Here is a 120,487-nt window from a genome sequence, read left to right as displayed (position 1 = left end):
AGCTTCACAAATAAAGACGCCCTGCTGTTATTAATTCACTGTAAACCACAGCTTTTTGGGGCTTATTGCTTTATTAATACACAATGGGGCACATTTTCAGAACTTTTTTTTTTGTCAGGTCAACATTTAAAATCTGTCTAAATAAAAATAGCTTTTCCAATTAAAAATGAGTTATCTATTATAGATCAGTGGATCTGATCAATTAAAAAAAGAGATCAGAACTTGATCCAGTCATTTTAAATAAAATTTTGGCTTTAATAACACCAATTAATCTAGATGTAACAATAGTGTGAAGGTATAACCTGTGTATTCACAATTTAGATGGGTGTTTGATGATAATGTGCTCCCTTTATGTGGTAAAAGCCTAACAAATCTTTTACATTTACGAGAAATGTCATACAGCAATAATTATAGGAAAAACGCCTGATATGTTGCACTGTCTTCAAATCAAAACAGTCATGATCTTGGCATGAACAAAAGCATGGTTCTCAAGAATCAGGTTCACTTTGCACAAGTGTTGGGATCAACGCAGCACCACACCACTTCTCAACGTTCCACAGTGGTCAGGGCTCTGGGTCATCTTGCAGCCCCCACTGACACACAGGGCGCGAAAACCACTCTTTTCCTCAGAGCAGACAAGACAGTAGAGAGCTTACTGGAAAATGGGGTAAGGAGAGAGCTGACAGTTAAAGCCTTTCTGTGCGAAATCTGTGCATGTCCTGTAAGGGGAGCTTTGGTCTTGGCTGGGGCAGGTGGACGGAATTTGCTGTTGCAAATGTGATGTCTACTTAGCAATCACATACACTGTGAGAAGGCTATTTATACAGCACTGTGGGAAAAGGAAAACGATCATGTTTATGAGTGTTGACCTACAGACATGGAGAACGAAGGATATATCATTTCAGCCTGAAGACACCATTAGTGGCATTGAGGTCAAAGTCTGCATGGGGACACATACAGTTTATATGTTTACATGCTCCTTGCAGAATCTGAGATTTTTATCATTTTAATTATAAAGGGTTACACACACACACACACACACATATATACACATATACACACACACACACACACACACACAGAGAATATATATATAGACAGGTGCTGTTCATATGATTAGAATATCATCAAAAAGTTGATTTATTTGAATAATTTCATTCAAAAAGTGAAACTTGTATATTATATTTATTAATGAATCATTACACACAGACTGATATATTTCAAATCTTCATTTCTTTTAATTTTGATGTTTATAACTGACAACTAAGGAAAAATAAGAATTAGAATATTGTGAAAAGGTTCAATACTGAAGACACCTGGTTCCACACTATAATCTACTAATTATCTCAAAAGACCTGCAAAGCCTTTAAATGGTCTCTCAGTCTAGTTCTGTAGGCTACACAATCATGGGGAAGACTGTTGAACTGACAGTTATCCAAAAGATGACAATTGACACCTTGCACATGGAGGGCAAGAAACAAAAGGTCATTGCAAAAGAGGCTGGCTGTTCACAGAGCTCTGTGTCCAAGCACATTAATAGAGAATTGAAGGGAAGGAAAAGATGTGGTAGGAAAAAAGTGTACAAGCAATAGGGATAACCGCACCCTGGAGAGGATCGTGAAACAAAGCCCATTCAAAAATGTGGGGGAGCTTCACAAAGAGTGGACTGCAGCTGGAGTCAGTGCTTCAAGAACCACTACACACAGACGTACGCAAGACATGGGATTCAGCTGTCACATACCCTGTGTCAAGCCACTCTTGAACAACAGATAGCGTCAGAAGCATATCACTTCAAAAAGGACTGGACTGCTGCTGAGTGGTCCAAAGTTATGTTCTCAGATGGAAGTAAATTTTGAATTTCCTTTAGAAATCAGGGTCCCAGAGTCTGGAGGAAGAGAAGAGAAGCACACAGTCCATGTTGCTTGAGGTCCAGTGTAAAGTGTCCACAGTCAGTGATGGCCTGCGATGCCATGTAATTTGCTGGTGTTGGTCCACTGTGTTTTCTGAGGTCTGCATTGCTGTTGCAAGTTTCACTTTTTGAATGGAATTAGTGAAATAAATCAACATTTTTATGATATTCTAATTATATTACCAGCACCTGTATATGTATGTAAAATAACATTGCTTTGAAGTTAGTTGACATATTTACTTATATGCCACAAGACAAAATACATACAAATTTTACAGAATATGAAATAAAATAAAAAGGCAAAATTAGATAAAAATGTTATAAAATAAAATAAAACATTAGAACAAAATACTGTGTGATGCTTGAGGAGGAAACACACTATCTTAAGAACCAATATGTACATTTTTTAACAGGATAGTTTGTGTAAATAAAGTCATTATTTTGACTTGTGTAAAATAATGGCGTCATCAGGAAAGAATAAAGATAAATATACAGATTCTGCTAAATGTATGTGGACATACAGAAAAAAGAACATGTAAATGTAACACAACTGAAGTGATTACCATATGGTGCATAAAACAGCGGGGTCTTGGAAAGGACACTTGTGATGATCCATTACAAGAGTGTGTTTGTGGGTTACAGTCATAGGGTATGGCAAATCATTTTAGAGTTCATCCTGAATAAACCACCCTTTGATTTTCTGAGGCTGGTCCCACCGGCTTAAAAGTGCACTGAGGTCAAAGTAATTCTCTATGGTCGGCAGCCTCTCAGCCAGCCTGGAGGGAACAAGTGAGAGTGAAAATTAAAAAAAAAAAAGATACTTGATGACTGTGCTGAAAATATTGAAATATATGCAGATTTACAGTCCACTACAGGCAATATACATACAAACACACACAAACATACATGTAAGATCATGACACTGGGGAAAGTGTAAAGTGATGAGCCTAGTGTTTTTCTTGCCAAGGGTTAATTGTGTCATAAATCCAGCCATAGGCCAGGCATGACTGGTATTCACACCTCCGACTGGAACACTGACTCCCACAGCAGCGTAGCTAATCTACATAGGACACTATTAGTACTGCCATCTGCAGTCACCAGCTTGACACATACTGTAGTAAGTGCTTCTGCAGGTAAACAGAGCGGCTATCATTAGAAATATATCATTCATATATTATCCCCCATCTGTGGTATAGTTTTTACCTTTTGCAGTTACAATAAGGAACTGACAAAGGGCATAAAGTCTAAAACTAAAATTAAATATAAAAACGAAAAAACAAACAAAAACAAATTAAACCCTGTGGCTTTTGACGATACATTCATGTGTAAAGACACAAAGCGTTCGGTCTGTTCAAGAATCGGAACAGTATTTGTATCATTTTTATTTTTTTTACCTCTGATTCATGCAATGTACAAACTGTTCGAACTCTCTTAAGGGCATCCGTTTTGACAAATTACAAAATAATTAAACTTATGACTGATTTTGTTGTCCAGGGTCTCACATTGTTTTTGCAAACTCATATCGAACTAATAAAGGAACTCTTTATAATGTTTGAATGATATGGTTACAATTTTAGAAAATTTCCTTTTGGATATCTTTTTCAGCATTTTCTTTAGGTTAATCAACATTATGCCACAAATGCTGATGACTGAACCTGAAAACTTTTTTTTTTAATAGTTAAGCAGCGAAATTAAGAATCTATACATCTAACCCAATTGCTATACTCTCCCATATGGCTGATGAGCTGTACAATATGAAGTTTAGTGTGACCTCGGTACGAGGGTCACTCCCTTCAGTGTATGTAATGGAGATTGTGTACACACAGGGTGAAGGGGCATCAAGCTTCAGCCGTCAGTCTGGTTTCAGGCCGGGTGAGGGAGGAGGGCAGTTCCCAGGCCCCCGTGTGTACGTTGGGGGGCAATAACTCACAAGCTTCCTTGGAACTTCCTCTTTCGTCCCTGTTTTTTACAACCACTGTAGACTGGAGTACAGCTGCTCAGGCTCTGCGGTGCGAATCGAGGGAGCGTGAGAGAGGAGAAACAGGAGGAGAGACAGGACAGCAGGAGAGCTGATGGAGAAAGGTGAAATCACAGTGTCAATTTGAACAGCGAGCCGGAGAAAGAGGAAGCCTGATATTGAGGTTCATGTCATACTGTGATAAATACTGCAACCAGAACGACAACATAGCTACAAAACAAGCCATCGTGTGTGAGAACGACACTCTGGTTAAAGTATCACTATAACAAATGAGAATGACTTGAAACATAGTTCTCAGGCAAATAAAAAAAACATTAGATACAATCTATCAACATTGTCAATAATCAGTTCAGTAAAATAAATTGGCCCACACAATACTTTTCCAGCAAACACTAAAAATCTAAACTGAATTTTAAAAGAAATCCAAACAGCATTTTCAGAAAAAAACACTGATCACTGTCATGCTGGCGAAAGTTGCAAGAGACTTGGACTCTCTTTTAAAGCAAATCATTTTTGTCCATTTTATCACCTGCCAGGCAATGATTTTTAGAAAAAGTAATTGCACCATATAAGGGCAAGTTAAGTTAAATTTAATACAATAAATGTAGAAAATATAATAAAACTTAAAACGGTTATATTTTACAACATTAATTAAACTTTGTTCATTTAATTCAAAAACGTTTGATCTTAGTTTTTTTTTATGCGAGATAAACATTAACTAAGATTGCTGAATGCTGTATAAATATCGTTCATTGTTAATTCATGTTGACTACCTAAAGGTTAACAAATTAAGCCTTTATTGTAAAGTGTTCCCAAAAAATCCTCAAACCTTTATTGAAAGGCTGTCTTTGTGTACATGTCTAATATCCTTTTGTATTAGAAATACATATTGTTTTACAGTAAAAGTAACTAGTAGTAACTATGGTATTTTGGCAGAAAGCGCTGTTATCATAGTACATTTTTACCATTTTATATTTTTCCATGTATCAAGGACAGTATTAAGTGAATTTTATTTCACACAGTTGGATATACATATTCCTTATAAAAATACTAAGTTAATACAGAATGACTGAATATATTTTTCTTCACTCTAGTTTCCTCCAAAAACAGTTCCAATAGTTGTTCACACATGCCATTAACTTTCACTGCAAACCCTTCAGAGACTATGTGTGTGCATAATCAGTTTATGGTGTGTTTCGTTCGTGTGCAGTATCCCCGACCCCTGATCACACAAAGTATTTTAATCCAATCGGCTTCGTTTTCACATGACTGTCACGCACCCCTGCCACCATGGCAACAGAAAAGAGAGAGACCGGAGGAAGAAGGAAAAGAGAGCAAGAGTAAAATGTTCCCTCACCTTCCTCCGGCCTTTTAACAAATGATCAGTTCTGAATCTGCCCTTTCTGAACAGCATCTTGTAAACTTGGCTCTTATTCTGCCCTGTCTGTATCACTAGAGAAAGAGCGTAGATGATAAACAGTGTGCAAACACTTCCCCTCTCACACAGCTTCCCACAGTGTTAGATATGGGTCTTCTGTGAAGGTGAACATGAGATAGAAAAACAGATACACCTTTTTCTCAGATCACAGTGGCACAGAGTTAATTTTCTTAATCTTAAAAGGAGAATGATTTAACTAGGTTTAGTACTTGTTTTAATCAACCAATCAGTCTGTAACTGGAGTATGTATGTCTCTAGGTGTTAATGTTTTTTAAAACAGAGCCTATTAAGGTGATCTTTTCTGTTTAACAAAGTGTGTGGGAGGTCATAGATAACATGGTGATGGTGACAGCAAGGTCACGAACTAAAAATCAGCTCCATCATCTGGTGCCTGTGATACATATCGAGTTTTTATGAAGAACATTGCTAAATATGCATGATGGTTCTGCGAACTTCAAAAACAGCAGCTGCTAAAAATGCATCCACAAATCTAATGCGCACGATTCTTATCTATTCCTTAGTTACTACAAATGAAATTTTTTTTTAAAAATCCAGCATAGTTCAAGGCCTGGCAGTGTTTATCAGCAGGTCAGCCTCAGCAAACTCCCACTTCCCCCTTTGCAAAGAGAAACTGAGGGGTGAAGAGTTGAGTCTGAGCATTGTGGTTGGTGATGCACGCTACCGTGGCAGCTTCTCTTTTCGGCTGTGCCCACTTCCTGCACACACGCAGACATAACGGGGTTGGAACGTCAGCGTTATTTTTTTTTGTCTCTGCAAAAAAAATTGTTAGCACCTTTTCTTGCAACTAGTCGCAAAAATCAGCTCTATTTGTCGGTTTCCGTCTTGTTAAAAACAGTACAATATCGGAAGACTGTTAACGCCCCGGACTGACAACAGGAAGGTTTGGAGACGTTTTGTATCTCAGGGTTTTTAACTGCAGTTGGGCGCACTCTGGTGGATGGGCACGGGAGGAAAAAAAAACGGCATGAAACAATGAGCACTTTAAAATTGTATTCGTCAGTACCGGTTTGCACACATAAAAAGATAATAATAGGCGGTTCTTAAAAACGCAGGAGATCCAGTAATTCGCGAGTCGCAAAACGCTTTCTGATTTTAAAAAAGTGAAACACGGAAAGTCTCGAGAAGATTTTTTTAACGTTTAAAAACACGACTGAAACCGCAAGGAAACACGAGTCAGCAATTGCAAATCTAACATTATATTTAAAAAAAAATAAAATAAACTAAAATACTTACTTGGGCGGGTCACCAATATCATGTGATACTATAATACTCCTTTAAGTAACCATATTACTAGATACTTTCAAATAAACTGCGAATGCACCCCCCCCCCCCACACAACTGAATTATGTCAGAAGAATCTAGCAAACATGACCTAAAAATGACCGAGTGAACAGACTATATGATATTTAAGTAACCTTTCGTTAAGTGTGTCATGTTAGAAATGACTATCCGAGTTTATCAGGTCATGCTTTCCAAATAATGTTCTAGTTAACTAGAAAGCACATTCATGTGAAGTTACATAAAAAGCCTGACATGCTTTTTGGCAATGAAAACCCAAAAAGCCACAGGTAACTGGAACTCAACCAGTCCACAGATTGAAAAACACTTCTGTTAGTGTGAACTATTAAAACGGAAAGAAAAGCAAATAAAAACGTAGTTCCATCTATACTGTAGGTTTTGTGAGTTGAACAATATCTCTTCTGAAGTATTTTAGCCACATCCAGGTGGTACATGGGCATCTGGTTAGTTAATGTGGTTTTAATTCTTCAATGCATTTCAAACACATGTAAAAGTAAACACAGAGAGAGCTGTTGGAACCCAGGTCAGATATAACTTCTGCAATTGTGAAAAAGGCAGGACCACAGATACGTTTAGTAATTTAGCAGACACTTTTATCCTAAGCGACTTATATACAGATGTATTTCTAGACTGCACCAGAATGCATTGACCCACATCTCTGCTTTTTGAAAAATATTGCAGGCCACCACTCCACTCTCATCTGAAACCTTACCTAACATAGCTCAACAGCTCAAGGAGCTTGGGGAACTCATTCAACCCAAAACTGAATTAACATTAGGCTAACCTCTGCTGATAAATACTAATTCACTGGTTCGGGATGAACTACTGCTTTATACTGTTCTGCACTACATAAGAAAGGAGGGATTTCACAAAGACATGCAGTATACAGAAAAACACTTTTACTCTTTCATTTACACTTTGAACATGTGCAGACAAACTTCCCTGTAGTTCATAAAACAGATTCCAGTGAGGATCGGGTTAGGGACTCGACAGCCTGTTAGGAGGGACAGTGTCGGATCCAACAATCTTTAACACACAGCGTGAACTTATCGTCATTTGAGACTCTGTCTGTAACTTTCTTAAAGGGGTGATATGATGCGATTTTATTTTTTTGCAAGCTCTTGGTGCAAAAAGAAGATCTATAAAGTTGCAAAGACTAAAGTTTCAAATCCAAAGAGATATTCTTTATAAAAGGGTTTTTTTGTAACATAGAGCTTCCATCTTGCATGGGTTACTGGTGCAGGCATCATCAATACGACACAGCAAACCTTGAACACAAAAACAATCACTAGGATTACTACAACTGATCTGAGATGGTTTTATAGTGTTCTACGGTAAAGAACGATCAAATTATAATGAAAAACAAATAACTAACTCTGAATAAAAATACATTTATGAATCTTAACAGATTTATGTGATTAATATTTCAAAATCAGTATAAAATACTTCATAGAGATGCATTATTTAATTGTACATTTTTTAATTGTTGTCTATATTGTTGAGATTTGGTGTAAGAGTCATTTGAGCTCATGAATGAAGTGACCAAGAGTAATTTTTTAGGTCTTGTGGTAGTTTTTACTGACCAGTCTTGCCAGGAGGGCAGCTGCAACGGAAGGAAGCCACGCGGCCGATGCAAGTGGAGCCAGCAGCACAGGCCTTAGTTGCGCAGTCATCAATGTTTTCAGAGCAGTCAGAGCCACTCCAGCCGTTCACACATACGCATTTGTAGCTGTTGCTCGTGTTACTGCATGTGCCTCCATTCTGACAGGGGTTTTTCAGTCTGCATTCATCCACATCCATTCTGACAGCGGTGATTCGGACAATCATCAATATTCACCTCAATGTTTGCTCCTCCAAAACCTTATTGCAAGAAAAATTCAGCTTACACTTATTTGTTTCTAGTTATAAAACCAGACATGGTAACACTTTCGATTAGGGAACAGTAACACTATTCAACATTAACCAGTTGAATATTGGCTGTACTTATAAACCACATAACAATGCCTTATTCCGACCATATTCTAAACCTTTATCATATCCAGTATCTGAATATATTTGCATTTATCTAATAAAAATACAGTAAAAACCTTTAATTTTTAGCAAGAATTACTCCAGTTTTCAGTGTTATTGTATTTTAAGCAGGCCTAAGAAATTATGTACTGTCACTGAACTCTCACCTGAATAAATTCATCTGCCACATTGCTTCAAAAGAAATACAGCTGGGACTAATGAGAAAATGTTGCTGATGAATTGGGACAGTTTAAGGAATACATTAAGAATGTGTATGTCAAATCAGCAAGTGAGTGTTGTTTATTAATTCATAAAGATGTATTTATTTTACCCTACATGTAACAAATGCCTCTGAAGAATGTTCTTGAAACATGAAACTTAATCACCTGACACACATCACAGGTTAATTTCTATCAGTATGTGGTAGTCCATGTTACAGTATCTCTTTAACTTTTCAGCATCATAAAAATGTTCAGTCACTAACATTTTTTTACATTTGTATATGCAAGTATAGATGCTTTGTTGCATTTATTCTTTTTAAATAACAAGCTGATTCATTAGAAAGATGAAGTGGATGCAAGCTGTTGGTCTACTGATAAAGTAAGTATTTGTTAAATATGACTTATAGTATTTTATGTTATTATCAAAACAGATTTATATTTCCTCCCCTCTGGAACTAACCTGGCAGGCAGTGGCATATAGAAGTTGTGTCTGGTAAACGGACTGCATTTATATAGCGCTTTCAACAGACCCCATGGTCATCCAAAGTGCTTTACAAATTGCCTCACATTCACCCACTCATTCACACACCGACTGCAATGTCAGCCATGCAAGGCTGAATCCAGCTCGTTGGGAGCAGCTGGGGTTAGGCGTCTTGCTCAAGGACACCTCGACACTTGGTCAGGTGGAGCCGGGGATTGAACCACCAACCTTCCGGTTTGTAGACAACCTACATGAACCACTAAGCCACTGCCACCCTGTCTGTCATCTGCCGGCAGGTTCCACCATTGAGGCAGGGGGATGAAAAGCCGGGCACGTAATTCATCTCAGAGCACTGGCCTGTGAAACCCAGAGGACACACACATCTGGGGCTCCCAGGTACACTGTCCACACTCACAGTGCATTCTCCTCCATTAGACAATATCCCACGTAACACAGGTCCTTGTGCTGACAGTACTCGCCTAACAAACCAGAAGCACACCTGAAACACATAGAAACATGATTAGATGGAGTCCTGAACACAATGACTTTATGACCTTAAAATTGAATATAAAACAGTTCAAGCATTTCACAGTGTTTGTTTAAATTGTTAACCTATATAAATGTGTGCTGTTGCATATCCAATCATTTGTCCCGAGAGTGGAAGCTGAAGCACGGTGGTGCATGCTGCATTTTTGCTTTTATAAAATAAAGAAAACAAATGCTTTCTGCCATCTCGGGCTTGAACAGGGGCGCTTCACAATGATGAACCTAAACCCAGCGAACTGCCTCACAGACATGATAAAAAAAAATACACGGAAAGCTTTAAATTACTGCTTTAAAATGAAAAAAGTTAAATTGAAAATAGTAACTCTTTCATTATGTAATCAGTGCTTTTTCTCTCTAAAGGCAGATCCAATGAGGAGATGGCGAGTCATTTTATATCACCATGATTGATGGATGTCTTAAATATAAAAAATAAGGAAAAGCCTATAAGAGGCCCAATTATGATTTGTGTTTTATTTAATAATTCTGTACACTTAAAAAATAAAACAAATTATAATAGCATTTAAAACTTTGTCCTATAATTGTAAAGCTGCTTATATTTTCAGATTTTTATGTTGCTTTGTTCTGAATACCTTACAATTTAAAGGATTTGCAGCGATGCAATTTTGTCTGATATGTAAATTATTTATTAGCCTTTTTTTATTTATTATTTTCTATCCATGTAGCTAATGCTTTACAAACAGCTTTAAAAAATATTATTGCATTCCAGATGCTTTTGAAGTACTTTTCACTTTAAATTTTATGGGTAGCTTTAATGTAAAACTTTCGAATCCCATTTGTATTCCCAATGCCCAAAATGTACTTATTCTATACTAAAATGATAAGATAATACAAATAAAATTAGAAAATGTTAATTCTTTAATTTTTATATTTTATTCATTGCTCAGACAAAATGATTACTGGGTCTCATTATTAGCCCTTCCCCCCTTCCCCAAACTCCACCTATGAAATTCTGTACCAACATTTGAATTATGCTCAAAATTAGCTTTTGTTATAAATGTATTAATGGCCAGTATGTATCTTGTTGTTGTAATTTGCCTTGAAGTGTTATGGGTTTTTAAACATTATTTTAAAAAATCACATTCCCATTTATAAGAAATATTAAGTATTGTATGGTTAAAATTGCAAGAAGTCAGTAGAAGTATCAGTATGGTACCGGGTTCCTTTCTTGAGTCGGTATATCTTACCTGCAATAGCCTGTTCTATTGTGGAAAGTGACACAGGCAGCGTTGTTCACACAGGGCCCACACACTGTATAGCTGTGAAGAAACACCAACACATCAGAACAAGACTGGTTCAATTAAGATAACATCAAGTACTGTGCAAAGAATCAATGACAGCAAACTCTTAACTCAAAATTAATGATGAACCAAATTAGAGATTTTTTTATTAAACAAAACACATCATTTTAATGGTAAAATCAAAAAAATGTTGTACAATGACAGACTAAGATTTACTAATTACTGTCCATACAGTATCTATTATCATAACAGCAGTCACTTTCAACTTGAACAACACTCTTGCGCACTCAGTACTACAGATTAGATTTGACAAATTAGACATTTGGATCAAATATTTGTTTTTGGACAATACATTTTCACAGGAAATTATTTTGTTTTTAATAAAACCTAGTTCGCTGTATTATTAGATTAAATTGGAACCTGCTGCCTATTTGTATTTTATCAACTATCAAAAACCACATATGCCAATGTTGTTACATATTATATTGAACATTTATGATCGTATGCATCACAAAAATAGCATATATATACCCTGTAGATCTTTCCAGTAATAAATATAGCTACTGACGGCAAATTACTCTTTCAAAAATGTGTTCTGAAATACAAAGTACTTACCATATGATACTTTAAGGCAGAAAATAACTAGAACCATGACTTTGCTTGGAGAGACACTGGGTAACTGGTCCATATTTTGAGTCAAGTCCTAAATCACCAGCTTAAAAGTCTAAAAATGATCTTCTAGAGTCGAAAAACATATTTTAATAGTGGTGTACAGCATATCTGTGAGTCCCCTGAAAAAAGAAAGAGATAGAGCTCCTCCCACCAGCAGTCATGTCATACATACAACATTTACATTATTTAAAAGTGTGGTGAATTATCATGTTATTATTAATTCGCATGTAAATAGCTATATAATGTACGTAATGATTTTGATAACACTTTCATTCATTTCCTGAAGGAATAGCCTTAATATTTAGTCCCTGAAGGTGGAGGCAAAAGTGATGCTGCTTCGATTTGATTGGTATTTTTGCAACAGCAGGAGGATCCTTCAGCAATAATAAAACACAAACATCTGTTATAGGCCCCCGGTCTACATATTTTATAACCGTAAGCTCAATAAAAAGAGTAAGCTAATAGACAGAACAGGTCTCAGGATCTCTACTAGGAAAGAAATTATACAAGAAAAATGTATGTCTTAGAAAATGAACAGTAAAAGAACTATTAGAAAATCATAGCCTATGCTAATGGGATAACTACTTTATGGAGACATGCTAGATTTTGAGAAAAACAAACCTTCTATACATCTTAACATTCATTTCGATGATTGCCTTATTTTTTTAATCATGTGACTACCAAAAATAAACAAGCAAAAATGTCAGCTTGTCTGGAGCTTAAATGGACAGTATTTCTTATAACACTGTGTTCTGGAGAAATGTCAGTCAGAGGTAAACACTTAATGTAAAACAAACATAGCTCTCAGCCACTTTCAGTTTTAAAAAGCAGCTCTGAAATGAAATAAGGTTGGAGACCTAGTTGGATATAACTGGTTCTTCTTATGTGCAATTCAGCAAACTTCCCCTCTTTTACAGGCAAAACAAATTTGGTTTTTGATTACTTCAGCTTTTTACTCAAGTCATGTTTTTTTTTTTTTTTTTTTTTCATAATCAGACTGATGTCTAGCTGACTTGTCTATGTGCATCCGTTATTGCAAAACACATTTTGTTCTCAAAAGCATATAAAATGTTAAGCATTTAAATGAAAGGAAAATGAATGTTTGTTATGAATTTAAAATGATTAATTTCCTCCACATTACATAAAAATAACTGTCTGCTTTTCCAACAAAAAGCCACAGGTCAGTGTACCATTTCTATAATAAAGAATGACAGTGCCTTGTTGTGAGGCATCTACCAGTCCAGAAATTAAAGAACACGTATGTTAGATTAAACAGTAAAAATGGAAAGAAAAGCAAATAAAACTAAGTTTGAATCATTATATTAATAATGCAGATTTGGTGAGCTGAACAAATGCTCATCTGATAAGTATTTCAGCCTCATCCCAGTTGTACATGGGCGTCTGGTTGGTTACTGTAGGTTTAATTCTTCAATGCATGTAAGATACAGATTAATGTAGACACTGAAAGAGAAAGCTGTTGGAACCCAGGTCATATATCATATCTGTAACCATGCAAGAAGCAGGACCACAGAAACAAATATACATGTAGTTCAAGATTGCACTGGCCTGCATTTGACCTAAATCGATGCATTTTGAAAGAAGTGGCAACCACCACTCACCCACAACACTAGATTCAATGATCTGGTCTGGACTGAGTAACTGGACAAATCTCCTCGCTGCAGTTCAAGGGCTGTTTGTGGGCAACTTTCGCACCAAGAATACAATTGAACCGCAGGAATAAAACCATTAATTCAGTCGTTTTAAATTGTAGATTCTAAAATACTGTTATATGACAACATAATATTTACTGCTCAATGCCAGTTCCTAGAGGACAACCACCCTGCAGAGCTTAGTTTCAATCTACTTGATACTTCAGGATTCCTGGAAACTGCCAGGCTGTGTTGGGAAAGGTTGGAGGCTAACTCTGCAGGACATTGGGTGCTTTTTAGAAACACCTACAAATTTAGAAACGCGTTGAATGGGGGATGGGTTCAAGGTGTCCCCATCTCAGCAGACACCACGGTCACGTGTTTGCATTACACAGGAAAACACTTCCACATTTGTGATTTGTTTAAAAGTGCAGTACATCGTTTTTTTGAGTGTACTAACTATAAAAAATGCCATAATATGTTTGCAGATATTTAGGAAATATGCTGAGTTCACATAATCTCTGAAATACAATGCTACAGAGAGTTATTGTACTTTGAAATGTGCGTTCTGTGTCTGAATGTCTGTTTTTGCTTTGGTCTTTCTGTGTGATTCTGGTCACTGCCAATTTTAACAAAAAAAGCTATCAGTGAAAAAAACTATGTATTGCACTCATGGAGATTGCAGGTTCAACCTGACCAATAAAGAGCCACGGCATACAACTAAAGTTCTATGCATCTTGAGTTAAACAGCTCCATATTTAATGGAGCACATACAAAACACTTGAACCGGAAGCAGCGAGACCTGTTTTACAGAATAGGGAAGTCTGTTGCACATGACCCCCATTGCGCTCTTTCCTGTTGCAAGAAAGAAAGAAAGAAACTCACCAGTGACTGACTTCTGGCCTGTGTTCCAAGCGGTTTAGTGATGCTTTCGGAGGGAGAGAACATACTGTAGCTATGTTAAAGGGTTGTTCCAAACCATTTTTTTTTTCAAAAAGAAAAGAAATAATAATTTGAATGACCCCTGCCTTTGAGCCATGCACTCTACTATCCTCCAAAACTGCTAAAGGGATGATCACTTCTGAATGAAACACAGCCCTTCCTTTTAAATTAAGAACCAATGCAAATTACTTAAGTTAAAAATGTAATTGTTTTAAATGCTGAAATATGATCTCAAAAATTAATGTCTGCTCCAATACTGCTTGTTCCATTTTTCATTTATACAAAAAAAATAATAATAATAATAATTCATCAAATGGATCATCTTAAAACCATGCAGACAAGAAGTAATGGAAATCAAGGTATTTTGTCAAACCCTTCTGAACAATATACCATCTGAACAATAATATATAGGCTAAAGTTACATATGGCCTTTTATAGCTTTATTTTTGGTTGTTGGAGGCATAGTTGCACTATATGTTGGTGCATCAACCTGCTTATAGACTTGCTTATAGTTTCTGAACCAAAAATGGCCAAAAATCTCTTTAGATTTGATACACCACCAAGTTAAACCATACCCAATTTACCCATGTCATTCATTTTGGTCATTGGCCATTTTATATATTGACGTAAATTGCAATAATTTACAAATGCATTGGCGTATTTACAAAACTTGGCAAGTGTCTTCTGTATCGTGTCACGAAGGTACTCAAAAAGTTTTGTGTTGTCAAAAAAATAACAATGAAAAGGGGTCAAATAAAAAATAAAAAACATTTTTTTTAATTAGTTATACCTGTTGTCATGAAAATCATCTTGATAGATTCCTTTGGTCATGCCAAGAACACTGATACCAATTATTCTATAATTGGCCAAACTTTAGGTCCACCATTTTGATTTCCTTTAAAAATCTACTTTTCAAACTCCTCCGTGACTGTTGGTCCAATTTTAATGAAATTCAAATAAGGTCATGTTCAGACAATGCTGAGTTATGGATTTCATGTCCATTCAACAAATTGGTTCTCATTTACTGGATCAACGAATTTCATGGCATTATGTCAAACTGTATCTGAGGCTATATCTCTGGCAAAGCTTTGACATATTCATAGAAAAAAATTATTGTGTGTCACCACACCACATCAATTTGATAACTGTGCCACCTATTGGTCAAAAGAGACAAACCATTGAATCATATAACTTGTGATTGTGTTTATGACTTTTTAGTGATTTTGCCTAAAATCATCTTTACATCTTTAATCACTCATTTTTGCAGTTGATCTGTTGCTTACTGCCGTGCTTGCTCACCATTTTGCCTCTGTAGAGCTTGGTCCCTTAATTGCTTCTTGCAACTATATTTATTATTATTATTATTTTGTATACCAGTTCTGATATGTTTCCATGTTTTCACACATCTTTTTATGGCTTATATATTTTATTCAGTAAACTCCAGTGCATAGAACTCATAACACCTACATAAAAAAATCCTTAATCCCTCCACTTTGAAATATGTGCTTTTCAAAGTTACACCATCTAAGGTCTAGGGGTATTTTTGGGGCCTGGAGAAATTTTGTAATGCCCTGCATTTGTGCTTTTTTCAGCTGCTTATAAACATCTAAATATCACTGTAATAAGCACAAACTGGGCTATAATAATATGTGAGCAGCATGTGTTATGCGTGGTTAGTGAAAAACTAAAAATGTTAAATCACTTGAGTAAGGCCATAAAACAGATACAGAACAGTGGTTCCTGGGACTTTTGAGAACTGGAGCTTTTAGCCTAGATTGTTTCTATAAATAAATGATGTGAAAATCATCTTGTTTACTAGGTCACAGAAAACAATATTTTGATTTAAATTTTCTAAGACACTTTTTGTTTGTAAAAGTCATATGCGAGTAGGCGTCAACTATCATGAATATCATTTTGATTTACACCTGAGAAGACAAAGACCCGCATAATGAGCTGCATAATAAGCCTTTATTAAGAAATAAAGATTTGAAATATATCAGACTGTGTGTAATGAATTAATACAATATAAAAGTTTCACATTTTGAATGGAATTAGTGAAATAAATCAACTTTTTGATGATATTCGAATTATATGACCAGCACCTGTATTTATTATTATTATTATTTTGTAAATCAGTCATATATTTTTCCATTTTTTCACACATCCTTTTATGGCTTATATATGTTATTCAGTAAACTCCAGTACATAGAAATCATTACACCTACATTAAAAAATATATATAATAAAATGTAGCCCTCCACTTTGACCTTGTTATGCCATTTCATTCCCCTCCCAATTTAAATTTTTTCCACACACTTAAAACTATTAATAGTTTTATTAAAGTTGCTGTGCTGTTCCCTCCAATTTCAGTATCTTTCTGAAAATGCTAGTGAAGCAGTGGAGTGCAGAAGAATTACCTTTACACAAACACTGTGAAAACTGCATGGTAATGCATATAAATCATGCTCGTTTAGATTTTTTTTAGAGACTAATTATAGGGAATTTACTCCAATATAATGTGGATGGTCTGGGTGTGTTATACACTTACAGTACACAAATCAATTAAAAGTACATTTCAGGGACATGTTAGAATTTAAAGGAAGACATTTTTTTGCATACTTGTGGTCCCACACACATAAATGCATAAATGATTACTGAGACCAATCTGCTTCTATATCTTGTACCTTATTACAGTGTGTGTGAGCGCGCATCTAAGTACCTGCCATACAGAAGCAAATGTAATCTCCTTTAAGGTCCAAGCAGGTGGCGTGATTTTGGCAGGGGTTAGAGCCACATTCGTTGATGTTCTGCTCACAGCGTGGACCTGTGTAACCTGCAGTGCAGTTACAGGTGAATGAGCCCACTGTGTTCTTACACGAACCACCGTGCTCACATGGGTTTGGTCCTGGGGTGTCAAAGAAGAGGGTTAGAAAGTTTCAGGCAAGACATGAAATGCATAAGATACTGTAAATTTGTGTGTAGGAAATGATGAATAGAAATAAATAACACACTGAGAAACACAGACAGACAAAAGTCCTGCAAACTGTCTCACCGATCACACACTCGTCGATATCCTCTGCACAGGTGCTGCCCTTGTACCCTGAGGGGCAGTTACAGTTGAACTTGCCATTGACAGGGTTCGTGTCACATTGAGCTCCCATCTTGCATGGGTTACTGGTGCAGGCATCATCAATATGACACAGCAAACCTTGAACACATAAATAATCACTTTGATTACTACAACTGATCTTAGATGGTTTTATATTGTAGTATGAAAAAACATTATTTTAGAGATGCATTATTTCACTGTAAAAACTTGTTGTCTATATTGAGATTTGGTGTAAGAGTCATTTGAACTCATGAATGAAGTGATCAAGTGTTTTTACTGACCAGCCTTTCCAGGAGGGCAGCTGCAACGGAAGGAAGCCACGCCGTCGATGCAAGTGGAGCCAGCGGTGCAGGGATTATTTGCGCAGTCATCAATGTTTTCAGAGCAGTCAGGGCCGGCCCAGCCATTCAAACACACGCAGTTGTAGCCATTGAGTGTGTTTCTACACATGCCTCGATTCTGACAGGCGTTGGGCTGTAGTCTGCATTCATCCACGTCATCAGTGCAAAACTGACCTGCAAATGAAAGGTTCATGATTTAAGTAAAACCATTTGAAGGACGTTTCAAAAGAGGTTTACATTAAAAGAGAAGCCTGAATCATTTTGCATAGGGAATTATTCAAACTGGTTTAAAAACAATTCACCAGTTTCAGCTTGCCAAATTTTGCTTCGAATCAGTGAATAATTATTTGTATCACACAAAAATAGATTTTATTCCAAAATGATTAGTTCATGAATCTGTTTGATTGCATGATTTAAGCCAACAACCTAATTCCAAATGTTCTTTCATATAGTTTTAAGTCATGTGAATATTTTCAACAGGGTAATTCAAGATATGATTTTCATATTATTAAAATATAAAAATTAAAGAATCCAGCCTAATGTTTTACTATTACAATAATAGTATGTACTGTAGTATTCATTAATAAAACTTTTTTTATAATAATAACAATTTTCAAACTATGCTAATTCTTTGTTTTTTTGCTTTTAAATATTAAACCATAGAGCTTTTATTTTTATTATTATATTTATTTTTTAATAATTAAAAAACATTGGTTTCAAAAACGATTGGTTTGTCAATCAGTGTCTGTGAGGCATTTCCACTAATGGAAAGGGGAAATGATGGAGCAAACACACATAAGCAAACATAAACACACACACACACACACACTATATAAAGCTGTTTTCATACCAGTCCATTCAGGTGGGCACTGGCAGTTGTAAGTGTTCACTCCATCCATGCATGTGGCTCCATTCTGACAGCGGTGATTCGGACAATCATCAATGTTCACCTCACAGTTTTGTCCATTAAAACCTGATTACAGGAAAAATAAAGCTTTTTATCATGCAACCCTCTGGGTTTCCATAATTGTTTCTTTTCAAGCATTCCTGTTCATCACTGTGCAGCTGCTCTTAGACAATCTTTATTGTATATAGTGTATTAAATAAAGGTTACTTGACTTGAATTTTATTTAACACCCAAAATCTGAAATAGTCTGAAACCTGAAATAGAATATCCACTACACACAAAACCAAATGGTGTGGGAAAAAAAAGTGCAGTCTAGTCATCGGAAATGGATTCTGATATCAGACAAAAAATTATTCAGAATCAGAATCAAAATCAGAAACAGCTTTATTGCCAAGTATGCTTGCGCATACAAGGAATTTGTTTTAGTGACATAAGCTTCCAGTACACAGAGACAACAACACACAGACCCCCCCAAAAATAAAAAGAAATTAGCCAAATAAATAAGTGTATACAAATTTGTGCTATAAATGATAATGGAATAGGATTGAGTAAGATGCAGGGATGTACTAAGTAAATATAAGGATATTGCACATTTTTATTGTATAAGTGGGGAACATTTAAAGGTCCTGTTATTTGCGCTTTTTTGAAGCTTTGGTTGTGTTTACAGTGTGCAATATAACATGCATTCATGTTTCACGTGTAAAAAAACACAGTATTTTTCACACAATTCACCTATCTGTATACCGCTCTTTTCACTGTCATAAAAACGGGGTGATGACTTCCTTGTTCTATAAAGTCCCTCCTTCAGAAATACGTAACGACTTCTGATTGGGCCAGCGGTTCCTGTGTTGTAATTCGACAGCAGCTGAGCGCACGCAGCCCTCCTGGAAACGTGATAGGGCTAGAACGCACATGCTGGAGATGTACTTATAATCACAGGAGCGTTTTTACAGACGGCGAGATGCGCATGAAAATCACATTCATTTTTTTGCACAGCCCTAACATCTAGTTAACAAAGCTAAACAGCGTTGCCCTTTGTGTAATAAGTTACACAAAGGGCAGTTTTATAGTACGAATTTTTGCTGTCAGCAGAAGGATAGCAACAAAAAGATGAATGTTGAAATTTCCCGTATTTTGGATGAGTAACTCGAGAAATTTCCCTTATTTTCAATGTTGACTTAAGCTATATAAATTAATATTCAAATGTTATGGTCTCCGTAGTCGCGCCTCCAAGCAGGAAAGTGGTGTAAAGTTAATCCATTCTCATTTTATTTTCCCCATGGCGATTATGTGCTGCGCTATTACACCCCACAATACAGCAACGGTTGAAAATGGTTAAAATAGATTTTTAATTAATCAAATTAAGACACACGGATTAGAGGGAGTATGTCTAAACACTGCGCAGTAGTCCGAGTGGCAGTAAAGGAGGCAGTCAACGTGGCGGCCACGCCAAGTAATGACGTCACGACGCCCAAGCCCTATTGCTTCTTGCAACTATAAAGGTGCTGGGCATATAATTAGAAAATCAATCAAAAAGTTGATTTATTTCACTAATTAAGTTCAAAAAGTGAAACTTGTATACCGTAATTCCTCAAATAAAAGCCGGTAGTCAAATAAACGCTGGACCTCTTAAAGTGGCCGGGGGCGTGGTCAACACAGATAAATAAAGGCCGGGGGAAAATTTGTGCAGCAGAGCCAGATAACGAACAGACATGCCCCCTGCTGGAGCGTTTCTCGTTCTCGAGTCAAGAACCGGTTGCATCAGTTTTCGGTTCACCAGTACACTGAACCGAGAACCGTTTCTGTCGGACGCGTCCAATTCGAGAACTGAGGAGCTGATGATACTGCGCATGTGTGATTCAGCATGAAGCAGACTGACACACAGAGCGTCTGAACTGAACTGGTCCTTTTGGTGATTGATTCTGAACTGATTCTGTGCTAATGTTATGATTTCTTTCCACTGAAACGCTATCGCTTTTAATTTAAAACTGGTTATTTAAAACAATTATTTATCAAACAGATTGAATTAGAAATAAAGGCCTGCCTCTAATAAAAGCCTGCTTCAAATAAAAGCCTGTTACCTTCTGCAGTTCAGGTAAATAAGGCCCCGGCATTTATTTGAGGAATTAAGGTATTATATTCATTCATTACACACAGACTGATACATTTCAAATGTTTATTTCTTTTAATTTTGATGATTATAACTGACAACTAAGGAAAATCCCAAATGTAGTATCTCAGAACATTTTTATATTACTTAAGACCAATACAAAGAAAGGATTTTTTTAAAACGTGGCCAACTGAAAAGTATGAACATGAAAAGTATGAGCATGTACAGCACTCAATACTTAGTTGGGGCTCATTTTGACTGAATTACTGCAGCAATGCAGCGTGGCATGGAGTCGATCAGTCTGTGGCACTGCTCAGGTGTTATGAGAGCCCAGGTTGCTCTGATAGTGGTCTTCAGCTCTTCTGCATTGTTGGGTCTGGCATATCGCATCTTCCTCTTCACAATGTCCCATAGATGTTCTATGGGGTTAAGCTCAAGCGAGTTTGCTGGCCAATTAACAACAGGGATACCATGGTCCTTAAAGCAGGAACTGGTAGCTTTGGCACTGTGTGCAGGTGCCAAGTCCTGTTGGAAAATGAAATCTGCATCTCCATAAAGTTTGGTCAGCACTAGGAAGCATGAAGTGCTCTAAAACTTCTCGGTATACAGCTCCGTTGACCTTGGACATAAGAAAACACAGTGGACCAACACCAGCAGATTACATGGCACCCCAAACCATCAATAACTGTGGAAACTTTACACTGGACCTCAAGTAACATGGATTGTGTGCTTCTCCTCTTTTCCTCGAGACTCTGGTACCCTGATTTCCAAAGGAAATGCAAAATTTACTTTCATCAGAGAACATAACTTTGGATCACTCAGCAGCAGTCCAGTCCTTTTTGTCTTTAGATGCTTCTGCCGCTGTCTGTTGTTCAAGAGTGGCTTGACACAGGGTATGTGACAGCTGAATCCCATGTCTTGCATACGTCTGTGTGTAGTGGTTCTTGAAGCACTGACTCCAGCTGCAGTTCACTCTTTGTGAATCTCCCCCACATTTTTGAATGGGCTTTGTTTCACGATCCTCTCCAGGGTGCGGTTATCCCTATTGCTTGTACACTTTTTTTCTACCACATCTTTTCCTTCCGTTCGATTCTCTATTGATGTGCTTGGACACAGAGCTCTGTGAACAGCTAGCCTCTTTTGCAATGACCTTTTGTGTCTTACTCTCCTTGTGCAAGGTGTCAGTGGTCATCTTTTGCACAACTGTCAAGTCAGCAGTCTTCCCCATGATTGTGTAGCCAACAGAACTAGACTGAGAGACCATTTAAGGGCCTTCGCAGGAGTTTTGAGTTAATTCACGGATTAGAGTGTGGCACCAGGGGTCTTCAATATTGAACCGCTTCACAATATGAACATTTTCTGAGATAATAAATTTGGGATTTTCCTTAGTTGTCAGTTATAATCATCAAAATTAAAAGAAATAAAAGAAATAAAGATTTGAAATATATCAGTCTGTGTGAGAATTAATATAATATACAAGTTTTACGTTTTGAATGAAATTAGTGAAATAAAGCAACTTTTTGATGATATTCTAATTATATGACCAGCACCTGTATTTTTTATTATTATTATTTTGTATATCAGTCATGTTCTGATATTTTTCCATGTTTTCACACATCATTTTATGGTTTATATATTTTATTCAGTAAACTCCAGTACAGAGAAATCATTACACCTACATAAAAAAATTTATAAAAAAAAATAGCCCTCCACTTTGAAATATGTGCTTTTCAAAGTTATACCTTAATATGCCATTTCATTCCCCTCCCCATTTCAATTTTTTCCCACACCATTAAAACACCATTAAAACTATTAATAGTTTTATTAAAGTTACTGTGCTGTTCCCTTCATTTCAGTATCTTTCTGGAAATGCTGGTGAAGCAGTGGAGTGCAGAAGCATTACCTTTACACAAACACTGCAAAAACTGTAAATATGAAACTGCAAATCTTCAAATCTAAGATTCAAATTTAGAAACACATGGTAATGCATATAAATCATGCTTATTTAGATTTTTCAGAGACTAGTTATAGGGAATTTACTCCAATTTAATGTGGATTGTCTGGGTGTGTTACACACAGTACATAAATCATTTAAAAGTACATGCTTACTAAATGCTAAAAGTCAAACAAATGAGTAATGGTGGTCCCACACACATAAATGCATAAATTATTACTGAGACCAATCTGCTTCTATATCTTGCACCTGATTATAATGTGTGTGAGAGCGTATCTAAGTACCTGCCATACATAAGCAAAAGTAACCTCCTATCTGGTCCAAGCAGGTGGCGTGATTATAGCAGGGGTGAGAGCCACATTCGTTGATGTCCTGCTCACAGCGTGGACCTGTGTAACCTGGAGTGCAGTTACAGGTGAATGAGCCCACTGTGTTCTTACACAAACCACCGTGCTCACATGGGTTTGGTCCTGGGGTGCCAAAGAAGAGGGTTAGAAAGTTTCAGGCAAGACACGAAATGCATAAAATACTGTAAATGTGTGTGCAAGAAATGATGAATAGAAATAAAGTAACACACTGAGAAACACAGACAGACAAAAGTCCTGCAAACTGTCTCACCGATCACACACTCGTCGATATCCTCTGCACAGGTGCTGCCCTTGTACCCTGAGGGGCAGTTACAGTTGAACTTGCCATTGATGGGGTTCGTGTCACATTGAGCTCCCATCTTGCATGGGTTACTGGTGCAGGCATCATCAATATGACACAGCAAACCTTGAACACAGAAATAATCACTTTGAATACTACAACTGATCTGAGATGGTTTTATATTGTAGTATGAAAAAACATTATTTTAGAGATGCATTATTTCACTGTAAAAACTTGTGGTCTATATTGAGATTTGGTGTAAGAGTCATTTGAGCTCATGAATGAAGTGATCAAGTGTCTAAGAGTCATTTTTTAGGCTTTGTGGTAGTTTTTACTGACCAGTTTTGCCAGGAGGGCAGCTACAAATGAAGGAAGCCACGCGGTCTTTGCAAGTGGAGCCGGCAGCACAGGCCTTAACTGCGCAGTCATCAATGTTTTCAGAGCAGTCAGGGCCGGCCCAGCCGTTCAAACACACGCAGTTGTAGCCACTGAGTGTGTTTCTACACATGCCTCCATTCTGACAGGGGTTTGGCTGCAGACTGCATTCATCCACGTCATCAGTGCAAAACTGACCTGCAAATGAAAGGGTCATGATTTCAGTAAAACCATTTGAAGGATGTTTCAAAAGAGGTTTACACTAACAGAGAAGCCTGAATCATTTTGCATAGGGAATTATTCAAAATTGTTTAAAAACAATTCACCAGTTTCAGCTTGTGCCAGATTTTGCTTCGAATCAGTGAATAATTATTTAAATCAAAAAAAAAAAAAAAAAAAAAAAAAAAGAGATTTTGTTCCAAATTGATTTGTTCATGAATCTGTTTTACTGCATATTTAAGCCAATAACCTAATTCCAAATATTCGATTAGTTTTTCAATCAGTGTCTGTGAGGCATTTCCACTAATGGAAAGGGAAATGGAGCAAACACACATAAACACACACAAACACACACACACACACACACTATATAAAGCTGTTTTCATACCAGTAAATTCAGGTGGGCACTGGCAGTTGTAAGTGTTCACTCCATCCATGCATGTGGCTCCATTCTGACAGCGGTGATTCGGACAATCATCAATGTTCACCTCACAGTTTTGTCCACTAAAACCTGATTACAGGAAAAATAAAGCCTTTTATCATGCAGCCCTCTGGGTTTCCATAATTGTTTCTATCCAAACATTCCTGTTTATCACTGGTCAGCTGCATTAAGACAATCTGTATTTTATATAGTGTATTAAATAAAGGTGAATTTTATTTAACATCCAAAATCGGAAATAGTCTGAAATTGGAAATAAAAATATCCACCTCACGCAAAACATGCAGACAAGTCATCAGAAATGGATTCTGATATCAGACAAAACTTTGTCAATGTTTTTTAATAGCATCACTGATAAATTTGTCACAAAGCTAAACAAGAAATCTGAATCCTACAAAAGACTTGATAAAATACTTTTTTCTTTGTTCCTACTTGCCTGTATTGCCTTTGTAGTCTTTATTGAGTTTTTTCTATTCTGATTTCTTTTATAAATTTTTTTTTCTCTAGTTAATATATTTCAATATTTGTATTCTCATTTGTGGGTACTGTGACGCGTGTCCCGAGCTCTCATCATCGTCGCCCTGGAAACAGAGGGGATCCCACTGCATCACTATCACCATTTACTTGGTTTATTGACGGATGTTTTTTTCCCGGGTTGTTTTTCTCACGTCCCCTTCCTGTTTCCCCAGGTGGCGCTCCTCCCCCAACAATGGAGGATCTGTTGAAGCACCTCACCGAGGTGAGCATCCGCCAGCAACAGATTATGGACCACATGGCCTCCCGACAGGGGGAAACGGAACGAGAGCTCGCTGCCCTCGGCATGGTGGCCGCCCTGCAAACTCCGCTACTATTAGTGCCGCCCAACTGTTCCATGATTGGTCCTACAACCCATGGTGGCCCGCCCGTGTGCAAGTGACCGACCTTTCACACCTCACCCAACATTGGCTACTGGCCGGGGCTCCCACCGCACACCAGGTAGCGGAGCGCATAGTAGTGGACCGCCTTCTACGGGTCCTTCCCCACCCTCTCCGGCAAGCGGGCGGTATGCAGAACCCCACCAACATCGACGAGCTGGTGGAGGCTATCGAGCTGGCGGAGGCCACCCAACACCGGGAGACCGGGGAGCGAGTGCCGAAGGGTGGTCCAGGAGCGGCACGAACCAAAGGTTGGTCCAGGAGCGGCGCGTGCCGGCGGGCACCCAGCGACCAGTCGGCAGGCCGGCGGTTCCCAGGCCACAAGATGAGCCCATACCCACTGAAGCTCCTCACTCCCCTTGACGCGCTTGGCTGGCAGGCTGTGCCGTACACGTGGAAACTCCAAAGCAGGCCCCACGGGCGGAAGTGAAGATAAATGGCCGGCTGGTCCTCACCCTCCTCGATTCAGGCAGCATGGTGACTCTTGTCTGGCCAACTGTCCTTCCTCCACGGCCGGAACCCAAAGCCAGACTGCCCATCAGGGTGAGTCTTCCCATCATAACCCTAACCTCTATTATACACCTACCTCTTCCAGCAGGTGACTGGGGCTGGGGCCTTCGCCCGAGAGCAGCATGAGGACGACCGCCTCAAACACTGCTGGGCCCAAGTGAGGGCCGATGGGAAGGACCTCCAACCGGCACCCCACGAAACACCTCACTTCGTGGTCAAAAACGGCCTGCTGTACTGTGTTGCACAGCGAAGGGGGGAGGAGAAAACTTTGCTGGTAGTCCCACTGGCACCCCCTTCATGTCCCAGGTGATGGCTGACCTTTGCAAGCTTCTCCAGATAAAACAGCTCCGCACCACTGTATACCACCCGCAAACGGACGGCCTGGTCGAACGCTTCAATCAAACACTGAAGCAGATGCTGCGGCGATTGGCTGCTGAAGACAAGCACGACTGGGACAAGATGCTGCCCTATGTCCTGTTCAGCATTCTGGGAGGTACCCCAGGTGTCCACCGGGTTTACCCCCTTCTAGCTCCTCTTCGGCCGGTATCCCCACGGCCTGCTTGACGTTGCTAGAGAAGCCTGGGAACAGCAGCCAGCCCTCCTACACTCCACCATCGAGCACGTCCGAGAGATGCGGGAGAGGATTGACAGGCTCATGCCCATTGTCCGGGAGCACCTTGCCAAAGCCCAGCAGGCCCAGCAATGACATTACAACAGGGAGGTGCAGCCACGGGAGTTTCAGCCAGGAGACCACATCATGGTCCTAGTCCCCACTGCCGCCTGTAAATTCTTGGCCAGCTGGCAAGGTCCCTATATCGCCACGGAAAGGATCAGCCCTGTCATCTACCGAGTCCGGCAGCCCGGAAGACGCAAAGGGGACCAACTGTACCACGTGAACCTTCTGAAGCGCTGGGTCGGGACCAGGCCCCAGCTTGCAGCCCTCGCTCAGCAACCTCCTGTGGCTGTGGACATGGATCCCCACCTCTCAGCCGCCCAAAAGTCGGTGCTGCAATGCCTAGTCCGTCAGTTCACCGATGTGTTCTCTCCCCAGCCAGGGCGGATCCACGTACTCAAGCATGATATCCGCACAGCACCCGGAGTGATCGTCCGGCAGCGGCCCTATCATGTTTCGGAAGCTCGGCAACACACCATTGAGGAGGTGGTACAGGAGATGTTGAAGTTAGGGACCATCAAACCATCACGCAGCCCTTGGTCCAGCCCCATCGTCATGGTTCCAAAGCCCGACGGCACCTTCCACTTTTGCAACGACTTCCGCCGCCTGAACGAAGTCTCGGAGTTTGACGGCTACCCAATGCTGCGGGTTGATGAACTCTTATTCACCCTGATTACAGACCATGCCCCTCTACAGTATATGGCCCGAGCGAAGGACAACAACGTCAGGGTGATTAGGTGGTTCCTTGTGCTCCAGGACTTCCACTTCACATACAACACCGGGGGGGACGGCCAACGCGAACACCGATGATCTCTCGAGGATATGGTCAGCTTTGGCAGGTCTGTCAGATTCCACTCCCCGCCCATCCCCCAGTTTCCCCACTTCTCCACAGGGACAGGACGACACTTGGGGGGGGGGGGGGGGGGGGTGACATAGGCCCCTTGCTCTCAACAGCAGCGCCCTGGAAACAGAGCAGGCACACCTGCACCTGCTCATTACGGACTGAGCGGTCACACCTGCAGCCCATCAGGGACGGGCTTTTTAAGCAGCGTCGACGAACACAGAGGTGAGAGATGTCTCCAAAAGACTCGGCTAACAATTCTCTGTGTTTCTCTCCAGACAGCAGCGTGTGACCGCCAGCCCTCAAAGTACATGGACTTCATGGACCCACACAGCACTGCGCACAGAAGGACAAGAGAAGGCCGAGCGCTGAGCACCGGAAACCCCTCACGTTGGCTATTTCCCCCATTCACCATCACAATAAAATCCACCCTTCGGAGAACTTACCTTGATCCTCGTGTCGTGTGCTTCTTCACCCCGTCACAGTACTTAAAAGGTAACTGTCTTGAATGAGGCATAAGGTTGTTGGCTACAATTGACAATTCATGGTTGCAGTTTCTTTTTATTTGATTTTACTGTCCCTTCACAAACGAAATGGCAACAACATCTCAGACTGACAGACTAAACACAGTAAAAATAAACATATTTTCCATGTTTTGAGCCATTCATTAATGTTTTGTACACCCAAGATCGACCACAATAACATTGTTTATAACTGTTGAGAAAATGGCACTTTTGGTTCATTTTAGAAAAAGGGCAGGGGCTTGAGCACCCAAAGCACCCTCTTCTTCTAGTGCCTGTTCAAAATATTTTTTTTGATGAATTGGGACAGTTTAAGGAACGCATTATTTTAAATCATCAAGTGTTTACGGCTAATTCATAAAATGTGGACATTGTCCTGCAACTTTAGAGGCTCTATAGCTCAGATATTTTATTATTAAAATTTATTTATATTTTCCCTCCTCATGAACTAACCTGGCAGGCAGTGGCATACATAAGTTGTGTCTGTCATCTGCCGGCAGGTTCCACCATTGAGGCAGGGGGATGGAAAGCAGGGCACGTAAATCATCTCACAGTGGAGGCCGGTAAAGCCGGGTTGGCAGTTACATCGATATGAGCCTGGGGTATTCAGACACACGCCTTCGTTCTTGCACAGAGACGGGAAGGAAACACACTCATCTGTGTCATTGAGACAACGGGAGCCATGGTAACCAGGAGGACAGGTACAAGTGAATTCACGATTGGGCAGAGTATAGCAGATACCACCGTTGGCACATGGGCTGGACAGACATGTGTCCTCTTGCTCACAATGCTGACCTGAGGAGAAAATGTCAACTGTAGATCAAAAGCAACAACAAAAGAGTCAATATGTGAGTTTAGAAGAGAGAGACCAAGAGAGAGCTGACCTGTCCATCCATGGGCACACTGGCATTTGTACTGGTTGTTGGGGAGGAGCAAGGACTTCCCCCCATTGGTACAAGGATTGTCAAAGTTATTGTCATTTAACTCGCATCGCACCCCAGAGTATCCCAGAGGACACACACAGCCACGCTGGGGTACTCTGGCTATGGTGATCATGGTGCACTTTCCTCCATTCAAACAATATCCCTCAGTACATGGGTCCTTATGCTGACAGTACTCACCTAAGAAACCAGGAGAACACCTGACACACAGAAATGTCACAATCACAAATATTATTCACAGTCTCTAAGTGAATCAGATTATTTATCGTTTAACAGATTATTTATACCAAATAATAGAGATCAGGCTGTAAGTGAATTAAAAAGTTTCTTATATAATTATTAATTAAAGCTGCAAGCACACTTATGAGTGCTAAAATGATGAAGGGGACAACCTACAGTTTCATGGACTTAATGGATAGTGGCAATTGAAAGACCAAACGTGCATGTGAAGTTTGCCATGTGGGACAGGGCCTACAACGTCTTTTTGTCCACTTGAACACTTGGGTCAAATACAGAAAATACATTACGTAAACAGACAACTTGTCAAGTGACTATGGGATATGCCAGGGTTGGCGAACATCTGGGATATGCCCTTTGGCTGCATCTGAAGTTACGTACTCTTGAGTAGGTACTTATTTTTGACAAGTAATTAATTTGTGACAGCTAAAAAATATGTTCTATATACTATGAATGTGTGTAGAATGAAAATAATCTTGACATGCTATTTTGGTCATGCTGTCATACTGCGTTACCTTCCAGCATCAGTTGCAACTCTTCACTGCCATTCACAAATTCCCTCCTGTAGGCCTCATTGGATTGTAAAGTATCCATCGTATGCACACTTCAGAATCTAGGTAGTAGTTAGGTCATCTGGGTACTTTTGGCCTATCCTTTAGAAGTACTGTGTATTCGGACATACTTCTTTTTTCACATACACTTTTGCTTACTATATACTACTACTACTACTACTACTACTACTAATAATAATAATAATAAACAAATAATAAATGGAGGAACAGACATAACCAATGAGCATAACTTCAGTTTTACCACCGTTCACGTACAAGAAATGATTATCCATCCATATTGTAATCTCTTAATTAGTAATGCAGTCAGACAAATAAGCAACGTCAAGGCACTCATGAGGTTTTGAATGTATATAAATCTGTGTGTAGTTGGCATACAAATGGTAATGAAAGATGCCCTAAAGGTGACAAATAGATGTTAAAAAGTAAAGGACCTAAAACTGACCTCTGAGGGATCCCAGTTGAGACAGAACTAATCTCAGACCTACTGTATAACCACCCATAGAAACAAACTGGGAGAGTTCAGTAAAATAAGACCTCAAGCAGTCCCAGACATAACAAACACTCAAAGGCAAGTAAGTAGTAGACTGTGATCCACAGAATTAAATGCAGCTCTTTGATCAGGAAGAATAAGAATAGATGTTGCACCAGAGTCAGAAGCCATCAATATACATAAACCCGACTGAAGAGGTTCAAAAAGAATAACTGTGAGATGGTTACATAAATGAGAGGCAACAATACACTCAAGTAATTTAGCCTAAAACAGGAGATTTGAAATAGGACAAAAGTGACTGAAGTTGTACAGTGCAACATTTTCTTTTTTAGGTACAGGGGTTACATCAGCAATCTTTAATGCTGCTGGAACAACCACAGTCTGTAAGACTGTCATTTATAATACTGAGAACAGCAGGACACAAAGCATCAACGCAAGATTTAAATAAACTAGTGGGTATAAGGTCAAGCAAGGAAGTGGTAGATTTCATGCTAGTTACCGCCCATTTAATAGTCTCAGTGTCAAGATTAGGAAAGTTAATAAGAACAACACCAGCAAACTTTGGTGAACAGTGACATGTGGTAGTATATACAGGGGAATACGGAACTTTGTTTACGAACATTATCAAATTCTGAATTGAAAAAATTAAGAAATGAATTACATAACAGCTGAGAAAAGGGCATGGAAGAAACAGCATTAACTTGAAGCAGACAATTTATTGTTTCTTGCATTTCCTAAGTTGTTTTTGAATTGTCTGAGATAAATAAGAGGATATTGCAGAGAGTCTTAATTAGTAGGGAATTATGCACTTCGGATGCAGCCTGTTTTCTTCTTTCTCGATTTTAAATGGCTCCTATTAAAACAGCACAAAACAGCCCAACGTTACAGAGCTCACACCACGCTGACTTGTCTCTAAGGTCCAAGCCAATGACTTAACAGCTCAGGTAGCATGTTTGCACACGTTACATCCAAACACACTTCTATTCTTTCTGATATTCTCCATCACATTTTTCCTTATTTGTTTGCACAGTAAATTCAATTTCTGCATGTAGTCTTCTCAGTCTCCTTTTAAGTGAACCTACCAAAGGGAACCATCACTATTTTAAGAAATTGAAACATTTATCATGTAGACTTTAGAAAGGCACATGATCTCCAAACATTTGCAAACGTTTTAATCTTACTTGTGGGCTTGCTCAGTGAGTGGAAACTTGCTGGATTGAAAAGTGACAGGTCTGTAGTTTTATCAGTTCTATCTTGCACAATCTAAACCTTTGCTAAAAAGCCTGACTCACCCGCTTTCCAGGCAATATCAGTTTTAAAAATCACAAGTTGCTACTTTTGGTTGCAAATTACAGCTGATGTGGAGATGGGCACATCAACTCTACTCTAGTTTTCTGTAGTTTGTTTAAAGGGGGGGGGTGAAATGCTCATTTTCACTCAATCTCCTGTTAATCTTGAGTACCGCCTGCGGTTCCAACACACGATCATGACCCTTTTTCGTTGGGACTGCATTATCCTTAAGAAATAAACAATATGCAAATCCGTCGTCAAACTGGGCTTTGTTTGTAAAACAAGCATCTTCGAAATGCAGGGAACAAACAAAAACACTTGCACAACTCCGTCAATGCTCTTTAAAAATCAACTCCGTCCACTGGTCCCTTGATGTTTTTTTGTTTTTTTTGGAAATCGGTGCAGGGTTGCCCTCGCAACCAAAAACACACTTCTTTTGCTCTCGCCCATATCAGTGAATGTCTCTGCTCTACGGGAGCGCACGCTCTTCCGGGAGAAGTGCCCTTAGGACCCATATAAGGAAATTCCTCTCCATCTAACGTCACACAGACCCATACTCGAAAAAAACTTTACGAAATTTGTGACAAACCGGAAGGAGTATTTTTGGAACAATAATACTTCAAATGTACAACTTAATTTTTAAAACTTTGTCCATGTTTAGCATGGGAATCCAATTCTTTAAAAGTGTAAAAAACTCAGTATGCATGAAATAACATTTCACCCCCCCCCCCCCCCCCCTTAATGTTTGTGCATGACTGTGAAAACCTGCTTTCCTGGCAATATCCGGTTTGAAAATCAGAAGATCGAAACTTTTGGTTGCAAATTACAAACAAGATGGGTTACATCGACGCTGCAGTATTGATATATTAATACTCATAAGAATTAAAAAATACTGATATTATAATTACAATAAATGTAATTTACATTTTTCCTTTCACTTTGGAGTGTTACAAGCTCTTGGTGCATAAAGAAGGTCTGTAAAGTCGCAAAGATTAAAGTCTCAAATCCAAAGAGATATTTTTTTATCAAAGTTAAGACTCTGCTACGCCCCTAAAATGCCCCGTTTTAACACTAGAACTGCCAGAGGTCGGTAAATTTTACCCACGCACATGGCAGCTGTTTTTATATGACTTAAGAACATATTTCACTGTATTATTAATGTATCATGAAATGATTATGTCTAGTCATCAACTATATTTCTGACCTACTGTTTTATGTTCAAGGCTTTTTTTATGCAGGCTACACTATTCATGTTTCATAATGGTCAGTATTAAGATAAACAATCCTGCACTGACAATGAGAAGGAAATAAATACATATTTGGGTGGTGTAATAGGCTATTATAATACAATGTCATTAATCAATATATTAAGATAACCTATGTTATTTAAATTACTAAAATAGCCAATGAGCCATTAATAATTCACCACATTGCATAGGATGATGCTTAGTTATATCATTTATAATCTAAATTATACAAGAACACTAATACATTTTTTTACTTTGGGTAAAAAAAAAAAATAGAGAGAAAGATAATGTTTCATTCATTACATAAAATCTGATTTTCTTCTTCAGGAAACAGCCAGATTAGAATAAAGAGCGACATAATACAGGATGCTTTATCTCCCCACCATCAGACTCTCCATCTGGTTTTATCTAAACCATTTTTAAACAACAGGGGATTGTAAATCACACAATTTTAGTAAAGTCAGTGACTGGGATACTTGAAATGTTTTATTAAAAATATTTTATGTATGTTTTAAAAACAGCCACGGGGTAAATTTCCCCGTGGCGATTCTAGTGTTAAACACGCTCACACATATCTACATCATTATGTGGGAATATTTGCGTAATGCTGCCCAAATGTTCACGCAAAGAAAGAAGGCATGGTTTCAGTAACCGCAGTTAATGTTGAAGCAGTCACGTCAGGGAGATGCTGTGTATCATTTTATTTGGCCTTCAGAAAATAGATGCATTTAGGAATCTTTTCCTAAGAGATAACTTACAACAGAACAGCAACGCATTTTATGGACAACTGTTTTGTGAACCTAGGAGAGGAGGTCATTCTGACTGTGCTACAACAATCTTCTGAATCAGCTACTGTAAATATGTTATTAGTTTAAGTATTTGCTATTGAATGTTCAAATGCAGAGTTTTGCACATTGCATGTGTGTGTGTTAGCGTGTGAGAGAGAGAGACTGTCAAACATTGGAAAACGACACGGTGAGAGACGAGGCATAGAGGACCTACAATAATGCTTTTGAACATTAAAGCATATCGACATATACTATTACACCAAATACACTAAAATATATTTAAAATATATTTAAATACACATAAAAACATATTAAGCATCATATGACACTTTTAATAAAGAAATGGGGTTCTGCATCACTTTCAGAATTTTTTTCCCCCCAGTTCACACTGAGCCTCAGACAGTGTAGTTTAAATGTGAGAGTCATCCTGTCTTACCTGCAATAGCCTGTTCCATTGCTGAAAGTGACACAGGCAGCGTTGTTCACACAGGGTTTCACAGGGTCCACACACTGCAGAGCTGTGAAGAAACATCAACACTTCAAGTGCTGTGCAAAGAACCAATAATAGTATACATTTAAACTTAATACTACAGCAGAACCAATATAGACATGAGTCACATGACTCAATACCGATTTTATTACAAAGAACACTTCTGATTGGCAACTCAAATGTTTGTACCCAGTAAACACTGATAATTAATCAAACAATTAACTAACTCAAAGATTAAGTTAATAGTTATTACATTTTTATTTTGTATTAGACAAGAATACTAATTAAAAATGTAATTGAAATATTCAATAACCATTTAAAAAAACTAATCACTTTCAAGAAATGTGTTATGAAATATAAACTGTAAATACTTACCATGTGATATTTTAAAGCAGCAAATAAAGAGAAGGATGACTTTACTGGAAGAGACAATGGATAAGTGGCCCATAATTTCAGTTTAATCCAGTCACCAGGTTGTGCTCGTCAGCGAAATTAATCTTAAAATGTCCTTCATAGAGTCGAAACAAAGTAAACGAATTATATTCGAAAGAGAAGCTGTCTTTTAAAATATCTTGTGTGGCCAAATAAATCTGTGTAGTGTCTTGTTTTGAAATATTTAAAATGTAAAAAAAAAAAAAAAAAAAAAGTATCCAGCCACTCTGTGTGTGGGAGGATGTAGATCATAATCACATCTGTCTGTGATTCATATCAAGAGTTCTACTGAAGAGGGTCGGTGATGGGCAGAGAAAAACAACCCTGTCGAAAACAGGCTTTTGAATGGGCTTCATCTGAACTTATACACTTAAATGGAACAAATGTAATGCCGGAAAATGCACCCCCCATATCTCCCACCAGGAAAGAGACACATACATGGATCATACCCCACTTAATCACATTAGTATTACTATACTATAACTACATATAGGAAAGTGTCACATCCATGAAACTTTGTCAGGGTAGCGCCATATTTAAGTTTTGACAGGAATGAGGTCAAGGCTGTGGATGTACAGTGTGTTCAATGGATTGTACTGTTGTGGATTATGATTATACTAATAGTTCAGCAGCAGAACTTAAGATGACACATTTCTTTCCTAAAAAAAAAAAAACCCTTTAAATTGGACAAAAACTCCATAAAAAAAGTTTTGAAAGTAAAATTTTTTTATTTTTGTAAATATTGTAAAAACGTCTGTCTCTCACAGCCTAATTTTAATTTTAGTTGCTTTGGATAAAAGCTTCTGCTAAATGAATAAATGTAATGTAATGTAATGAGTGTTATAACCAACATGGCATCTACCTGACTAAAGTCTATAGCTGAATACCATTCACGTATGTCTAAAATGAATTTCATTCAGAAAACATATGTAAGTGTGATCATGTGAAAACCATCTCTTGACATATTTTTATGTTAATTTATATTAAAACATTTTCTAAAAATTTATTAAATATAAGAAAATGTATTGCAGATGAGCAAAGTCTAAAAATATCTTTCAGATGAAACCACGTACATCAGACATATCCACAATGTATATCACAGTTCCGATTATTTTACTCCAGTATATCTGGAAAGCTCAAGAAAATTTGATAATGCCTCAGTTAATGTCCCCTTAATTTACACCACTAATGGTAACAAAATTTGTCTGGTAGATGATCGAGGAGAAAGTCTACTGTCAAGGCGGTAAACATAACACAAAAATTCTGAGTGTACCTTTAATTTGTGGCCATTTTTCCCCCTTTTAATCAGCAGGGACTTTCAGTGTAACTTAAAGGGATAGTTCACCCAAAAATGAAAATTATGTCATTAATTACTCGCCCTCATGTTGTTCCAAACCCGTAAGACCTTAATTTATCTTCAGAACAACAATTAAGAAATGTTTAAGATATGATGCATTCTGACAGCTCTTTGACCCTCCCATAGACAGCAAGGGTACTACTTGTGCACAAAAATTATTCTTGTAGCTTTGTAAAATTACAGTTGAACTACTGATGTCACACTATTTTAATGATGCCCTTACTACGTTTCAGGACCTTGATCGTGGCAGTACCCTTGCTGTCTATGGGAGTGTCAAAAAGATGTCGGAATGAATCAAATATTTTGTCTTAATTTGTGTTCCAAAGATGAACTAAGGTCTAATGGGTTTATAATGACTAGAGGTTGAGCAATTAATAACAGAATTTTAATTTTGGGGTGAACTATACCTTTAACGTTAGACATTCCCATCTATTTTATCAGTTCATGCTCTTCAACCATAATTCTAATTAACATGCATGTTAAATGACATAAAACAAACAAAAAAAAGGACTGCTTTGGAAATGAAAAACCCCAAAAGCCACAAGCCAGAGATACCATTTCTGTAGGTAAGATTGACAGTGACCTTGTAGTAAGACTAGTCTCTCTCTCGCTCTATATATCTATATCTATATCTATATCATAAAAACATGTCAGTGTGAACTGTAAAAACAGGTAAAAGCAAATAAAAACTGAGTTTGAATCATTTTATTTATATTGTAGGTTAGGTGAGACCAACAAACTCTATCCTGAGGAGCATTTTAGCTTTATCCAGTTGGTACGTGGATGTCTGGTTGGTTACTGTGGGTTAAATTCTTCAATGCATGTAAAATACAGATTAATGTAAACACTGAAAGAGAAAGCCGTTGGAACCCAGGTCATATATCATATCTGCAACCATGCAAGAAGCAGGACCACAGATACAGATGTATGTATTTCTATACTGCACTGGCCTGCATTTGACCTAAATCTCTGCTTCTTGAAAAAGTGGCAGGCCACCACTCTCCCACAACACTAGATTCAATGATCGGGTCTGGACTGAGTAACAGCCGGTCACGACGGCGAGTCTCCTCGCTGCAGTGCGAGTGCTGTTTGCTGGGCAACTTCTGCATGAAGAAAACAATCCAAAATGCCAAAATATCTGTTTGGTCTAAATGCGACACAAATGTACATTTGAAACTAATTCAAACTAAGACTTAATAAACCACTCCCTTTTATAAGGCTTTAAGAGCTACAAGTTGAATTCTTGAATATCTGGTTTATATATAAAAGCCTAAATGGGCAGTCAGTACAATTACTAATTTTGTGCATATCATTGTGGGGACCACAGCTTTACTAATACAGCTGACCCACAAGCTCATTTTACATTTACTCTCCTGGATGGAAGGTAACCTTACCTAACAGCCATATAGCATGAGGAGCATTAAGTGTTCAGTGGAAGCAATCCAACCCACAATGTGCTAAAACTACAAATCTGAATTAACATACTTCTGTTAATGAATTATCAGTTCACCTTTTTTGGGATGCACTGCTGCTTTATGGTATACTGTTATACAGTATATAAGATTCATTTCCATGAATGGAGGGATTTTACAAAGACATACAGTATACAGGAAAACACACTTTATCTCTTTCATTCACATTCCAAACAAGTGCAGACAAACTTCCGTGTAGTTCATAAAACAGATTCCAGTGAGGATCATGCTAGGGACTCGACAGCCTGTTAGGAGGGAAACTGCCAGATCCAACAGTCTTTCAGAACAAGCTGTAACTTTAAAACACAACGGGAACTTGTCGTTTTGTGAGAGTCCGTCTGCTTTTCACCTGTAGCTTTTCTTCCCTCCGCACATCCCATACTTCACAGCCACCAGAAGCGTATGTATACGATCAACATGATGAAGAAGACGCCACCCGCAGCTAGCTTAGCGTACGTGGAGCGAGTGTTCAGGTACTTAGCGTCACTTCTGTATTTCTTGGACAGGCTGGACAAGTTGCTGGCCTTCGAGTCCAATGCTGAGGAAAAAACATGAAGAAATGAAGAGAAGAAAGCTGAATTTTTGCAAGTTGTTTTCAGTGCTTTTGAAAGAAGTCTCTTTCACACACCAAGGCTGCATTTATTGGATTAGAAATATAGCATATTATTCGGACTATAAGTCACAACTGAGTATAAGTCGCATCAGTCCAAAAATACGTCATGACGAGAAAAAAAAAAACCTTTTATAAGTCGCACTGGACTATAAGTCACATTTATTTAGAACCAAGAACTAAGAGAAAACATTACCGTCTAGAGCCGCGAGAGGGCGCTCTATGTCTTCAGTGTAGACCCTAGGAGCACTGGGCAGCATAGAGCGCCCTCTGGCGGCTGGAGACGGTAATGTTTTCTCTTGGTTAATGGTTCTAAATTAATTTTGATAAGTCGCACCTGACTATAAGTCGCAGGATCAGCCAAACCATGAAAAAAGGTGCGACTTATAGTCCGGAAAATACGGTAGGTAAAACAGTGAAATGTTATCACAACTTAAAATAACAGTTTTCTATTTCTATAATTTTTTTTTATGTATTCCATTTCTGTAATGGAAAAGATGATTTTTTTTTAGCAGTCACTACTAGTCTTTAATGTCTCATGATCCTTCAGAAACCATGCCTTTAGAAATGTGATTGATTATGATGATTTGGTGTTAAATACCCGGTAATTTTTTTTTTATTATAATCAATTCTGAAAACAGTTGTTTTGTTTATTTAATGAGCCCTTGCTGAAAAAAAAAAAACAGAACGGTAATGCACAAAAAAAATTGGACTTTCACTTGATTTTATAGCCCCATTTATACATTTGCATTTTTATTAATCTAAACTTTTGTTGATGTTGTCATTAAAGCTATTAAAAGCATATTATTGTTTTACAGAGAATTTTAATTTTCACTTTTAAAATAAATTAAAAACATGGAGCTTTGATTAAATATTGCATTTTAAATGCCTCCAAAATAGAGTTTACACATTTGTTAAAAAAAAAAAAAGAGAGAGAAAAAAGGTTCACAAGATGTATTTACCAGACAAGGCCTCCCCTCTTTGCAGGACTTCTTCAATGTTGGCCACCATGATCCTCTGTACATCCTGTAGCTCTGTGTTGATGTTGCTCAGGTTCCTGCGTGCTCTGCTGTCGATGTATGACTTTTTGGTCTTCTGAATATATGTATCTTTGGACAGGTAATAAAACAGAATTACAAGCTTGACATTTGATGGGGAGTAAATGAAACTCTGGTTATAGTGAGGGCTCTTACCAAACTCGATGAAGGAGTAGGGCCTGGAGACCGTGGGCACCTTCTTGCCATGCTGTTCATGAAACTCTGCTTGCAGATCTTCGAGATAAGCAAAGGCTAGCTTTTTAGGAAACCCGGCCTCACAGAGCACCAAATAGCAAACGCCTTTCTCTATGACGTAGCTTTGAAAAAAGGTGAGAAGAAATCTTTTATTAGCCACGCGTTTCAATCAATCACATAGGTTTGTGTGTTAAACTAGAACTAAAAATTTAATGTGATCTCGAAATGAAAAAACTCAGCTTCTTATGATCAATTATTTTATGATTTTAGCTGTAGTGTACAGTAAACTTACTGAAAGGCCATTGATCCAGCCTCTAAAGTGCATCGGTTTGGACTCTGTTCATTTAATTTGCGGAAGAGCTGCTTGGCTTGGCTCTGATAATGCTGGAGATCTCGACCCATCTGAGAACAGAAGTGCAAATTTATTAGATAAAAACACAGTCACTCTTACTCGGCTACATTTGACTCCGTCCTATTCAGAGGGATTTTACAAAGCTAAAGGTGAACAAACCTTTTCACTTCCCTTCATGGCAGCATGAAAGGAGGAAACGTAGAGATGTTAGACCTAAATCAAGAGACTGTTGTAAAGGTAATAAAACGGCTGGGAAACCTATTAGTCACATTAACACTTTTCGGAGTAACTCTATGGAAGCTTTTTGCTTTACATCTTTCAAATCTACCAAAGCCCCAAACTTTGTCTTGATCCTCTAAACATCAACAACAATGTTTTAGCATCAAAACAATTAAACATAGGAGATAGTTATCAAGATGTTTTGCATCAGTTCAGCTGAAAGAGAAGTTACAGAGTCATAATCACATATTAATTCTTTATGGTAAATATGGAAGAAATATATTGTCTTGACTGTGCAATATTTGTACAATATTTCAACAAAGCACACTTAACATGTTAATGTTGCTCTCTTCCTCACACAGAGTTATCTTAGGAGTATAGCCATTATGGAATATACCATTAGAATCATTTGGGGCCTTTGTGGACCTTGACAGATCACTGTATGCTTTCAATGTACAGAGAAAAATTTAGCATGTTATTTACAAAAATATTTACAACCCTCATTTTGTGTTACACAGGAGAGTCATCATACAACACAAAGGTGAGTTTATGACAACCTTTTTCAGTGAACTCTTCCTTTGAATACAGCCATTTTTTTTAAATGTTATACATTTATTTTTAATTGTATATTTATTCCTCTATATTGCTTGCATCAGGTTATTGAATATACTCAGATAAAACATGGATAGTTTTTGGGGTAATGTTGCAAACAAATTTACATTACATTTATTCATTTAGCAGAAGCTTTTATCAATGATGATTTTTCTCTAGAGTTCACAGTGTGGAAAGAATTTGTGAATAATTCAAGTTGCATGGCATTAAAATTCAGACATTTGTACAAATAATTTGACGTGATATTAAAAATATATATTTTTTATTCTAATATTTTTTAAATGATGTTACTGATTTGTTTGCGTTTTTAATCTGTTTATTAAAAAACGATTGGATTAAATATAGTATGGTGGGAAGAATATGGTGTGAGTTCAAATCATGACAGAAGAGGGCGCTGTATCTGATCAAAATGATGCGAATCCATCTAATGAAGCCCCTCTGTGTATGGCCAATTACATCTTTCACACCGAGAATAAACGATATGGAGAAAAATATAATAGCTCAAGATTTACTACGCTGTTAGATTCCAAATAAAGCATTTCAAATTAATGTAAATACTCCGACAGACGTCTAATTACAGCAATTTGAGCTAATAAAGGCCAGATTAAAGCAGTCTTTGCTGTTGTGGATTACAATTCCAGATAACTAGACACTTTTAGATGTAAACGTAATGTTTTCAAGATACTGTTCTTTGATTTCTTACGCTTACAGTACGCATAGGCCTAAAGTAAATGATAAAACACACCGATATCACTGAGCTCTTACCTGCTCGTCCTCCTGCATTGAAGCGGCCAGCGGCAGTCCGTCCGCCAGACGCGCGATCATTGTCAGCAGCACCATTTCGCTAAAATGTAAAATTTACCCACAGCAGATGTATATGAAGCGGTTAACAGCTGTTAAATCTCTGTGTCTGGATTACAGCTCCACAACACTCCTCCGTACGCTGAGCTGGCCGGAAATACGTGCATATTTGGCGTCGCTGTATTATTGTCCCGTAGGGCTTTACTTTTTTTAAACCACTATCATTGGTTCCGCGTGTGAATGGGGATTAGATATTTTTATATACTGACGTTGAAGTAAATAAATTAGTGTTAATCATTTAGTTTTGAGTCATTTATTTGATATTTTACCAGGGACAGTTTTTTTTTTAGTTTAAAAAAAGGTAATGACCTATTTTAATCAGAGTAGACACATATCTTGTTGTCAGTTAACCCATCTCTCCACAGTGGAATATTTATCTATACAAGTTACATAAATATATTTACATATATGTTTCTGGACATAAAATAGCTCAAATAAAAGTAACGAAAAATTTATTTCTGTGTGCCTATTTTGTGTCAGCCCCACAAAATGACAGAGGGCCTAAGCTTACATTTTTTACACTGTTTAAACACTGTGGTCCTTATGATTTCTGACCCCTCTCGAAGATCAAATCAGTTGCTGCTGCAGACAGATACTGCTGGTGCACTCAGCAGACACTAGATGGCAGCATTTCTCATATGAAATTAAATGTCTTTTACACATTGACCCAGGAATAAAGAACTAGTGGCAGACACTCTCCAATAATAATAATAATAATAATAATAATAATAAAAACCTTTATTGATAACAACATGAGATGTTACAAAAGTAATTTAAAGGATATCCACACTATGTGTCCAGTCTCTGATTTGTAGTCAGGCAGCTTTTTCTACAGGAAACGTGGTCATGACCTGAATTTCAAAGAGCTGAGGTGTCTGTTTTAGACACAGTTTAGTTCTCTTTACTTGTATCCTCACTGGAAGGAAATTGCTAATGTTGTTCCTGCTGCTGCTGCTGACAAATGGTCATGTACTGTGAAATACTGTGCTTGTTTCAGTCAAACTGTGGAGTCAGCAGTAAAACAACTGATTAGGTGATGATAGTGCAGTCTGGGATGTGTCCTGCTGAAACAGTAGTGAAACATTAACCATACATTGTTTGTCACACAAAAAGGTTTTTAAGACAAAAAATCAATACATAAGAAATCAGACTTAATTTTATTCAGTTGTTTAAAAAAAAATGGAATTATATATATGAGTTGCTGTTAATGGGAGATTATGAAATTAAACTAAAAGACAAAGGAGCCAGGAACACTTCATCCACTTAAAAGGTTTGATTTGTTCTGTGTCATTCTGCCAGATTCCCACCACAGGCTTGAACAGGGATGAACACAGATAATAGAGGGCAATGACATAACAGCATTATGACAGCTGGATTAATCAGACAAAAGAGATACATTCTTTGTCTTCTAAATTTCCTGAAGGGCCACTGTCCTACGGAGTTTACCTCCAACTTGCCTCAGCACACCTGCCTGAAAGTTTCTAGTATGTTTAGTGAGATCTTGATTAACTGGTTTAAGTGTGTTTAATTGCAGCTGAAGTTCTCTGCTAGACCATGGCCCTCCAGGAGCAGGACTGGATACCTCTGTTCTAGGGCTCTCTAACAACCCAGATAAAAAAATTGTTAAGTGGGAAGAAAATAAGGTAATGCCAAACAATAGAAATAATAAAAATTAATTAATAATCACTGACTAGACAGACCAATTAAAGTGGTTAGATTCCAGGCTACTATGAGGCCGAATACAAACTTCAAAGCAGTATCTTCCATTTAATAATGAATAATAATTTTTATTAATTCCATCTGAACATACAAAAATGTCCCTTTTTGAGCAGTATTCTGCAAACATGCAAAACTCAAGAGATTAAAACAGTGTGGTGCATGTGATTTTCCACAAAACATTTAGTGTCCATGGACAACAGCACTCACATTTGAATAGATTCTGGAAAGGACTCATTCTGTTATCTAAATATCATTAAAAGAATATCTAAAAGAGATAAGAGTATACGATTGAGTAACGTTACATAGAAATACTTTTGTAAGTGTCTTGCTCAAGGGCACAGTGGTGATATAGTTGGTCCAGTAACCACTGCCTCAGCAGCTTGGATTAGTTAACAATTACATCAACATCAGTTAAAAGAAGGTCATTAATACAGTACTAAAGAATAAAAATTACTTTATATGCATATGTTTTTTAACCCAAGACAAGAACAAACAAAACATGCAAAACTCATAAAACATTCAGGTATACAAGAACCAGTATATCATGTTGAGAATAAATCAGTAACACTGAGGATTATTTGTAACTCTGTTGGGTAATTCAAGTAGGTTTACCAAAATTTCTTGTTTCATTTTAATGTTATTAATTAGAGAAAACAAAATGCTAAATGTGTTGACAATAAAAAAAAATTAATCAGGCAAAGCAAGTATAAAGTATGAAAAAAGGTACAGTACATTAATATACTGTAGTGTAATAAATGTGGCACCGTTTACAGTTCACTAACAATACAAATGATTTATTTGGAGTTTTCAGTTAGGTTCAATGAAATGTGTTTCATTTTAATGTCCCTGAGAGAAGTCTTTGATTTTCTGTGCAATAGCCTGGGCCTTTGAGACCGGACATGGCAGCATCGGGAGTCGAGGGGGACCCATTGCTAACCCTGACACTTCACTCATCACCTGCTTATTCACAGACACATCAAAACCTGCAGAGCATAAATAATAATAATTCTAATGAAAACTTCCTTTCAATAATATACACAACAAAGTCAAGTCTTACGGACACTTTTCAAATGTTTGAGATCAGTAAGTTTTTTTTATTTTATTTAGCAAGGATGTATTGAATAGGTCCTGTTTCCAAATAGACATTAAGTGGCAACATTTCAAAAAAATTAAACACTGATAATTAAAATAAAATTTTCAGCAATTCAGCATATTACAATGATTTCTGAAGGATCATGTGACAAAGAAAACTGGAGTAATGGCTGCTGGAAATTCAGCTTCATCATCACAGGAATTAAATACTTTAAGAAATATATTAAAATATAAAAAAAACTAATATTTTTACATGTAAATTTTTATCAAATACTTGTAAGCATAAAAGACAATTCAAAAAGAGATCCAAACATTTGAAAGGTAATGCATGTAGAAAACAATCAACTCACCAAGGTTCTTAGCAAATGTGATAACCTCCATAAATTCAAACTGTAAACAGAAAATCAAATCATTAATTTCTGTAGTTAAAAACATACTGATAAAATAAAGTCAAAAAGCATCACTAAATGAGAATTGCACATGCAAAATGGGATGAAGGTTGTACCTGCAGGGCTCTGGTCTGCATGTGGTTGCCATTATCAAAAGCAGCAAGCATCTGGTTCACTATGCGTCCGAGGTAGTTATATGTGCTGCAGAGGACAAAGAGTGTTACATTATCTTCAGTAAAATATTAAGGAAAGGAAAGGACATGACATGTGGCCAAGAGTGTGTCCATTACTCGAAATTTGTGCGATGCATTTCAAAATGAAAATTTCCTGAAATTGCCATCCAGGATGTAGATGGCGAAAGCATTTTTGCATGAAATATTCCTTTAAAATAATAATGTAATCCAAAACTGAGGTTACACTAATCCCAACAACCAAATCGGTCACTAAATAACAAAATACAAGAAGCAAATCCACACCACAGCAAGAAAAACAGTGAAAGGTCATGAATTCATAACAACTGAGGCCAGATAAAGAGTTCCAGGATGCCATGATGTTGACACTTACCTCCCTACTGCTCCATGAACACCGAGTACCAAAGCTCCCAAGAGTTGCTGCAAAACAAATTGTAAAGCAAAATAAGTAAAATTAAAACCACATTATTTAAATGTTAGACTAGCAGGAAAAATGCAGTAGATGAACGAGTGCGGGGACTGTATACCTCATCTATTCCGAACATTACAGACCAGTTATGGGACTGACTGTAACAGACACACTGCCCGAGATCCCTCAAGTCAGTCCCAGTGAATTTCACTCCCTGAAATGAGGGGATCATCTGCTCTATCCCATTTAGCACATCAGCTGCATCCACTGAAAAATTAAGACAAAATAGATACTGGACTTCATGAATCAGTGAGAACCTGTCTCATTCTGTACTATGCAGTTCAAAAGAATTTACAATCAGTGTTTTGACTGCCAGAAATGATGACGTGTGGGAGCTGCACTTACACGCAACACCAGTCATGCTTGGAATATGATAATAATACATCGGAAGATCTGGAGCAAAGGCGCTCACTTCTTTTAGGAACAACCTCAATGCATCTGTGAAAAGAGGAAGAGAAATCATAAGCATGGTTTGAAATATAAAAAATGTAAACTAATTTATAATGTAGTGTTTAGGAAAATAATGTTTAAACCTGCATTAATGGGTTTGAAATAGGAAGGAGAGATTACTGCTATGCCATCAGCCCCTATACTGGCGGCATGCCGAGTCTGAGAAAAAGTAAAAAAACATCCACTCAGCATTTTCACACAGTCACGAAGAGGGAACATGCTGAAACACGAATGGATAAGCAACAAGTGAGACAAAAGGAGAATGTGGGTCTTCTGTTATGAAAACGGAGATGTGATATGCATGAAAAATGCAGTTAATGCGTGTTAAGAAAAGAGATTGTGAAGATGTGTGCTCACCAGTTCTTGAGAGTCTTTTATACTCATGCAGCCAACATGAACAATCACTTGCTCAAGCCTTGACAAACACATAAAATAAACTAAACCTCTGGCAATGGAAACTTTTATAAGGAAAAAAGTAATAAAGTATTATTACTATTATTATGAATAACGGTGTTTCTTCAGCTTTGCACACTTTGGGCCTCATGAACTTTTAGAACATATCTTTCATCATTTAAATTTTTCTTTATTATCATTAAATATATTTTTCGTTAATATGTCATTGTATTGTATTGTATTGTCGAACAACCCTTGTCCCCTTAGACATTTTTGCTGTCCACAGCTGAACAAACACTATAAATATGCAATAACTCACTTGCCCTTTCCATGTTGGCACCAAGCTGCAGCAAGCTGCTTCCTTTCGTCCACAGTTAGAGAAAAGCCCTCACCTGTTGTGCCGTTTACTACCAAAAACAAGGTGGTTTAGGTTACAAATAATAGAAATGAGTAAAACAGGCTGCCTTATTCCCCATTTTTGTCATTTTTATTAAATACATAGACTTACTAAACACACTCTTGACATTCTGCTTCTCTATTAAGTAATCAATGTATGGTCCAATTACAGAGAGATTGATCTCCCTGAGAAAAAGAACAGCAAAGAAGAACAGATCAATGAACAGAGCACTACACCTCATGTAAATTATTCTGTAATACTTTTATTGAGAAATATAATATTTCACCCTTCTGCAGTGAGTGGTGTGAATGTAGCTGCCACGAGCCCTGTGAGCTTTTTTACGCTTTTAGACATCTCTGCATAGATACACAACAACAAAATGTCAATCACGTAAGCCTTTCCACGTAAGCAATTCCTTGTTCAAGAATCAGGTTATAAATGGCCCAGAAAAGTCTCAAGGTATGTTCACAACATAATTATTAAACTTGACCGACCAACTACATTTGAATTCATTCCAGATATAAAAGACGGTGTCTTACCTTCTCTCTCAGTCGATAAAAGCGTTTAAAGAGCTCGGGCAGTGTTCATTCGACAGTCACTGAACTATCTGCCCGCTGGTCCGTGAGTGTTTGTAAATGACGTCACAGCACGTGACAATCATGTGATGCGTGCTTAACAGGAAATGTACTGACTTGTTGCGTTGCCACATCTTGAAAAGTAAAATATGTGGTAAATCCAAGGGGCAAGGAACTCGACCGGAAGTTGAAGTCGGGTGGGGGCTGCCATCTTTTAGCAGAACTTCACTTGCGTTAGCATTCCCATTGACTCCCATTCATTTTGGCGTCACTTTGACAGCGAATAACTTTACATCTGAGGCGTTTGAAGACTCTGTTTGTCCATTATTTATTTCTAAAGATACACGACAATGTATAAAGGTCTCCATTACCTTCTATGTTACATTATGGCCCCGTATGAACAGTTTTTGTAAAAAATAGGCTAACGATTGCGTCATAACCGCTCGGCTCTCTGTCGCATTACCGTACAGACAGGAGGAGAAGCTCGCAGGCAATTAACTTAATATGGCGTACTGTCGGTACATTTTAAAATACTATACAAAATAATTAATCAGAAAACTTACTCCTGCTCACTCACGACAAAGAACTCCCCGCTCAAGCTCGCCTACTCTGCAAGATTAACGATGGCAGTTTTCACGCACAGCTACTAGAAGATTTACATCTGCCAGACAGGTTGCTGACGTCGTCAAGCTTCGTTTGAGTCTGCGCGTCAGAAACGGAAGTGCTAAAAAACGCTAAAACTGGGCTTCATTTGTCTCAATTGAGTTCCAATGGGGTCGCTGTGTCCATTTCTTTTACTGTCTATGGGTAAATCAGAAAGTTACTTTATTTAGAGGACTTTTAATGCATTACGTTAAGAAATATGTTGTAATGAATACATACAATGTCATGGGATTGTATTATTATTATATATATATATATATATATATATATATATATATATATATATATATATATATATATATATATATATATATATATATATATATATATATATATATATATAATCTTTACCGTCACCTAGTTATAAAACAAAATCTGCATTCTAGTTATAAAATCATTCTTGTCATGTGAGATAGACATTGCGGCTGGAGCATATTGCTTACTGGAGCAATAAATTATGTAAAAAAAAAATCGTCTACAACAGCATAAATAGGCTATCTAGTAAATACAATTAATTCACAATTGTATTACATAGTAATTACCCAATGAAAAAAAAGCAAACACATATACAAAGTGAAATCTTTGTAAGGTGCATGAAAAAGAATATTAGTAAATTTGGTAACACTTTAGAATAATGGTCCATTAGTTGATGTTAGTTAATTTATTCATTAACATGACCAAAAAATTAACAATACTTTTTTAACTGTATTTATTAATATTTGTTAACGTTAGTTAATGAAAATACAGTTATTCATTGTTAGTTCATGCTAATTCACAGTGCATTAACTAATGTTAACAAGCACAACTTTTGATTTGAATAATGCATTAGTAAATGTTGAAATTAACATCAACTAAGATTAATAAATGCTGTGGAAGGATTGTTCTTGCTTAGATCATGTTAACTAAAGTAGTTAACTAACATTAACTAATGGACCATTATTCTAAAGTGTTACCGTAACTTATTAATATTTTAATTAACATATTCTTATATTTAAGATTCTTTATTGTTCATGTTCTTAATTATATCATAGTTCTATGTTAGTTTTATATTTTATATTTTTTAATATAGTTATTCTTCTTCTTCTTCTGAAATAAATAATTGTAATAAATTTTGATAATTTTTGGAACAATATCACTACTTTCCTTAGTCTCGACGAGGCGAATTTCATAGATAGAAGTTTACGTATAAACACACAACTAAATAATTTTTCACATTTTTAATATAATTTGACATTAAATTAATCACACTAAAAAAGCAATATAACACAAATAAAACAAAAATAACACAAATACTGTATTTTTCATTTTATTTATTTATTAATATTTTTACACGTGTACTCAAACTATACCAAAAGGAATTTCAAGCAGTCATAAAAAGTGTATTTTTAGTAAGATGCATTACATAGTAATAATAATAATAATAATAATTTATTGTTTTATTACTTTTTTCTCTGTTATTTCTATACATTTTTGTTTTATATTTAATTTTTATTTTTATTTTTTGTTGTTGTAAAAGTAAAACACTCGAAAGGCAGGCTGGGAACTGTAGTTTTGCACAACACAGTTTACGGGGCGTATACCCCGGATGCGAATGTTGACGTCCTTCTATGATCTGTCCTAAGACGGGTGATCGTCATCATTCACTCGGCGATCGTGAGAGACAGACGTCTAGCTCTTTGTATCACACCTGCCGTAAAATCACTATTAAACGGAATATTTTTTATTTGTCGGAATCGGACAGCTGAATGGACCTTTTAGTCACTCATGGATGATCGAAGAACAGATTTAAGATGGTCTTTCCGCTGGTTTCAGCAGCGTTTCTGCCTCAGTAACATATGTTCAGTAACGTTAGTGTCAAACTGTCATCGACGGGTTAATGTTAGCCGGTGAGCTAAACAACAAAGCATGACGGGTTAATAAATCGTGTTGTTTCTTCATCATATCGTCTTGACAACAACATTTCGCTGGATATTTTATTCTTGAATAACGCCGCAGCATTTTCTACATGATTTAAACTTGTTTTTAGTATCACGAAGATGGCACTGGAACACGCATACTATTTATCTGATTGCTATCAGTTTTAATCGGGTCTCCTTCTTTCTCGGGATGTAAACTGCTGATCGTGTCACCCATGGTGATGGTTGCTATTAGAGGCGAAGCATCTTTCCTCATGGCCCCATCTGGAGCTCCTCTTGAGCCTGTCTCTGCTGGGGATCTACAGTGATGTAGTTGTGTTGTTGTTTTGTAGGTGATGAGAGTAGCATGCAGACGTGTCACATGGGTGCCTGCGTGTTATAAAGGTGACAGGCAGGTGAGACAACAGCAGTTGGCTGTGTAATACTAACTACAGGACTTTCTTGATAGTTCTTTCTTCATTAGTCATTTGTAATAGACACTAAAACTCGAAGCATCTCAGAAATGCAAGAGCTGCATTTATCCAAGTGAGACGTTCAGATATAAACAGGAACTGTAAAGTTATTGAGCTAGAACAGTGAATGTATTCAAATGCTGTGGGTGTTACTAAATCTTCCCTGCATTAAGTTTTTTTTACATTAAATTTGAAAATGATGGACTGGAGGTGGAGCAACTCTAACTTGGTGCTAAATACACACATCTAAGATAGGAAAAGTTGACTCAGACACCTGCCTAAGGTGTCTTCATCTACGTGAAGTTCATTGTGAAATCAGTGGATTTGAGCCATGTGGATGCTTCATTCTGCAACAATGTTGCCTGCTTTTTTGCTGCTGTTTCTTATGAGAACCTCCATCAGTTTGTCGGAAACCATGAGTAGAGATGAGAAGAATAAACTGAGGTATGGGTCTGTGTGAGGAAATGCAAAATGATGACTTGCCTACTGTATGATTCAGAAAGTTTTCCTTTATCTGACAAATGCCTTTGCTTCTCAGGAACCAAGTGGTGGAAATGTTTGACCACGCCTATCAAAACTACATGGTATGTACATAGTGACTGATAACGTTCTTTGTTAACAGTTGGGTACAAGGAAATGTTAATGCTAATGTTCCAGTCTCTTATTGTCTTAGGCTGCATTAATTTGTGCATAAATACACTAAAAAAGGTAATAATGTGAACTTATATTATAAACTTAAAACAAACGGTTTCTACTTTAACATTTATTTAATTTTTTTAATATTATTGTGGTGGAAAAGCAGAATTTTCAGCAACCATTACTCCAGTCTTCAGCGTTACGAATCATTCTAATATGCTGATTTGCTCTTCTAGAAACATTTCTTCTGTTATCAGTGTTAAACAGTTATGCTGCCTAATATTTCTGGGGGACTGTGATACTAAAGAAATCTTTTCTAACATAATAAATATTTTACTGTCACTTTTGATAAATTGAATGCATCCTTGATGAATAAAAGTATTAATATCTTTTAAAAAAATCTTACAATCAAATTTTAAACTAACAAAAAAATCTTTACACAAATAAGTTCTGAGTAGGAAAAATTATGTACCATAGGTTTAGGGATTGGTTTATTTCTAGTTGTATGTAATAATGCATTATGCAAGATTTATTGCTACTAGTAAACTAGTAATTACTGTAAATTAACAGTAACACTGTATCCAGATTTTACTGCATTTCTTTCTTCAATGAAACACAAAAAAGCCACACACAAAAAAATTCTGCTCCATAAAATGAAAGACAGTCAAGTGTTGTTTTGGACTCTACTGACTTTCATTGTACGGACAAAAACAGTTGAAATGTTCTTTTAAATATCTTCAAGTTCCACAGAATAAATGAAGTCATATCAATTTGGACATTAATGTGAGTAAATGAAGCCAGATCCCATTAATATCACTGGTTTGCAAATAAATGTTCTTAAACAGTGAAAAATACTTCCCAGAAGCCTCTGTTATGCCCAGAAAAGTGTCTAAGCAGATTAGAAACATAAGATGTATGAAACTAAAATGCAAAAACCTGCAGTTTGACAAAAAACCTGCACGGAAAGGATGGCGAGGATAGGGGAGGTAGATTAATGTTTGAGAGAACAGCAAAATAATAATTAAAATCTGCCTGATTTGGTCACATTTCATCTCCGTTTTGACAGGACCATGCCTACCCCGCAGATGAGCTGATGCCTTTGACTTGCCGTGGGAGAGTACGTGGACTAGAGCCCAGTCGAGGGGATATAGATGATGCCCTGGGGAAGTAAGTCTGTTGGAGAGAAAATAAAGATGGAGAGGAGTAGAAATTTATTTTTATTTAGTTCTTTTCAAAGAAAGACAGAGATGAAAACATGTTTTCCTGTTCCTTCAGGTTCTCCCTCACTCTCATTGACACTCTTGACACTCTTGCAGTGAGTAACATCTCAAACAGAATCTGGAACTGCATACAAACACTCATATGTTAAGTCAAACCCATGTTTGTTTGCTCATGACGTGCTCTGACATCTCACAGTTGTTAAATAAGACGGTGGAGTTTGAGGAGGCGGTGAGGAGAGTGGTGGCGGATGTACGGTTGGATAATGACATCGTGGTGTCCGTATTTGAGACCAACATCCGGGTGCTGGGGTGAGTAAGGCATCTGTCAGAGTTTCAAAATGGGCTGACAGAGTAAAAGACTACATTTTTAAATTGCGGTCATTTAAACCTTTACTGTTCTCCACAGTGGACTACTGGGAGGCCATTCCATGGCTGTCATGTTGAAAGAAAGTGGCCAAATGGTCTGGTATCAGGACGAGCTGCTGCACATGGCCAAAGATCTTGGACTCAGACTGCTGCCTGCATTTAACACCAGCAGTGGCTTGCCTTACCCTAGAGTGAGCAATTACACATGTACATGCATTGCATATACAATATGAATGATCAAAAACCCTCACTGGAATGGAAATATGCCCCTCTTCAAGTCTTTTTAGACATGTTTTGGTCTTTTTTAGAGCATTAATTCTCTTGTTTTGAATCTCTTTTGAATCTGCTGTTCTGATCGCAGCAGTGCTTTGTTGAAGTCTGCCGTAGGGAAATGAACTGTGTGACTTCCAGCGATGGCTGCACAGTCTCATCATCAGCATGACCACTCCTTTCCCAGTTGTTGTTAGTTCAATATACAGACATATAGTTTTGCTGTGTACTCACAGAACACTCAAAGAAACTTATTGCAGACATGTCTGGAATACCTGATTCTACGTTGATGCATATCTGCCACAAATTTATTCTTTTTTTCACTCAGTCATGGTGTAAAAACAAGATATGTAATTTTAACAACATATTTTCTTGTTAAAACAACATAATTTTTCGTAATAAATGATTTCTCGTTAAAACGTCATCTTTTCTTGTTAAAACGAGATATGTTGTTAAAACCATATAGTTATCTTGTTAAAAGATGAGATAATTTGGAACGACATCTTTTCTCGTAAAACGAGAGATGTCGTTAAAACTATATCATTATCTCATTAAAAGATGAGATAATATGGGACACATCTTTTCTTATAAAAACAAGATGTTATGTCGTTAAAACTTTAGAATTATCTCGGTAGAGGGACATCTTTTCTCATTAAAACGACATATTTTCTCATAATAACAACATTGTCATAAAAACAATGTTTTCCCATTATTATAGATAGAATATGATTTTTAAAAAAAAATAAAAATAGCTTATAGTTTATAATAATATATATATTTCTACTTGAAATAAAAGCTGTTTGTTTTTAATTTTCTGTTTATTAAAAGGTCCTGAAAAATGTAGAAATGACAGTTTTCATGAAAACAGGCATCTAAATATTTTCAGCATAAAAAAGAAAAATGTTTCTTAAGCACCAAAATGATAATGTGACATTTAAGATAGAAATAATGACCTTTACAGGAATAAATTACATTTATAAAAAGAAATTAAAAATCATAATAATATTTTACAGTATTTAGTTTATCCTGTATTTTTGATACCTAAAATTTTTGATCCTTTATTTACAGGTGAACCTGCGTTATGGAGTCCGTGGACCTGAGACCCGTACAGGCACTGAAACGGACACCTGCACTGCCTGTGCTGGGACAATCATTCTAGAATTTGCAGCCTTGAGCCGCTTTACTGGGGACCCCACATTTGAGGTAAAATAGCCTAATGTTTGAAATGTGAACAAATGTCATAGTTTTGTTGAGTTTCTCAAATAACATTCAGAAATTTGTCCTATTTTAGGGTTTAAAGAAATGTTTTGTATAATCCATGTTGACTAGAGAACTTAAGGTCACCAAGCTAGTAGAAATACTGTGGTGTGATTGTTTTGTAACAAACTAACAATGAAACACTGACGTCATTTCAGCCTGATGTATTGATTCTTGGAATGTTTGTACACATTCTGTCTACAAAATTATAGCATAGATCCCTTATGACATAACTGTACCGTCTGTACGACAAAGACAACATTGGCGTGACTCTTTGTGAACTGTGAAAAGTATTATGAGGTCAGGAATGCTGTGAAAGAGACTTACAATGACTAAATCTATTGAAGTATTTTGGGTGTTGTTGTACTGTTTACAGGCTCATGCGAGAAGAGCTCTTGACTTCCTTTGGGAAAAGAGACAGAGGAACAGTAATCTGGTGGGAACAACCATCAATATCCACTCGGGAGAGTGGGTCCGCAGGGGTGAGACTGAATCACACCCTACAACCCATCCAAGACATGAAACAAATGTACTTATATACGGACTAATTAGGGAAACGTCAAGTCTGAATCATGGTGTTTTTTGTAATTGTTCTCTTAACAGACAGCGGAGTTGGGGCAGGCATAGATTCCTATTATGAGTACTTAATGAAGGCTTATATACTACTTGGGGATGATCAATATCTGCAGCGCTTTAACACTGTGAGTATCAGTCATTCTTTTGTTAAAGGTCACGTTTTTCGTGTTTTTTTGAAGCTTTGATTGTGTTTACAGTGTGCAATATAACATGTGTTCATGTATCGTGTGTAAAAAAAACTGTATTTTTCACACAATTCACTTATCTGTATTTTAGTAGGCTGGAGTACAGTAGGTTGTGTCTTTTAACATTATAACAAAAAATTATAACATTTCATAATAGTTTATTATTAATATTTTTAATAATGAATTATTTATTTTAGTAGGCTGGGGTAGTTTGTATAATTTACTGTTTTTAATTATTATTTTTATATATATTTTAGACATTATATTAATATTATTACTATTGTATTTATTTTATAATAGATTATTATTCAAAACAAAAGCCCTGGTCTGGAATGTGGAGTTATATCTTGTTGCCCAAAGCTGTTGGATCCAAAACATTTTTTGCTTTTTCTAGTGTGACTCTCATTTTATTTTTTTCTGCTATGATATAGCAGGTTTCTTTATCTCGTCTGTATTCATGAATTGTGTTTGCTTGGCATGTATTTCAGCACTATGCATCCATTATGAAGTATATTAGCCAACCTCCTCTGCTACTGGACGTCCACATCCACAAACCCCTGCTGCCAGCTCGCACCTGGATGGACTCATTGCTTGCTTTTTTCCCTGGATTGCAGGTGAGTAATCAGTCATCAGTCTTGTTTTCATTCAGTCATGAAAATCCAAACGTAGGAGCTCTGCTCCTTTCTGCTCATTGCAGGTGTTAAAGGGGGATATCCGGCCGGCCATAGAGACGCATGAAATGCTTTATCAAGTTACCAAGAAACACAACTTCCTCCCTGAGGTAGATCCTCTTTTCTGCTGTGTGTCTTTTCGATTTCGTCAATATCTGTGGTTTACAAACTCTTCTTGACTTTGGCCCACTCCCTCACGTACTGTCTCGCCAGGCCTTCACCACTGATTTCAGGGTTCACTGGGCTCAGCACCCCCTCCGGCCAGAGTTTGCAGAAAGCACCTACTTCCTCTACAAGGTACAGAGGTGTCACTGAGTTCTAAACTAAATCTCAATGCAACATCTCCTTCACTCACATCATTTTCCTTCACATCAGCCTGCAAATGTGACCTCCTTCACGCTGCACTGCTCCTGCTGTAGTGCACTCGACCATGTACTTTAATGTTGTTAACCACTGAGACAATACAAATGATTCATTTCCTCTGAAGGCAACCAAAGATCCATATTACCTGGAGGTGGGCCGCACCATACTGGAGAACCTGAACCGGTACGCTCGGGTTCCCTGTGGCTTCGCTGCTATGAAGGATGTGAGGACAGGGAGTCACGAGGACCGGTAAGAGCAGGAGTTTGTGGGTAGCTAAAGAGGATGTTGGTTTATATGAAACATTTTTATACAAATAGTTTGAGAAGATTTTGTGAAGGGCTTGTTTATGAGTAAAGAGTGGGCGATAGGTTGTCTCATGGCATTTTTATTTCTCTTCATCAGCATGGACTCGTTTTTCCTGGCGGAGATGTTTAAGTACCTGTTCCTGTTGTTTGCTGAGGAGGAGGATTTGCCTTTCAATGTAGAGGACTACATCTTTACCACAGAAGCTCATCTGTTGCCTCTTTCCCTCTCCACCGCTTCAAACTCACAGGCGCCCCCTTTGGTAAACAATACGGTACTGCACATACACGCCAAATCAGTTTTTACTGTTTGTGTATATCTTTATGTTTATCAAATGTTGATATACTATCTCTCTGTCACCCCAGGCTGGAGAAGAGCTTGATGACTCCAATTTTGAGTGGACTTGCCCTAACACCCGCCTACTCTTTCCTGATCCTGCCTTCCCACGCAATCTCCGCGATCCAGTCAGGAGCGCGCTGGATAAGAGTTGTCCTCACCCAACCACTCATCGGTGAGAAAGTGATATTACCAGCTGGTCTATGTTTAAATAGCATTTTACATCATTTTATATTATAGAAATGGGATATATAATTAGCATCACATATAGTTACAGCTATAATATCAGATGCAAAACAGGTGCTCAGGTAATAAAAGGACATTTTTAAGAAGCTATTTAATGTTTTCTTTTCATCTGTCTTGTGCAGAGAACCTGGTATGGGACGTCCTCCTCTTAGGGCTCAAGACTTCATGGTCAATAACCCTGAACATCTGGAGCTGCTGAGGCGAATGGGTGTCAGTCTCATCCATTTGAAGGATGGCAGAGTGCAACTCATTCAACATGCCACCCAGGTACCATGCAGAGCCAGCAAACCTGTGTTGATCTTTTTAACACTATTTTATTCTTATTAAAGCAATAATAGTTATAAACACAAATTATATTTTATTATATTCCAAATAAGAAAGGAAGTATACTATTTAAGTTGTCTGTAGATTCAAGCAAAATGTTCCTTTCTTCCTCACTGTAGGCGGTGAGCGCAGTCGCTGCAGAGGACGGCATGCGTTTCATGCAGGAAATGATGGAGCTGTCCAGCCAACAGCAGAAAGAGCAGCTTCCTCCACGAGCTGTTCAGATTGTTTCGCACCCCTTTTTTGGTAGAGTGGTTTTGACCGCAGGCCCTGCGCAGTTTGGAATGGATCTTTCCAAAAGCAGTTCTGGAGTGAGTATGATTAGCTCTGACCTTTTATTATGAGCTTTCACACTTTTGGCTATTTATGTGTTGTACTTGGTTTGTTCTTGCTACAGGGTATACTTTTTTTTTTGTCATGCTATACTGTGTATTTTCCTTCTCCCTTAGGTGCGTGGGTTCGTAACTGTAGCGGAGCCCTATAACGGCTGTTCTGAGTTGAGTAACGGTGAAATTGTAGCAGGCCGCATCGCTCTGCTGCAAAGAGGCCAGTGCATGTTTGCAGAAAAAGCCAGGCACATTCAGAAAGCTGGGGCCATTGGAGGCATTGTCATAGGTGAGATATGTTTTATGAGGAGTCAAGTCACTTAGATCAGGAGTTTTCAGTTCTTTTGATACCAGTGTCCCCTAAATAGAATGATTTCCTCACAAAGAACTCCCCCCTAAATAAACTTAGATAGGTGGGTTATATATTGTTACTGAAACCCAAGCAAATTCTTAAAATATTATCTGGAAAATATTTAGTTTTCTCTTCTCATATTTTCCAATGACCCACGTAAAACCCTTTTGTGGGCCCCTGGGGCCTCTTGGACCCCTGATGTAGTTGATGGACTACAATATATATGATCATGGCTGTTTTATTTTATTGCCATTTTAGTGCCTTTGTACCAGTGCTATTTTAGTGTTATTTATTTTCCATTAAAATATTTATTTTATTTTTTGTATTTTGAGTTTTCATCGTAGTCTTAGTAATTTTATGTAATTTTTATTAGTTTTTTTATTATTTCAGAATAGTTTTAATATATTTTTATTTTAGCACTTACATTTTTTATTTTAGTTAATTGCCAAAACAACATTCATTATTTTTTTTTAATTAAGTATAAGATTTATTTTTATTCAAATTTTCAATGAGCAAAAATGATTACTTTAAATGGTTTTAGTTAACAATATAAACAATGTTTTCTACAGAATCAATCAGTCTTCATATTATTCTCTTTGTCGTTTCTGTTTAGATGACAATGAGGGCAGCAGCAGTGACACGGCTCCTTTGTTCCAAATGGCGGGAGATGGGCGGAACACTGATGATGTCACTTTACCACTTCTTTTCCTGTTCCACAAAGAGGGTAACATCCTGCTGGAGGCTCTAAAGGAGAACAGGGAGGTGGAGGTGCTGCTCAGTGATAAAGCTAGAGACAGAGGTGAGACACTTTCTAAAACAGACTGAAGACATGAATATGAAAAAAATGTTAATATGTGAGGAAGGTGGTACACGTCATCTACTTTCTTTCCTTTCTAATTATTCTTCCTTTATTACTCTTTCCCTCTGTGTTTGTATCTCTTTTCTCTTTCAACTACTCTTTTCCCCTCACCTTCTTGGATGAGCAGAATCCATATTTAAAGGGAAAGCCCTCCCGGGCACCCTGTTGGATGGCAGTAAGTACCCCTCCTCTATGGGTTTCCCTTCATGCATCAAACCCACTTGTTTTTAATGAGTCATGTTCCAAAGATTATATTTGCTAGTTGAATGAAAATAAATGCCATCACCTAGTAGGAAATTCTGAATATTCTTAAGGCACTCCGTTGGAGGCATGTCAGCAAGATAATAGATGCGGTGGTAAAATTTTAAACTAGTTAAGGATCTGTTTACACCTGGTATCAATATGTGTTTTTGTCAATCAGATCTCAAGTGGAAAACATTAAATAGATGCATAGATGGAGTCTAAAACATTTTGAACTTGTTCACTTTTGACCACTTTCCAGTGGTAGTTAAAAAAAACCATTCAACCAGATTTCTTTCATAGCTTAGACTTATGTGGTAGAATGTGTTCGAACAGCCTCAAGGGACCATCTACTTTCTGCCCAATGATCTAACACGTAAGTACTATGGGACGGGTTTTGAGAAAGTGCACCAAAATAATTCACTCCAGCTTGATTACAATTGGAATTGACATTACCATTTGCTTCCTTTCCCGCTGACTTATAAGCAGCGTATTACTTCCTTAATTCAGTCGTATTTGTGCGCCATACTCTGCACTTCCACAAAATAACCGTGTGATGAAATGAGAGGGGAGGGTCTGGACAAAATCCAAACACAAGTGATGTATTTAAACACATAACAACCAGGTGTAAATGGTAATGTGTCTCGGCAGATCACTTGTGTGTATGGCGTTATTTTAATGACAAATGTCGAAATTGCATTATTGTAACGCGAAAGCACATTTAAGCTCATCTTAATACCAGGTGTAAATGGTGTTTAAAACCAATAGTCGTGTATAACAGAATATTTAACAATATATTCAATGAAGAAAAACAAAAGCAACAAGTTTTCTGGCAAATATAATTGCTCTAATGTGAATTACATACACCTAAACTGAAAATGCACATTTTTAAGCAGTTATGCTTGTTTTTATAAAAACATATATTTGTATCAAGTAACTACATAAGAATGGGAACCCATGGCAAATTACTTTTCTGTGTTTTGACATTAAGGCTGTAGCACTTGCACACCGAGAGTTTATGGAGTCATTTTAGTGCAACTTCTGGATGACAAAATTTTGTCATCATTCTCCACACCTCATGTGGCCTACAGGTGTTGTTTGTGATGTATAATTGATATCAATTAGATTCCTTGTAGTTCATTCAACTGACTTCTTTTTTTAAGGTACAGATGGAGCAGAAGAAGGGGACTGCTCCACAGAGGAGAAAGACAACACTTCTCCTGCCTCTTCAGAACCTGTCGACCAATCACAAGTAACTACTCAGGAACAGACAACAGATGACTCAGTTGTAGGACAAGAGTCAGTTCAGCCAGTGGGGGGACTTGGCAGTTACGCCTCCGTGGATGAAGGGGAGGAGCCTGCGGCGGACGGAGACTCCAGCAGCCAATCAGTGGATTCGCTGATGGCTGATTGGCAGGAGGACTTGGAAGCGTTTAAACAGATGGAGAAGGATGAACTTTGACAATCCCCTCCATCTTAGACTCCGCTAAGTTGTCCCAGCCGTAGCACAGACTGAGAAATCGGTTCTGTCCAACAGGGTCAGTACATCAGACAGGCGTGATTAAGAACTCTGACTCGAATAGCTCATTTTCTATGGCCAGTTCTCAGGGGCTTTTCTTTTCCGATTCACATCTTTCCTGTTTTCTTCTTCAACTGAACACTGAAAAACTGTTATTGCAGATCTCACCCACACATTACCACTTGTCTCTTTCTCTACATGCCTAGGGTGCACAATCAGTCCTGTTTTTGTCTTCCTTCTAACTAATGGATTCCCTGATTATTGAAGCGCAGGCTTTAATCATCTGTGCTGATTAATCGCCTGAAGGACTGATTACTTTAATGGCTGGTTTAACCGTGACGAGTTGCCTTTTTGCAATAGGATTCATCCTCGGTTCTTGTCTCAGTTTGCAAGGTCTGAAAAAAGAAAATATGAAGAACTTTATGGAATGATATATGTGTATGTTGGAGTGTTTGTATGTATGTTTATTGTTTTGATTAGTAAGTGAATCAGCCTGGGAGCCAAACAAACATCTGCAGATCAAAAATGCTTCTTCCAGTTTTCTGCATTAAGTATTTAATGATCTTACACATTCAGTCCAGCTAATATGACTTTATAATGAGGTCAATGTTTTCGAAGAAAAGCATTAAAGGACCATGGATGGCAACTTTGCATGTCAGTGAGAAACAGACTAGTTTCCAAGGATCAAGGAGACGTGCAAAGCATCTCGAAGGATCCGCCAGGGGGCGCCATTGCTCCATTGCGCCCAGTAGCTAATTAATTGACTGGGAAACCATGCCAGAGGGCGTGAAATGTGATGAGCTCAATAAAATTAATGGAAAACTTTATGCTTTCTTTTTTATTGGATAGGCTGTCTATCATGTGAAATATTTATGGGGGGAAGGGGGAACTTGATTACATTTTAGCATTATGAACTTGTGCATGTGATAAATTAGTTTTCCTCCTTTTAAAGCAGCAGTAAGGCTATTGCCTCCAGGGGTGTAGCACCAAATGTTGGGCCCCAGTCACACAACCAAGGGGATGGGCTCCTCACAACACAACACAACATCATTGTAACCCCCTGTTACTCAGTTCCACCATTACACCCTGTGTAAGTGATACAGTAAAACCACACATCCTATATATATTAGGCTACCCCTTTATTCCCCCTGAAAACATTTAATTGCAGAGTTTACCATAGAGCCATGAATATTTATAAGTAAAATAATTTCTTGGCATAAGCAATTTACAATATTGGAAAGCTCTTTTTCAAGACATGCTACTGGGGGTGATAAGTGGAAAATGTTTCGGTTAATTTGACTAGTTCCTCCACTCCTAGCCATGTGGTTGTTTTGCCACACAGGCTTGAGCAAGATGACTGCAGTTCTTCAAGCAAATCAGGAGCAAAAATGTAAGAAAGAAGTTTGATGTGCTTGGCGGGAGTGGATTGGGGTGGTACAAGACATCGTCTTAAAAGAGTATACTGCACTTTAATTAGGTCATCAATTGATTATTGCAGAATAATATATGGCTCAGCATCAACCTCATTATTAACTAAGATAGAGGTGATTCTAAAAAATATATATAAGATATATTAATAGAAGTACTGTAAAGTTTGTACTGAATATGCCAACTGAGAATTATAGCTGAATTTTTTTATGGGTCCCTGCTCATGTAGGATTGGAAAGAAATGAGGAGGTGGATAAGATAGTGAAACAGGCTCTTAAGAATACAAATACTGACATACCCTTAAGTAAATCAGAAATTAAAGGTTAAAGTAAAGTAACTGTCTGAAAGATTTGGCGAGAGAGATGGGATCAAGGAGACAAAGGGCTGCGTTTGTATAATCGGTCATGTAAGAACTACTTATGGTAATAGAAAGAATGATACAGTTATATGTCAATTGAGGATTGGACACTCTACTCTTAATAAATCACTCCAGATGATAGGAAAACACAAATCCGGTCACTGTATTCAGTGTGGCCTTTCAGACACTGTAGAGCATGTGCTGATTAACTGTAGGGCATATGAAATGGAAAGAGTCCAGCTAAAAGAGGAAGTAGAGATCTGCTGGCACATGGCATTACAGAATGTGTGAAACAGTTCTCATAAAGGTTACAAAGCTCTTATAAATTTCCTGAAAATAAAGTTATATAACAAAATGTACGTAGCATTATATATGTTTAATTTGCCTTGATATCGTAGCCACACACTCCATCCCAGTAGGAGGCGGAATATGCACCAAAAGCTGGTTTGCAACCGCCATAAAACATCAATAGATTAAGAAGAAGAACTCAGGAGCGCAGGCTGTAAGCCAGCGGTCCACATCCACATCACTACAGCGGCGCTCATTCCGTCTGCGCGCGCTCGTGTGTGAGTGTGAGCCGCTGCCAGTGGACCGAGCGGGTCACTTCTGACAAGTGAGTGTCTCTCTGTCACATACAGGCAGTTTTGCGCTGATGCTTGTGTTCATTGTTAGACGCAACCCGATTGCTTTTCTTTGTTGCTGGTCTTTGGTGAGTCGATTCCTGTTTTGGCTACTGACTGGTTCTTCTTTTTTGCATGATCAGATTGATCTGATCTGTGAACCTTGATTCTGGGCTGCATGGGGTGGTGTATGGGCTGTGTCTCAACCTAGTGCTCTGCCAGTTTACACAGCACTTTTGGGCATCTTTCGCGTCCAAAACGAATGCTGTGGTGTTTTGGGCGACTATACCCATAGTGCTGTCTAGGTAAGCAGTATACTAGAATTTAAGAGACAGCCATGGTAGAGATGAATGGGTGAGCTCAATAATTGGTTATTATTAGGTTTCTTTCGCATTGCAATGATGTTAATTGTTTTTTCACCGTGTTTTTATGTGATACTACCGAACTGTATGTAAAGAAAGCAAAATACACATGGGTTGGCATGCATGCACACGTACACGTGTGTGTGTGTGTGTCCACTGTCCTGCGGGCAGACAATGCGCCCTCTGTCTCCGGCGTGGCGCAGCTGTGTGTGTCCTTCTGTCACTGTGCTTTCAGAAGCAGTGTTTTCGCTGGCGCGCATTCAATGTATGGCGGTGTGTTTGAATGGCAGACATGTTTACGTCTAGAGGGAGCTGTGCGTGATTTAGCGATGTCTGATTCGTAAGTGAATCATTCCTTTGAGTCGGATCTTCATTTTTTTTTTCTGGGTTGAACTGGACTACAGAACAGCACCGATCGATTCGTTGAAGAATCGAATCAACTCCCTGAACTGAGAATGGCGAAATTGTACTTATCTAACGTTACCAATAGTAGGCGAAAACAGTGAGAAGAGTAGTATGTCTGAATTTTTATGAATTCACAGTATTCATAAAACTTCTGGCGAGAGCCTAAAGTGCATACTTTCCTATCCCGTGGGGCCATGGTAGAGGATTTGTGGATGACAGTGAAGAGATTCAACTGATGCTGGTAGGTTACATGATGATGACGGAATGGCCAATGTAAATTTGTATAATCCGGATTAAATTCATACTGCACACATTTTTACAATATAGAACATACTTTTTTAATGTTCCCAAAATAATTACTCTGAGTATGCTAGCCTATTTCGAATGCAGCTAGTTATTGAACCGTGTCTTATACATGATTTAATGATGTCTGATTCATAAACTAATAATTTCTTTGAATATGTTTTTTTTTCAATGGCTCTGTTCATTACTGAATCTGACTGAATCGTCTGAGCAGTTCCTGCATCAACTCACTGACTAATTTAACTTATTGCAGCTGTGGCCTAATGGTTAGAGAGTTGGGCATGTAACCAGAAGGTTGCAGGATCAAGTCTCGGGTTTGAGGAGTTGCAGGTGGGAAGGAAGTTAAGTGAAGTGGCCTTGAGCACTGAACCCCCAGCTGCTCCCTGGGTGCTGGATATATAGCTGCCCACTGCTCCAGGTGTGTGTTCACGAGGTGTTCACCTCTCACTGATGTGTGTGTGCACTTGGATGGGTTAAATGTACAGCACCAATTCTGTGTATGGGTACCAAATGTCACGACTTTCACTTTATGTGGACTCAAATTTGAACTGCAGTGATTTATCTTTACAACTCTCCAACTCACTGTACCTTGAACCTTGAATCTTTGTCAGACCTATCTGACTTGCAAGTTATTAATTTAATTTTAGAGTTCCCTTACTCATTACAGACAACTGCTTCTTTCAGATGTGTCCAACTCTGAATGATCTGGTTTGACAGCTCACTGGCTACGTTTACATGCATCCAAATAATGGACAACCTTTTTTAAGATACTCCTCCACGGGCATTTTGGGCACGGGGAGGGGCTTTTTTGCATGATTAATATGAGCAGCACAGCTTTATATGTATATTTATATATAAACAGGTAAATATTAATTCAGCTATTAAAAACAAATAAAGATACCATGTATGAGGGTGGTTATTATGTGCTAACGGTGAGAAACTCAATATTATCTACAGTATGTCACTTTCACTTTTCACTTTCAGTATTAGTGCAGTGTGCACCTTTTACTTCCATCGGAATGAATTCATTCTGATTGGCGAATCCGAACGTAGTGTTTTCATGAACGCTAAGAAAAGTGATCGCTTTATTTGTTGATATGTGCGTTTATATGTCACGAGCTTCTGATCGGATTTACTCTTTTGACATGCGCACACTTGAGACAGAACATTTGGAGTGACTGGCTGAAAAGTAAATTAGAAAACAGCAGAAATTTTATAAAAACAGGCTACTAGAAATATGTCAACAACCTGATTGTAAGACTATGCTTATACAAAGTAGTTGTTGGTTTTAATAACATTTTCAAATTCTTTATCCACAAAATTTTATTTTTAAAAATAAAAATGTAAAATTCAAATTAGATTTAGGTGCTAAACAGCTTTTTCTATGAGCTGATTAATGGCTCCAATAAACTGATACAAAATTGAAATAAACTGCCTTTACATAATGAACAACATATGCTTCATAGGACTTCACAGGAATGTTGTGGGGATGCTGGGATGTCAGTAACCACGTGATGATGTAAAAGAACTGCTCAGTCACTTTTTTTTTTTTTTTCTGATGCAAACCGTTCGAAAGAACCAATTTACGGAAATGAGTTGGACTTTGTTTCCGGGTGGAGACACGGTCGGCTCTGTACCTCTCTCTCTCAATCTCTCATCAGTCTGACGCCTCCATCTGTCTCTCTCTTATCCATAAGCAGCATGTGTGTTGCTTTGCGCACATATGGCTTTTGTTCTGGTGACTGAAGAGACTGAATGGCTATTAATAGTTGGGTCCTCCTCTCAGTCAGTCAATTTCAATCTTCTCCACCATCACAGCTCCCATCTCCCACTCACTGTTTTATTCAGTTTCTCCCGCGTGCTTCATGGGACCTGAGAAAAGAGACCCAGTTAGCTCATGGGGTTATGATGCAATGTCAGGGAGGATACCATAGTTACTGGAGGTCTCTGTCCGAGGTTCCTGTGGTGTTGGTGGTGGTGTTGGTGTTCTGTGTGTGGTGTGGTTCTGATGACCGAGGAAATTGCATGTGTGTGTGTGTGTGTGTGAGTGTGTGTGTGTGTGTGTACTGTGTGTTTCAACTTTTGAATTTAGTATATTGACAACACAACCTTATCTGACTCTTATGCAGTGTGAGGTATTTTGGTCAAGTGGATCCATCTTCCATGTATCACAAATCGAGATAATTTGTAAAATGTTTATTTTTTTGCTTTTTTGAGTGATTTGATGTATAAAGTCCATATGACTCATGCCTCATGTTTTTTAAAGCTACACTGTTGTTTGAGGAACTGACTGAAACTCAATTCAGTTAACTCTTCCACAGCTTTCAATCTTTTTCATTTGCATTTAATTTGTTTGCATTTGAAGTAAAGCTATACAAAAAGATAAACAATGTGTCTTGTGAATGAACTGGGCTGGTAACCAAAGGATGTCATTTTGAACACATGAACACATTTCATTGTTCTTAGGTTGCTTTAGGGGTTTATTTTAAGTCCCTTTATATATCGTCTAATAATAATGATAGAATGACATTTAAAGTTAATCATTAAAGCTGCACAATTAATCAGTCTTCTAATCGTGATTACAGATGGCAAAATTACATAATCGTTCTTAGTGGCAATTAATCGTTTAAAGTCCACTTATGTTATTCTGCACACTTAAGATATGCTTTTTTTCTTTCTACATGTTATCTTAAGGGGTTTTCCATTATTTTAGTATAACATTATAAGACCATTCATATTTTTTTTAATTTAAAGAAGAAACCAATCCGATGTATATTTGGCATTTTAGGCTTAATACCATAGAAAAGCACTAAAAGTTTTTCAGCTAGTGTTTTCAGCTTGTTTATTTTCATATAAAAATACGGCATGCAGTTGCATTAAACAATGGTATAAACATAATTCAGTGTAAATTGTGATAATCATAATTAAGAATCGCAATTACAGTTTCAAGGGAATAATTGGCAATTATTTCTGTCATAATGGTGCAGCCCTAAAAGCCATTAAGATTGAATAAATGTTAAATATAATCGCCATATTGTACATTTTATACTGAACACATATGTGGTTTATCTTTAAAATTGTTTACTTTTTCAGTATTAACTTTCAGATTGCAAAACTTAATTTGGAGTGTTCTACTCTTATGTAATAATGCAGCTAAATTTCGCTTCCACAGAAGATCAGTGCCTGCTTCTATAATGCTGCCTGTTTAGCCCCACCCACCGATTTGCGCATGCAGTGTAAACAACAAGAAAGGCAAATGCAGGTTTACGCTGAAATCAAACAATAAAGATGGCTCAGACGGAAACTAGACACTGGAGTGCCAAGTTGTGGAAAAACTGTGCATTGCCTTCCCAGTGATCCCAACCGTAGGAAAGAGTAGATGAACATTATTTTTAATAGAGTTCCAGACCACAGTAAGAACTTTGTTGTTTGTTTTCTTCATTTCACCATGGATTCTTTTACAAACAAGGCACAATTCGACAGGATTTTCAGAAAGATTGAAACAAGATGACCAACAGTAATGTTGCACCACACAAGTCTGAGTGTGTGTGTTTGTGTATGTGTATATATATGTATGTGTATTTATTTATTTATATATTGATTTTGTCTTATTACAGATGTCTTATTACAGATTGTTTGATATGTACTGAGAATTTATCCATCTAAGAAAGATGTAGTCTGTCAAACATCCACAACTGTTAACCAATCATGGCAGCGGGTGTTTATTTCCGAGTCTACAATCTGCCATGCCTATTCAAACAGAGCGTTCTGATGATGGGCCTCAAAACAAGACAGAAAATAGCCTATATTTCTAAATTTGTTGTAAAAATCTGGATAACATTATAAGAGGTCCTCAGAGAACAGTATAAAATAATTAAAAAAGGCAGTTTATGACCCTTTTAAGTATACCATTCTGATGAATAATTATCAATGCATGCTTTTTAAAGTAACAAAATCAAAATAGATTTTTTTTTATTATAAAATATTGCAGTGTTTTTACATTTATTTATTTTTCACATGCCCTTTATCTTTAATTTATCATCAATAAAGCTTCCCCTTTCTTTTGCAATGACCTCTATTCTCTGATGACGTGTTCACCGGTATGAGGGCAGAACAAACTGTCACTCAAATGTGATCAGGGCAATATCAGATGACAACGATCCCATTCCCGATAGACCAAATTAAAAACCACCATCTCTTGTTTGTTTGTTTGTTTTTCAAGATGCTGTTTCAATTGGATACGTCCAAATAAGAAAAGAGGAATGCAACTTGTGTTTCATGTCGACTTAAAAAAATGAAGGAAAATAATTATTTGCACATGTAGATAGCTTTGCATTGTGGCATTTTAGGCCTTGCCTTAATGTACAGTCTAAGATAGTACACCAACTGTCCTCGATCCTTCCTGCCTTGGAAAGCATTTACAAGATTAATTACAAATCCAGTCGTCCAGTGAAAGGCCCATGTGGTTCAAAGGTGGCTTTTGAGGTTGAGTTTTGTGTCATGCTTTTGATCCACAAGGTAGAGGTCAGGCTAAAGGCTGTGTGTGACTAACCGGCGCTCGCTGTTCTGAAATGACACAGATCAAACATCCTCCTGTGCTATTGTCAGACATGGACGTCCTCTCCGTCCCTGCATCAAGGCGCCATGCGTATGTGCTGAGACAGATAGACGCGCTGATTTGAATGTTTAAATAACTCTGCTGTCTATTACCGGTGCCATTTAGATGGAAGCATGACATTTTTTAAACCTTATTCAAATTTAGCTGAATTAGTAAACATTTTGTAAAGAGATGTAAATGTGTTTCGCACAGTGGGAGGGATTTTCATCTGGGGACTTTCAAGAGCTTATTAGATAGCTGTGTGTATTTCCAGGAAATGGGCAGACCAATTATACTGCAGCAGGCAACAGAATTGGTATATAATAGATGGTTTTCTAATTTTAAATGAATATTTATAGGCAGAATCAGGAGGCGCTTGTCAGCTTTATAGAGATTGATACGGAAAAATTACAGACCTGACCCTGGAGTTGTTATTCACAAAGCTGTAGCCTTGTGCGTGCGTTCACTGGAGGAGAGATGGCGCTTATTAGTAATCGAAGAAAGGAAAGATACAAAGGTGTGCTGTTTTGAAAACGCTGATTTAGAAGAAAAATTAGGTACTCAAGGTTTCGTTTGACTAGTCATATGAGAAGTGTGTGATGTTTTTTTTTGAGTCATTTTGGTTCTTTTCTGACTAGTGGCAAAGACACCAAGCCGCAAACCCACGTACATTGGAAAGGTAACGGGAACAAATCAGTTGTTGAGGGGTGAAGTCCGTGAGTCAGTCAGATGCAGGCAGTGTTGGGACAGCCCTGAATGGCACGGCGTGACAGTGGATGGAGGGATCGATTCTGATTTTGCAAGTAAGATTTCCCCACCATCTTGGCTGCATACACTGGCCCTTATTCATGAAACTGGAGTAGAATGAGCTTCTGTGCGATTAGTATGTGACGCCATTATTTGGTGAATTGTCTCATTTCAACTAAATGGGACGTTTTATGTAAGAATGGATTGGTGAGTGAGTTTATATTTTAGCCTGTTCTCATGCTAGCTTGAAAAGTTATTCATATGCTAATTTCCATCAAAAGTTGAGAGCAGTGTTTGGAAAACTTTTATGGAAACATTTGTTAGTGCTGCTTGCTTAGGCAAACTGGCATTTTTATTCTTAACTAAAATACATCTATTAAACTTTTTTGTTAATCGAAATAAGACATAAATGCTAAATAAAAATAAATAAATAAATAAACTGAATAAAAACAAACTGAACTTTTAGTCATGTTTGAAATACGACCAAAAATTTATAAAACACACATAACAAAATTATATATATATATATAAGAAAAAAAGTCGTATTCAATTGAAAACTGAAAATATAAAATAAGTGTATTTCAAAATACTTCAAATATTGATATAAAAGTAGGTTATTTTTACAGTAAAGAGTAAAGACGTTTGTTAAAATGACCGCTTAACCGTTTTCAACATTATAAAAATAAATGTTTTTTGAGCACCAAATAATCAGAATCAGAATGATTTCTGAAGGATCATGAGACACTGAAGACTGGAGCAATGACTGCTGAAAATTATATTATTAAAATATGTTAAAATGGAAAATAGAAATACATTTGAAATCACAAAACTTCTGTTTTCTTTTTTGATGTATTTGGTGTTTATGGTAAGCAAAAAAAAGACTTCAAAATCTTACCTACTTGACATCTTACCAACCAATTAATCAACTCTTAACAAACTCTTAATAAATGAATTAATAATGGAGTTGGTAATTGTTTGGAGGAAGTTGGGGATTCCTCTTAGTTTTGGCTGTTAGGTAGTCTACAGTTGTTGTTTTTCTTTTAAAGTGTTCTGCTGGGAGGTTTGCACATCATAGCTTTAAGATGAAGTTCGGGGCATAAATGGTTACAAACTGTCATCTTTGACATTTGTATCTTCCCATCTGTTTCTCAGACTCATTGCTTCCTCTGACTTGAGCACTCTGTCTCTCCCACAGTCCTTTCGTTGCCCCTCTCTTTTCGTGGTTAGCGAGTTCCCTTCTTAAACACTAACGTTATTATTTCAACATCTCTCCACCCCCAAACCACCTCTCATACTGCTTAAGGCGAAAAGAAGGAACGAAAGAGAAAGAGGCTTTAGTCGTAAGATAATCATGATGGCACAGAGACTTTTTCACTGTGTGTCTCAGCAGGCTTGGTGATCGGTTTAAACTGGGACGCGGAGTTGATGCTACAGCCATTGCGGGTGAGTAAATATTATGGTCGGGGACGCTGTCCTGTTTGCTCGGTCACAGGTGAAGATGAATGAATGGGGTCTCCTCTGGTACTTCAGAGCAAGGGTTTGTGTTGTTCTGTCTCAGCTGAGATTCAAAGGACTTGTGCTCTGCATCCCATGATTATTGTTATCTCCTGATAAGCCTGTTTTTCAGGGTGAGCGGTGGCTTAGACAGCTCTTAGCCCTGCGGCCTGTTTGAGGGTGTGTACTTGCTGCGTGTGTGTGTGTTAGTAAGGGTGTGATGCTATTTTGCTTGACTTCATCTTCAAGGCTGTTGCCTAGAAAGGAGGTTATTCTTTTGTCCTCACACATTAGTCAATAATTTCTATTGTCAGAGCTGCGTGTTTGGTTGAATTCCTTGAGATATAAGGATTGAAGGGTATGGTTATTGGTTGAGGTGTTATGCACATTGAAAGTTTGTCTATAACAATTTTGTCCACATTTTCATCTGAATTTTGTGAAAGATTAAAAGAGATTTTTCTAAAACATGAACGAACTACAATCAAATCATTTACTAAATAAAGTGGAGGGATGCGTGATGCAAGTGCATCGTCCTTGTTTTTAAAGTGCACGGTTTCTTTTTGGATTTTTCCATGTGAATGCATTACTCCTCTCGCACTGTTTATTAGAGGTCGACTGATATATCGGTCGGCCGATATTTGTCATATATATATATATATATATATATTCGCTCACAGACAGCACCGTGCTCACCGTGGAGCTGCCCAGAACGGTGAATGACATTTGTTCGGAAGCATGGTTTGATTCAGACAATAATCAGGTTTCCATCCATCTCATTTGCATTTAGAGATGTCAATATTCGATAATTTCCATGATCGATCGTTGTTTAAATTAACGATAATTCAATAACCTTAATACTGCAAAATGTTTGCAGCTGTATTATTATTAGGGCTGCAACTATTTTTATATAACCTGTTTTATACATTTAATACTTGGTCAGTTTATTGATTTGTTTGGTTAACTTTGGATACATTTTTATTTTAATACCGTGCAGTGTACAAAATTAAGATTCGAGAGATGGTTCAAGTCAGTGTTCAATAAATGATGATAAGTTTAGAAATGTTGTGCATCCACTTATTATTAGTGTGACATTTTAGCATGCAAATGAAGGGGAAAACTTCAAGATATCGGCCCTAAAAATCGGCAGCACATATTGGCCATCGGCTGACCCTGACCTCTAAACATCGGCATCGGCTATAGAAAAACCCATATAGATCGATCTCTACTGTTTATAATACAAAACGTCATAGAATAGTGCATATGTACGTGATTTGGGACACACCTTATGTAAAAGTGTATGTCACGTGTAATCTTAAATACAGTATCTAAAGTATGAATATTCATTTTTCATAGTTTACATTAAAATTCCTTAATTCTTGTGTAATTAAAAAAAAAAAAAAAAAAAAATATATATATATATATATATATATATATATATATATATATATATATTGTGTGTTAGTAATTTATATATATTTATCAGTTGTCAGCCATAATGTGAAAATAATTTTTATATTATAGTCAAAAATGTAATATAATTTTATCCTTAAATTCATGGACGTGCATCCAAAAAATGTGACTTGATAATTCTCCCTTGTTCTCTTGAGCAAATGATCTATTTGACCATGCCATGACCTGTATAGAAACGCACATCCAGTCACTGATCTTGGTACATGTATACACACCACTTTTACAAAACACAGACGTCAACGTTGTGTCTGCGCATGAGAAAGTGAACCTGACACAAGTGCCCAGATGGCTTCTTGTTTATGTCTCAGACTGTGTGAATAGACTTCTCAGCCTGTTAGGTAACACAAGGATGAATACAATTTTGTTTTTTCTTTGCTCTTTTTCAGCACTATAAAAAAATTTTGTTCTTTTTTAAACAGACACGATTTGTCAAATACATTTTTGCAATAGGATGTTGAATTGTATAGCATGCTATTCTGAATTTTGTGTGACAAATCATGTTGTCTTCAAGTGTTTCTGCATTTATTTAAAGGGAAAAATGAATTTAAACATGAGGTGTCAAGCCGAGCCGAAAGTACTAAACTCTTATTTGTAACTCCAAGTATTGTCAAATAAGGCAAGTATATTTCATCAGCAAAACAAATGGCAGAGCATGTGTAGAACTTCACAAATGAAGGCCATTCCAATTCTGATGAGCACATTTTCAGACTTTAGATGGTGTAAATTTAAACACTTCTTCATCGAAAAACCCTACTGTGGGTGATTATACTTTCACAGGCTTTTATGGGATGGCGTACCAAGATCTTGTTCACTCAAGACTAGCAGCAGAGAGCGGTCAGGCTCATCTGTGCCGACATACACAGTTTTCTATTGCCTGTACACCTGGTGCTTTGTCCCGGGTCCCGTGCTGCTAAAGCCAGAGCTAAACACTGCCCCTCCTGAAGACTTCAAACGAGGAAAGAGAGCAGAGGAGGAGTAACCGGCTCGTTTGATCTCGCTCTCCTGTTTTGTCCTCTCTCAATTTGTCCCCTTCTTTTCTGAGTCCATTCCAGCATGAGGTACTGGGGTCCCTCCTGGATGAAATGTTCTCATATCTCTACCGTAAATTTTGAAGGTGTTCTTATATGCAATGCAAAACATCTAGAGTACTTTTTTACGTGTCTTTGTAGGCCAACCTGAAAATCACCCTGATTCCCTTGACGAAAACCCTATGGCTCCCCTTCCTCAAGTCTTACCCTGGAGGTCCAATGCACTGCAGAGTTTAGCTCCAACCCTGATTAAAGTCACCTGTCTGCCATTTTCGAATGATCCCAAAGACATTGATTGACACCGATTAGCATGCTCATGTGTGTTTGATTAGGGTTAGCGCTATACTCTGCAGGAAAGTGGATCTCGAGGTCCAGATTTGAGGATCCCTGCCGTATAGGATTGTTCCATTGTTCCAATACACTTTCAGATAACTGGTTCACTCAGTGTTTTTATACAGTAGTTTATATGATTACACTCATTGGTGTTGACAATCAAGTATCTTTTTGTATATAATATATATAATGACTAATTAGTGATTCTTTTAATCATAGACTCAACAGATTCATTAAAAAGTCATTCACAACAACAACAACAACAACAAAAGGCAGCAGCTAAATTATTAATTGTTCTGTCAGTCATAATAGGCTAAACATATTTATATTGCACTGTGAGTAGATCAGTTTACTTTTTCGGTGTGATGTTTAATGTCCCTGACAACCTCTGTATTCCCATTTAGCCACTTGTTAGCAACTTTCTTTGTCAGTGAAATCTTTGAGGGAATATTACGGATATATTTTGTGTCCTAGAATAAAACATGACTATATCTTGAGCTTATGTTAACCACAAAGTATAATTCAGGGATTTAACCAATAACCCATTAAAAAAAACCTTTCAACTGTATGCCGCTGTAACCGGAAAGTATCTATGCATCTATCTATATATATAGGCATCATAACTATGAATTAACACATATGGAAATATATATAGAATTATATACATAACAAAAAAGTGTGAAACAACTGAAAATATGTCCTATTCTAGGTTCTTAAAAAGTAGCCACCTTTTGCTTTGATTACTGCTTTGCACACTCTTGGCATTCTCTTGATGAGCTTCAAGAGGTAGTCACCTGAAATGGTCTTCCAACAGTCTTGAAGGAGTTCCCGAGAGATGCTTAGCACTTGTTGGCCCTTTTGCCTTCTGTCTGCGGTCCAGCTTACCCCTAAACCATCTCGATTGGGTTCAGGTCCGGTGACTGTGGAGGCCAGGTCATCTGGCGCAGCACCCCATCACTCTCCTTCTTGGTCAAATAGCCCTTGATGCCTTCAGTGTGACTATATATATATATATATATATATATAAAATAAAAAAAGAGGACCCAATGAACATTTTCCAGTGACATGTGTCAGTCAGAAAGAGTCAGAATACTTTGTTTTCATTTTGAACAAAGAATGTCCTTAAGTCTAACGGACTTTCCTACATGTTTTGCTATATTTCTTTCTGTGTAAATGCCATTGGTTTGATATTTTGTTCTATAATGCAGTGACATTGGTACTTTTGTAAGTGTGTTCACATTTTTTTCGGTGCTGCTGTGTGTATCTTGTGTTGGTCTTGGCCTAGGTTCAGTTTGAAGATACACATGTTCATAAGTAACTCGGTGAAAATAAAAAAGATGAATCTGAATGTCTGGCTTCGGGATGTGATAGAAAGCATGTCTGGATCTGTTCAGGCTCAACAGGCTGTGTTTTCTTTTCCTGATGATCGGTAGTAAGAAACCCAGCAGAGATGCTAATGGAGCTTATCGTGTGTCCCTTCTGCCTTTTTTTAAATGTGCACTGTTTAGCCTCCTTGTTGAATGTGTTTTCTGTCTCTCTCAGGTGAGATGGTGAGAGGGGGGAGGGAGTGAGGTCATGGGCTGCACCTCGGCTAAGCAGGTGTCGGCTGTGCCCAACGACGAAGAGGGCCGGGGCAAAGCCTACAGCAACGGAGACCTCTCTGGTCAGTTTCAAACACACACACACACACACACACACACACACACACACACACACACAACTTCATCAGGAAAAGTACTCATTCATGTGGAACAAATAACCATTTTTCTGAAGCATCAGAATTATTGAACACACTAAAGGCTACAAATAAAAATGTTAATTTCTTTGTCTGAGGATAGCATATCTAATTTTTTTAATGTCTGGATTGGTAATGAAACTATGGTAGGTTTAAATGATTTCTGAAGGATCATGTGACAATGAAGGCTGGAGTAATGATGCTGAAATGTCAGCTTTGAAATCACAGGAATCAATTACATTTTAAGATATATTCAAATAGAAAGCAGTCATTTTAAATAAAAAATATTTCACCATTGCTGTTTTTGCTGTATTTTGGATCAAATAAATGCAGAGACTTAAAAAAAAATATCTCACTGATCAAAACCTTTTGACTGGTAGTGTATTAAAACTTAATTTCTAAAGTGCCTAAATGTCAAACTTAGTACAATATATTTGTTGAAAAATTCTAATACTGAACACACTATTGAATTATTAGGCTGTGACTCATATTATTTTTGTGTTGCTCTCTACTCTAGCTCCCTCCGTCCCTGAACAATAAATCCATGTGAATATCTGTCTCTGCTAATTTTTTTAAATGTAAATTTACAATCCGATATTGATTTCCTTTAGCACAGTACTCTGAATGATAATAATGGGGTGCTATTAATAGCCTAATAAATAGTCTACTAGCAGTTTAACACTCATTAATAAGATAAAACTATCTAGCGTATTGAAACTGGCCTGCACTTGAAGCCCCGAACAGGTCAGTAATGTTTCTACATTTCACTGCCTCTTCTGGCCACTTTCTCTCTTTCATTGAGTCCTGCGCATCTGTTCTGTTCAAAAATTACGGTAAAATTATGTAAACACCTTATTGATGATGTATATTTTGTATAGGCAAGCAGATGAACCCAGAATATGAATGCAATGGCAAAGTTTCACGTTAAATGGTTTCTCATAGAAAACCATTATAAGAAAAACACTGATCCTGAAGTGGATTGCGTTCATATTCTGGCCTCATTTGCTTGCTAAGCTAAATTTGCTAAGCTAACTATGAATCATTGATAGTGATTACTAAATTTGATGTTTTAATATTACCGTTTTAAATATATAAAGGCACTTTAAGCATTTTTACAACCTTTTCGCACTGTTTAATGATTGAAATAGTGCTTAATATGGATTGCGATTGGCCAAAACTTGCATTTTGTTCACGTACCTTTGTTTTATTCTTTTGAGAGGTGATCTAAATATTTGCGGCTGGGAAACAGATGGACAATTGATAGGCTTGTGCTGCAGTTTTATCGATGTTTTGCCCTCCAGGTCTTTGAGCCTGACTGAAAGCTATCAATTGCAGACCCAGCAAGAATAGAAGGCATTATCACTGAAATATTATGCGCTTCATACATGGTGAATGAGACATGAAGTAATCGGACAGCATTGAGTTGTCATTTCTTATTGTGATGCTGGTTTGCTTCTGGTCTACCTGTGTGTGTTCATGTGTTTTGGGAGAGGTATAGCTTTGGAGAGTAAATAAGAGTCCGCTCAATGATGAATTAGTCATTTTCCATACAAATGGATTTTATGTGTCCAAAATTAAAGGTTTTTATTGGACTCACTCTCGACAGTCTCTTAAATATCCAGAGATATGATTCATTTCCATGTGAGTCTGTCAAATTTTGAGAATGTAATTTCTCCACTAGACTATTGTTGAAGGATAAGAGCCGGCTTTTCACTATGTTTTTTTGCTCTGTCCCAGTTAATATACTTGGACTATGCTTTACATTTATGTACCTTGATAATAAGGGGAAAGTGGGACACCTTATCATAAAATTGTGATATTGATTACACAGACCAACCTCTGTTGTCTACTGTTTGCGTGCAAGCATTAGCTAAAATTGTTATCTTAAAACTGCTTTCAAATTCGTACATAGTTTAAACACGATTCTTCTCATTCATAGGGTAATTGTGGGTAATATTAGCTCAAAAATGCTTTTTTGTATAGGTTTGTCTACTATGATTTTGGATGTGTATTTGAAATTCGATTCAAAACGATTCATTAAACAAACCAAGAGTCATTGACTTGTGAATTGGACTATGCTTACTCAGACTGTGTTTTTGATTCTGTCAAACTAACTCTTTAAGAGTCATTTGACATTTGTTGTTTTTATTGTTGGCCAACCCTATGCTTAAAGCTAAATGCAAAATGTAATGCTTCGAATTGTCAGTTGGAACAGGCACCGGCAGTGATTGCTCCATCAATGTTATTCAAGCAGACATGATATGTTGGAAGTAATTCAAACGTAAGGGACAGACTAGTGTTGTCACGGTACCAAAATTTCAGTATTCGGTACCGATACCAGTGAAAATCCACGGTTCTCTGTGCCAATTTAGGTACCAAAGCAAAACACAAAAATAAGCTAATTAAAAAAAAAAACACGCTTTTTATCACTAAAAATAAAACCAATGCCATTTCTTTATAGTTATTTACAATCGTATTTACATTTTTCTACAAGCAATGAAAATGAATGTTATGGCAATGTTATGAAAAACATTAAAAAAAAGGTTCACCCAAATGTAATTTGTCTTTTAATTAATGAAAAACATTTTTTATTTTTTGGTAAATATAGGGGATGGAAGAAATATTGTGATTTCTTTAAAAAGTTGTATTAATTTTTTCAACAGTAGCAGTATCACATACATTCTACTAAATAATAGTAATATTTTTAGCACAATGCCTTTATGTAAAAACTTATTTTGACAGGTTGTCGTGAGTACCTTTAAATTGACAATGGTTTTACTCAAATGAAACCGTTAAATGCTTGTGAAGTGACTCAGAACAGTTCTGGTGATGTTTATGTATTTATGTCCTCACTGAGATGGCAGATGCTTAAATTACTGCAAGCGTCACTCGCTTCTGTCTATGTAGTAATCAAACCCGCACGTCTCTGCCATTCATTCATTCACACAGAGACACGCAGAACATGCAGGATTCATATTTCAACTAACATTTACAGATACTGGTCCATATGGAGATTTGATTTGATTAATTTATGGTAACTTTGACAATTTTCGTGACTGTCCATTTTAAAATGTAAGTTTCATTTTCATGACTGGATTTTGAGAGTCCGTCCGCGTTTTCTGCTTCACGGAAATCATGACGCTGTATGTGTCAAGACCCGGGTTGACCGGGTTCTCGGTACCACCGGTGCTTAAAGAATCCTGGTACCATGACACTTTTTTTAGTACCGACTTCGTACCAAAGTACCGGGTCTTTTGACAACACTAGGGCAGACAGACATCTTTGAACATCACTGGCATTGACATAGGACTCATTTGAGATTAAATGTTTAGCAGAAACGACAGCCAGTTAAGTAATTTATGTCCAGGCAGTGACTAATGTTTTACAATGTTTTAGGGAGCTGATTACATTCTGGGAATTCTTGGTTGGATCCTTCTGAGCAGTCATACTGATGTGTGTGTCTATGTAAAGACTGTCAGCTACATCTGTGCCAACAGGGTGTGTTTTGAGGATAACGTTATCAGCTGGAGTGAGTGATGACTCATTCGCTGAGTGTTCGCTGAGTTTTGTGTGTGTGAAAGGGTGTAAATATGTTTTAAAGGGTTTAGATAACAGCAGCGCTTAGCGTGCGACCTGTGAGAGAGTGACAGAGATTATAGGAGATTAAGAATTAGGGGTAAAACAGCAGAAAATCCACACAGGAAACTCTCGATGAGCTGCCACAGGAGGCTGCCGCCTACCCGCTCTCCCTCTCTCTCTCTCTCCCTCTTCCTGCCATGTTCTTCTCTCTGTCTCGAAGGATTCAGAGTATGTGAGATGGTGGGGAACGGTCTGAGAACGAGGGAGAGAATGAGTGACGTGGGATCACAAACTCCCATTTTTCCTCCCCTGACATGTATCCCTCCCTCTGCATATCTGTCGTTCTTCTCAAGGCCACACTTTCCTTATTTCCTTCCTTTCTTTGCGATGGACTGTCTCCTCTTTATTATTCTGCCTACTTTTCTGCCCGCCTTCCTATTACCTAAGCTATTTTACTTCATTCTCTCTTTTTTTTCACCCATGGTATGCCTTTCTGTTTCTCATTCAGTGTCCTCTTTAGCCATGTTCAAGAGAGAGTACTTCAGAAAAGGGCCTAAAACTAACTCTTTGCCACACCTGCCAATGGCCGTTGACATGATAAAGTTTACTGGCCAACATATTTTTTGCATGTTGCAAAAACAGACCGTTATTACTGCTACAATGACTTAACATATTTACAATGTTTTTAATTTGTCCTGCTGGTGCATTTTCCCTCAATTGTTTCTATGAATTATAGACATTTAACATTACAGTATAATTTAAAGCCATTATTTTTTATATTTAATTTTCTCTAAAATATATAACAACAATTTTAAAACCATCTTCACAAAGTTTATTATATATGCATAATTTATACAGATTAATCTTTATTCCTGAGGAAATAAATGGAGCCCTGGTGATCATAAAGCAACATTTCTAATTTTTTTTGTGATGCATTTAATCTTTTATTCATTTATTTCTGCTATATTTCAATAGCCCAAAATAAAACGTTTATAATTTTAGTCAACAATAACACTAGCTACTATACCATTTTAATTGTATATATTTGCTGCTTTTAATGAAGACCTATAATAATGTACATAATATATGCATGAGTGTAGTAACAATACAGTTTGAACATGCTTTATCCGCACTGTTAACACTGTCATGTGACATTGACATCAGCCCTATTGTTTTTCTCCACTATTTAAGAACACTAACTCCTGTCCTGTGGCCTCATGGGATAGTGTCGTTATTCAACTAGACAATGTTTTGATCATAGGGAAGTACCGGTAGTGAGATGTAGGGCTACTTCTCGGAGTTCTGCACTTCCTCTTGTCATATTTTGAGGATGTGAGTGTTTATACTGTATCTTCTGGTCCTCATTTGTTTTCCGTGTGTGAGATCTGTATGCACATGTGGCGTTCTGATATTTTGAGTGAACTCCAAGGCACAACAACAGATTGATGAGTATTATATTCACCAGTGCGAACAGAGCAGTGACCTGGTTAGTGTGGATTATTGCGAATTCCCCCCTTCTTCTCGCTCTATTTGTCTATCTTTGTCTCTCACTCGCTCTTTTTCTCTCTTTCTGCTGCCAGCCCAATGTCCTTCTTTCCACTGCCCTTCCTGACTGTCAGTCAAACAGCTCTATCAATAGAACAGAGGGAGACATCTTTGGCCCCTCTCTCTCTCTCTTTCTCAACTCTCGGCTCCTGCCCTGACTTGATTAGTGCCAACAGACTGTTTACTAGTCAAACTGTGTCAGTGTACAGGCAGTGATTGTGTGTTCGTGTGTCCTCATCTGTGATTCAGTGCTTAGTCGATCCCAACAACACACAAGATCTCCGGCACGCACAATGACAGGAAAGGCCGAGCTGCCCTAATACAAACAAGCGAGGCAGCAGGCGGAGAATATGCTGTCTGGTTACATGTGAGCTGCACTGAGCTGTTGAGAATGGTGTGCGAGTGTGCCGTTAGTCTGTACCAGGGCGCACATTGACGTCGATTTGCACCGACAAAGTGACCAGAAGACATTTGATTTTCAACAAGAGCCGGCCATATTTGTCATGACCGACAGCGGTGCAGTGCAATGAGAAAAGTTAAAAGTTACTTGGTAACTAGTCTTTTTGAACTATTTATTAGGAGAACAGCTTGTAAGAGTCATTTGTTTCTTGAATCTAGCTACACTGTGCATTTTGTATCTTAGATTTATGTAAAAAAAAAAACTAGAACATAAGTTTTTTTTATAGATTCACACTACATTGTTGCATGCCGTTTTAAAATGATGTACTGTACTATTATAGTATTTATTTTTCAATATATTTTTAGAAATTTTATGGCCTTTTCCCATTTTTATTTGTTGTTTTTTAATATCTATTTGTAGATATGATTTGGTTTTTATTTGTTTTAGCACTTCTTTAAATTTAAAATTAGTCCTGGAACAGTCTTTTTATTGCATAACCTTTTTATTAATACATTCTGCAAACTCATATTCATAACTCAAGTTGAGTAAAAGATCAATTTTGGGTTTTTAGGAATAGATGGTTAACATTTTATTATAATTAGTATCTTTTGTTTTATGTAATTTATTCTGCATAAATATCTTCCAGTCATTGTACCTGCATTTGGCAGATGCTTTTATCCAATGCAACTTACAGTGCATTCAAGGTTTACATTAACATGTTTGTTTTTCCTACAAATCAAACCCATGAGCTTAGTTTTATTAAGTTTGTAGGTGTTTTTTTTTTATTATTAGAAAAAATGATGCATGGAAAACTCATGCATCAATATGATGCATAATGCATTTCAGAATTGTTAATACAATCAAAGCTTTTCCCTCGATTTGATTCTATGGACAAGAAAATTTATTTATTTCCAGTTAATTGTAACAGATTATTGCTAGTTATGCAAGTTAACAATAAAAGGCCACCCAGCAGTAGGAACGCCCTATCTGGCCAAATAATACAGCCATTCATCCACCTTCAGAGATAAAACCACTATATGTTGGAACAAAGCATAAGAGGGTGTGTGTGTACACGTGGCTTACTGTCAGGCTGAGGTTAACACATTTCATACAGCCATTTATCAAAGTCACGAAGTGACTGCATTCACAAAGCAAAAGTTTACTGCAACGGCGTACAGTAGCGCAACAGATCATCTAGATGACAATATCCCTTCTGAGGTTTAGACTCATGCCTTCAGATGTTTAATGACTGATCTTTAACCAGAGGTGTGGTATCGGTCATGTGTCTAAAGGTAGCACAAAACGTGTCTCTTTTTTGTTTATTTCGTAACTCTTCTCTGTTCCGCCATAACATTAGTGAGTAATCTTCCACCTACTATAAAAGAGAGTGCGAGATTGACAAACTCCCCTCCTTTTTTGCTGGACTAGCTGTGTTAACAGACGCCCACTTACAGAATAGCTTCAGGGCAAAGCTTCTCCACACTGATTCTAAAAGTAAAGCAGCCCACTCATGTTCCTCAGACACGCCACTCACAGCACTGAACACATCTGAAATTAGGCCAGAAGGTAAAAGTGAGAGGAAGACAGGCTTGTGGAGCTGTCTTGTCGCCCGATTTGTTTCGATTTAGCCGAACGAGCAGCCGGACAGCTTAATTACCTGGACGTCAGAAAGCATCTTGTCACGAACACAGATAAAGAGTGGCCATAGGAGGCCTAGTGATTAGCATGTATGGTGTGATGATGTTCTGAAAAAGGAATTGCCTAAATTTCAGCTTTATTTTAAAGAATGGTGGATGGGGGGGGGGGGGGTGTACATACACTACTATTCAGAAGTTTGGTTTATAAGATTTTTTTTGTTATTGGAAGGTTTTTTTTGGCTTAATGCTCACCAGAGTTTTATTTTTTTCTTCAAGAATAAAGTTGAAATGGCAATATTCTGAAATATTACAATAACTGTTTTCTATTTCAGTATATTTTATAATGTATTTTTTTCCTGTGATGGCAAAGCCAAATTTTCAGCATGCATTACTGCGGTCTCGAGATTGTCAGAAATGATATGTAATCAAATTATTTACAAGATTTATGTAAAGCAGAGTGGTAAGTATTTTCTCTATAATTGCTAAATCATATTGACCATATTTGCCAAGTAGATATCAAATATTTGATGAGAAATCAATTTGACATTATTCATTCATTTATTCATCAGAAGGACTAACAATAAGTGTAAAATGTCACCCTGTATATCCATCTGAAGGATACCATCATTATAGCCGATATAAAGCCTATATAATTTTTTTATTATGCTTTAAGAAGTTTGAAATCATTTGAAAGTGGTTTAAAGCATAAATGTGTAATTACATAAATTACCGTCACACACAGAACACGCGATCATGCTGAATAAAAATTCACACTTCTCAAGACCTCACAAGCTGGATTCGACTAAGTTTGCAAGGTTTGGGAAATTAAATGTTCATTAGCCATTCAAAGATTTGTTTAAATGATAAAAATGCGTAATTGCTTAATGTAGGCGACAAATTAGAAAGTATTATGATGTTTGCTTTTTTATTACTAATAATATAAAAGCAATATAGTATAATAGTTTTTGTATTCATTAATCCTCTGTTTAACGTTCTGTTAACAACAGTGAATGAGAGGGAGAATTTGAGATGTGTGTGCTCAGGCGCTGCCGCATTCAACACCGTCAAAATAAAAGTCTGGCCATGAACACACTAGTTTTTCAATATATTTACTTATTTTAATTTCTGCAATGAGATTGTTCATTAAAGACAGGAAAAAAAAAAAAACATTTTGAACCCAACAGCAAACTCCCTGATCATGTCTGAACATAATCTTCTTTCTGTTCATTAAGTTAAATATGAAAATAATAATAATATCAAATCAGTTATTTGGAATGCAAAAAAAAAAAAACACTCTGGGATCTAATTGAGCATTTTTTTGTAATGCCATAATGAATGACTGAATTTGTGTGTGTTGTTTTTTGAAATTGGCAGGTGGTTCACAGAGTTAGAACTGCCCAGCTCTATCTTCAGGGGTTAAACACTGAAATGGAAAAATCGGAGATGGTGTAAAAATATCTTTGCCTTGGTACTGTCATACTTATGAGTCATGACACAAGAAGCAGGCACAAAACTGCCTACCATCACAGCCTTTAGGAAATTGAATGGCCTAATAAAAGGCACATAAAATCACCGCTATATTCAGAGTTTTTTTAATTCTGTGAATAAAATATTTATATATAAATATTCACTACCCCGCCATTCTTTAACACATCCTATGATGCTCATAAATCCAGCTTGCAACATTTGTTATTCTCATTATCATTTTCTATCCTCACTATACTTCAATATTATGTCATACTTCAGTATAACAATAATCAAAGTCGCACAGAGGCCAATCTTATTTCTGCCTATCGAGAAAGCGAGCATCCTTCTAACCATAAGGTCCCAAAGGTCGCCATCATGCTGTTATCACTAATTAGCAAATCGAATAAGAGAACCTCTCATCTTATTTCCAAAAATAGTCCGTCTGGAACATACCAAACAGAGAAAATGTCACTCTCTCATGCTGAGCAACTCCAAAATCCTCTGGTTCGCTGAGATGCGTGCTACACGGATGATTCTCGCCCTGAATAGATGGATTAGGAATGATATGTTCCTCAGATCTCCTTTTTTAGTAATGCTGTCACCCTGCTTGCGTACGAGTGTGTGTGAGAAGAGCGATGTATTCGTATGTCTGTATGTAGTGTATATGCTCTATGAGAACCAGGAGGCCTATTTTGTGTAACACCGAACATCCAAATCAATTAAAGTTTGGTTTTAATTTGTGTGTGATGTTTCTCCTTGGTTTGGCTGTGTGTGTGTGTGTGTGTTTGACAGCATGTTGAAGCGTGGTCTTTTGTGCAGAGACATGTTTACATTCCTCAAGCTGTGAAAGACTGGTGGCGTTGCTCCCTCTCTTTTTCTCTCTCCTTTTATATTCCTCTCTTTTAATTTTTTTTTTCTCCTTTATCTTGCTTTTTGTGCTTGTTCTGATGGGCCGCACTGAGTCACATTCACAGGCTGCCCACTCCAGCTGTCATGATGGTAACTGACAGGGAGTTCACAGCGAGAAAAGGAGAGAAAGACGGATAGAGGCGAAGATAAACAGAGATTGAGTGGGCTGTGATTGCTTCACGCTGATTTGTAGACAGAGTAAAAGATGGATTTATGTATATGTGTGGGTGTATGTATGTGTTATGAGGAAGTGAATGTATGGACATGCAAACACGTACATGGCCTCTGGTAATTACCAATGGCTGGGAAAGGGCAAAATCCAAAACGTTCAGCTGTTAGAGCTGTTTTTTTCAAATGTAAATTCTCTCGCTCACATTGTTCCAAACCAACAAAAAAAAAAAATGTGTTGAATATAACCACTCTTCTCGGTATAATGAAAGCGAAGGTGGAATAATACGGTCAAGCTCAAAAATTACAAAAGGTATATAAGGATGTAAATAATTTAATGAAGACTGAATGTGTACAATTTATACGTATACCGTGTTTACACAGTGGCTGTTTGGGCAAGTTCATGAGAGAAGTGTCGATGCCTGATTAATGAATGATTCAGTCTTTTGAATCAGATCATTTCAGTGAATCTTTTCATGAATCAGACTGATTTGATTCTCAAGTTCAACTCACTGACTCAGTACAACAGTAAGTTAAAGGGCAAGATTATCAAACATTAATTACCTTTCTTCTCACACAAATCTATCACCTATATAAGACTTTCAAGATAACACAAGATATTTTATGAAATGTTTTTGTGTCTTCTACACAAAGTGCCCATTCATTGTAACCGAATGGAAAAAAATACCAGTACATTCTTTGAAATGTCTTCTGAGTTCCACTTAAGAAAATCATATAGGTTTGGAATGACATTATGATAGAGGTTGCATTTCTCTGTGAATCTTTTCTTTAACCATACAAGAATGAACCTCTAATTTGTGTTTTTCTTTTGCTATCGTTGTAGATGAATATAAGATGAAGGGAGTGGAGGAAGTGAAGTACATGCGTGGAGAAGAAGACAGAGTAAACGCACGCAACCAGGAGAACTTGGTGAGAGGCGCACACACCTGGGAAATTCCTCCTGTGCAGTGGTGTCCGTCATGTTTTACTTAGTATTCACACACATTGCTTGAGGCTCATATGCCCGTTGTTGGCTTATACATTGAGAGGTAAAACTAAGCATATGCTGTGCACACGTGTGACGACATGTTTGGAATGTGGGAGAGGGAAATTCTTAGCACTTTCATGCTTAGACACTTGCATTACCAGACAAATTTCTTCATGCATCTTTTTAACACTCAATAAAAAATTATGTAAATTACCGTTATGATTGGCTAATCTTTTCATCCGTTAAAAGAGTAATAATGTCGCTGCCAAGTTGTTTAATATTGGCATTGATATGCAAATGTGGGTCATCATATGTTAATGCTAAATGCATAATGTGCTCAGTTGGGTATAAAATGCTTCATTACTTTTTAATTTCACATCCAAAATACAATTATTGTCCTGTTTCTGCCCCTTTTTGCATCTTGGTCTCCATAAATGTTCTGCTTGCATTGTGAACGAGTATGTCAGCGTATTACATTTCCAATAGAGCAAGTAAAAGCCTTTTTCCATGATATTGCCCCTTTAAACTGTCCGGCTTAATGAAGTTGTACAGGCAGAGCAGGTGTTCGGATGCCCATGTTCTGATAAGGGGGGTGAGAGGAGAATAGAGACGCAGTGAAAGCGAGGGCAGCCCTCTCTCTCGCTGTCTCTCAGCAGGGCAGCGTTCTCATTAGCAGTGGCCAGAGGAAGGTCACTCCCAGGGCCTCTGTATCACGCTGTGTTCCAGGCAGAGAAGCTGGTCCTGGCACACATCCAGAACCCGACAGGGCCTCTGCACCAGAGAGCCACCAGGGACGGTCGGCGGAGGCTGAATTTGGCTTTGTTTTGAACAGTAGTAAATGAAAACGTGCTTATTCTGGGTGTGTTTGCAGGAGAAGAGCTCGACGCAGCACAGGACCAAACAGCACAAAGAGGTGCCTGGGCCCAGTGCCAACAAGACGAAGTGAGTGGGTTTATATATGTGTCTTTCTGTTTACGGTGTGCGTGTGTTTCTGTTTGTTTTGTGTGTGCGGGTGAGGGCTTTAAAGTTCTTGCTCTGTTGAAAACGTGCCAGAAGTCTGTAAATCGTGTGTGGTTTGTTTTGCTTTGTGGCCTGTCTTATTCCCTCTGGATGTCATTTGCATGTTCTGTTCGAGCGTAATGTGCCATATTCATAACTTATTGTATGTAAACATGATGTAATTGTCAGTTTCAAAGTGTTTTAGAATAAAAGAGCTAATAATTTAGAATTATTTTTCATTTTATTTTTTATTATAAGTCATTTGAAGGAATAGTTTCACTCTAGTAATAGTTTTATTCAACCTCATGTACTTTTAAACTATTGATGAAAACTGAACTGAAAAATAAAAAATTGTTATAATATCTGTAATATAATTTTCATGAATTAATTTAGCCGCTATGATAGTGTAGTGAAAATCTTGACAGCCTAAATTCTGATTTATGTTTATATGGATAAGAGCAGCATGAACTTTCAGCAAAATATTGTTGTGCTCAATTGAAGAATGAAAAGATGTAGTTCTTATAAGAAAATCAAGGAAAATGAAGTAAGAACTAAATCATATTTGGGTGATCCGTTTAGCTATTTATGAAACATTTAGCATGAGATGAAAATATATTTCAAAACATCTTCAACTATTTATGTGTAAACTCATTTGTGATCTGTTAACCATTAATATTTTATTTGTTTATGACTTAATGGACTTTAATTTTCACTGAGCTTTGAATGTTACGAACACAGTAAACACATATGGTGTTCAAAATGTCTGGAGGTAAAGAAATTGTGTTTGAGGGAATGTTCATTATTGTTTTATGTGTGTATCGATGGAGTAATGCTCAGTTAATGTGTGTGTGTGTGTGTGGAGAGGCAAGGGTTTATAGTCCCTGCTGTAATGTCTATAAAAATGATTCCTGCCCAGCCACTCTGGATCCTACAGGAGCTGGTAGCTTTGTGTGTGAGAGAGTGTTTGTGTTCTTTATGCTTGTTGTAATGGAAAATTCTAGTGTATTTGTTGCTTCCCTTCTCCTACCCCCACTAACTTCCTCTCTCTCTCTCTCCATCTCTCTCTCTCTCTCTCTCTCTCTCTCAGCATACATACGTCAGAGAGTCAGCAGGAGTTCTTCAGAATGCTGGATGAGAAGATTGAGAAGGTGAGGGAGGGAGGAAAAGTAAAGCAGGCAGCGGATGGGTTAGAGATTTTAAAGGGCCAGTGTACATTAAACCACCCTTCAGAGGACTGTTTGTTTATCTAGATTGTGACATTTAAAAGATTGTCTTGTCCTTCCATCATGTGAATCGCCTGTCTGAAACTTCCTGTAGACCTCTAGAGATAAAAAATGATATATTTATGGCTCTGCTTTTTTCCCCCAAGTACTTCCTAATATTATCCTTCTTTCCATCTCCCTCTCTTATCTGCCTTCGTCTCTCTTGAGGTCTGAGATCAACTGGAATTCAATTTATTAAATCTTAACATTTTAGATTTTGTTTTAAATAAGGTTATGTAAAGGTTGTAGCGCTTTTATACTGGGAAAAAAAAGTCTCATTTAGAAGTAGCTATCCGCATTTCATAAATGAAAACGTATCTCTTTGTTCAGAGAGTGTTGTCAATATATCTACATTGGTTCCCATATAATCACCTCACCACCTAAATGTTTAAAGTTTAAGCATTTGCGATTGTGAGTAAAAAAAGTCTCATTAACCTTTTTTCATTTTGTGGCTTCAATAAGAAAAAGATAACTGCGAGATGTGAACTCTTGAGTTCTGAGGGAAATAAACTGTGAGAGAAGGTTGCAATTACCTTTTTAATTATTATTCCGTGCCAAAAACTGGCTTCCATGAGCAATCTGTTCTCATCCATGGTTGATGTTTAATATTAATTAGGTTTAATTTTAATGAAGAACAGAATTTTGGTCCATTGAGTTATATATTTGTGGTCTGAACAACCTGGCAACCACAAAATGTAGCGTTGCTTATCACTTTTGCTGCTAGTTAGGACAGAAACTCACTTTTTATTTAGTCTTTTTCTCTCTCTCTCCATATTCTTTAGGGGCGGGACTACTGCTCAGAGGAGGAGGATGTGACATAGCAGAGAGGCGCCAGATCTTGCCAGAGATGGAAATAGAGTGTGAACTCAAAAAAATCAGTGTTTCCTATGTCTGTAACACTCTGTTGATCTGAGAGCGAATGTGCGTGCGAGTGTGTGAGAGCGTGTGCTTGTGAGAGCGAGAGAATGCAGGACTTTTCCTCATAAGCTGTTGCATCCTTGACCCTTTCTCCTCTCTTGGGGTTGCCTTGCTTGGAGATCTAGATGATTTTGGGTGAAGAAAGAACAGCTCGTTTCATGTATTATCAACACAGACTCACTCTGACATGAAATGAGGACCCACGTCCCCCTTCGCTCCTCTCCTCCTACGGCCAGCATTGACACGGCCCCCTTCCTCTGCCTGGCTATGACGACGCCATCTGAGAGAGAGAGAGAGAGAGAGATCATGTCAAGGAAAGCGAGATGAAAGGATATGGAGAGAGAGAAAGATGCCCCTCCCAGTCCTTGTTTTAAGTGGCAGGCATATGGAGGAACAAGAAGAGAGCTTACGAACATCCTCTGGAGATAACGGGGAGTCATTTTAAAATGGAGTGTTGTGGGTTTTTGGGGGGAAAACTGATTGAACAAGAGAGATATTTTATGAAGAGTGACTATATAAATGAACTGGCTGATTATTTTGATAAGAGCGACGTGGCAAGTTTTTGAACATTTGAGTCTGGACACTGCCTTTTGAATGACTTTTTAAAAATTTGTTGAGATTGATTTGTTCCATAAATGTTTTTTTGCTTATTGCATAATCATACCTCTTTAAGCTTGTGCTGTAAAGGTCAGGACTGTACGGTGACCCCATAACACACTCGCTCTCACACACACACACACACAGAGAGAAAGACTTAAAGCTAAAGTTATCACCACACCCTCTTTCCACACACAGGTTTACACTTTCATTTTGTATAGCCTGCTATTATTTGTAAAGTTTTCAGAAAATAGACAGAAATAATGTCTAGTTTAAAACTAGTTACCCACACACACATCCAAATGTGTCCCTTACAGCCACCCACAAACTGGCAGCATTTCACTTAAAGATCCGTATTGACTGTTTATGCTGCCCTTAATGCTTTAATGACTGTGAAGAAACTATGGCAGAGAACTGGGGTTGTCTGTTTTGTTTTGTGTGTTTCGAGGGCTGTATTTGTGTTCATCTGTGTCAGAGAACCAGGTCTTACTGTGTTAATCGTTGTCAAAGGGATGAGGTGTTTGTCTTAGGCCTGTATGCGTTTCTCACCCTGCCTTTCTTACTCAAAAGTATTCAGTAGTGTTGGCTAAAATGAATTCTCGTTGTTTCTTACAATTCATAGATCTATTCTAGACTTAAACAGTATGAGGTGAGGTAGGGTCACTTTGTGGGACACCGCGCAGGCCAAGCATCTGTCGTTATGATTACTGGATTGATTCCTTTTTAATTTTTATTTTCAATGTTTTCTTTTTATATTAAAATATAAGACACCGGAGCTGTGGTTTCTGTGTGCTGTCTCGCCGATTAATTTGTGTGTGTTTGTGTGTGTGTGTAGGTAGCCTACTGCTTTGCTGACATCATAAATCCTTTACGGCGTCATATTTCCTATTGGGGGTCTGACTCATAACGTTAAAAATACTTAATGGTTTCTAGGGTTGAATTTCAAATTCAGAAATGTGCAGATCACATTTCAACCATGTCAAACCGTGCAAATGTTTAACTATATTGTTAAATAACTGTCCAACAGCACGTCTTTTCGGAGAATCCACACAGAGACCAACGCGAAGCATGTGTGCGGTTTAATTTCACTTACTTTCTTGTGGTTTGTCTCCACCTGCAGGTTGAAGAATGGAGCTACACTGATAGAAATGTATAAAATGCTATATTATTAGATTAAAATATATAATGGTATAAAATGAACGTGTATGTTTAAGATTTCATGACTGCTCACTATTTTTGCTTTTCATCATTTTGATACCTTTAGTACTTCATTTGGGTTGCTATAGTGCAGTGATGGACATTTCAGGGTATTTATGATATTCTGACACATTATTGTTTCCAGTGGTTAAACTCTAATATGCTCCTTTCACAGCTTTTATTTACTTGGTGCTTCTAGAGAGTCTGTGGGTTTATTAACGCAAAAATCTCTTGTGCAGGATAATTGGGAAAAATGGACATGCAGAAAGTGCCACAAACCATTTTTTGAGAAGTAAAATTGATAGCAAATGTCTATAACTCTAAAAACTTTTTTTTTTTCCCCCTGTTCGATTTATGATTAGGAACTTTAAGAATCCCAAAGAGATTGAGGTACGAAAAAAAAAAAAAAAAAAAAAAAGGTTTTTGTAAACCACAGCCAATAATCAATAAAAGCTTCTATATTTATATGTAAACTTGTTTAATATGTAATACGACTTTTGTGTATAATATTTAGAATATGTTTATAAAGCATATTATTAAAAGGGCTCAGCAAGATTTTTATAATTTTTGTTTTTGAAATAAGTCTCATATGATCACTAAGGCTGTATTTATTTGATCAAAACACAGCAAGAACACAGATATTGTAAATGTATTTCACAATTTATTCATTTATTTCTGTGCTGTCAAAGCGGAATTGTCATTACTCCAGCCTTCAGTGTCACGTGATCCCTAAGAAATCATTCTATGCTTCTATTTGGTGCTTAAGAAACATTTCTTCTTATATTATCAGTGTTGAAAACAGTTGTGTTTATATAAATAATATATATATTCTACGCAAATTGATCATTTTCATATTATATCACAGTTCATTATAACATTAAACTAAAAATAAGTATGAAATAAAATAATGAAGCCTATTTAAAAGATACAATTTGCACAAACTTTGTGATCAAATTTAAATTAAATAAAAATAAAGATTGCTGTTATTTTTGGATAAGAGTACATCCCACCATATAAACTGTCTATCTATATTTTTTAATCAAATATTACACATGCATAACGTGGCTACTTCATAGGGTGAAGGCTTCATTTGATTTATCATACAGCTCTGCAAGTGAGAAACAGTACAGGCAAGAATATGGGCAGAGGCATTGACGACTTGTTCTTTCCACTGTAAGGTAAAACCCAATAAATCCCTTCTCATGTGAATGCCGCCTCAGAGTACAACACGTTCTGGAGGTTTGGCTGTGGTGTTCTCTCTCACGTGGAGTTCTGGTGTGAGTTTAGTCTTGTTATGCTCTCTAGAGGACAGCATTTGGGTGTTCTGGTGTGAGTTTAGTACTAGTGCTTGTTGTGCTCTCTAGAGGACAGCATTTGGAGGAACCGAGGTGAACGGTTATGTTTGAAGTGGATCTCAATGATGAAAATGGGATCATTTAGGTAGGTTTAATGCATGTGAGCATGAATGCGTGTGACTGATCTCCATCTGGTGTGTGTAGGAGAAGTGGAGGAAAGAAAGATCTGGTATGAGAGCGAGAGAGTAGAGTTCAGCCCTGTGAGAGCTCTGGCTTGGTTGTCACTCTGCATTGCCAACATGAGCTCACAGCAATTACATCTAACTCAGTCCAGCAGGCCTCTCTTGCCCTCCTTCTTTTTTCCCCCCTCTTTTCACTCTCCTCATTCTGCATGAATCTCTCACTTTTCTCATCCAATCCCTCTTTTGTCCACCATTAAACACTTCCTACATGCCTGACACTGCTTTTAACTGCAGAAACCCTTTATAAATGTAATCCATTACTGTCCTCTAATTATAAGCTCTCTGCCATTCTCTCATCTTTTTAAAAACATTCCCACTAGAACTTCGACGAGCCTCTTTAGAAACCTGCTTTCATTCGATTTACTAAAAGCTGCCACCTTTGCCCACAGAGAGAAGGCACAAGCTTCCTTGCATTCTGAAGAAACATTAGATCACTCTGGTATATGCATTTCTTTTGGGACTTGACACCAGTGACCTGATCCAAACTTCTCATATGGTGGTGTAAAATATTGCAGAAACTGTCAGAATAACTCATTTAATGTGAGAATTTGTACCAGACATAGACATAGTCATAGTCATAGACATAGCAGACGGAAACCAGGTTTGCACCAGCCAGAGTAACTTAGCCAAATTTCTGCTTTGGCTGTTCTCAGAGAGTTTTACTGTCAGCCGAATGATGAAAACATTCATTCATATCCCCTTATGTCAAATATGGTTTTGGTGGAGAACCTGCAGGTTTAAAGGTGTGTCCTCTGTCTAACATTTGTCTCTTGTCTTGACCATATGGGAACCTTTTTTCTTTTTTTACTTTAAAGTGCACATAGATATAGTAGTTATGTTATGTTAACTGCTGATGAACGCTGTTGGAAGACTTGAATGTCCAGCTGGTATGCTAAAAAATATATTTATATATATTTTTTTTTACAAAATCTAGATACCATATTAATCTGGATTTAGAGTTTAAAATAAACGAATTGCAGCAGGCTAAACACAAAGAATCCGCCGAATGGTATCTGACATTTAAAATATTTTTTATTAAAAAAATAAATAAAAGGATCCGTAACTTTTAACATTTATACGAGATCATTATTTTTAGGTAGCTACTTTGTTCCTCGCTTCCAGTTTTAAACACTAGGGGTCGCCATTAGATCAAAAGTAGTTTTAAAAAGCGCAAAGAAATGCAAGTCAAACGTCCCTCGATAAAATAGTCCCTTCGGGAGCAGTTTTATTCAAAATCAGTCAACTAGGCTAAGTCTAAGAATATTCATCACTGTAATCTCATTTCGTCCATGTGCTTAAGTCACCGAATACAATATACAACGTACTGGAATTAGCCACCAAAACGTCAGAAAATAGAGAAAGCTGATAGAAAGAGAAGCAGGTGTCAGCTGTAGTGAACTGGATGATGTCATGACTAAACTCTCAAGAGTGTTGGGAATCATGGGATGCAAGAGACGCAAATGGAATAAGATCAAGCACCCGATGGATAAAGTAGGATAATGTGCAATGTGGAAAGAATGGAAGGGAATAAACGAAATGGAATAAAGAGCTCTGGACAACAGTGTTTCAGGAGTCAAAATAATAAATAAATGAGATATTATTTCGCCATTACATGTTTAGTTAGTAAATAATAATCATCTTTTTATTTTTCTTTATCTGAATACCCAACTTAAAATGTTGTCTCGGGCGACTCGTACGCTAAGTACAATATTTAAATAGCTATGCCTACCTATAGCTATAGAAATATATTCTAATAATAAAGCTATCATGTTGAGATCTCACTAAGCAGTTTTTCACCAGTTCTTTACGCAATGATTTGGTGAAGGGTATGAAAATCTGGAGGAGGCAACCCACTTTCGTCAAGAGGTAACCTCTCCAACTCTCTCTACCCCTCCTTACACACCCTCCGTGTCTTCCAGCCTCCCATTCACTCACACACGCGCTCAGGTTGTGACAGTGAGTCCATCAGGAAGAGATGCTGGCTGAGCGATTCGTGGTGGTGGCTGTGATCTGCGCTCTGATGGCGCAAAACTGCCGTGGAGAGCTTGTGGCTCATGTGCAGGAGCTGAATCCCGTGCCTGAATCCTCTCTGCTCAAGCCCAAAGTCATGATCGCGATCCTGGCTCGGAATTCGGCGCACAGCCTGCCGTACTACCTGGGCTGCATCGACAGCCTGGACTACCCAAAGGACCGGATTGCGATATGGTGAGCGAGCCTCTCCAAAAGGGACGTGCGGCTGTAGAGGTGTATGGTTTGCATTGCAGCAAGTGTGTTCGTTGGTAGAACGCTGAGGTCTGTAACATAGTGGGGTTATTGTGAAGTGCGCGCAGGTAGGGTTTGGTTAATGAAAACCTTCTGGCAGATAGAGGAACAGAGACGCGCTGTCTGCGTGCAGCAGACCTGTTAAAGCGGGTTTACTGCACTCTGTCCACGCGTGTGTGCACGGATTTAATTACATGTTGAATGAAGATGAAAGGATTTTGCTGGCTAAGCAACATGTCCTGTCGGTTCTCTTTATAATTAGAGTTTTAGGAGAATTTCTGTCAGCATAATTTTCGAGTGGAAATTAGCCCGTTTTGCGCAACCACCCCTACCAACTGAGACATAGCCTACTTGTAATATGTGTAATAACAAATGAACTAAAAGTGATAGGTAATTGCAATACCTATGTTTTGTGCTGTCCTAAACATAAAAATCAAATGAGCTGCGTACTGTGACTTTCTCAAGCGAAATGGACTGTATTTATTTGCTCTAAATTGTAAATGTTTTGTTGTTACTGAAATGTTATTTGAAAACGCTGGTGAAACGTATACACTTGATTCAGATATCCCCGCCCACTTCTTGTATTTCTCAATAAATACAAGAGAGGGGAAGGAGGGGACAAGTCTCTTTCATGCTCACTTTCTATCTGTTTTTTCTTCCTTTCAGCTTTAGGACAAACAAGTGATTTAGATTTCTTTCCAGCTCAATTGGTTAGAGGCACAAACAACTTTAATTTAATCTCCCTCTCATCTCTATGCTGCTCCACAGTCTGAGCGGAGCAGCTTTGATTGGGAAACATTCACTATGTGTGTACCCCACTCCACTATTATGCCTTATGTTTTAACACTTTTTTACATTTATTTCTTTGGCAGGTTTTAACTGGAGAAAGTTTAGAATGATGCACACATTTATGAAGTGAAATTCATTTTCAATCCTGTTTCATGTCATTTGAGCCATAGGCTAAACTCTGCTACACAGACTATGTAAACATACACAGAGGTATGGCTATGACATTTTGATTAAACATTACAAGTCAGCAACAATGAAAAAAAAAACATGCATGGATAAATTGTTTACAATAAGATCTATAAAATCAATTTAAAAAATAATTTCTTTATTTCATGTCAACTTTAGCTGCCTGTGGACATTTGTATGTGTGTATGTGCACTATTATGAAGGCCTGCAGGAGATTACTGAACAAACGGAGCAGTCAAATGACAGGCTGAAAGTCTCACTGCTTTGCAAAAGAATGTGGGGAATTAGGGGAAAGAAAGGAGAAGCAAGGGCAGGGGAGGGGAACTGTTGAAAATTACACAGGGGCACCATGAGTGGCCTAACAATCCACATTCCATCCCTATTGAACACGCAAACTGGTCAAACACAATGATATCTCTCTGTCCAACATTTTCTTCTTTTATTTGTTAAGTAAGTGTAGTTCATTAGAATTTGTGTGTGTTCATTATACTAGTCTGAAAAATAGTTGAATAGCATAACTGGAACAGAGAATAAGCAAAATTACTGATATCACTATAATCCTAACTATAGTTATGGAGATTTTTTATTCAAGTAAATGATAGCTGTACTTGTAGGTAACTACGCCTACTGTACTTAAAAAGGTAGGCAAGATGTTCCACATGAAATGAAAATTCACAATCGCATTCAGATCTCCTTCCATCCAATCAGCAACTGATGGAGAGAACAAATATTTTTTTCCATAATCTGCTTCACTCAAATGTATATCACAAAAAGAAAGAAAAGATCTGTCACTACTTACACTACCTTAAAGGAACTTTGATTACATAAAGAGTTTCTGTGATTGCCTGACTTTAGCAGGAGCTACGCTACTGTAACACTGAAGAGAACTGTTAGCACTAACGAGAGAGACAGAGAGGACAATCTCTTCTGACAGTGTCTTGATTAATGGTTCAGACAGTCTTAAGTAATAAAGAAGGAAGAGTGTGAACCCAGCGTCATGTTCCCTAAAGGCACAGTCCTGTAATTAACTAATGGTGCCAACACAGCTTTTACATAAGTAAGAAATGACTGATCAAGTTACAGTCAAGATTACTGAACACAGACTCGTTTATAACAGCCGACTGCTCTTTGTGTCTGTTTACTGGCCTTATCGGTATGATGTGATTTTCTTGACAACCATGCGAGCAGTTTTCCTTCAGACTCCGGTGTTCATTCCAGCAGTTTTGATGCTGTTGTTGAGGAATGCTGGGCATTTTGGCAAGTTAAATAAACAAAGTCTGTTGAATAGCTATAACAAAGGGCTTGAGAAAACAAGAGAGATATGGTGGGTATTGATCTGAAGGTCAGATCTGCAAATGATTATTTGTGTTTTTCATTACAGCTCTGTGTGTGTTTGTGTTTTTGTTAGATTTGCGTGAGTTTTGCTGTTAATTAGACCCTGGCGCAGTGTTTGATGGGGTCTTTAGCCTAACTTGGGCATTTCTGCAGTTCTCCTTCCAGAATCAGTTTCTACTCTTTCCGACAACAGTTACCTCAATTCAGTTGTCTATCCCATCCACCCAAAACCCAAAATGCCTTAACCCAGCAGGGGTTCAAGTGTAGAGGAACAACAGTGCACAAAAGTCCAGACGGCAGGACGATTGCAGACTTTAGTCATGGGTGTCTGGAGTCAAGCTGGAATAGTAGTTTATTGGTGTGCAGTGTTCTGGGTCAGGGCAGGTCACCAAATAATCTACACAATACTATTATGTAAAAATGGCATGGTAGTATAGTGGATTTTGCAGCATTTTCATTGCAACACTAAATGCAACACTTGTTTGCAGTTTTGGATTGTTAAGTCACATGACATTGTATGGTTCTGTTGATTGGCTCAAAATGTTCTGAGGTCCAATGCAGCTGCTAATGAATTATTTGATATTGCATAACTTTCTCCAGGTATTATGTAGACCTAGATATTTTTGGGTCTTTTCTCACACTCCACAGAACGTTGTTTTAGGTTGCCTCAAAAGGCACACTTGACAAGATAGATGTGCATGAAGCAAGCAGATTTGTGGGGACATATAGGGAGGTATTTAGAGGTGGCAGAGGTTTATGTTGTTGAAGGAGAAATGCAGTTTTATTGCTCTCTCCTGGTTTCATCCTTCTGGTAAACAGTTGGGATGGCTATCATTCATGTCTGCAGTGCAATCAATCAATCTATCTGTCTACCTCTACCTGTGTCAGTCTTTTTCTCTCACACCCCTTTCCCATTTTTCTTGCTCTTGTTCTGTGCATAATCACATATCACATACCTTTTTCACAGTGTTTCACAGATGTGTTTATATTCACAAGGAAGATGAAGGGAGAGTTTATGGGTTCATGTGAATGTTTGATAAACTCTGTCAGTGTGTCAGGTGGGATTGTGGGAACCTCTCCTGCTTTCCAGACCGACTAGTCTATATGCACTCTTGAGAAAAGCATTCATTTTTACAGATACAGGATGTGTTTACAACTAATTTAACTACTTCTGTTGCTTTTGGTTCTCTTAGGTCCTAGTTTGCAGCTGTATCAAATGAAATGTATTTGTACCTATAATGTGTATGTAATTATGTACTTGTAGAAAAGATGTCAAATGTCATGAGGGGGATGAACTAGCATCACACTCTCTAGATGTGTTTGTGTGTGACATGGCAGGGCTGTGTTGACAGAGGGTGGCTGGAGGAATTTGAGTACAGCAAGGGCTTCACAAGCCCCTTTGCCCCCTCCTCAATCTACAGAGCCAGGCAGCCACGTCAGCCCATGCATGGGGGCAGAGCTACTGCAAAGCAAGCACACACACACACGTGTATACACACACACACATCTGTAACTGGCTATGTTTGAACCAGTGGGCATTTTCATTCATATTTTAAAATGTTTGTTTGAAATACATTCATTTTTTTGTATCTTTTCTCAATAATGTTCCAAAGCAGAACTATTTGCACAGTGTATGCAGTAGTATACTTTGTCATTTTTTTGTGTAATAGGGAAGGTTCATCTAATATGATTCTGTCATCATTAATTAACCTTTATGTTGTTCTAAAACTGGAATTTGTAAAAAATAATTCGGACACAAAAAAGATCAATAATGACTTTTTTGTCTATACAATGAAAGTCAATGGTCCAGTGTTGATTTGGACCTCATTTACTTTTATTTACATAAACAGTTAAAATATTTTGAAAATATCTTTTTATGTATTCTGATTCTGAAGAAGAAATTCATAGAGATTTGGAATAAAATTAAGGTGAGTAAATCATAAATCAAAATTTAATCTTTGCATTGAACAATCCCTTCAAAAAGTCAATAGAGGATCTACATCCACATTAATCCAGATATTTGAAAATGTGTTTTAGTTTCAAAACGCTACTACCATTTTTTTCTTCTTCAATTTTGTAAAAGTTGTTTGTCAATACTGACTTAAAAAAGGCATCAGCTTTCTGCAAATATGTAAAATTTCATAAACCTTACTAAGGTGATACCAAGAGACCAGACATAAGTTCTCATTATTATGTCATTCTTCTGTTTTCAAATTTATGTTATGAGGGCATAGTTTGTATTTATTAAGACTGTTCTCTGTGATTATGAACACACATGCTCATCTTAGTACAACAGACCCATTGTTAAAGTTAAAATGGGTAATCAGCCTAGAAGGAACTTTATTTAAGCACTGTCAGAGCAGCTCTGAACAGTAGAAGACTTGAGAAAACAACAGATATATGGTGGGTATTGATCTGAAGGTGGGTATAAGTGGGTATATGGTGGGTATTTTCACACACACACATTTAGAGTGTGACGCTAGTTCACGACATTTGAAATCTTTTTTTACAAGTACATAATTACATTCACATTAAAGGTACCAATACATTTCATTGGATACTGCTGCAAACTAGGACCTAAGAGATCAATCCAAAACATTCTAGCTTAATCTGCCTTTTCTCCTACACATCTGTTATTTTCTACTGATTTATCTAATTCAAGGTTCATGTAATCTCTGTGTTTTACTCAAACATGATTGCTTCTTTTATTAGGGGATATTCCTCAATATCTCTCATGGCTGTACTGTGCAGGTGGAAAAAGTTTAAGATGTGTGTGTTTGGAGGTGAGTAGCATGTGGTGTCCAGATGCTGTCAATAAGGACATATGAAGGAGAAACAGAGAGACAAAAAGAGAGAGTGAGCCTCGGGCAGTCAGATAATGAGCTGGAGACTTACAATAAACTTCAAACAGGCGGTGAAAGAAAATCAAGTTTTTATAAGCAAAGTCCTGCTTCCTCCAAGCACAGCAGGAGCGCACACATATAAAACCTAGAGCTAAATGTCCTGCCACAAACACACACACACAGATCCCTAATCAACTTTTATCATGAGGTCCACTTACAGAATATTACAAGTGAAATCTAACACACGTGTATTTATCCTAATTTATTAAAATACACATGTACATCTTTTGTTTCATTGTTCATTTTGATTTTAATGGATTTTTCACAGATGTTCTGGAAAAATTATTGCAGCTCGAAGGCTTGTTTTCATATAAAGCAACTGTGGCACACTTGCATTAGCTGAAGTCATCAGATAAGCTATGTGTGAAAGCAGTGATCTTTTTGACACAGAATTAACCTGTGTTTCAGGTGTTTCGATACAATGATAAAAACAGATTGGACTGATGATTTGTTTTCAAAACATACAAAATTCACATGAATCAAAATACAGGCTGGGAGAAGCATCTAAATAATACAATCAGAAAGTGTTTGTAACGTCAGTGTCAGCAGTGTGTTTTTGCCCTTGGGTGAGGAAATTTAGGGTTCGAGAGGTGAGAGTGAAAGGTGAGGAGAATGTGTCTGTCTGGATATATGACTGACTGAACCTTAAGAAACCAGAAGTTGGAGTCATTCATATGCTGGCAGGCTTGAATTCCTCTGGCTGTTTACTTGTCCAGTCATGAATATGTGTGTTGCCCTCTGTGTCCAGAGCTGAGACACAGCCTCAAAAAATTCATACAGGCAGAAATACACTCACATCAGTGCTTATATTTGGGTGAATCAAAAAGCATGTTGGGATATTTTATTATTATTATTATTAAAGAAAAGAATATGTACAAAAAATATATGTCTTTCAAAAAAATATATTTTTTAAATATATTATTGCAATTATTTTTATGAGATTGTTTATTTAATGTATTCTTTAAATAGTAAGGGATTTATAAATCATTGTAGTATTTATTAAGCAATTTTAATAAAATAAATCGTTTAAACAAATTCATATTAATCACTATTAATGAAAAGTAATGAAAATCATAATTACAAAATATTTCCACAGGTTGATATGATTCTTTAGGGTTTTAATGAAAAGTCTGTAACATACTTTGGTTAAAATTTCTCAATGGTAGTGTAAAACAACACCCTTTTTACCCTGTCAAAAACAGCTCTTTTCAGAGCAAGCCGTTTTGTAGCATTTTTCTTTAAATGTTAATGAGCTCTGCTTGCCCCCCCCCCCCCCCCCCCCCCACCGAGCTGCTTTCTGAGAGACTGTTTACTTTAGCCGTATTCATCGTGAAATTAGCACATTATTAGGAAAGGCGATTTGCAAAGATTCATTAAAAAACATTATACTCACTTATTGTTGGTGAAACTGGTTTATGAATGATTTGCACGAACACAGTCGCATTTAGGTAGATCGGGCGCATTCCCTTCAGAAACGAATGTAATTCACGCGCGTCTTCAGCGGCTCAGATCTCGGAAGTAAATGACGACTGCTAGGTTCATTATTACATCCAACAAAAAAACACCTTCTGTGCTGAAACATCACTGTCAATCAAACTATCATGGGGTGCGGGTCTGTCTGTGTGATGTCACACAGACAGGCACCTGAGATCGCCTCGATTTGAGAAAGGGGTAATGATTTAACGAGATTTAACTAAAAAACTAACAAAAGAAAAACACTGGGTGGATCAAATCATAAATCTAAATTCTCACCAGGGATACTTGCACACTTCGCTATGTGTATATGTGCATTTTCTTTGTCATGGAGCAGCATAACCCAAAATGCATTGTTTGGGTTTTCTCCCCAGGTTTCTCCCCAGGAAGAACACGTGATTTGCCATTAGAACACGTCATTTGTCATTAGAGAGTCATTTAACGAGATGCAGTGAGTCTGTGTATTCCAGATGTTTATATCAGTTGACAGAGCCACAACATGTTTATTTAATTCATATTAATGCAGAAATAGAATGAACAGAGAACTGAACATAAGTATGAGAATTGCATGCAAAGAAAAATCTGACACACGTGTATTTATCCTAATATAATAAAATACACATGTATGCACTGCTTTGTTTCATTGTTCATTCTGATTTTAATGGATTTTTCACAGATGTTTTGGAAAATTTATTGCAGCTCGAAGGCCTGTTTTCCTATAAAGCAACTGTGGCACACTTGCATTAGCTGAAGTCATCAGATAAGCAGTGTGTGTGGAAGCAGTTATCTTTTTGACACAGAATTACCTGTCATTACCTGTGTGTCAGGTGTTTCGAACCCGTGATAAAAAACCAGACTGCTTATCAAGCTTGATGCTGTCTGTTCCCTTTGCTGTTATACACTCATAAAATCTTGGACACCCATAAAACATAAAACACATATACATTACCTTGGCCTGTATTGTCGGCACTCTTTGTTGGAATATGGTGTTATGATCGAGACATAGCTAAGTAATTGTCTGTGTTTGTGTGAGTGACAAAATAGCAGTCATGGTGTTGCATAGCTGGTCTATAACTTATTATTTATAGACGAAGAGTGTATAGTAATATGAGTTTACTTAGATGCACACACTGCATACACTGTTATCTGCTGTCTGACAATGTTTGTTTATGGGAGTTATATGTGTATTTTTTGGGTTTACACTAGTATTATTCACTACAGATGTTTAAGGCAGACACAGCCGTAGATTTGGAAGGCAGGAGTGGGAATGTTCGTCAAAATAAAATAAGAATTAATTTAAAAAATCTATAAATAATAAATAAACCCCAAAAACAGTCAAACAGATATAGAAAATAATACATTTACATAATTGTACATGACAAGTAAAATAACACAAATAGACTCTCTAAATTCTTGTTTTATGCATAAATCTCAGTAAATTTAGTAATGTCAATGCTTTAAATAAATAAATGAGTAATAAATACAAATATTATAGTTTTTTTCTTGCTAAAAACATCCAAGCCTTCTTTAACAAATGTCAGTTTACTTGAAGTACAGTAAAATGGCACAAAATAGACTTTTCCCCAGAGAATAAATTGTAACCAGGCTTATATTTTGTCCTGTTTAAAAGTATAAACCTCAGTGAAATGAGTGAAGGTTATGCTTTAAAACAAGTAAACGATGTCATTTATCTTCTTAGCTAAATGTAGGCCTCTATTGCTTAAAGGATGTATAATTAGTACTTGAAAATAAGAAAAAAAGGCTGCTTATGAATAGGCTTTTTGTAATTTATTATTATTATTATTATGACTCATTTAACTGTTTTTGCACTTGTCTACACATTAGGTGAAACCGAATCCAGTTTAATTTCCTCCATCGCCTTAAAATTAATCCTGATGCTGCTGCAGAACATCCCGCAGTGCTCTATTAATATGGATATACACACCAGTTGAATTTTATTTCTGGTAAAGGTAGGGTGAGGAAATGTGAATGTGTGTGTGAATGTGACGACTGAGGTGATGTCAATATTTGTTGGTTTTTTCCCCACATGGTTTCACTGCAGAGTCCCTGTGCAGTGGAGGTTTCCACTGGCACAACCAAACAGCCCTGACTGACTGAGGACACTGAGTGTGTTTGTGTGCTTGTGTCAGTGTTTACATGTGTTCTCCACAAGCCACAGAGTAGTAATGCTGGGAAAACTCACTGTTATGTCACACCGTATATGTTCGTCGCTGTTCAAAATATAAATGAGTTGCTGTTTTGCAGAAATGTTGTTGCAAGTCATTGTTTGATGAAGTCTGAAGTTTATGATTTTTTTTTACTTGGTAGTAACATATTGAACTATGCTAAGCTAGGCCCTTGAAATGCTTATATAAAACTTAGACAATAAGTCTTTTACCTCTCACAAGCTGCTGTTGGCAAGCTGTTAAATGCCCATAAATGTGCCTGAGGAATTTTATCAGCCCTGAAAATACAAACGATGTAAATTCTCCTTTATCGTTTCTTGAAGGGCTGCAACGGACCATAATGTGGACAACACCACATCCATGCTGAGAGAATGGCTGAAGAACAGTCAGAGCAGATACCATTATGTGGAGTGGAGGCCCATGGAGGAGCCACGGTTGGTTGAAAACATCTTGTTCCAGAACAGGCGGGTTCAAAGTCAATTGGCACTAATGGTTGTTCATGTCAGGAATTTTCAGCAGACTGCTATTGTCTTTCCCATCTAAATCTAATGATTTCCAGAACAGGGATTAAAAAAATCATTTCAATTCTGTCATTATTTTGTCACCATCCTGTTCCAAACCTATGCATCTTTTTTTTCTATATAAGGTCATACACAGATGAGTGGGGGCCGAAACACTGGGCTCCATCTCGTTTCAGTCATGTAATGAAGCTCAGACAGGCGGCGCTGAAGGCTGCACGAGAGCGCTGGGCTGATTATATACTGGTGAGCTCACGGTACTTGCCTTGCTTGTCATAATTGACTTATGTTACATTACACTCATGTTAAATAAAACCCGCAAGTACTATTACTCCAGCTGTATTTATCATATGAAACTTAAACGTAAATAGTTCTCCAACTACATCTCTCTCTTTTTCTCTAAGTTTGTCGACAGTGATAACCTCCTGACCAACCCACGGGTGCTGGATCTCATGATGGCAGAGAATCTCACACTGGTGGCACCCATGTTGGATTCCCGATCGCTCTACTCAAACTTCTGGTGTGGCATCACACCTCAGGTAAACCTTGTTCACCTCAGGCTCGAAGAGTAATACAAATACAATTCTATCATCATTTACTCACCCTCGTGGTTTCTGTATGACTTTCTTTCACCTGCGAACCTTAACAGAAAATGTTTTTTTGACCACACAGTGGAACGCAGTGTTCATTACAAATTTTTTGGTTACCAACATTGATCAAAATATCCTCATTTGTGATTTCCCAGAAGAAAGCATTTCATAAAGTGTTCGGAATGACATTAGGCTGAGTAAATGATCATTGCATTTTCATTTGAGCCAAAAATGAAAATTCTGTCATTAATTACTCACCCTCATGTTGTTCCAGACCGTAAGACCTTTGTTAATCTTCAGAACACAAATGATGTTACTTTTCATGCAAATCCAAGAGCTTTCTGGCCCTTCATAGACAGCAATATAACGAAAATGTTCCCAGACCCAGAAACACAGTAAGGAAATCAATGAAACACTCCATGTGACATCAGTGGTTCAGCTGTAATTTTACAAAGCTATTAAAGTATTTTTTGTGCACAAAGAACAACAATTCTTCTCCCTTTCTCAGTAAGGCAAGATTTCAAACGGAATTGTACTTTCAACATTCACAATAAAAACGTTCAATAGCCTGATATCTCTGTCATTTTCTCAGGGTTATTACAAGCGCACCCCAGACTACCAGCCTATCCGTGAGTGGAAGCGTTTGGGCTGTTTCATGGTTCCCATGGTGCACTCCACCTTCCTGCTGGATCTGAGACGTAGCGCCACACTCGACATGGCTTTCCACCCACCTCACCCCGACTACAGCTGGGCGTTTGATGACATCATGGTCTTTGCATTCTCCGCACGACAAGCTGGTGAGAGATCTCCATTGGATTGCTTTAACAATGGTCCATTACGGAGCAGCACATGACAGGAACATGAAACATAAATATCAAAATAAAAGTGCAGAATATTAAATATTAAATGCAGAATATTAAATATCAAATAATAATGTTCAAATGTTATAATGTTAAAGTAAATGTGTTATATATGTGGAAATTAACATTAAGCTAATACATGCTGGTATTATAGTATTTTTTATTGTTTGGTTATGCTACGCATTAACTAATGTTAATACTGTAAGTGTTGCCATTTTATTATTTAAGTGCATAAGTTGTTTTGGAAATCTTTTCAGAGCAAACAGATGAAGGCAGTTAAGAGTACCTTTCTTCTGTTTTTGGGACCCAGAACAGACACGGTTTAGAAACTAACACATAAATCACTGCACCTCCAGCTGTCCAGCTCCAGTATATGTTGCTGTGGAGGGTTTTGTGTTAGTATAACACATTTAATGTCAGATCATTTTGTGGCTATTATAACCAGCTCCAGCTGGGAAGTTTTATGGCCTCTTTGGGTGTTTGTGGATGTTCCATTAAGTAAATAATGTGTGTGTGTGTGTGTGTGTGTGTGTGTGTGTGTGTGTGTGTGTGTGTGTGAGAGAGAGAGAGAGAGAGAGTACAGTGCATTTACAGTAAATCAAATACACACACAGCTAATACAAAGCCGTCAAACCATGACTCAATCACACCCATGAATAAAGTCATGACAACACCAAACCACACAAACATACAAACATACACAGAATTATGTTAGATATTCATGATGTGTCTATATTATGCTGTTGTTTTTTCTGTAGGTGTACAGATGCATGTATGTAACAGAGAACATTACGGTTTTCTGCCTGTCCCGCTGAAGGCCCAGCAGAGTGTAGAAGATGAGGAGGAGAGTTTCACACACACCATCACTGAGGCCATGAGTGAGTATCACCACTCACAAGCACATTATATACACATTAAAGCATAGATGTGTAATACATTCACTACAGTACAAAAGTTTAGGGCTAATTTTATTTTTAAATGCTTTTGAAAAAAGGCTTTTATACTCTGCAAAACTGCAATTATTTGATCAGAAATACAGTAAAAACAGTAATAATGTGAATTATTTTTTACAATTTGAAGCTGATTTTTCAGAAGCCATTATTCTAGTCTTCGGTGTTACATAATCCTTCAGAAAGTATTCTAATATTGACTGATTTGGTGCTCAAAATTCTTTTTTTGTGGAAACCATGTTTTTTTCAGGATTCTTTGAATAGAAAGTTCTAAAGAACCACATTTATTTGAAATAGAACATTATAAATGTCTTTACTGTCACTTTTGATTAGTTTAATGCATCTTTGGTGAATAAAAGATTTCTTAAAAAAAAAAAAATCTTACTGACCCCAAACTTTGAAACAGTAGCTTTTGTTCATCAAGATATTTTTTTCCTGGGGACCGTTGCCTGCTCCACAATGTAGGCAAACACACACACACCCATAAAAAGCACACCCATGGCCACTGTCCCTAATAAACCACCCTTTTTTCAGCACTTTAACTCTTTTACACTTTCTATTTTCAACCCTTATTATTTACAGGTTTTATTTAGATTTTGTTATATTCCAATGTGTAATGGTCAGATGTCCATGTTATTCAACTAAAATGCCTTTTCTTGCAGTTGATCATCACATAAAACCCTCTGAGTTTCTCTTCACTCCACCCAAATCCCAGGACAAGATGGGCTTTGACGAGGTGAGAGAGCAGAATCTCTGGAATGTCTTGCTTGACTGGACACTCATAATAGATATTCTGCAGAGAAACCTGATTTAAGCTTCTTTGAAGTGACATTTTCTTATTTTTCCCTGCTTCAGTCCTCAGACTCTCTTGCTCTCTTTTCTGCTTAGATCTTTCTGATTAATCTGAAGCGGAGGTTGGACCGGAGGGAACGGATGTTGAACACAATGGCGGTGCTGGGACTTGAGGCCACGCTGATTGATGCTGTAGATGGCAAGTAGGTCATCGAGGGCACATTCTGTTGAATCATATTTGTGATGTTTGGGTAACTGTTGATTTGACCTTTTTCATTCCCTGTCAGGGGTCTCAATACATCTCACCTTCAAGCTCTAGGTATAGAAATGATGCCGGGATATAAAGATCCATACTCTAATAGGGTGCTGACGCGTGGAGAGATCGGCTGTTTCCTCAGCCACCACTTCACCTGGAAGCAGGTACAGACATACTCGCATGTAAACACTCACTATAAATAAAGTATGGAATAGAGTCCAAGGTTTTTCCTTTTTCAATATATAATTAATGAAAAGAAATGTCTTTCAGAAAATGCTGATTGTCAACCAACAGAGGCCAAGTTAAATATTATATGAAAGACTTAATTTTGTAAGTTTTTAGTTTTGGAAAAAACATTTGGGATGTGTCTTAATACAATTTAAAACTCTTTTTTTTAACCTCAAATAAATATTTTCAATATATATAAAATAAACATAAGTAAATGTGATGTATAAAACATTAAATAGGAAACCTATACAATACTTCCCATTAAATCAAAGAACAATACTTACTTTTATCTTTTGATAAAGTGTAAGAGTTGAATGATTGAGATGGTCAAATGAGGTCTATACTAGTATTTGTCTAAAAACTTTTTCTTTATATTAAATTATATTCCTTCAACACATCTAATAATTATCACAGCACTTTTATTGAATTTGTGCCTCTAATGCTTTAAAGCAAAGTGAGTGGACCATATTGGCTTCTGTATAAATATATACACACACAGTCTTTATTTATAGATTTTCACTGTTAATTAATGTTTTATTTAAGCTAAACGTAGTATAATGTCCAGTTAATCAGATGAGCAACATTCAAGTACATTTTTCCATTTTCTGAAACAAGATTTTTCAACAGACAAATTGTTTTCCGTTTACTTTGTGTGTGTGTGTTTGTGTGTGTGTGTGTGTGTGTGTGTGTTAAAGGTGGTGGAGAGGGGACTACAGCATGTGCTGGTGTTAGAGGATGACGTGAGGTTTGAGCCTCAATTTAAAAGGAGGTTACAGACCATCATGGAGGATGTTGACAAAGCTCAGCTAAACTGGGACCTCATGTAAGAACAGCACCAGCTGAAAACAAACACACGATGAGACGTTTCCATCATTCACAAAAGCATACTGATTCTCTTTCTGCATATCTCTCTTGCTGCTTTGCTCTCCATAGATATGTGGGCCGTAAACGGATGCAAGTAGCTCAGCCGGAGGTGTCTGTAGAGGGTGTTAATAATCTGGTGGAGGCTGATTACTCATATTGGACTCTAGGTTATGCCCTTTCACAGCAGGGGGCCAAGAAACTCCTCGCTGCTCAGCCGTTCGGCAAGATGCTCCCTGTGGATGAGTTCCTGCCAGTCATGTTCAACAAACACCCAAAGTAAGTGTGATGCATGGATGAGTGTGTGGATAGATAGATTGATGGACCGGTAGTTCAATCAATAGATACAAGAAAGGACTGATGGATATATAGATAAATGGATGGATCAATCGATAGATAGATTAATGGATAGATTTTGCAGAAGCTTTTACATGGCAGGTACACACTGAAGCTGTACTGCTGAGTGGGACAGGAACAGTGCTAGATTGTTCAGAGTGTGGGGGGTTGGGTATGGTGTCCCTACTGGGTCAGACAATGACTGCCTTTCTACCCAGTTCAGCACTAGCTGTGACCCCAGCATGTGGTGCCTTTACTGGCCCTTCTCTCTCTCGCCTAACACCCTCGGTACCCTGCGGTCCTTCTCCTCTGTTGTCTTGCTTTCTCAGGGTCTCTCTCCCTACTTTGTGGAATTTTGGAAAGGGCCAGTTCTTCCTGTTCTCTGCATTCAAGGGACAAAATTCCCATTGATGGTTCTCTGAGTTTTGGGGGAAGGGCCATTGGTATAATCACAGATGGATTACTGTATAAATATACTCCACTTTCTGTGTGTTTGTGTTGTGTGTGTGTGTGTGAGAAAAAGTGAAAGAGTCATTGTGTCGTCCAAGTGTGTGAATTTAGTGTTGTATTACTGTAAAGTGTAGTAAATAATGCAATGTTTTCATGTTGTTCAGATAGCTTTACCCATTATCGAATAATTAAATTCTACTTAATATACATTCATGTAAAACATTAGTTTGCAAACATTAAGATGAAAAATGTTTAGGGTCAGTATGATTTTTTTTAAATACTTTTATTCAGCAGCAATGTTTTAAAATAATGGCCATTGAAAATTTGATTTGCCATCACAGTAATAAATTATATTTAAAAATGAATATATGTAACATCAACTGTGTAATTTTTCTCATGCCCTTGCTTTTCTTCTCCCCTCCCCTCATGTCTCTCTCTCAGTACGGCATACATGTCTCACTTTGATCCCAGAGATCTGCGTGCTTTCTCTGTTGAGCCTCTGCTGTTGTACCCAACACACTATACAGGTGAGCCGGGTTACTTCAGCGACACAGAGACCTCCACTATTTGGGATGACGAAGCCATAAACACAGATTGGGACAGACAGTATGCTAAAAAAACTGCTCAGCAGGAACAAATTCGCTCTGTTGCTCAGAACAGCGTCACTGGGGACACACCACCACCTGCGTCCCGAGCCACACGAGACGAACTCTGAGTCCTCAACGTTTTCTCAAACTTCACAACTGAATGACAAAACACACTGACTCATAGACAACTCACTCCTCAATGTCCAGCAGTCCCCTCCTCCTTGGCGACACTTCGGCCAATAGCATGACAGCTGGCTGGGATGCTCGAACACCATTGGCTGGCTGGTTGATTTTGTGCAAAGACACACAAGCTCCTTTTATTTTCACTTATTTATTTCATCATGCCTTCCAGGGACCAAACTGTCCTCGGTGGACACTTCAAAGTGCGGAAGGATTGGACGGAGGAACATAGACAAATGGAAGTTAGATTTGGGTTTGCTAGTGGATGAACAAGATAGATTAATCTTTGTTTTAATGTTTTCTTTTCAAATTTTTTTTCTTTTGTAATATAAGAACAGATACAGTTTATGCGCAGAGTACAGAATAAAAAAAATTCTAATGCCTGTCTACATTTCTACTGTATATTGTCAGGAAGGAAATTATATTTTAAGTTGATATAGCATCACAAATTCACTTTTAAAATGTAATTCATGTGTCTAATATATACTAGAGCCATAAATTAAGAGCAGTGTTTTATCTAAAACACATTACATTTTCTTAAAAGGTGAACGTGACTTTTGACATCATTCACTGGTCATTAAGTATGTGATTTATTTCTTTTTTCTTTTTTATGAATAAGAGCAACTGTACAAACAACTGTACAGGTACAACGCTTCAAAGTGTGTGTGAGACAAAAGGTGTTTTGTGTTATTGTGGACATCATATTGTCAGTAATTCCTTACAGAATATTCCAGAAGGCTCATGTGTCTGAAAAAGTGTATGATTCTACTGGGCATCATGTCAACTATCATAATTTGAAATGGCTGGATGCAAACGCCCTCATTTTTCCAAACAAACTTGGATTTTTCCACTCAGCAGGCTGGCTCCTGTTCTCTGACTGTTGATTTCATTACCATCTTTGATATCTGAAGATGTCATGGTGCTGGTGGTGGGCTGATTCAATAAAAGTGACTGATCAATAATATAATGAGTCTAATGATGTCTGTTCCCAGATAACACAAATCATAGCTTCACATTAATTTCAGTATATTTGGCAACCCTTTTGTGCTTGGTTGGTTAAGTGTCTTCTTAAATAACATATTACCAAAAGCCACTGTTTCTGTCCTAAAAACTCACTAGATGTGTTAGAAAACTCCATTCAATGCAGAAACGATGTGTATGTGTTGGTTTATGGCTAAAATGGTAAGCTACTGCATTTGGCAACCAAAAACATGGCACACCAAACCATCTAAAAACCCTGACCATAAATAAGCTTGCTGTTTCAGAATGTGCTGCCAATTTAATGTTAATAACCAGTGAGTAAACAAGAGATGTTTACACAGAGTGGCCTGTGCTAAAATGTCTTCGGTCTTTGCCATGTTGGTGTTGGTAGATTAAACCATTAGTTTAATTTACTGAGGAATGTAGTGATATTGATGTGGCAGAACAAAAATAGCAGCATTTCCTCCAATCAGTAATGGTTTCCCTTTAACTTATGGATAAAAAAGTTTTATTAATTTTACTAGCAAGAGTTGGAGAGATTGATTATGTATTTATTACGCTCATATGAGACATGTAAGCTATGTTCAGTCATACCATAGCACATATATTAAAGTACAGTAGATGTATTAGTATATTATTTCGATGGTGCACATTATGGTGAAAATTCAAATGTAAATGTGGTAAAAATACATTTGTTCATCCGTGCTGTAATATTAGGAGACACTACCATCTGCTGGAGCATGGTGGTGTTGCATTTGTCTGTGAAATAAAGTTCAAAGGTATTATGGGTAATGAAGACCCAAAACATTACTCTCATCCCCGGCCTTACTGGAATGTGGAATCTTTTCTGACCTCTAGAGACTCTTAAGCCATCATTCAGGTGGGATAACAACGCATTTTTCAACGTATAAGACATACACAATCCTAAACATGCTGGTTCATGCTCTCTTATACACTGAAATACTTATATACACAGGACGGTTTCTCTCTCTTTATTTTTCTAACTTTATGGAAATAGCTGTTTAATATGTATAAATGATGTCCTGAAAAACATACTTTTATATCTTAGGTTATGTTTTTCCAACATAACTCATACATGCAGTACCCAACCCAGATTCACAAATAATTTTCCATTACATACCCAGTGGCTTAATTCTCCGAGATGAATGTTTTTACTATGAGGGGAATGAAGGAAATACATTGTGTGTGTGTGTGTGTGTGTGTATTTGTTATCATTATTTGCCATCAAAGCCAACTGATTCAGAAGATACAGATTACAGATACAGATTTTCAAAAACAATTTGTTTTTAATTGTAAAATTCTATAAAAAAAAAAATTAACAATTCACAGTTGAAAACAATGTCATCTTTGTGCATTAACATAATGGCATAAAAACAACAGTAATGGCCAACAGAAATTGGTATTTTTATTAAAGAATAAAAAAATAAAAGACCGCTCCCAAAAACAGTTAAAAAAATGAATACAACAAAAGTACAAAAACAGTCATGTATGAATGCTGAACACAGACACTTTACACATATAGGCCTATAGTCTCATTAAAACACAGGATCAGTAATTATTTTGGAAAAATGTAGACATAAAAATACAAAATACAGTTCATCATTCACACAAGCAGTGAAGCAAGTATATAGCAGCCCTTATACCAAGCACCATATAAATATATTCCCTATCACCAAATACTAAACAATTTATTACAAAGCTGATCAAGATTTTACTTTTACAGTTCTTAACTAATCTTAATGTACTAGACATAACTAAGCCAACAGAGGTTGAGTGGGATTTTCGTTTGTATTCTGTTGCTCTCTCTGACTTTCTACACTACTTTGGGCATCGTAGTGAATCTCTTCATACCCCCCGCTTGATCTGCAGTGAGAAACTCTCCTTCTGCGTTTCACCAAAATGACAATTCCTGCCACAACAACTGCGATTAAAGTCATTACACCACAGGCCACACCAGCCTTTTCACCTCCTGACATCTGGGTAGATGATGCCTGAAACGTTCCGACTATTTGAGTAATTTCGCCAGCCTTTGCTAGTCTCCATTTTTTGGTGTCTCCGACCCTCAGCCAGGCCCGTTCACCTTCTGTCATCACAGCTACAGTGTTTGTCGCCATCATGTTGGTCAGAGGTGGTCTTGTGAATGGTGGAAGGCGAATAGGTTTTAACTGGCCCCCAGTAAACTCACCTGATTGGACACAATACAATACCTGACAGCCATCGCTAATGGCAGCAAGGTGTTGGCTGTACTGAGGTGGACAACGGTATTGGTCCCCTGCAAGAGGGTTGCCAGACTGGCAGCTAAAGAAACCCCCAAATGGCACAGAAGATACTGTTCCTGCCTCGTAATCATTGCTCAGACAAATCCTCATACCATTAGTCAAAAATGTTTGTGCAAAGTAATTTGGAGGACAGTCATGAGATTTGGTCTGAGGGTTTTGAAAAGATGGTCCGAATAGACCTCCAAAAAGGTACCCAGAGTACTCAGGAACTGTCTGTGTTGTGGAGCACCAGTAAGTGTTGATTTGTGCACGACGGACATGATAAGCATTTCCACAAACATTGTCACAACAATCAAAAACTAACCAGCACGAATGACATTTCCTATGGCACTCATATTGATTGTAACCCTGCTCTACTGTCTCTGAGTGTAAGAAAGAGGCACTGTATGGTTGGCGGCACGTATAATCACCCGTATCTGGATTTGTTTGCGCAAGCTCATCACAGATGACTTTTCCATCTTCCCCCAAAGGAGTGCATGTTTGGAAAACACCACCGAAGGTCAAATTGGTGACAGGACCCTTGCAGGACGAGTCGTTAAAATTAGCCTGAAAGTTAAAATTTGGGGAATTTGGATCTACACATCCTGGAATGGTGTTTATGTTGTAGTAGCGCGCTGCAGCCTGTTGGATTGAAAGGGCGAGTTTATGTAAAGTTGGAACTGGAAGATCAGGAAACATAGATGGATTGAGGAAATAGTGCAGTGGCACGCCAGACCGGTCAATAGCCACTAGATTATTCTGAGTGCTCTCTTGCCACTTCTGCAGAGTGATTCCTTGGTAGAATAAAGCCCCACCATGGCTCTGAACTAAAGAATATGTTATGTTTTGCTGATAAGTGGTGGTCTCTGAAGTTTCCTGGGATTCCTTGCTACCAAAGTTAAAGTTAACCTTGTTAAAAAAGTTAAGGCCTGCTGATGCAGAGACAGAAGACTTGTCTGACTGACTGTTAGAGACATAAGATCTTTTTATATAGTCCTCTTGCACCAGAATGGCCCCGGCATCAACGCTTGTGATGACATGGGTACCATAATCAAGAATGAGCTTCTCTGATAGATAGGTTGCTAGGCGTGTTTGATTGTTCTCAACAGCGTCTGCGATTTCCCCAATCTGCTGAGCAAAGCGAGAGTCCAGAGTAAAGTCAGGATATGCATTCACGGTGTACAGATGATTGCGCACCTGAGAAGATAGAAGAAAAGATCAAACAATTACATCTAAATAGAAAATTAAATCATTGCCTGGTAATTTCGGTGTCTGCTTTTTAATTTCTACAAAAAAAAATAAAAAAAGAAAGAAAAGAAAACAAAAACTATAAGAGCAGCCAGGTATAATTTTTTTTCTCGTTAATTCAGAGAAAATATCAGTTATGGAACGATAGCAGTCATTAGGCTATATTTAATTAAATTAAGTTTATAAGTTCAGTGAAATGGCCTAAGATATAAATATTACGGTGAATATAGAGGTTATGGCATATTTTATGTGTCTGTATTAATATGAATAGTATTAATAGTAGTGGATTCAAAAATCAAAACATATCTTTGAACAGACACACTCTCAGAGGATGAAGAGAACATAAAAATAAGCAGACTTCTACGTAAATAAATAATAAATAATAAAAAAGAAAGAAATAAAACTGAAAGTGAGCGTGGCGCTAGTGGTTAAACTTGAGATTGCGCTCTTTTTGACAAAAACAAAAAACACTTTTCCTAATCCGTGTCATATTGTATTTCTCCCTCCTTAAGAAGTTAATCGCTTCATACTATAATAATAAAATTAACAATTTTAAAAAAAACGTTTTCAAAAATTTTGAAAACCCGTGCTGCTTTTACTTTTCCTTTCCTGACTTCAGCCTACCTGAACTCGTGTTGTCACGGAATTCGTCCTCACTTGGTGTGTTTTCATGCGGGTATTTTCTGCAGAGAATTTTCCGTTTAGCACTGGAGGGAAAGAAATGTCTGCATTGATGGATCCTGATGTGGAGCTTTTCTGTTCCAGCCATGACATGATGGTCTCAGAGTGAGTTTCCACTCCGCTTGTTTTCCGTGGGATGACAAAGACTTCATCTGGGATGAGATAAATCCCATCCTCTGTGGTCTGACATTGGGAATAGCTAAAGTTCATCACCCGTCCCACGTCTATGTTGCGCAGGTTATCCCAGCCTCCACCTGGGAGCACCTCTAGTGCTGTCAAACTTGAGTTCATGCGACATTCACGAAGACCATTACTGGGTCGGATGAGCGCATTAGACGAGCAGATAGCAACAAGGAGCACCAGGACAGTGTATAATGACTCCATGGTCTAGATCCTTTCTCTCCAAACGAGTTTTGTTTTTGTTTTTATGCCTTAAATATCTTACTTACAGGAGGTGTGGTCATTAAAAAAAATCACATTCAAGTTAGACTAGCTTACTTCTATTTTCTATTGCTTAGCGTCAAGCTTTGTCAGAAAGCATCTGATAGAAGATTTTAAGAATGTTGTTTTAACACACACACACACACACACACACAAATATAGCATACATGAACAAACAACTTCAGTTTTCAATTTCCTTTACAAGCTCAAAAACATCTGTCCTCATCTGTTCAAATGTAATTTATGCCTAAACATTACTCTCATCTTTATAGGACAACTAGAGAGATCTGAGAACTATAAAATTAATTTTCACTGTGCAACCTAAATAACTCAACCAAAAAACTACTCCAATAGATTTATGTGACTGTAGTAATGTTCAACACATTTTTTTTTTACTGTTATAATGAGTATACAAGTAACTTTTTAGTTTCATTTTGTTGGGACTCTCCAAAGTCTTTCATTGTGCAACTGTCAAAAATCTGATATAGCTCTAGAATGATCATGTGGTGTCAGGTGGACATTTGAAGGAAATCTGTAGATAAGAAGAAAAGTGTCATGCATTAAATCTTTTCTGTGCTTCATTAATGCTCTTCTTCATATACAAACCACAGTGCACTGTCCAAAATATCAGTAAAAGATACAGAAACAAGCTGAAAGACTATAATAATCTAAATTATTAGTTGTAAATATAACAGCAAATTAACATGTATGCTACAACTGATCAAAATTATTATTTCACCAGTGAGGCAATGAGCTACTTGACTAAACTTGACTAAAAATTAAAAACTGAGAACACAAATTAAATAATAATAATAATATGTCAAATGTAATGACATTAAGGTTATAGGATCACATGTTCAGTTTACACCATGAGAATGCTGTATGCTTGCAACTCATTCATCCATGGAATCTGATCTGCTCTAGAATTATCTTGTGGTGTAAGGTGAATATTTTAAGAAAGTCTGTAGAAAAGAAGAAAAGTGTCATAGTACAATACATCTGTTCTGCGCTACATGAATTCTCTTCATTAAAAAACGACAGCGCACTGTCCAAAATCTCAGTAATAGGTACAGAAACAAGCTGAAAGACTATTATAATCGAAATAATTAGTTGTAAATAAAATAGCAAATAAACATGTTTGCTATAAACTGATGATAATAACTATAAAAATGGACTATTATTTCACCAGCACTGTAAAAAAAAAAAAAGACTCAAAATTGTTCCCCTTACTTAGATTTTTGCATTCACTGACAATAAAATTGCTAGTTGGAACTTGAACTATCTGTTGTAAGCCACTTGAACTCACTTTCAGACTTTTCTGAGGAAAAGTTCATCTTATTTATTAAATTGAGTTGATTTTATTTTGAAGTTGTAGTTGACACCCAGTTAGAGTGAGATCAACTTATCTGCGCATGCTCATTTGAAATTTGTCATGGCAACCGGCTGTGACAGGCTTTCCAAGGATTTTCCCAGAAGCTTTCTTGAAACTACTGTACACTTGTCAGTCCAACAAAATTACCCCAAATGTTGCCCCAGCTATAGTCAAACACAGTTTTTCATAATTTTGAAATGTTAAGGCTTTGTGAGTTCCCAGCATGCATTGCAGCGTGAATAAATTATGCAGTTACTGTTATAGCATTATTGTTTTCCTGTTTGCTGACTTAATTTAAAATTTTTATTATTTTTTATCGTTATTGTTAGTTATTTGTTGTACTGTGATGCAAAGAGCTCATCTTTTTAACGTGTTAGTTGTCACTGTTCTTGAGGTTTGTGTGTGTCTGGTATTGAGGATTAGAGTATGTTTAATTGGTTATGTTGAATTTTTGGATATAATAGTTTTTTAAGTTTTATAAACAAAGACAATGTTGTCTGCTTATTGGATTATCATATTAAGTAACATTTGTCATTTGAAAACAAACATACACTTTTGTAATGTGGTGACACTTTAAACTTTATTATTTTTTGTTTCCAGAAAATTAGAAAAATTGAAAATTTGAGTTGAACTAACTCTTTCTTTTTTTTACAGTGAGTGGGACAATGAACTACTTGACTGAAATTAAAAGCTGAGCTAAATAATAATAAGTCAAATGTAATGGCATTAAGTATGGGGTTATAGGATCACATGTTCAGTTTACAGTATCATGATAATGCTGGATGCCTGCAGCTCATTCATCTATGGAATGAAGAGATAAGATGCCTTTTTTGTGGTTTGGAAAACTGTCCCAACTTGTTTAAACCATTTTTATGTATCTTCAAAAACACTATTTGTTATGCATACAAACAGCCTCACACACACAACAGGAAACCCGCCAGAAGAAATAATCAAAACCTTTAAAAAAATTCTTCATAATTCTGCCTTTCTATTTTTTTCACCAAAAAGTTCTTTAAAATAAGTAACTAGCCTCTCTGAAACTGTGTGCGAGAGCTCAAATCATTTAGAAGTTGCTGAGTAATTTCCCATAGTCAGAGTGCACAGGTATCAGGAAATGTTGCTTAAGGAGAACAACTAGTTTGATTTTCAAATATTCATGAGGATCATGACATAAAATCTTTGAAGGAGATTCAGAACCTTGTATGACATGCTTAGTTACAAATAAGAAAATAGATGTCAATATAAATCCAAGGTTACTGTCATACAGAATCAACATAAAAAAGGTGAGCATGTTACATAACTATAAATACAGGTAGCCGAGTACTACCTCTAGCATGAAAGTGTGCTTGTGAAATGTTAAAAAAACAATACAATAAATTATAGACACATCTTCATTTGATATTTTTTTATCTTTCCATGATTCCTCATTTTAATCGAACACGAAGTCTCGTATTGGACTTATTGTATTGTTTTTTTAGTCACCAATGCAGTTGTATTAATGTGCTATTTATAGTCATCCACGATTGACCAGACACACTCTTTAGTGGAATGAGAATGATATATTGTCAAAACCTTTGTGAAAAAATTCATTTATATAGAAATCTACTTCATTATTCGGGTGGGATGGCAGTGCCTCTTGCATACGAACAACTATACAAACAAATGTATACACTTAATTTATACTCATACCTCTTACCCCTGTCAGATACACTGCATTATTAGTAACGTTACGTATCTCATAACCTACTTGAATCTAAACTACTTTGTAGTTTTGTCATTTTCTATGCAATTCCTCTAATGTCCACCAGATGGTAGTAGATGACAGCAGGAGTTTGAACACTAAACGTGCGCTTTTGTAGAATGTCTTGGTTTAATTTTTGTTTATGCACAAGAATTTAGCTATGTAAACCAAATAATTTCAGATTTGAAGTCTTTTAACCGGTATTTCACAAACATTTATGTAATTTCTATGTATACTCATACTAGTAGTCTTGGTGAACTTCGCCCTCAGAGAGTTAAATCCTATGATTAACGACATGCCCAGTTGCCTATGTTCCGCCTGGATGCCCTCAGTGCTTTTTGAAAAAAAAAAAAAAAACCTATACTGAAAACCACAGCTCAAAATGTGTTCTCCAATGTTTTATATGCAGTAAACATGATGTTCCTCTGTTGAAGTGTGAATACTGCTTCTGAACGTAGTCATTGTGTTTCTTGTGTTGCTTACTGGGATTTGAAATAAGGAATATAACTTGGTTGATACACTTGTTTAAGTATGCGTCTGAGTGTACATGCAAAAGCTGAAAGATTGTGCCAGCTGTGTAAACTTCAGCAGACTGCACTCAGGCTAAGTCAGCAAACTGTAGAGTTCAAAATGTACCAGTGGAGAAAATTCAAAACAGTTCAGATGGGTGTTGAGAGGAGGAACAGAGGAGGGGGGAGAGAGAGGAATCCACAAGGCTGAAAGAGGGGGATTCAGGTCCCTCGTTCTGTGCTTCACAATAAAATCCTCTTAAATATTTAACAATAGATGAGGGGTCGGAGTATAGGAAAGAGAAGATTAATGGCATTCTGGTTTAATTGGCTGATTTATTCTCTAATCTTTGCTTTTGAATGTGTAAGAAAGACCATATATTAAGATTGAGACACAAATACCTGTTAGTCAAAGCACCTCATTTTGGGGTGCAAAATGTTAAGGGCTAATAATAATTCATGTCTGTGGAAGAAGCCATGGCACCAGAATTGTAGAGTTAAGACTTGGCCTACAATGTGTTAACATGAGACCAGTGTAATAAAATCTAGGAGTGCACAATATATTAACCATATAAGCTGCTGGCTGATAGGATCATTTCCCGTTTTTACATTTAGATTACCTATGCTGTCATCTAAACCTCACTTAAAGTTCATCTTTAAAAACATTAACACAAAGTTAAATGTATGCTTTAGCAAATCTAAAAATGAATATCCATGTTTTATACTATATATTATAATATTTCTCAATTATTAGTAATTTAAATGATTGATTTTAGATTTTTTTTGTTTTCCTTTGAATTTATTTAGATTTATATATATATATATATATATATATATATATATATATATATATATATATATATATATATATATATAATTTTTTACAGCAAAAAACTGCTTTTAAACTCTCTGGAATGTCTTTTTCCATAGACCTCCAATATAAATACATTACTTTAAAACTCTTTTTTTAATACCCTAAGGCACTAATCAGAATTATTGTCTATGGAAATGACAGCATGTCATGGAAGTTTTCCATAGATTTAAAGTTATACTTTACCCAGAACATTCCCTAAAGAGAGATCACTGTATGTTTACACACTCTGTATTCCTGTGAAAAGTTCTAAACTTAGTGTTTAACACCCTCCGGATCTTGCTATTTTGTTATTTTATGTTACTGATTCACATATCTGCTGGAGGCAATTTTTGAACATTTGGAAATTACTGCTTCTAAACTCTGTGTCTTATTAACTGTCACAAGAACAAGTTACATAAGTATTGGTGAGCCACCAAATCATTCATTGCTCACCTGTCATTCCACAGAGCTATATAACCATCATAAATACTGGCCTGTGTCCCACACGACTCCACCTCAGATTTATGCTTTCTATCACACACACACTTCAGGTTAAACCTTGTATTTGGTCCTGGTAACAAAGGCCACACTGCTAAATTATTGTTTAACAGGAG

At 37.3% G+C, this 120,487-nt stretch overlaps 7 protein-coding genes and 1 long non-coding RNA gene across 12 annotated transcripts; 3 read left to right on the top strand and 5 right to left on the bottom strand.

Moving 5' to 3' along the window:
* Positions 1–7,522: 7,522 nt before the first annotated feature.
* On the bottom strand, positions 7,523–12,584 carry LOC127963894 (uncharacterized). Its single transcript, XR_008154931.1, has 4 exons — positions 11,778–12,584; positions 11,109–11,180; positions 8,229–9,856; positions 7,523–7,913 (listed from the first exon to the last, which is right to left on the bottom strand). It is a non-coding gene; the product is annotated as an uncharacterized LOC127963894 (long non-coding RNA).
* A 4,527-nt stretch (positions 12,585–17,111) lies between these two features.
* On the bottom strand, positions 17,112–29,718 carry LOC127963892 (neurogenic locus notch homolog protein 1-like). The gene is made up of 10 exons (XM_052563983.1): positions 28,871–29,718; positions 28,440–28,781; positions 24,477–24,599; positions 23,834–24,067; positions 23,465–23,620; positions 23,131–23,316; positions 18,726–18,848; positions 17,816–18,049; positions 17,478–17,633; positions 17,112–17,330 (listed from the first exon to the last, which is right to left on the bottom strand). Exons 1-10 carry the CDS (start codon positions 29,040–29,042, stop codon positions 17,137–17,139), a joined length of 1,920 nt encoding a protein of 639 aa, XP_052419943.1. The 5' UTR covers positions 29,043–29,718; the 3' UTR covers positions 17,112–17,136.
* A 7,717-nt stretch (positions 29,719–37,435) lies between these two features.
* Positions 37,436–41,318, bottom strand: LOC127963890 (vesicle-trafficking protein SEC22b-B). Of its 2 annotated transcripts, XM_052563981.1 has the most exons (6): positions 41,093–41,249; positions 39,656–39,709; positions 39,437–39,546; positions 39,106–39,266; positions 38,875–39,021; positions 37,436–37,840 (listed from the first exon to the last, which is right to left on the bottom strand). In XM_052563981.1, exons 2-6 carry the CDS (start codon positions 39,671–39,673, stop codon positions 37,686–37,688), a joined length of 591 nt encoding a protein of 196 aa, XP_052419941.1. In that variant the 5' UTR covers positions 39,674–39,709; positions 41,093–41,249; the 3' UTR covers positions 37,436–37,685. The 2 variants fall into 2 exon arrangements, with proteins under 2 accessions (XP_052419941.1, XP_052419940.1); XM_052563980.1 differs by lacking the exon at positions 39,656–39,709 and having other exon boundaries at positions 41,093–41,318.
* A 1,636-nt stretch (positions 41,319–42,954) lies between these two features.
* LOC127963889 (N-acetylneuraminate lyase) lies at positions 42,955–46,968 on the bottom strand. Its single transcript, XM_052563979.1, has 12 exons — positions 46,828–46,968; positions 46,575–46,644; positions 46,400–46,473; positions 46,211–46,298; positions 45,856–45,913; positions 45,582–45,657; positions 45,394–45,486; positions 45,107–45,255; positions 44,953–44,999; positions 44,505–44,589; positions 44,350–44,389; positions 42,955–43,890 (listed from the first exon to the last, which is right to left on the bottom strand). Exons 2-12 carry the CDS (start codon positions 46,640–46,642, stop codon positions 43,745–43,747), a joined length of 924 nt encoding a protein of 307 aa, XP_052419939.1. The 5' UTR covers positions 46,643–46,644; positions 46,828–46,968; the 3' UTR covers positions 42,955–43,744.
* A 2,175-nt stretch (positions 46,969–49,143) lies between these two features.
* LOC127963887 (ER degradation-enhancing alpha-mannosidase-like protein 3) lies at positions 49,144–60,768 on the top strand. 3 transcript variants are annotated; one of them, XM_052563977.1, is made up of 21 exons: positions 49,144–50,338; positions 50,433–50,478; positions 51,597–51,697; positions 51,806–51,845; positions 51,947–52,059; positions 52,157–52,307; positions 53,455–53,589; positions 54,020–54,125; positions 54,247–54,344; positions 54,893–55,018; positions 55,102–55,185; positions 55,289–55,372; positions 55,563–55,687; positions 55,841–56,003; positions 56,107–56,252; positions 56,446–56,590; positions 56,767–56,958; positions 57,097–57,262; positions 57,939–58,124; positions 58,312–58,359; positions 59,588–60,768. In XM_052563977.1, exons 1-21 carry the CDS (start codon positions 50,226–50,228, stop codon positions 59,884–59,886), a joined length of 2,667 nt encoding a protein of 888 aa, XP_052419937.1. In that variant the 5' UTR covers positions 49,144–50,225; the 3' UTR covers positions 59,887–60,768. The 3 variants fall into 3 exon arrangements, with proteins under 3 accessions (XP_052419937.1, XP_052419936.1, XP_052419938.1); XM_052563976.1 differs by having other exon boundaries at positions 55,841–56,015; XM_052563978.1 differs by lacking the exon at positions 58,312–58,359 and having other exon boundaries at positions 49,146–50,338; positions 55,841–56,015.
* A 1,359-nt stretch (positions 60,769–62,127) lies between these two features.
* LOC127963886 (uncharacterized protein C1orf21 homolog) lies at positions 62,128–90,067 on the top strand. Of its 2 annotated transcripts, none has more exons than XM_052563974.1 (6): positions 62,128–62,342; positions 74,631–74,751; positions 85,373–85,458; positions 86,388–86,458; positions 87,603–87,663; positions 88,560–90,067. In XM_052563974.1, exons 2-6 carry the CDS (start codon positions 74,664–74,666, stop codon positions 88,596–88,598), a joined length of 345 nt encoding a protein of 114 aa, XP_052419934.1. In that variant the 5' UTR covers positions 62,128–62,342; positions 74,631–74,663; the 3' UTR covers positions 88,599–90,067. The 2 variants fall into 2 exon arrangements, with proteins under 2 accessions (XP_052419934.1, XP_052419935.1); XM_052563975.1 differs by lacking the exon at positions 62,128–62,342 and adding an exon at positions 69,996–70,206.
* A 3,853-nt stretch (positions 90,068–93,920) lies between these two features.
* Positions 93,921–110,735, top strand: LOC127963885 (procollagen galactosyltransferase 2-like). The gene is made up of 12 exons (XM_052563973.1): positions 93,921–94,231; positions 103,484–103,594; positions 103,807–103,924; positions 104,083–104,217; positions 104,861–105,065; positions 105,887–106,006; positions 106,741–106,814; positions 106,967–107,073; positions 107,158–107,290; positions 108,050–108,177; positions 108,288–108,494; positions 109,443–110,735. Exons 1-12 carry the CDS (start codon positions 94,002–94,004, stop codon positions 109,714–109,716), a joined length of 1,842 nt encoding a protein of 613 aa, XP_052419933.1. The 5' UTR covers positions 93,921–94,001; the 3' UTR covers positions 109,717–110,735.
* Positions 110,736–112,167: 1,432 nt separating this feature from the next.
* On the bottom strand, positions 112,168–115,350 carry mpeg1.2 (macrophage expressed 1, tandem duplicate 2). The gene is made up of 2 exons (XM_052563972.1): positions 114,901–115,350; positions 112,168–114,225 (listed from the first exon to the last, which is right to left on the bottom strand). Exons 1-2 carry the CDS (start codon positions 115,339–115,341, stop codon positions 112,525–112,527), a joined length of 2,142 nt encoding a protein of 713 aa, XP_052419932.1. The 5' UTR covers positions 115,342–115,350; the 3' UTR covers positions 112,168–112,524.
* Between the last annotated feature and the right edge of the window lie 5,137 nt (positions 115,351–120,487).

The sequence above is a fragment of the Carassius gibelio genome, chromosome B8 (assembly GCF_023724105.1).
Source record: "Carassius gibelio isolate Cgi1373 ecotype wild population from Czech Republic chromosome B8, carGib1.2-hapl.c, whole genome shotgun sequence".
Classification (NCBI taxonomy): domain Eukaryota; kingdom Metazoa; phylum Chordata; class Actinopteri; order Cypriniformes; family Cyprinidae; genus Carassius; species Carassius gibelio.
The sequence above is the reverse complement of the archived record's forward strand: the minus strand, read 5'-3'. Positions and strand labels throughout refer to the sequence as shown.

Bases quoted from the DNA above. Each gene is read 5' to 3' on its own strand.
- LOC127963887 (XM_052563976.1), top strand. From the start codon at position 50,226: ATGTGGATGCTTCATTCTGCAACAATGTTGCCTGCTTTTTTGCTGCTG. The intron at 54,126-54,246 runs GTGAGACTGAAT...TTCTCTTAACAG, and splicing joins GGGAGAGTGGGTCCGCAGGG to ACAGCGGAGTTGGGGCAGGC. The intron at 55,373-55,562 runs GTACAGAGGTGT...TTTCCTCTGAAG, and splicing joins GCACCTACTTCCTCTACAAG to GCAACCAAAGATCCATATTA.
- LOC127963889 (XM_052563979.1), bottom strand. From the start codon at position 46,642: ATGTCTAAAAGCGTAAAAAAGCTCACAGGGCTCGTGGCAGCTACATTC. The intron at 46,299-46,399 runs GTAAGTCTATGT...TGTTTTTGGTAG, and splicing joins GAATGTCAAGAGTGTGTTTA to TAAACGGCACAACAGGTGAG. The intron at 44,390-44,504 runs GTACAACCTTCA...TTCTGTTTACAG, and splicing joins TGCAGACCAGAGCCCTGCAG to TTTGAATTTATGGAGGTTAT.
- LOC127963886 (XM_052563974.1), top strand. From the start codon at position 74,664: ATGGGCTGCACCTCGGCTAAGCAGGTGTCGGCTGTGCCCAACGACGAA. The intron at 74,752-85,372 runs GTCAGTTTCAAA...CTATCGTTGTAG, and splicing joins CAGCAACGGAGACCTCTCTG to ATGAATATAAGATGAAGGGA. The intron at 85,459-86,387 runs GTGAGAGGCGCA...GTGTGTTTGCAG, and splicing joins CACGCAACCAGGAGAACTTG to GAGAAGAGCTCGACGCAGCA.
- LOC127963885 (XM_052563973.1), top strand. From the start codon at position 94,002: ATGCTGGCTGAGCGATTCGTGGTGGTGGCTGTGATCTGCGCTCTGATG. The intron at 108,178-108,287 runs GTAAGAACAGCA...TGCTCTCCATAG, and splicing joins CAGCTAAACTGGGACCTCAT to ATATGTGGGCCGTAAACGGA. The intron at 108,495-109,442 runs GTAAGTGTGATG...TCTCTCTCTCAG, and splicing joins ATGTTCAACAAACACCCAAA to TACGGCATACATGTCTCACT.
- LOC127963890 (XM_052563980.1), bottom strand. From the start codon at position 41,167: ATGGTGCTGCTGACAATGATCGCGCGTCTGGCGGACGGACTGCCGCTG. The intron at 39,267-39,436 runs GTAAGTTTACTG...CTTTTTTCAAAG, and splicing joins GCTGGATCAATGGCCTTTCA to CTACGTCATAGAGAAAGGCG. The intron at 37,841-38,874 runs GTAAATACATCT...TTTTTTCCTCAG, and splicing joins AAGAGGGGAGGCCTTGTCTG to CATTGGACTCGAAGGCCAGC.
- LOC127963892 (XM_052563983.1), bottom strand. From the start codon at position 29,042: ATGATCACCATAGCCAGAGTACCCCAGCGTGGCTGTGTGTGTCCTCTG. The intron at 28,782-28,870 runs GTCAGCTCTCTC...TTTTCTCCTCAG, and splicing joins GTGTGCCCATGGATGGACAG to GTCAGCATTGTGAGCAAGAG. The intron at 17,331-17,477 runs GTGAGACAGTTT...TTGACACCCCAG, and splicing joins TATCGACGAGTGTGTGATCG to GACCAAACCCATGTGAGCAC.
- mpeg1.2 (XM_052563972.1), bottom strand. From the start codon at position 115,341: ATGGAGTCATTATACACTGTCCTGGTGCTCCTTGTTGCTATCTGCTCG. The intron at 114,226-114,900 runs GTAGGCTGAAGT...CTATCTTCTCAG, and splicing joins CCGTGACAACACGAGTTCAG to GTGCGCAATCATCTGTACAC.